The 144,179-nt window shown below is 35.7% G+C and overlaps 1 protein-coding gene across 2 annotated transcripts; it reads left to right on the top strand.

Moving 5' to 3' along the window:
- The first annotated feature begins 8,170 nt into the window (after positions 1–8,170).
- LOC149845812 (transcription factor PIF3-like) lies at positions 8,171–12,426 on the top strand. 2 transcript variants are annotated; one of them, XR_016430225.1, is made up of 8 exons: positions 8,171–9,208; positions 9,343–10,579; positions 10,649–10,750; positions 10,839–10,904; positions 11,026–11,091; positions 11,174–11,671; positions 11,766–11,938; positions 12,042–12,426. XR_016430225.1 is itself a non-coding variant. In XM_089996030.1 (8 exons), the coding sequence occupies exons 1-8, from the start codon at positions 9,114–9,116 to the stop codon at positions 12,050–12,052; spliced, it is 2,196 nt and encodes a 731-aa protein (XP_089852156.1). In that variant the 5' UTR covers positions 8,172–9,113; the 3' UTR covers positions 12,053–12,426. The 2 variants fall into 2 exon arrangements, 1 of the variants encoding a protein (XP_089852156.1); XM_089996030.1 differs by having other exon boundaries at positions 8,172–9,208; positions 11,818–11,938.
- Positions 12,427–144,179: the final 131,753 nt, after the last annotated feature.

Here is a 144,179-nt window from a genome sequence, read left to right as displayed (position 1 = left end):
GTAGATCCTAACAGGTACTACAACTATATAGATCCGTAGAACTTGACACCTAATTAAAAAAATAAATAAATATTTTTATAGTTATTTTTAAAATTAAAACTAAGCTAGCTAAAGGGATTTCTGAGATATTAACGATACAAAATCTCTTAAATGTAAAAATATGAAATAACAAAAATACCTGTATACCCTATTTTGGCCCGAATAGGTCATTTTTTACTTCGGTATGCACGGATATGCTTTCTCGAAGTGGGTCTTCAATGTTGAATAATCCTCCAACTCCTCACATGCATCCGATTGGTCCAAATGCGCTGCATCAGAGAACCTCGTTGGAGAGATGGCATTAATGATTATGATATGCATCCCTTAAGTTAGTGAAACAAATAGTGAATAAGTTTGGGTTACCCTTTCATAAAAGCTTTTTTAGTGAAGTTTGTGAGGCATGTCAACTTAGGAAGAGTCATAATCTTCATTTTTCTCTTACTTCTATTATTGTTTCTCGACCATTGGATATAGTTTATTTTGATATTTGGGGTCCTACACCCATTATTTTATATGATGGTTTTAGATATTATATTTATTTTGTTTATGCATATTCAAAATATTCTTGGATATATATGCTGAAAAATAAATTTGATGCATTAACTACCGTTCAAACATTTAAAGTGCATGTTAAGAATATGAAAGATAGGCAAATCAAATTCCTTCACACCAATTGGGGTTAGAGTTTGGTAAACGAACATAGCAGCTTGTGACTCAACTCGGTTCAGCTCGTCACAAACTCGTTCATGATCGGTTCGTATAGTTGGCGAGCCAAGCCACATGTATCTTGTTTAGCTTAAATGAGTTGAGCCCAAACACAAGGTGTCAGCTCAGCTTGGCTAGGTAGTGATTGTATTACTCATAATTTTTTGGCAATTATTAAAATTAATAAAGATGAATTTTATGTCTCAATTATGGATTTAATTATATTTGAAATTGTATTTGAATGTTTACATTAATTTGAATATGAATCTCAAATGAATTTGAATTTTAGTTGAATTTAATTTGAAGTTTAAATTAGATTTAGTTTCACCCAAATTAGAATTTGGATATAATTAATCATGGATTCAAATTTCAGATTTAATTAAGTGTTGATTTAGATTTGGCATTTAAATTTAGATCTAAATTTGATTTAGAAATAATTTGGATTTGGATAGGATATAGGATCTAAACTTAATTGAATTTGGTATTTGATTTGAAATTAAAAATAAAAATTATGATGGTTTTAATTTAGTAATTAATTAGTGAAATTAAACAAGTAGAAATGGGCACCCTTTTTTAGGTGGGCCCATCCTACTTGGCTGGAATTCTACCTTCTAAAGTTTTAGATTAGTGAGGAGTCTATATTAGATTAAAAGTAATTAGTTTTCTAATTAAATGGTAAGCTCACTAAGTAGGAGTTGCAGTTTCTTTTTTTAGCTAGATTTGGACTCTATGGTGGGATGCCTCCTAGGTGGAGCCCACCTTGGCTGATGGGAGTCCATATGGAATGGACTCCATAATGAGAGGAGTTTCCTAAGGGGGTGGAACCCACCCTTCCTTATTTTAATAGACTTAATAAAACAATAATAATAAAATAAGATAAATAATAAAGATAAAACTAGGAAGATATATAGAAGAGGTGGTTAGGGAGACTTACCCATTAGGGAGTCCTTACACCGCCACCCCCTCCCCCACACACACCACGGTTTTGAGAAGATAGACTCCACATGGGTTTGGGAATCAGAAAATGTCCATACTGTATGGATAATTTGACCCAATTCCTTAAAAATCCTATAATTTTTTATATTTTCTCGATGTCTAAAATCATAAATATCTGATATCGTTAGGACTTTTTTACTCTTCACAACTATGAATTTAAGCCTTATTGTGATAAAATTGACCGCCCATTGGCTATGTCTGACTCTCACTTAAATCCAGAATCACAGGTTTTTTATTTGAACCTCACGAATTCATAAAAATTTATTTATGAATTTTTAGTAAAACTGAAACAACCAAAATCTCATATATCATACTCTTTCGCATATACGTCAATATTTGCATAAATATATTTGTCAAACACCTCTCGCAAATATCCTACTTTTCGCATATACTTCCCAAAATCGCATAAATTTATGCACAAAACCACTCACCACTAAATTAGCAAATATATTACTTATTCACATATATAGCACAATTTTGCATAAAGTTATTTATGAATCTTCTTATATCGCAAATATTGTAGTTAAATATTGGTAAAATTATGACAAATATGCGATATTTATTATTTTTTATGAATTTCTTGAATCATATATAAACTCGCTGTGGTCCCCAACCTTTTACTTGAATTTGAATTGAATGTGAATTTGAATTTGAGATTTAATTGAACTTGAATTTGAATTTGAATTGAATGTGAATTTGAATTTGGATATGAATTAAATATGAATTTGAATTTGGAATTTAATTGGATTTGGATTAAATTTAAATTTGAACTTAAAATTTAGAATTTATTTAAAATAGGTTTAAGGAAACTTAATCCAATAATGCCCCTTAGGTGGGACCCTCCTAGATCTTCGGAGTCCATTATGCGATGGACTCAACCAAGTTAAGGAATCCAAGGGGGTGGGAGGTCCCCACCTTCCTTCAAATTTCAATCTATGTAAGAAAAGTCAAACAATTGAATAAGTTTTCATAAAATGTTGGATACCTAATTAGCTAGGACTTCCTAAATGAAATAAGAGTCTACTTGGAAAATTTGTGGAAGACTTTTAATTGAATTGCCACTTCTTCTCCCTCCCACACATTTTTTGGCAGAGACCCCACTTGAAAAGATATTTCAAACTAGCAATTGGGGAATAGTTAACTACAAAACCTACCATTCCCTATTACTTATGGTTAAGACCTTTATAAAAAGGACCCCCTCACATGCTCCCTATCTCTCTCTTTTGGTTATTTCTTTTTTTCTTTTCCACTCTCTCTCCCTTCCTCCTCCCTCATGCCCCTCCTAGGTAGAGACCTCTCTTAGGCATTTTGAAGTGGTCGTTCCTCCATTGGTGGTGCAACTTGTGGAAGAACCAAAGCAACAAGAAAGGAAGTGCAATAATTCATATGATTTTGAGGTAGGGGCATACTAACATTGTATGTGTGTATAAACTAGACTACATGTACATGCTATGAGATGGTTCTCATATGTATATTAAAACATACATATCAGTCTAGATATGATATTATGACATGTATAAAGATTTTCAGAAACTCGTAATCCTTTTTAGAAATCAGTTTTTAAGAAAAACATGTTCTTTTATATAAAAATATTGGATCTTGTTCAGTATGATTACATGTGTATATACATGAATATGATATGATTTTGATAAATCAAAATTATTGGATGCATGTTATTTATGTGTTTTCTTGAAAACTGCATGTTGTTCTATTTATTTATTCTGACCAGCCTTAAAGAAAAATTTGGTTCTCCAAAAAAGTGAACTCATAAATCCTGAAAATTTTTGAAGATGTTTTAGGCATATGAAAGAAGTTACAAAAAAAAATTAGACTCAATTGAGTTAGGGGTTGGGAGATATGACCTCTGCAAGTTAACATAGAATTTATATCTGGACAGAAAATCTATGTAGGTTGCACATTGTTGTAGAATTTATTGCTCTCAAATTATTCATGATTTATAGTTAAATTTTTTATGTGTGTTAGTCGGTATATTGAAGAACACATGATAAAAATCTTATAGGCTGATTATTTACAGTTTGGAAATTAAAAATCATGGAACTTCAGTTCAAAACTTGTAATTTTTGGAAAATAGTTTGTTAAATAACTGAAATAGCCTACATCACAAGATTTTTAATTATTTATAAAAAATGAGTTTAAGTCTGGATTTTTAAAAACTTGTGACAGACATATCAAAGTACCTATTATAAAAATTCTAGAATTTATTTCATTATGTGTGATGCATGGTTGATTTTTCATTAGAAAGATCGAACCAAACAGGATTGTTTTGTGAATAGAAAACAAGTTTCACTTACATAATTTTTATTTCTTGATCCAGAATGAGTTTACATATAGATATTTTCCTATAGACAGCTAACATGTGTTACAGTAAAAATTTCATAGCCGAATTCATTTCATATGATTCATGACAGAATTTCTGATCACTGAGAAATTATATTCAAACAGTTCTGAATTAAAAACTTGTGATTGCGTGTATGTTATGCTTTTAAAATGGAACTGGATGGACATGATTTGGATCTAGAGGTGAACCAGATGGACACACGACCTATTGGTGTATTGGATGTGAGCCTAATGAGGTTGTATGGTTGTGTCATATTTTGTAAACTTAATTTGTATGTTATACCGAATTTTTCTATTATAATACTATAATGGGTTGCATGATATGTAAATGTGCAATATAATGTTATGGTATGCAGTATGATATTATGAATTGCAATATGATATTATATGATGTTGTTATGTGCTATAAGACAAAATACATGCATACATTATATGTGAATGCTCACGAATGAGCTTGTGGTTCAAGAAACCAATGTTGTGCCATCAGTGCACAAATTTGATATGTTGCATATGATTATGTTATGATGAGCTTGCATAGTTCAAAGAAACCAAAGTGGTGCCTTGAGTGCACAAATATGTATATTGTGTGGCATGTGATGATGGTGTGCTATAAGGCATGAAAAGCATGCATGCATATGTGATCACTCATGAACGAGCAAGGGGTTAAAAAAAAACCATGGAGTGCTAAAAGTACACCAAGTTATAAAAAAAAACAATATGCACACACAATAATTTAGGGATCGCCTTCATATGTAAGATGTTCGACTGGTTTAAAGGTACTGGAGTATAATGAATGGGTTATTAACTTGTTTAAGCTAATGAAATTGTGTAACTACCATGAATGAGTAGTGTGATGCTTAAGCCATGAAAGACAATGTGAAAACTATTCTGGAGGGGTACTTGAGCTAGTGAGTCATTGAGTATTGAATGAAATAGTACATGTGATGAATGTAATGACATCCTTAATAAAACTCATTTAGACGGTCTTACCTTGGAGAGAGTAGGTAATACAAAACTTCATTGAACCATCATGTGTCATTTGAGAGTAAGGGCGTCTCACTTGGTCCTCAATCCTCAAAGTTAAGAGGTCAGATTACCAATGTGTCCTAGGTGGTAGGTTCATATCTTCTGCAGAAGTGTTAGGATGCATCTGATTTGTTGCCACCACTGGAGGATTTCTCTTTCGGTCATAGACCGTCTCAGTGGATTTAATTTATTAAGTCACAAAAAATTAAAATATATAGCATAATAAACACTCGAGTGGTCTCTTCTCATTCAAAAACTTAACATGTGTGTGCATGCAAGAGTGGTAAGAAAGAGAAATAAATGCCTTAAACTTGATCACCTCTATATTGTGTGAAAACTTGTATTGAAAATATGTCCTAATAATGTAAATGCTTAATCATGGGTATATGCATGTTTTGGTAATGATAATGCATGGATTAAATTGATATACTTGTCTAGTTAAAATGTATAAATTTCATGGTTATGGACATTCTTTTGAATGCATTACGATATGATTGCATGACACATGTTTTAAAGAATGTATATTGTCATGTATGCTTGTTCTATAAATACATGCACTATTATTATGTTCTTACAGAGACTTGATGAGTTTGACCCTTATATTACCAATATTAAGGTAATGAGTAGGAAGCTGGAGTGATGGCAGAATGTTGTGGGCGTTGCCAAGAACCAATTCTTAGATTTGAGATTTATTTTGGAAACAATTTATGAATTGTTAAGACTTGTTATTTAATTTTATTTTTAAATAATTTAATTAAATTTATGAATGATATTGTCTTGTTATTTTGGATATCAAATTCCTGAGTTAGAACCAAATTATAAGTTAAACCTAGACCCAAGTTCAATATGAGAATTGGATCCAGTCCCATGTTGAATTATCATACATGTAATCCACTCAAAATTCTAATAAAAATCATATAAATGTTTTATGTTGTATCTTTTGTATTTCATTTTGACAAAAGGATCTTATCTTTGGTATCTCTTTCACGAACTTAATTTTAGTAGGCTATTAAATGTTAGTGCTTGTATACAAGCTGACTCCCTAGAGTTTGGTCTGATTAGAGAAAGACCATAAATCAATCTTGGCATCATTCACTTCTTTTAAAAAAAAATCATGTATTTTCAAGTTAAAATTTTGGGGTGTTACATAAAATGACTGATATATCACGCGAACCTTAGGAGGTCTGTTGTGTGAAGGGTAAAATAGTTTTTTTAAAGCTAAACATTTGCGGTTTTGGATATCGGGCAGATTTTAAAAAATTATGAGGTTTTTCGAGAAACATATCATTTTTGCCATACAGTAAAGTCATTTTCTATATATTTTTTTTAAAGGCAAGATGGGGTTAGGCAGACCCTATCAGGTATCATCGGATTAAGTATAGAACATTAATACAAAATTTGTGTATCACCCTTATGAGAGAAGCAATCCGGGGGTGACTCTTTCAAGATTTTTGGATCCCCCTTTAGCTAGCTTCGCTAGTGGATCTACTTTTGTAGCCTCATCTTCTCTTAAAGAAGATGCTACTTGCATTATTGAGCATTTGGCCTTTTCAAGCCCTTCCAGTTTCGTTCCTGTACTAGCTCCACCATAATCCATCTTTTTACTTCAGTTGCCAGCCAAAGTCCTTATAGATTTCCTTGGTTTCTGTATTCCAAGCTCTGATGCATTTGTTAATTTCCACTCAAGTTGAGGTTATCAAGGACTTTTTCTTCAGCTCTAAGCTGCATGAACTAATAGAGAACAACTCACCATTCGGTCAAGATCCGGCCCCCCGGGCAACACGGCAGTGTGACTTGTCACATCACCACCACCAAAGTGTGTGGTTGAGGGTATCGGGGCCTCACCCTCCCAATTAGGGGTGGCAATAGGGTCGGGTTGGCGGGTCAGCATACCTCAACCTGAACCCGACCCGTTTAATAAACGGGTCTGTTGTGGCAAACATGAACCTGACCCATTTATTAAACCGACATGACCCGCCAACCCGTTTAATAAACGGGTTGGGTCGGGTAAACGAGTTAGCGGGTGGGTTGGCAGGTCAGGTTCAGGTAAACAGGTTGACCCGCCCGCCTAACCCGTTTATTAAACGGGTCAGCTGGGTTGGCGGGTTGGCATACCCCTAACACGAACCCGACCCGTTTAATAAACGGGTTAGGTGGGTCGACCCGTTTATTAAACGGGTTAGTTTAAGCCAAACCCGAACCCACCTAAGAGGCGTGTTGGGGGGTCGGGTTGGCGGGTCCTGTCAGGTTTTGCCACCCTTATTCCCAATGGTCCTTGAAAGGAAATTTACTCTGATCTCAAAGGCACACGTGCACCCTTGAGCATGTTGTATTTGGGCAAGGTGATGAAGAAAACAATCAAAGTCCATCTCTCTCTTCAATGACAACTTTATAGAGTGCAACCACCTTCAACCCATTAAAAGTTGTGGGAATTTTAGCCTGCAGCCATTTCTTTACCACAGAGTTTTGGCCTTATAGATTGTTGGGCATGCATTGATGGGATTGGCAAGACATGTCTTGCTGTTGAAAGCATACTTTATTTTTAATAGACCATAAAATTATCACACGAATCGCATCAGAAGGAACTTCCATTTTGTAGTCCCAATCATCCCCTCCACAAATCGCAAGAGCAAAGTCAATCTATATCTTAATCTTTTATAAGTTGAAAACTAACCCATGGTGCCTGTAAGAAACTCCTTTGTACAAGCACCACTAACATATTATCAACATAATATTATAATAGAATAACTGACATTAATCCCATGCTACATACAAGAAACACCTTGCACACGCCAACACCATATACTATAGAAATATGAGCAAGAATCTCTATACATATCTTAGGCTTAATATTTGTTTATGCAACAAGTCCTTATCTTTTATTCTACACCCAAACTGAGCCATTGGATAAGAAACATGATTGGAACTTCTTCTCAATCATTGTTATCTGGTGCAACTAAACTGGATGAACCAACGAGGGTTTAACCATGGTAGGGTTTAGCCTCAACTTGGTATATGTGTGCCCTTCTTCTCCCTGCTAACCGTTTGTCGTATTCCACGAGCTGGCTGGATCTTCATCGACGGCATTCCCTATTTGGGTTCTTCAGATACTTGTTTAACTTGTTTTCTCTATCTTCTATATAGGTATATATTTCACGTATATGAGTATAGTAATAGGCCCCCAATGGTGTCCAACAAAAAATAGTTCTTTTTTTTTTCTTCCCCTTCTTCTTTACATTAGCGAGTTATCCGGGATTCTGTTTCGGGGTTGAATAAGTATATTTTCAAGTATTTTGGGTGTTGAAATGGAAGCATGATATTTGGGTGTTCCATGAAAACCAGGAAGTGGGTTTTCTATTTTGAGCTCGTAGCAGTGAAACAAGAGAAGACGCCATATCTAGATTTTCATGGTGCAGGGTCTCTACTTTTTGTCATTTTTCTTCGTTTTTCTGGAAGTTGATTGGCGTCTAAGCTGGTTTCCTTTTGTTTTTGTCACGGAAAACGAAAAAGTGGGTAGAGTTGTTAATCATGGGGTTTAGATTTGTTTGCCGTTTTCTCAAGTGGGTAGGCTTGGACTGAGGCTATTGTTAATTCTATGATTTTTCTTCTTTCCCCCTAAAAGAAGAAAAAGGGTTTGTTTGAAACCATGATGATGAATTGTAAATAAAAATCACAGAGGATAAAAAGGGAAGAAAAAGAAAAAAGAGAGATTTGAATAGTGATTTAGGGAATTCTGATGACTTTAACAACAAATAAAAGGGTAAAAATCGAGTGAGGTGATGCATGCCAGTTTTTTCCCTTTCCCTTTTTCTTTTTTGTGGATTTAATTTTTGAATGATTTGGTTTTGTCCTATGAGTAGTGTGGGAAGTGGGTTTTGCAGCATCAGTAGAAAGAGGTCCAACAATAGTTAGTTTTCATAATATTATAGTTGCCGGTGAGTCCATTTGGGTAATGAGTGTGTAGCAGTGCCATTGTTGGTTGAACACTCATGTCTAATTCCGAACTCCATCAAATGGCAAAGGGGAAATGGGAACCGACTAAACCAAAGCTGACAGCAAACTGCTCTGCAGATCTAGCTTCTGTGTGAGTTTTTATCTCCTGAGATTGAATTTTGTTACCTGGTTTGATCAGATTTTTTCTATACGCTTTTTAGATCAGCATACTTCTTTTTGCGGTTTTGTTTGTGTGGTTTACTGGATTTCTGAATTTGATTTCAGGCCTGATAATCAATTTGTTGAGTTGCTGTGGGAAAATGGGCAGATTGTGATGCAGGCCCAGAACAATAGAAATAAAAAGAGCTGGGTCTCCACTGGTAGCGGAGAAGATGCGGTCCTTTCCGTCCAATCAAAAAACGGAAAGTTTGGAACTATAGAGGCTGTTGCTCAGGATTTCTCCTCCAGCACAGCCGCAACCGTTGGTTTAGTTCAAGATGATGAATTGGCCCCTTGGTTGAATTACCCACTTGATTATTCTCTAGAGAGGGAATATTGCTCAGATTTTTTCTCTGAAATATCTGGAATAAATAGGAATTCTTTGCCTGCACTGAGCAATGCTGCTAGCTCGGATAAAACTGCTAGCTTGGGTAATTCTCACATAGTGTCCGCACAAACCAGTGCAAATCTTGAGCAGGGGAATTCATACAAGGAGGCTGTGCTAGATTCAGAGCTTAATATTGCTGCCCGTGCTTCCTCGAAAGTTAGCGGTCAGTTGGTTCAACCTTCTCAATTTCAAGCCTCATCTCAGGGAGTTTGGCCCGGACCTGTAGATTTTGGTGGTAGTGATATTTCCCAGGCTCCTCGTGAAAATTCTATGCCGACGCCAGCTTCGGTGATTACATCGCAGAACATGAAGACAATTCCTGCACCTGTGAAGCCTTCGAGGCCAACTAACAATGGGAGTGTTATGAACTTTTCTCATTTCTCCAGGCCTGCTGCTCTGGTTAAAACCAATCTTCAGTCCGTGGGGATGGGTGCAGGCCTCCCGAGCACTGATCCATTTAGAATCTCTGCTAACAAAGCATCATCTGACACTGAAAGTAAACCTGTTGAATCTTCGGTTGTTTATTCAACTAGTGATTCAAAACAAATTGGTGTATGTAACAGAATGCCAAGTTTTCAAGTTCAGGTTGCTGGGCTACTCTCTAAGGCAGATATGAAATCAACCCCCACCAAGCTGCCTGTTCTGGAACCACCATGCACCAAACGTGATTATGCTGGATGTAAGGAGGATGCCTCAATCTGTAGAAACAGATCTCCAGATCAGACCCTTCGCCAAAGTCCCAGTTTTGCAGCTAGCACAGCACTGGGAAGATCAGAGAGCGGAAAGGCGTTTGAGCCTGTAGTTGCATCTTCCTCTGTCTGTTCAGGCAGCAGTGGAGGGAGAACCACAAAAGATGACAAACATGACTCCAAGAGAAAGTCTACAGAAGTTGAAGAGTCTGGATACCGCAGTGAGGTAAGCACATCTTTTTCTCAGGAAAATTCTTCTTACCGTTGTTTCTTCAAACAGCACTGATTGTTTCAGGATATTGAGGAGGAGTCTGTCGATGTGAGGAAGGCAACCACCTCCAAGAGCACGAGTGCCAAGCGCAGCCGTGCAGCAGAAGTGCACAACTTATCAGAGAGGGTTAGTTGCATGTGTACCTTTGGGATCTTTGAATTCAATCCCAAATCTCAAGAGTTTTTTTGGTTGGATCTTGATTCTTGCACAACAGAGGCGAAGAGATAGGATCAATGAGAAGATGCGTGAGCTGCAAGAGCTTATACCAAACTGTAATAAGGTTAGTCCCGTTATCACAAAAAATCTGTTAAATTTCATAGTTTGCTGGTTCTCTGATGTCATATGAAGTGCAAAACACGTGCTGCTTCACGTTATCGCTGATCCGTTGGTTCTTTTATCAGGCAGACAAAGCTTCAATGCTTGATGAGGCCATCGAATATCTTAAAACCCTTCAGTTGCAAATACAAGTAAGAAATCTAGCCATCTCATAGACTTGCAGTGTGTTGATTGATATGAATTTCCATAATAGATTCTTCTTAGTAAGTGCAGATTATGTCGATGGGCAGCGGAATGTGTATGCCTCCGATGATGATTCCTCCTGGGATGCTGCATATGCATGCGTCTCATATGGCTCACTTCCCTCCAGTGGGTGTAGGGATGGGCATGGGAATCGGGATGGGCATGGCTTTTGGTATGGGGATGCTTGACATGGGCTGTTCCTCTGCTTGCCCTATGATTCCGATGCCTCCAATACATGGTCCACAGCTTCCTTTCTCTTCTCTTTCTGTGCCTGCTACTTTGGGTGGCATGCCTGGGTCAAGTGTTCCGATGTATGGGCTTCCTGGTCAAGGGCTCCCCATGACCATGCCTCGGGGACCATTTGCACCATATTCTGGGTTTCCAGCAAAGATGGCCTCAGTATCTGAAGCTTCAGCTACCGTTACTGCAATGCCTGCTTCTGGATCAGCTCTTCTATCCACGCCAAAAGACCAGGTTCAGAATGCAAATTTAGCGCCGGTACATGGTAGCAGTTCCCAGCAAACACAGGTCATTTTATTCTTCTATATTCTCTTGAATATATGCAATTCTCTTTATTAGGAGAACCATTCTCAAACATGTCTGGTAGTCTTTTTTTTCTCAGGTTTGCACACCATGAAATTGCCAACGTGCAATAGATTTTCTTGCTAGTGCAGGGAACAAAAGGATGCTTTCCCCAGTCGACCTCGGTGCCAGCAACTCATCAACCTGGACATACTATTGGCAATACGGTCTCCAGTACTGCCAAAACAGATGGTGTTCCTACTAGTGGGGGAGGTGAGTTGCAGTTGATCCTGATGTACAATCAGGCTGTATCTCTTGCATGCCATTTTGAAGGGTCTCTTGATTATGCTCTTGTGAAACGTTTCTTCATTTGCAGACTGTGATTGATGTACACCCTTATGAGACCTCGGGAATGGAGACTGATACTGGTGGGCAGAATAATCTCTGCTTATATTCAATTCATTTATTTTATGCTTGGGTACGAAATGTTCTGCTAGTAATGGAAGAAGGTTCATTCAAGAACTGATGTGGGCTAGGAGCTAGACAATAACGACTGCCTTTGAACAACTAGTAGTACTAACAAAACAGCGTTTTAAGCCTTGGAGAGGTGCGGCACTGTGTGCCTTTGTACATTTTCTTGCGGGATCTGTAAGGTTTGGTGTTTTAGATTGTCAGGGTTTTGATCAGCTGTATGTAATAGAAAATTGTGTAGATTACACCTCTAAAGCTTATTGACAGTATGGACTCTTTTCACTTGCTTTTATGTGGAACTCCTGCAGTTGGTGGTGCTATGTTTCTTTAAGAAAGCTGAAGTGATTATGGTTATATGGCGAGGAAAAGATAGAATTAAAAACAAGGCAGAGATATAAAGAAAGAATACCAGATTCTAAAACCTCGAAACTTAAATAAAAGAATGGTGTTTGAATGATGCATATGTAGCAGATAGGACTGCAGTCTACATGACCGTAGGACTGTCAATAATTGGTGTTAATCTGCAGCTTAGAGGTGGTGCTGTGCTTCGCCATTTTTGTTTGAAATGGAACCCTGGCCCACTTCAGGTATCACTGCTTACTGCACTCCATAAATTGCTGAGTTCCTGGTACGGATGGCATCAACCAGTAGGATGTGGTGGTAACAGAAAACACAGTCCAATTAACGTTGTTCGGTCAAACCTACTTCCACAATCTTAGTCACTCCACACAGAAAATAGTGTGTGGGGTTCTTATTTATAGAGTACATAAGATGAGAGTCATATTCAACGTATTACCCAATAGGACTTGTGTTACACTTGGTAACCTATTACAAGTGAGACTCATGTTATAATTAGAAAACTTGCTGTCAACATCCATAGTTCTGCTGGACACCTCCAATGTGTGAACTTTGATATCTTTCCTATTAGACGCCTCATCAATCTTGGACTCTTGATCTCAATCCTATCTAATGTCTCATTTGGTTTAGATGGATCCGGATTTGGTGGATCCAAATCTGATCTTCTAACATCCTCCTGCAAGCGCAATGGGCTTTGCTGCACGATGAGCTTGGACCTGAGGTGAGCAAATCCAGTAAAAATGAGTGGTTTTGTGAGGAGATCAACAAGCTGTTCCTCGATAGGAATATAACAAACATGAAACTGGCCCTTTGCAACTTTGTCCCGAACAAATGCGCATCCAGTTCGATGTGTTTGTTGCAAGAGTGCAAGATAGGGTTGACCGACAGGTATGTGGCTCTAAGGTTGTCACACCATATAGTTGGAGGCATAGGTGACGAAAAGCCTAGTTCATGCATGAGATAGCCAATCCATGTAACCTCAACGATGACTTTGGCAACGGCATGATATTCAGCTTCCATGCTAGAGCGAGCAACAACTGAATGCTTGCGAGAGCTTTAGAAAATTAGATTACGTTCAATAAAAAATGCATAGATACTAGTGGACTTGTGATCATCAGAGCACCCCAATCAGCATCCGTATAAACCATGGGAGCAAGGGAAGAGGACTAGTAGGAGACCATAGTGAATAGTACCTTTTAAATACCAGAGGATCTATTTGACTACAATCCAGTGATACTGAGTAGGGCGATACATAAACTGACATACCTTATTCATAGCGAAAAGCCAAATCAGGATGAGTGGGAGTCAAATATTGAAGAGCACCAACTACACTATGATATAAGGTAGGATCTTTAAAGGCATCACCTGTGAGTTGACCGCTAAGGGTGTAGACACCGGTTTGGCACCCATCATGTTGGTGTGAAAGAAGGTTCAAAGTATATTTATTTTGAGTAAGCATTAAACCACTGGGGGTGAAGGATGCTTCAATGCTTAAGAATAAGATGCCCAAATCTTTTAGACCCAAAGCATTATTTAAGCAGTCAACCAAGGATTGAATCCATTGAGAGGAGTTTCCAGTAATAAGGATATCATCAGACAAAAGTAAGAACAAAGAGTGCAAGAGAGCCATTATTGAAAATAAAAAAGGATGAGTTTGCCTTGGATCCACGAAAACCCATAATGACAAGGCAAGAGCTAAGTGTGTGGAACCATGCACGCGGAGCATGTTTAAGGTCATACAAAGCCTTATGGAGACGATAAATATAATATGGTCACAAGGATCTTAAAATCTGAAAGATTGGATCATATAAACTTCTTCTTGAAGAGATCCATTTAAGAAGACATTATGGATATCAAGTTGACAAAATTTTCACTAAAAACTGACAACTATAGAGAGGACCAACAAAATGGTAGTGGGTTTGACGACAAAGATAAATGACTCAAAGTAATAAATACCTTCATGTTGATGAAACCCCTTCATGACAAGGCGAGCTTTGCAGCATTCAAGAGAGCCATCCGTCTTCTTTTTAATTTTATAGATCCATTTGCAGTCGATCACATTTTGAGAAGAATGCAGAGGGGCAAGAGAACAAGTGTGGCTGTCTAGGAGGTTATCATATTCATCGGCCATTGCATTGCGCCACATGTGGTCTTTGTTCACTTTAGCAAACGAGGTAGGTTCAGGGTCAGCATAGAGTTCGGTCAGAAAGGGCTTGTGGGAGCAGATATTTGGTAGAAAAATAACATTTAGGTTTAAGTGTGCCATCTTGAAAACTGGTGATCATGGGATGAGTGCGGGTAGAAGCTGGCGGGATAATAGGAGCTGGTGGATTGTCCAGAGTAGAAACAATGGGCGTAATAGTAGGTACCAACAGATGTGTAGGGAAGGCACATGTAATTCGGTGGGGAATTCATTAGTAGGGCCCAATGTAGGTAGTTCACTGAGTGACTCATTGGAAGGAAGGAAAACCGGTCTACTTAGAGTAATAGAGACTATATGGCACTCTATCAGCCTAGAAGAAATAACTTATTGAAGTGGTTGTTTGCATGGGAAGTATGATTCGTCAAATATGACATGTTGGAAAATAATAATTTTCTTATTTTTTGGATTAAGATAGTAATATTCCTTACACTGATTGCTATAACCTAAGAAAACACACATAACAGATTTGAAATCCAACTTATGATGTCTATACAGACACAAACACGAAAAACAACCACATTCGAAAATCTTAAGAAAAGTGTAATCAAGTAGCTTCTTCAGTAAAACTTCAAGAGGACTCTTTTTACCTGTATTTAGAAATGAGAGTTGATTGATCAAATAAACTGCAGTCTGCATAGCATATGGCCAATAATTTTGACAAACTCCTTATTGTACCATAAGAGTGAGGGTAGTGTCAACAATATGACAATGCTTTCTCTCTGAGCTCCCATCCTGTTCATGGGTGTGAGGACAAGAAATTCAGTGTTCGATGCCACATGGGTCAAGATATTGAGCTATGGCTCTATACTCTCCACCCCAATTAGGGTTGGTAAACAAGCTGAACGAACCAAACATCGTATGTTTGGGCTCGGCTCGTTTACTAGTGGATTGAGCTCGTGGATTAGCTCATGCTCGTCTTTAGCACATCCTTGAATGAGACGAGCTGAACACTAGCTAGCTTGTGCAAAAACGTTTTATGTTATTTATACATATTATATACACTTTTATAAATTATACTGAATATATATATTTTATAAATAACAATAGTCCATATTTTATGTATATATTTTTCATTCATCCTTCTTTTATATATATATATCTTATGTATTTTTCCTATTATATTATACAAAATATATATTATTTATAAAAATAAATATATTTTATCTATACAATCACTATAACGCCCCAAAATTTTAACACAAAAATACAAGGATTTTTTTTAAACATACACTTTAATACGAGATCTTATATATAGCATTGTCTTGACCGAATTAAGATCTAAAAAGTTAGTTTGCATAAGCACCGACATTTAATAGCTCCCTATAACCAAATTCGATAAAAGACATCAAATTGATAAAACCCTTTATAAAATAAATTTGAAATCATAGCAAAAATCATTAGTTTGAATCGGTTAAACATTCTGGGCAAGTTACTAGTATTCAAACACACCATCATCCATAAACTTAAAGCATCTATCAAATAAATGAAAGTTATTACAATCAAGTCTTAAATTTAATAATCATTTATTAAAAAATAATGTTCTCGAGATTCAAATTAATGGTTCACATGGAACCCCTACATCATCCTGCAATCGCTTCATCAACCTACTCATTACCTGAACATTAGTAAAGTAGGAGGTTAGACTACAACGAGTTTTAGTAGAAAACACATCATAACTAAGCATGCAAATACAAAACTAAGTGCACATATAATCAAATATCATTTTGAATAATTATATAACACAAATAAATCACAAGGCATCCAACCGAAGAAGCATAAATAATATTTTTTTGCTACATGCCATAGAATAAAAATAATATTATGATTATGCATTTGAACTATTAGGGCATATTTTCACAAAAGTTTTCATGCATAAATGCGATCAAGTTTAAGGCTTTATATTTCACTTTATTACTCTTCTATGGGTACAGGTTGTACAATTATTGTCTCAGAGGAAAGCACTTAGGTGTTTGTTATGCCACATATTTTAATTTCTTGAATGACTTATTGAGACCGATTCACATAGGGTGGTTCATGACTGAGAGAAAACCCACTAGTGGCTGAGATTCTAAGGATTCGCCCTAACTCTTTTGCATAAGACATAGACCTACCTATTAGGATATATTGGTAGTCCTGCCCCCCTAACTTTGAGGATTGGGGATCAAGTGAGACGTCGTTGCTCTAAAAAATCCCATAATGGTTAAAGAAAATTTGTACCACCTACCCTCTCTAAGGTAAGCTAGAGTCTGAATGGGTTATTAGATGTTATTAAAACAAGGTTCTATATATTTTTATCACAAGTGCCTACGTAGCACTACAAAGGCTCAGCAGCCCAAGTACCCGTCTAGGGTAACTTGCTACATTGCCCTCCAGACATGAGTATCATACTACCCATCTTGATAGTTACACAGTTTTATTTGCTTAGTCAAGTTCATAACCCATTCAGTATGCTCTAGTGCATTTAAACCAGCAGAGCATCTTGCTTGTGAAGGTGTATCCTCAAATTATTATTTTTGCATCTGTATTTATTAAAATAACTTGGTGCACTCACAACACCCATATTGGGTTCTCAATAACCTCTTGCTTGCTCAGGAGTGAAATACATGCATTTTTCATGCTTTACTATACAATGATATCACATGCCACACATACATCCATTCGTGCACTCATGGCACTATAATAGTTCCATGAACTACAATTCCATGTGCATGCATATCTCCCCATGTCTTATAGCACATTATACATAAAAAAATATGCAACATGTCATGTTCGTGCTCTCAAGCACTAATTTGGTTTCTTGAACCAGGAAGCTCATTCGGGATCATTCACAAGTGCAATATGCAACTCATATACCATAGCACATAACAACAGTAATAAACATCATGATGCAAACCCTAACATCATATCATAAACATATGTTGCATATCATTGTCATTCAAACATGTAAATATAGCATGTATTCAATTAAACTTGTAATTGAAAATTTTAGCATATACATAATCACATGTTCATATTCAACTATTAATACAATTACCCTCATTAGGACCACAATTTATACTTAAAAAAGTTAGGTGTCCAATTGGTTCAGTTCTAGACATCATTCATGTCCAGCTGGTTCACTTTTTGAACCATGATATATACATTCAAGCATGAGTTCCAACTCAGAACAACATGGATATAAATTATCAGTCGGTATAAATTTTGTCGTGGCTAGAATACAGTAAAATAAAATTTGAATTTTTTATAGTTGATGCTTAGATGTTTAAGCTAATTACAATCATAAACCTTGTCTGAATCGAATTTCAGATCAATGAAAAATAAATATTTTACCGAAACTGGTTTCTGTTCACTAAATAGACTTATCTGGTTTGGTCTTACCGAAGAAGCATCAACTAACAAATTTGCAGAATGGGAAAAATTTTGTAAATTTTATTGTAGTTAGATAAACATATCTGGAAAAATCTTCTATAGAAATAAGGTCTAAACAACATTCCATCTAAGAAATAAATTCACACACTACAGCCTATTCCTGTTCTTAGACAGACTGCAGTTTAAAATTTTTAGGTTTTTGGAATCAACTTTCATGATTTTTAATTTATAAACCAGAATGATTTTGTATTGAAAATTTTTACAGTGTCTTTATCAATATATAAACTAACATTGATACAATTTTGGTCATTAACATGAGCAGATTGAGAGAAATAAAATCAATAAGACCATGCAGTCATTACAAAATTTTTGTCAGGACAGAAATTCTATTCTTTGCAGAGGTCGTATTTCCCAATCTGGACCTCAAATGAAGCCAATTTTTTTTTAAACTTCCTTTACGTTTAGAACATCCTTCTAAAATTTGTAAATTTTTGGATTCACTGTTTGAGATATCCAATCAATTCTTTTAGACTGATCGAAATGAAAATTATAGAATAGCATGCATTCAAATCATAATATATCATTTATTTCATGCTTTTCATAAAATAATATGAACACCTCAAATTTTCCAAAAAATTCAAAAATTCCCTTTTTGCCCTTGGCCCCCATCTTCTGAATAAACCGGGTCAACTTCTGATAAATTTCCATTCATTTTTCAGATTCACTGGTTGAAGATTCAAAATCCAAATTCGTTTTCCACATCTAACCCAATTTCAGATCCAAATCAAATATCTGAATCCAATTATGAGTCAGGATCTTCTATTTTTCAAAAAATCAAAAAAATCAATTCAATGTATTTTCTCAGATATTTTATCTGGATCCAATCTCAATTCAAGATCCAAACTCGATATTTTCTCAAAATCTCGAATCTAGACTCATTTTGAAACCCAATTTCTAAAATTAACCATGTATTTTCCCCAAAACTTCATTTCAGAAAATCTTTAAATTTTAAAACAAATATTTTACAAAAACATTTCAAAAACCTCGTCTGGATCCCATCTTTTAAAAACCTTGGGTTTCCCCTCACATTTCCCTCATTTTTTTAGAATTTATCTCAAAAACATAAAAAGATTTCAGAAAAAAAGATAGCTTTTACACCATTTTGAAGAAAAACTTGTAAATGAGCCCGCTTTTTCGAAAATTTTCAAAACTTGGAGGACCCAAATTGAAAACTCCTCTAACGGCCTTCCGTTATAAAAGAGAGCCAAAGGAGAGCTCTTAAATCACTGCTTCTTCACCCTAGCATTCCCTTTCTGATCGCCTCTTCACCTCTCCACCCGAGTCTCTCTGAACGCTTCTTCTCTCCCCTTTTTCCCTTCCCTTTCTTCTTCTTCTCACCTTTTTTTTTCTTCCTTTGATCGACTGAAAGAGCTTCAGTCCCAGCAACAGCAGCCAGAGGTAAGTAACTCATCTTCTTCCCTTTTCTTCTATATTGTTTCCCCTTCTATTTCTGTGTCACATCTTCTTTGGTTCTTCACAATTTTTCCCCCATCTTATTGTTAAATCGAAGTCAATCTTGTATCGTTGATCTGCCTATCGCAGCTTCGATGATACACATTGCTACAACAACATTGCCTCTAATGCTTACTGCATTTGAGGCTACACCAAATTGCATGCATATTACTTTAATCTTCCTATTGATTTTCTGTTTAAATTCCCAATATACTGTTCAAATGCATTTATTTATCGTGTTCCCTCTCGTTCTTGCAAATCTTCTTTTCCTCGGTCTAGCATCATCACTTTACATTATTTTGTTTTATGTTCTCTGCATCATTGTGTTACATTTTGATTTTCATTCACATATTTGATCGTAACTACATTACATCTGGTTGATCCAATACATTCAATACATTTCATGTTACCTAGTATGTTTCCTTCATTGTTGTGTTTTTTTTATTTTCTATATCGTTGCATTCCCTGTTCATTTTGGACACAATCGATCATTGTAAGAACCTTTAGTATCATTTTGATCTATACCCCCCCCCCCCCACCCCCTCCACCCTTCCAGCATGATCCGCCTCTCACCTCTCCATTCGACCCATCCACTGCAAATCCATGAGCGCCATCCATCCATCGCACTCCACCATCCGTCTTCACCTCCCCATTGCCATTCATCTATCGCCACTCCCATATGATCCCCTCTACCCTTCTTCTTCCCCTCTTATTCTTCTCTTTCTCCCTTCTCCCCACTCTCAGCTGCCCTCCTCTTGATTTCTCAGAATCAGCCGAAGAAAAGGGATTATCTCTACAACATAAGGTCACGGTGAGTGCCAGCATCCCCTCTCTCTTTCATATTTTTTTTTTGGTTTTCCCTTTTCTTTCCATTAAAGCATCCCTGTAACATCGATTTGCTCATAGCAAAACCGACTTATAGATGTGCAATATTAACGGAATGAGTGATTCTAACATTTGTTTTTGGTTTTATAATTTATTTTATCAAATTTCTTCAGTTTATGTAAGTGCAAATCTCTATTTATGTTGTTTAGATCTAATACCCCTTTGCAGTTCATCGCATCATTCTTCTTTATTTTCACTTTTATGCTTTATATTCTTGTGTGTTATTCTCTATCTTTCTTAACCCATGTGATTTTTCCGTCTGTTCCAATCCAACTTCATCCTCATTCTGCATTTGGGAATAGTCTTTCTGGCGACATCTGATCTGATCGAGTATCAGATCGGGTTTTACTCTACAGAAATTTCCAATTGATCTCGTATTTTATCTACAATTATATTCACCTTGCTTGCTAGTTTCATGCTTTGAATTTTCTCAATGCAAACACACTTTGCACCTTGGTTATTATTCCACCGTCATTGTTCATACTTTTTGTATCTTCTTCTGAGTTACTTTATCTTCAACATCTTATCAAATAATATTTTGTTGTTTCTGAGGCTTGTTTCATCGTTAGCATATCCTCAACAACGTATAAGTGATTAGCTTCCTGTTTTGTTAATATAGCTTAGGAATTACTGATGTTATCATAAAGAGAAAAAAAAGAAGAGAAAATCATATAGGTGAATGAATTCCCTACCATGTGAAACACACGGTATTGGTAGGGGTAGACCTCTTATCTCTGAGATTCCAATTCTCACGTTGAACTGTATCGGCAATGTAAAGCTTCATGTGCTACTCAGATTCTGCTAATTTCCCTGAGTTTCATAGTTTTTAACATCATCATATTTAGCCTTTCATTTGGATAGCATGTTGACCAGTGGATTTTTTTTTAATGTCATCTCCATCAAGCTCTCGATGAGAAGATTCTAAGTAGAATCATCTTGAATGGTTCCAATCATTCTTTTCTTAATTTGATTGCCAAATCTTATTAGTAGTTCATAAGTTAACTGGGAATGTTAAGATACATTAGCTTGAATGGCTCGAAAAGGCGTATAGAATAGAAAATGTAGATCAAAGAATATATTGAATTGTGATGTAAGATGGTCTGGCACAGGCCTTTGAACAATGAATACTCTTTTCGTCGGTCTCATTGCTTCAAGGATAAGAGTAACTAAGAAATCTACTGTTTGAGGGGTGGTGATAACTTTTCTCAAAATCAATTGGTTATACCATATGCTATCAATTTGAACAATCCTTTTGCAGGGATTAAATTGTTATCACATCACTGCAATTAAGAGTAAGTCTTATTTATTGTTTGAGATTATAGGTTGTGTATTGTTTTCTTTGATCTTTATGAGCACTAGTCAAATCTCTGCTACATAAGTCAGTGTATTGACATATTAACTAGAATAACACTGATGATGATCACAGTTGCACATTGTTTCTGTGTCACTGACAGCAGAGCACCCGTTCCCAATTTCTGATCCAAGAAGCATGCTTTTGTTTGTGATTTGAATGTTCAAAGTACCCATAGTATCAAATTTGGTTTCAAATTCACCACAAGGGCCTGTTGTCCCTCACTTACTGGAACACCCATTACAATAATTTGAATCCATCTTTATGTTCATTTGAAATTGTCTATGCCGAGACTGGACAATTCCATGTTGTTACTTGATTATGTCTGCTGTGAATTCTATGTCAATTAGCTCGTCATCAGTAGATGCATCAAGTCAAAACTTGTTCATTATACAGTTTGTGTTGGATTTGGATGTAACAATCAATCGATGTGTAGGCTTAGTGGCTGGTCACAGCATGTGACAAGGGATTTAGTTACCTGTAGCTCAACTCCCAAGGTGTGCTTTGCTCGGTTTAGATATTGTGTCTGCATATGCAATTTTAGCATGGGTAGTATAAATTCACCACTGCATTTTTTTAACACTACCTGTTGTTGGGGCTTGTTATCTTCATCCCACCAACTTGCCTATGGTTACCAACAGCTGCCTGTGCATCTTCTTCATCAATGCTACAACTTCTCACTACTGATGCACCTTCACTAGATCCACCTCCTCCACACACCAATACACCACACTGCATCTCCATTACATTATGCTACCTTCATTCCACACCATTGTCACCCATTGCCTTACACCTACCCTACTGCATCCATTTTACCCCAACCATTACACTTACCATTCCCCTTTACACTTGCCACATATTCACCTTCAACACCAACACTACACAGTGATCACTAGCACCACTACATCTGCACCTATACTACCATCAACTTCCAGCTCTTCAACACTCACCATGTTGCAACCTATAGCATTATAGTTTCTTCTTTGTAGCACAGCCTTCGCTGCTGCCATCCTAACTCCCACCTGCTCGTGATCATTGCAAAAATTTTCCTCTTGTTACTTTCTCTTCCTTCTCTTTCCCTCTCTAGCCTCTATTTCCCTTTTTGAAGGAGAAAATAAAAGATAGAAAAGAAGAGAGAAGAGAAAAAGAAAGAAGAGAGAGAAACTCTTTTTCAAAGGTCTCACTTGACCTTGATTTTAAAAATGTCTTGAAATTACTCGCCTCCATTTTGAAATATTTGTGGGAAAATGGAGAGATGGGATTCACTCGTCAGTACAAGGTTCGACCGTTTCTGGCGCCTTTACCAGATGTAATTGTATCAAGGATCGAATTTATGCATTTTTGCTTTGCCTAAATATTGTCTAAGAATTTATTCTATGTCTAAAATGCACAAAGAATCATGCTTGTGCAATACAAATGCAAGGGTGTATGCTCTTTTGAGAAAACTAATTAAGAAAATTTCGGGTTTTTCCAAGTGATTCTGAGATAAGTTTAAAAAGATTTAAAGAAATGTTCCAAAAAGATTGAATTTGATTTGAAAATCTTGGAATCTGAGTGCAAACTTTGAAGTTTGTAATAAATCCGAGATTTTGAAAAGGTAACTTGAAATTCTGAAGTTGAACTCATTTTTGAGATCAGAGATTGGAAATGAGTTTAAATTTGATTTGAAGAAGGAAGATTCAATAGAAAATGAAAGATTTTGATATAGAATTCAAAAATAAAATAGAATTTGAAATTGAAATTGTTTTGAAATCTGAAATTGAATTTGAATTTCAAAGAGAGAATTGAAATCTCTAAAGAAAGTGAATTTTGAAAGTAGAGTTGGAATTTGAATTTAGAATTGAAAATCAGGATGGAATTTTGTAAATAAAATTGGATTTGAGAAATCTAGATGGAATGAAATTCGGATTTGAAATCAGGAGTTCAAGATTGGATTTAAAATCTAGATTGAGTTTTGAATTGGATTTGAGAAATCCCTATGGCATTTGAGACAAAATCGAATTTGAGAAATTCTGAGGGAATTTGAAGAAGGAAATTGAATTTGAAAATCCATATTGAATCTGAATTAGATTTGAGAAATCAAAATGAAACTTGGAATGGGATCTGGAAAACCCAGATAGAAATTTTGAATTAAACTTTATTTGAATTTCAAGATTTGGAAAATAAAGAATTTGAATGAAAAGAATGAGAATTTAAGATAGAATTTTGAAAGATTTGAATTTGAATTGAGAAATAGAGATTGAAAAAGGATTTGAAAAGATATTTTGAAAATTTATCTCAAAATCACTTGGATTTTGGAAATAATTTAAAAATATGATGTAACTCTATCCTAAATGATGAATGAATTAAAAGAAATTGAAATCAGATAGTAAAAAGCATATTTCATTCTTTAAGTGAATTGAAATAAGATTGAGGATATAATACATTTATGACTATGGTCATAAAATGTATTATATAATAATCATATTTAAATTCAAATGAAGAATAAAACACGTTTTGGTGCCTTTATATAGTTTAAAATAAAATTAACTCTCAATATATCTTGACTATGACCATTGATATATATTTTGAGTTAATTTTAAGTTAAACTCTGATAAAAGAAGAAAATATTTTAGAAAAATATGATGATTTTTTAAAAGAGACCCAGTGTGGATCTAATATTATTCCATAAAAGATGAAAATCCTAAGCATTGTCCACATTTTGACTATGGCCATCAATGTGGGTCATTTGCTTAGGATTAATTACCTCTTATTAGAATGGTGCACATGCCATTCGTGTTGCCATTCGTGAAATTTTGAAGAAGAAAAGGGAAAATGATATGAAACAAGCAATTTATGATATTTACATGCTCATACATCCTAATCTAATACGGGAAATATAAAAATTCTCATTGTGATCTAGCTATTACAATTCTGAGATTGAAAATTTGAAATTATAATTCTTAAACTAAAAGAGAAGAATGATATTTTCCACATATCTCCTGCAAGAACAGAATTAGCACAAGAACATGGAAGATAATAGAAGAGGTTATATCAAAAGCCTATATGCATATACATGAATGGGATATCCGGATGAGGAGGGTACATATACACATGCTTATGCTTCAACAAAAAATGATAACATTTATATGATAGTCTGTATTTTATATGAGAGAGATATGGGATATCATAAGGTATATGGATCAGTTATTATGAAATCCGGAGAAGGATTTGTAAGTAAAATGCCATCCAAGACCCAAAACATACTTGAAACCTGATATTCATGCAATGCCATGATATTTCAAAGGGGATGGGTGTGATCATGCAAAAATTTTCCTCTCATTCCTCTTTTCCTTCTCTTTGCCTTTCTAGCCTCTATTCCCTTTTAAAGGGGAATAAAAGATAGAAAAGAAGAGAGAATGAGAAAAGAAAGAAGAGAGAGGAACTCTTTTGCAAGGTCTCATTTGACCAAAATTTTGAAAAATGTTTTGAAATTACTCGCCTCCGTTTTGAAAATTTGCGGGAAAAATGGAGAGACGCGGTTCGCTCGTCGGTACGAGGTTCGACCGTTCCTGGCGCCTTTACTAGGGGTAATCATACCAAGGATCGAATTTATGCCTTTTGCTTTGCTAAAATATTATCTAAGGATTTATTCTAAGTCAAAATGCATAAAGCATCATGCTTGTGCGAATGCAAGAATGCATGTTCTTTTGAGAAAAATAGTTTGAAAATTTGAGTTTTTCCAAGTGATTCTGAAATAAATGTGATAATAGAGTGAAGAAATGATTTTTGAAAGTTGAATCTAACTTAGAACTTGAGATAGATCTGAAAAGATATTTGAAGTTCTAAGTCTTGAAATAATCAGAGTTGGAAAAATAAATTTTAAATTGAAAAGAATGAAGAGAAAGGAGGATTTGAAGCTGAGATAGAAAAAAAAATGAAGTTTCAAAGTCAAAATGGACTTTGAATTTTAAATCTTGAATCTGGATTTCGAAGTAGAGATGAAATTTGAAATGAAATTAAATTCTAGATTTAAAGTTTGAAATCAGGATGGAATTTTGGATTTAAGAAATCTAAATGAAATTTGAAGATAGAATGGGATTTAAGAAGTCTAGATGGGGTCTGAAAATGAAATTGGATTTGAATCCGAAGTCTGAATCCTAAATGGAATTGGATCCGAAGTCTGGATCCAAGATGGAGTTGAATCCGAAATCTGGAATCCTAAATGAAATTGGATTTGAAGTCTGGAATCCAAAATGGAGTTAGTAGATGGATCTGGATTTTGGAAATCCAGACGAGATTTGAAGATGGATTTGGATTTTGGAAATCCATATGGGATCCAAAGATGGGTCTGGGCTTTGGAAATATAGATAGAATTTGGATTTTGGGAACCCAGATAGAACTTGAAATTGGATTTGAAAATCCTAGATCAATGTTCAAAATTTGGGAAGAAGGATAGAGAATGAAACCTAATTTTCAAACTTGAATTTTGAAATCATGAGATGAATCCGGAATTTCAAAGTTAAATTGACATTTGAAATTTGATCTGAGATGTTAAATTGAATTTGGGACTGAATCCTGAAAATGAATTTGGAATTCCAAAGTTGAATTGAACTTTGAAATTTGATTTGAACTAGAAATTGAATTTTTAAAGAATGGATTTTGAAATCTCAAAGTCAAATTGGACTTTTGAAATTGAAGTTCGAATCTTTGAAATAAAATAGAAGGATGAATTTGAATAAGATTTAAAGATTTGATTGAAGAAATGAGGAAGATATTTGAAAAATATATCTCAAAATCACTTGGATTTTAAAAAGGAATGTTTGAAAATATGATATAATTCTAGCCTAAATGATGAAATGAATTAAAGAATTTGAAATAGAATTTGAAAAGTATATTTCATTCTTTAAGTGAATTGAAATAAGATTGAAGATATAATGCATTCCTGACTATGGTCATTGAATGCATTATATAATAATCTATATTTAAATTCAGGTGAAGAATGAAACATATTTTGGTTCTTTTATAGAGTTTAAAATGAAATTAAGTCTCAATATATCCTGACTATGTCCATTGATATATATTTTAAGTTAATTTTAAGTTAAACTCTGATAAAAGAGAAAAATATAAAAAAAAAAATATGATGATTTTTGAAAAGGATCTAGTGTAGATCCAATGTTATTCCATAAAAGATGAAAATCATAAGTTTTGTTCACATCCTGACTATGACCATTGATGCAAATCGTCAACTTAAGATTTAATCACCTCTTATTAGAATGATGCACATGCCATTCGTGTTTCCATTCGTGAATTTTTGAAATAAAAGAGAGAATTGACATGACACAAACATTTCTAGAAGATATGCATGCTCATACATTCTAATCTAATGCTGAAACATAAATTTCTCATTGATATCTAGCTATTACAAACTTGATTTGAACTGACATAAATAAAATCCTAATCTGAGAAGGGAATTAATATTTTTTGTATTTTCCCTAAAAAAACCGAATTAGCATAAGATGAAGATGCAATGAGTTATGGATGATAGGTAAAAAAAAAAAGAAGAAGAGTATGTATGATAATGTGATAAATGGCATGAAGGCATTAAATGCTTCTATATCTTGTCATCCAGTCTTAAAATCACTTTGATTTTCCTTAGAAATGTCAGAGCAATAGGCTGCTTACGGTCAACACCAACCTTTGCTGTCATTCAAAGATCTGAAGAAATTTGGAATATAGTTTGCATTTTCAAACCATAGCTTACGAATTCTCTAAAGAATCCTCTAATGGCAGCATCACATTTTAGGACCAAAGAAGCTTGTCTTCAAAAACTCCTCATCAAAGCACTGACTAATGTTAGCCAGTTCAGCAGATTATGTAAAACTTTCAGGTAATTTAGCCTCAAGGGTTGAGAAATTGGCTTAGAAAAAGACTCACTCAGCTAATCCTCACTTAGATCAACTAGTCCCAACTTATTTCTCATTTTTACAGCAACAAATAACTTTCTGATGGGATAGTCATTTGATAGATCAAGCATGACACAAATTTCTGCAAGTAATGGAAGTTCATTGGGAATGACATTTATTAACAGGCTGATGACTTGCAATGTGGTTGTTGAGGTAGCCATGTGTAACTGGTGACTGTGAAGGGCTGTGAAGTGGGGCTGAAAGTGGTGACAGGTAACTAAGTATCATGTAGGTGTGAAGTGGTGAAGTGATGAAGCTCAGCTCAACAGAACCTGGCCTCCTTTTACAAAGTGCGAAGTACATTAGTAATGAATCAATGTACGTGAATGCCTTCAAAATTGAAAAATGGGAATGAGAAAAAAAAAATGAATTATATGGCAATGACAAAGTGGAAATGGACCTTCAACATAGCACCATCCAGATAAAGAGCTGAAAGGTTGAAAAATTCATCCTTCATTGCACATATTTACTAAGATGCCGAAATACATGGATTGGGGCGAGATCTCACAAACATAGTGACATAATTATTGAAAATAACATACAAAACCTATAGATATGCTGGAATTTGAATGGATTTAGCCAACTTAGCGTAATGGGAAGAGGTAGAAGATGGATGTATGGTAGGATGGAGCAAGATGAACGTAATTACGCAAAACAGGAGATCACATCGTCAAGCTCAATTACAGTAAAATGCGAAGAGAGAAAAAAATATATATAACAAGAAATCGCAAGAATTTGTGCAAATGTAATAAGTGTGGGCTTGTGAAAAGTGGGTGTGGCAGCTAATGATAGTGGTGGCATAAACCATCAAGAAAATGGTTCTAGATATTCTGTATCTGCAAAAATAGATGAATTACTGTATAAAAAAATGCAAATGAAAAGAGGGGCATCGGTAGATGGAACAATATGCACGAGATGTGATATATATGAATTGTGAAATACAGGGAATATGGTTAGACAAGCAACTGCTAACTAATACAGATTGCACAAGTTAGTTACAGATGTAAGTACTATTGTTGCTTATGGAATTGCAGAACAAAAGGCATACGCTCATGCTATGGGCTGATTCTTGCTCATGCAACAAAATGAAAACATGACATGCGATCACATAAGCCATAAAGCACAGATGTGATTCCAATGTTTCTCTGTAATAGGACATATAAATACAACCTGATTTAGATATATAACATAATGTTGAGGATGCAACACATAGAGACTATGCCATATTGAAATTTATGTTGCACAGAAGAAAAAGGATGTAAATGCCAAATGGATCAAAACCAGACGTAGAGAAATCAATGGATGTTGCTGGACGTAAAATACATAGACGATTAAATACATATGAAGGTAGAGGTAATGGAAAACATAATGACAATGGATGACATTCAGCACTGATGCTGGACAAAAGGGTGTATGCTATGAAGGGAATCGAAACACACAAAAAAAAAAGGAATGCAGTAGCATCAAATTCATAGAAATGAACGAAATATTATACTATCTGAAATTGAAATCAAACATAAACGAAGCCTCAATGAAATCATATTAATCAAAAATTACCAAAAATAAATAAATTTAAACACCGATGGAATCAGTGAAACTTACAGATACACTTCAGAGATGCAAAGGGTGTTTTGATGATGAGATCCTTTGATCGATTCCAGGGGAAACTTGAACTCAAAAGAGAGGGAATCTCCCTTGAAGGATCCAGTCCCTCCGACTGATAGCTTATTTGACTCATCCCATGCAAGAACCCAAGACAAACTGATTTCCTCACAGATAGAAGCACAAAAGGACCTTGTGATCTAAGGTCTGAACTGATGACCATACCATCTTGTTGTGAAGATGACAAGGCATATTCACAAGTAGTAGGCAAAAGAAGACCAATGAAGGTCATCATAGGGGCTTGGATGATGCTCGTGGTTGAACCTCCTATCGACGAGCGAATCTCGTCTCTCCATCATTTTCTCACAAATTTTCAAAACGGAGGTGAGTAATTTCAATATCTTTTTCAAATAAAGGTCAAGTGAGACCTTGTAAAATAGTTTCTTCTTTTTTTTTTCTTTTTTTTTTTTCTTTCTTTCTCTTCTCTCTTCTTTATTTCTTGTTCCCCTTCAAAAAGGAAAAAAGGCGAGAAAAGAAAAAGAAGAGGAAAGAGAGAAAAAGGAAAAAGAAAAATTTTGCAACGATCACAGAAGTGGCGACTGTGATGGGACCTCATCTTCGTTCGGTCGGATCTATGCCTTTGCTTTGCTTTGATTTTGTCTAAGTCATTATTCTACAAATGTCAGCTTCATTTCATGCAAACCTTAGGAGCCTAGACTCTGTCTGAGCTGACATGATGCATATAAGATTTAAGTATGGTTTGGTAGGACCATATTGAGGAGAATTTATCCATGCTCACTTAGACTTAGGTCTGAAATACAACTTTCCTCAATCTAGGGATTGAATGTAAACAATGTATGCAAATGTATGCTTCTTTATAAATTTCAAAATTCTATCTCTTTAGGACTTTTCATTAGAATCATCTGATTTCTTGCATGTTGAGCATATTTTGAAAAACATCCCTACCTAAAATTATCATGGTCTTCACGTTGCTGAGTTGTCTCATTGAACCATAGTTCGGGAAAAAGCCTCACAAATGGACCACTTATTTGGGTTAACACCCCCTACCATGTACTTAAGGGCCATAGTCCGAAGTATATCGGTAGGTGCTCAAGGAAGTTGGGAAACCATTTACCTTAGAACTGGAGAAATATTCTTATGCCACATACTTCGAGCTTCGGCTTGAGTATATCGGCGTATCTTCACTGGAATCAGATGATCTAAACCCTAGAGTTAGGATTAAGGTCCTACAAGTCTTTTCAAATATTGCATTTAGAGTCAACTTCTAGGGAGTGTTGTTTTGTACATCATTGTTTGTATAGCTTTGCTTTTTTTGTGGATATTATCTTGTAAATCTTCATTTACTTTACATTTTTAAAACCCTGGATATTTATTTCAAAATTTTCTCTATTTCTCAAAATCCAGGTTGTATATTTCTCATTCTTTATTTCTTCATAATAATTTTCTTAAACCCTGGATATTTTCCAAGATTTCCCTATATTTCTCAAAATCTAGGTATATATTCTTTTTCTTTATTTTTTCAGAATAATTTTTAAACCCTAGATATTCTTTTAAAGATTTTCCTTATATTTCTCAAAATCTAGGTATATATTTCTCTTTTCCTATTTTTCTTCAGAATTACTTTCTAAAAACCTCAGATATTTTGTTTTGAAGTCTTCTTCTATTTTTTTTTTCAAAGTCCAGGCATATATTTCCCTTTTTTCCTTATTTTTTTTCATAATTATTTTTTTCCAAAACCCTGAAAATCCTTTTTAAATCTCTCCTTAGATTTTCAAAACTCCAGGTGTATTTTCTTTTCTTCTTTTAATCTCTTCAATTTATCTGATCCTGCCTGCAATTTTTCAAATATTCAAATCTTGTCATCTATTTTCAAATTTCTCTTTTTCATATATGTCTTCCGAATTCTATTCAAAATTTCCATATAAAATCTCTTTCATCAAGAGATCGCTTTTCAAATCCTTAGGTATCTCCTTCATCATCTCTCTTTCTCCCAAAAATTCTTTAGTCTAAACCATCTCTTTATTCTACAGAAAACATTGGCATTTCATCATGGTTCAGACAAGGACAGAAAAAGAAATTGTTCCGCAGTACAGTGACAGTGAGGTAGAAGAAGTGAATTTCCCCAGTTCATCCAGGGAGCAAGTCCAAGAGGTAGAAAGCGATGTTGATCCAGTCATATACAAGCTATTTCAGAAAATGGTGACAAAGATGGCATCTGAATAGGCTGGGGAAAATCCAAAGAAAGCATCTTCCAAAAACAGGATCAGGGGAAAGCCCGTCAAGATTGGCAAGAAGAAAGTTCAGTATGACAGTGTTTCAGAGTCAGCAGAAGAAGACTTAGAGGAAGAGCGACCTGCAATTTTCCAAAACCCCTTGTATCAGCCCACGAAAATCATTGAGGGGCATGAATCAATGAACAAAACCAAGTTTCAGATTCTGGCAGAAGACCCGGTCCAGCTACAATTGAAGGAGATGACTCGCGTAGTCAAAGATTTGCAGGCTCAGGACAAAGGCAAGAGAGTCTACACCCGCAAAGAGTTTTGCGATGACTTAGACGGAGATGACAACTTAGAAGACCTTCCTCCCAAGTTTATCAAGTTTGATGGAACTGGCAATCCCAAGGCCAATTTGGCCATGTTCTTCGCAGAATGCAATCAGTTTAAAAGGAACAACAAGGCTTTATTCTTATGCTTTCTGCACAGTTTGGAAGGAATAGCAGGGAAATGGTACGCAAAGCATGTCAATCTGATTGAATTGCGAGACTTTGACAAAGTTGTCAATTTATTCATCGAAAAGTTTCTTTTTAATCCTAAAGCTCTACCAACCCTCAACCATCTTTTCAATCTGAGACAGAATGATAATGAAAAGACTAGAGATTTCATTCATAGGTGGAGATCCACCTGCAACAGGATGAGGGACCCGATATCAGAGGGACATGCATTGTCGATGATCCTGAACAACTTCTCTCAACCTCGAAAGGGTCTGATCTCCACTTCTCCATCTCAATCCTTCATCAAATTGATAGAACGGGCTGAATGACTCAAAATGATGTTAGAAAACAGAGTCTATGAGAGCCTTACCATTGTGAGAAGCAGTCAAGATGTCAAAAGAAAAACTCATTTCACTCTTTCTGCCAATTCATTCAATAACAAAGGTAACCAGAATGATCATGGCAACAATTCGGAGGGATTCAGAGGTCAAAAAGGGAAGTTTTTCAACAATGATAAGTCTTCCCAATCCAATCCTCAGCAAAAGGAGAAAAATCAAGAGAAACCAAAGTGCAAGGACTGGAGCCCCGACCGAAATTTCACCCCTCTAGACTAGACACTTGAGAATGTTCTGGAATATTTGCTCACAAAAAATATGATTCGTTTGCCAAAAGTTGTCCATCCTCCAACAATCTTAGGCAATTTCAAAGAACAGTTATGCAAGTTTCACCGAGCGGTAGGACATGACACGAAGCATTGTTTCGTTCTCAAGAACATCGTCCAGGACTACATTGATAAAAATATTTTGGTGGAAGGCGAAGAAGAAGAACAACCAGCCATCCTGAACAAGCCTTTTCCGAACCACTCAAAAGAATGATAATGCCAAAGTTTTTCTGCTTTCTTCCTTTATGCCAGTCATTTTGTAGGGGCAAGTCAGTCCCAGTCTTTTGCGTCCTTTAGTCAAATGTTTGTAAATACTCAGTCTTTGTTATCAGCTTTGCTTATCAATGAAATGTCAATTTTCTTCATATCTTCGATGTTCAATACTTCTTTCTTTTGCCATACTAGGGCATCCTTTTATTATTTTATGAAAATTCATTTTTCAAAATCCCTGTATGCAGGAAGGATCAAAACAAAATCTTTTTTCAACAATTCCTCATCAATTTCCAATAATTCTCATCTAATCTTCCTTCTTCCCTCTCAGGTTAAGGGATAAACCTTAACCTCGGCCTTCGAGGTATTTTATTCTTCTCACTCAGGTTAAGGGATAAACCTGAATCATTTTCCATGATTTCCTCAAAATTCTTCTCAATCAAAATTTCTTCCCTTTCAGGCTAAGGGATAAAACTGAACCTCCTTCTAATGAGGTGTTTATTTGTTGCCCGTTCAAGATAAGGGGTTAATCCTGAAAAGCAAGCCACATACTGTTAACTATAATGGTCTATTAAATTCTTCATTGCAAGTCAAATAATCCAGTCCTCGCACTGACAAATCTTTTTAACTTGATTTGGCGAACAAATAAGATGCCTAATGAGTGGAGAAAGAGTACTTTGGTGCCTTTATATAAGAATAAGGGTGATATACAAGATTGCACAAACTATCGTGGTATAAAACTCATGAGTCATACTATGAAACTTTGGGAGAGGGTGATTGAGTCTAGGTTGAGGATGGTTGTCACGATATCGGAGAATCAATTTGGTTTTATGCCTGGAAGATCAACTATGGAAGCTATACATCTTCTTAGACAACTTATTGAAAGATATAGAGAGAGGAACAAAGATTTGCATATGGTTTTTATTGATTTAGAGAAGGCATACGATAGAGTACCTAGGGACGTTCTCTGGTGGACAATGATGAAGAAAGGTGTTTCTCTCAAGTACATTAGTATAATTAAAGATATGTATAAAGGAGTAGTAACCAATGTCCGCACTTGTGGAGGGGTGACAACCAATTTTCCGATAACGGTTGGGTTACATCAAGGATCTGCTTTAAGCCCTTTCCTATTTGCGATAGTGATGGATGAGCTTACAAGATCAATTCAAGAAAATGTACCGTGGTGTATGTTGTTTGCTGATGATATTGTTTTGATTGATGAGTCTAGAGCTGGGGTTAATGCTAAGTTAGAATTATGGAGACAGACATTGGAAGCTAGAGGTTTTAAGTTGAGTAAGAGTAAGACTGAATATATGGAATGTCGGTTTAGTAAGCAACAAAGTAGTGATGGGAGTGTAGTGAAGCTTGGTGAGCAAGAAATACCGGTGAATGATTATTTCAAATATTTGGGATCCATCATTCAAAAGTTTGGAGAAATTGATGGAGATGTAAATCATAGGATAAAGGTTGGGTGGATGAAATGGAAAAGTGCAACTGGAGTGCTGTGCGATCGTAGAATGCCATTGAGGTTGAAGGGAAAGTTTTATAGGACGACTATTAGACCCGCTTTACTATATGGTACGGAATGTTGGGCTGCCAAGAGACATCATATTCAAAAAATGAGCGTAGCTGAGATGCGGATGCTTAGATGGATGTGTGGAAATACAATAAAAGATAAGATTCGGAACGAGGAGATACGTAAGAAGGTAGGTGTTGCACCCATTGAAAATAAGATGCGAGAGAATCGTTTACGGTGGTTTGGACATATTCGGCGAAGGCCTAATGATGCTCCAGTTAGAAGGTTGGAGAAATGGGAAAATAAATTAGTTAAAAGAGGTCGGGGTAGGCCTAGGAAGACTTGGATGGAGATGATCGGAAAGGATATGAATGCTTTGAACCTCACCGAGGACATGGCATTGGATAGAAATGATTGGAGGAAAAGGATTCATGTGGAAGACCCAAAATGAATTTCTTTTTTGGTTCATATCGCTGACCCCAATTGTTTTGGGATGAAGGCGTAGTTGTTGTTGTTGTTGTTGTTGTTGTTGTTGATCTTCTGATTAAAGCTTTCTTCTAAAAACCCGAGTTCTGACTCAGATTTTTCTTTTTTTTTCAAAACCCAACTCTCAAGTTGGTTTGTTTAACTTCGAATACCCGAGTTCTGACTCGAATTTCTTTTTTTTCAAAACCCAACTCTCAAGTTGGTCTGTTTATCTTCGAATACCCGAGTTTTGACTCAGATTTCCTATTTTTAAAACCCAACTCTCAAGTTGGTCTGTTTTCTTTCGAATACCTGAGTTCTGACTCAGATTTCTTTTTTTCAAAACCCAACTCTCAAGTTGGTCTATTTATCTTCGAATACCCGAGTTTCGACTCGGATTTCCTATTTTTAAAATCCAACTCTCAAGTAGGTCTGTTTTCTTTTGAATACCTGAGTTTCGACTCGAATTTTCTTTTTTTCAAAACCCAACTCTCAAGTTGGTCTATTTTCTTTCGAATACCCAAGTTCCGACTCAGATTTCCTTCTTTCAAAACCCAACTCTCAAGTTGGTCAATTTTTTTTTAATACCCGAGTTCTGACTCAGATTTCCTTTTTTCCAAAACTGACTCTCAAGTTGGTCTATTTTCCTGTGAATACCCGAGTTCTGACTCGGATTCCCATCTTTTCCAAAACCCAACTTTCAAGTTGGTCTACTTTTCTTTGAATACCTGAGTTCCGACTCAAATTTCCTTCTTTTCGAAAACCCAACTTTCAAGTTGGTCTACCTTCCTTCGAATACCTGAGTTCCGACTCAGATTTCCTTCTGTTCAAATCCCAACTTCAAGATGTATCCCTTTTGTCAAAAATTGATCTTTTGCATTGGTTTCATTTGCTTCATAGTTCTTAGGTTGGATCCCTTATGGACTAGTCTCTTCTTAAAAATGCGATATGTAGGTTGAATTCCTACTGATCCACGATTCTTAGGTTGAACCTCTTTTGAGCCAATTCCATTTTCAAAAATTTGATCTGTAGGTTGAATTCCTACTGATTCGCAGTCCTTAGCTTGAACCCCTTTTGGACCAATGTTTCTCAAAAATGCGATTTGTAGGTGAATTTTTACTGATTCATAGTCCTTAGGTTGCGGTACTTAGGTTGAACCCCTTTTGAACCAATGTTTCTCAAAAATGCAATCTATAGGTTGAATTCCTACTAATCCGCAGTCCTTAGGTTGAACCCCTTTTGGACTAGTATTTTTCAAAAATGTGATCTGTAGGTTGAATTTCTACTGATCCACAGTCCTTAGGTTGAACTCTTGTTGGACTAGTGTTTTTTAAAAATGTGATCTGTAGGTCGAATCCCTCCTGATCCAAGGTTCTTAGGTTGAACCTCTTCTGAACCAACCTCATTTTCAAAAATGTGATCTGCAGGTTGAACCCCTATCGATCCACAGTCCTTAGGTTGAACCCCCTTTTGGACCAATGTTTCCAAAAAATGTGATTTGTAGGTTGAATTCCTACTAATCCGCAATCTTTAGGTTGAACCTCTTTTGGACCAATGTTTCTCAAAAATGCGATATGTAGGTTGAATTCCTACTGATCCGCAGTCCTTAGGTTGAACCTCTTTTTGGACCAGTGTTTTTCAAAAATGTGATATGTAGGTTGAATTCCTATTGATCCGCAGTCCTTCGGTTGAACCCCTTTTTGGATTAGTTGTGAACACCCCAAATTTTTCAAAAGTTTGTAAATATTTTCTTTTTGCCTCTGGCCCCCATTTTCTAATAAATTGAGTCAGTTCCAATCCAAATTCCATTTATTTCTTGGATTTTACTGGAATAAAATCCATTTCCTATGTCTGACTCGATTTAGGATCCGGATCCAGTTCAAAATCCAAATCTGAACCTCGTTATATATTTTTTTTTAATTAAAATTTATAAAAATACCAAAAATAATTTTTGAAAGGCTGAGATAGTCCATCCGGTATCCATTTGGATCCACTACTCTGTATTTCTTGATTCGAGGTTCAAAACTCGAATATTTCCTCAAAATCCAAATCTGAACCTCGTTATCTAATTTTTTTAAATTAGAATTTATAAAAATACCAAAAATAATTTCTGAAAAGCTCAGATAGTCCATCAGATATCCATTTGGATCCACTGCTCTATATTTCTCGATTCGAGGTTCTAAACTCAAATATTGCCTCAAAATCCAGATCTAAACCCATTTTCTGAAGAAATTTTCAAAGATCAAAACCCAAATTCTCTGAAAATCCTTCTTTTGTAAATACTTTTAAATTTCACAAAAACATTTCAAAATCCTTTTTTCTCATAGTTTTAGAGTTTTATTTCAAAAACACAAAAAAAATGTAGAAATTACAAAGAAAAAGAACAAAAAAAATAAAAATGAAAAACGAAAATACAAAAAAAAAATAGCTTGAAAGCCCCTTTTTGAAAATCGTCTTTTGTTAAAAACCAATTTTTTTGAAAAATCTTAAAAAAAGAGCCTTTGTTCTGAAAATTTTGAAAATTTAAAGGACATTCTTTGAAAAAGCCCTTAACGGCTTTCTGTTGCAAAGGGATCGCAGAGGCTGCTCTCTCCCACTCTTGATCTCTCTCCATCTCTCTCTCCCTTCTCGATCCTTCTTCATCTTCCTATATAAACGAGTATCGAGAGCCATCCAGGGGGGCATCGGTTTTTAGCGCCTTCTTCCCTTCCTCTCCTTCAGCAACAAGAGAGCCCGACAATAGAACGAAGAGAAGACCGCCACTCTCGTTTCAGTCCTGCAAGCTTCAGTGAATACCTCTTCCTCCTCTTTCATTTTCTCTGGTTTTTCTCTTAAATTTTAATTTCGGCCCCCATTAATAGCACCATGGTAGCATTGATTTTCCTATAGCAAACCAATCTGCCTTTCGTGCAACAGCAACGAAACCACCACGTTCCAACATTCTCCTTTTGATTCTGTAATTTGTTTAGTTTTTGTTTTGTTCATGCTATCAGGTTCAGGAATCCTGTGTGGATCATCTGAATTCTGATCTAATTTCCGTTCATGTTATTCATTATAATGTGTGTCTTTCGATTATATAATCCTATATGCTCCTCTGTAGATTTAAGTCAAATATGGCACCTCATTTAGTTAATCTGTTTTTCCCATTTTCATAAGTTTGCATTGGCCGCTCATTTTAATCATCTACACCATGTTTCATCAATCGGATTGACATCGTCATTATTTTATTTTTGCTGGATATCATCTGCGTTCCATGATATTTTCATTTCTGCAAGCTACTGTCGATGTGAATCATCACCTCCCTTAGCCATTAGCATAGTTCAATCTTTGTCTGGGTCTAAGTTACAGTGAAATCCATCTGACCTGCATTGGATTTCACTGAGAGCTCAACTTCTGTCGAAAATCTTCCTAAGGCAAATAGGGTGCTGCTGAATGGGAATTGATCAGTTGTTGTTCTTCCAACTCGCGATAAAGGGGAAGGGCTCAATATGCTGGGGGTATGAACGATCTCTGTTGACGCCCATTGTGGGGAGTCATGACAATCTATGATCTGGTACTGATCCTCAGCCATTTGAGGAGAGCACTTCTCCTGCAAGTCATGTTGATCATTATCGTGGGATTGATCTAGTTTGTAGCAGCAATCCAAGGATATCTCGATGAGACAATTGAAGTCATGTTAAGGCCGATTATATTGATAGTGCATCAGGTTGCCGTGAGGTTCCTGTCTCTGTGTTTTATCGATTTCCTGTACATTTATATATTTTAATAACACCATTAGCACCTTAGATGTGCATCACCTGTTGTGTCCCCGTAGCGTTAATTTTTCCCAGCATTTGCATAGTCTTCGTTCTGCCTGAGTTGCATTGTGTTACATTTTAGGTCTGGTCATCGGCATCCTTTTACAATGAGTGAAATCTTGGGTTCCAACAAACATCTCAACGTTTTCCTGTGATTCTTCTTATTTATAATGCTTTTCGTTAATTTTCTTTTACATTTTTGCATTTTTAGTTTCAATCATCATCTGTATAACATTTTCATCCTGTGTGATAGTCTATTTCGCTTAGGCACAACCCACTATACATACTTCAGTTGCGTACACATTGATCTATCACATATCAATCTCAGGTTTGGGTGATATTTTACCAGCTGTTATATACTTCTCTAAATCCATATGTTCTTAACCTATTTGAAAACTATGTAATATCTCTGCTTAAGTGGAAGATTCCTCCCCTCCCACATGGGACGACTTCCAATCAAAGGGGAATCCACGAATAAGAGGAGATAGTTCCATCATTTGAAAGAAAGTATGCATAACAGAATCCTCTGTGCAAAAGGGGGTCTTTGCTTTTTCCCTTTTAGCATGCTTTTGTTGGGGGGGGGGGGGGGAGTTCTGGTGTGGTGTCACTTGTCTTCTTCAGATATCATGGCCAATCATCTTTATTTGCTCATAGTGGGAATTGGATTTGCATTTGGATTTATGGTGGGAAGGATGATTTTGGCTCATTTGTGTGATGAACCAAAAGGCTTGAAAACTGGAATATGCATGGTATATGACACTCCTTTTTTTTTTTGGATTGGGTCATTAATAGTTACCATCTCATTGGAATAACAATCTGGTCTCACTAATCCTTTTGATAAAGTCCACCATGATCTGAGCTCTGCAAGGGTGTGACAAGTAGTAAAATATGGAAAGCTTCAGACTAAAAAGAAAAAAGAAAAATGACATTTTGTAGCTTATCATTTTGTTAATGAGCAAATCACCTTTAAAAAGTCTCAATCTCTAGAAGGTGATTTCTATTACAGACTTGTGATAACGAGTTTTTTTCAGCAAGATGTCACAGATATAAGAAATCATATGATCAAGTTCTACAAGCATACGAATGAAAGGGCTTTGAAGGGTGCAAAAGACAATGAAAAGGCAGAGACATCAAACCAAATTTGAGACATAAAATTCATCTTTATTTATTTAATAATTATAAAAAAAATTGTGGGTATTTATAAACACCCCAATTTTTCGTCGTTCATCTTCAAACACCCCCCCTTTCAGCAAATGCCAATCCCCTTAGGAGTCTAACCCTAAGTCTGTTCTAGTTTAGGTGTCATTTCATCCTTTTTGTTAGTAAAATTCTCATTTTACCCCTAGGTTACCTTAGATCTCATTCAATAAGAGTCAACCAAGCTCATTTTAAGTTCAGAACAGTTAGAATGTCTACCATTTCTAGCTTCTCTGAGTTCACGATGAGTAAATCATGTTCATTTCTGACCATTTCGGCTAAAATTGGTTCATTTCTTAAGAAATAAGCTCAATTCTAGCTCAAATTTTAGCCAATTGTTCTTGAGTCAGTCAAATTCAGTCAATCATGTTTTTCTGAGTCTAGCTTGAGCTCACCAGGAGTTCAAGTGGTCCAGTTTCAGTTCAAATCCATTTCCCATACTGTTAAAGTTCATTTCTACTCATTTCAGCTAAAATTGAGCTAAGTCCAGTCGGTGTAGCTAGTGTCTGAGCTCCAAATTTAGTTCATCTCAGTATTTTTTACCTTCATTTTAGCTCAAACCTAGTATATTTTTGTAATTCATTTCACTCCAGTGTTCATTTCTCACCATTTCTCTAAGAATTATATAATTTCTCATTCATTCAGTCTAGGAGTTTAGTTGAGTCAGCGTCTTTTCAGTTCCTCTAAGTTTAGAAACCCTAGGATTTAGTTTAAACCAGTCGAAACTAGTTAAAACCTCATTCTTTAGTGTCACTCCATGCCCTGCAGGGGCAAAATAATTTCTCAGAACATTTTGTGCAAAATTTCAATTTTATCATTTTCCAAACTGGTACAAGTGTCAATCTGGGCTCGAATCAATTCTTGTTCTGAAATTTTAGATATATCCGAGACCCAATTCATATTTGGATCGGATCCAATGTCAGATCTGATGTTCAATACCCAATTTTATCATTTTCCAAACTGGTACAAGTGTCAATCTGGGCTCAAATCAATTCTTGTTCTGAAATTTTAGATATATCCGAGACCCAATTCATATTTGGATCGGATCCAATGTCAGATCTGATGTTCAATACCCAATTTTTATTTGTAAACAAGAATTTCCAATTCCTTGTCTCTGCCAGAGGTCTGAGACTTCAAACCCCTCATCTAGGGTTTGCATTTTATAATCATTTTATATCATTTCATTGTATTTCATGTCATTGCATATCATTTTCGAGATCCAGCACTCTTGTTTTCAAAATATCAAATTCTAACTCTATTTTAAAACCTTTCTTTTAAAATTAATTTAAAAAAACTGGGTTTTAAATCGATATTTGCCATTTGGCCAACCCCTAGGGCTTTATATCCCTTTATTTCAAAGCATTTTCTTTAGAAAATTGATCTGGATTTGTTTCAAACTTGATTTTTCAAACCAATTTCCAATTTTTATAACTTTCTTCAAGCGAAGCCCACCTTGCAGGTAGCACCAAACCCTAATTTTTTCATCTTTATTCAATTTTAGTTTGTTTCCATGTTTTATCAATTTAAAAAATGCAAAAAAAATCATAAATGTAGGTGTCTTTTTAAAAGCTTTTTGAAAATCTTGTTTTTAACCCCTTTATTTTCATCATTTTTAAAAAACCCAAATGGGGCCCACTTAGGTGGAGCCACATTAGAGGAATTTTTAATCCATTCAGGTCTTTTAGTTAGTTTAGGACTTCAATTTTTAATCTTTGATTTTATCCTTTTTAACCCTTGTTTTTAAAATCATTTTTAAAACCAAATGGGGCCCACATGGGTGGCGTCACATTTGGGGAGTTTTTCAAACCATTTAGGAGTTTTAATTAGGTTTAATTAGGGTTGATTAATTAGAGTTCCTTTAAGTTGAAACTCCCTAGAAAAATTGCCCCTCTCCTTGGCTTATCTCTTAAGTAATTAAGAGAGTTTCGACAAAATAGAAACTTTCTAACCTAAAGCCTTTTGAAAATCTATAAAAGGGGGACTCTAGGGGTCGACCCACACATGTTCTCTCCCTCTCTCTCTCTAGCACTTCTTCTCCCTCAAGCTTCTCAAGTCCAACAACCTCTATTGCAGCAACCCCAAGGTGAGCTCCTTCTTCTTCTTCCTCTTTTGTTTATTATTTTTTATTTTTTTATTATTTCCACCATTGTTGTCCCCTTTTATGCATATTTTTCTTTCTTTTTCATTCAAGAAACCTTGCCCACGATAAAAGATGATGATCAGCTGAGTATTTAAGGTGTTTTACACATTTTTGATCCATGAATAATGTTTTTAATTCATTTATTTTGTTAAATGCCTGAAAAAGATCAAGATTCGACCTTTCTATAGGTTGAATCCCTCTTTTAATGGCTAAATCAAATTTGACCCATGCTCCAGTGATTTTTTTATTTTTTTTATGTTGTGTTTATATTATTTTCATCATCTACATGTTCAAGCATGATCAAGAGCCCTTGATCTCATATTTTTATGATTTTTACATGCATAAATCAGAATAAATCATGATTAGGGCTTTATTTTCGAGATATGCAATTTTGACTATCTGATAATGATGTTGTTTTATCTGTTTATATTTGTTATTTAAATCCAAGATTTTTATGGTAGAATCATACATCTGTCTATGGTTTTCAATAAAAAAATAGATTTTTTAAGGTCTGTAACCATCTTTTCAAAAATTAAATTCGAAACCTATTTCCTGCATCGTTTAAACACTATGTAAATCCAGGAGTATCTTGCCGAGGTCATATCTCCCTCATTGGAGATCGTTTTTTAAATCCTAAAAAAATGTCATGTTCGTAAAATGTTTAGTTTATCCTGTAAAAATTTCATAAATTTCTATGGTATATTTCTATTTTTCTTTAGCCCGAAATCAAACCCTGTGTTTCTTGAATCGCCAGGCCGGTTCAAGTCTTGGTCCGTTGGTTGAAGTGAGTTCTCCCTAACCAAAGATGATCTCTTTGATCCATAAAAAGAGTTGTTTCTGTATGTTCTATTTTCCATGGTGTGATTTTCATAAATTTTTAGCATTTTTTTCTAATTTCTTGAAGCCCGAGACCAGAGTCTATGTTTCTTGAACCTTCAGTCGCAGTTCATATGCAAGGTCAACTTATATGGGTCATATCTCCTTAACCGGAGATATTTTTTCCAATTCGTAAAAAGCCATGTCTTAATCTGCATGTCTACTATCTTCTGTGAAATTTTTATAATTTTTTATTCTATTTTGCTACCTTTCTTTAAACCTGAAACTAGATCTATCATTTTTGCATCATTATGCATAGGCTAGAATTACGTAGATATTGTTAGAGTTGTATCTCCCTAACCGAAGATCGTATTCCCAATCTATAAAAAGGGTTGTCTTCATTGATCTGCCTAGTTTTTCTTTGTCAAATTTCATAAATTTTTATTGTTATTTAATATCTGATTCTGGTCTAACACCATAACAGGTATAGAATCACAGTTAAAATTGCATATTTTTCATCTTTTTATTTAATATATATTCAAAATAATCCCAATTTTTTTTTTCATATTATTTTTAGAGTTATTATAAGTGTCCATGTCAATTTTTATGATTTTTGAAATTCATTTGATGTGTTATTTAGTTATTTCATAAAAAATAGGATGCCCACAGAGTTCCCATTCAACCAGAACACAGGTAAATTTCATTCTTTTTGCATATTTTATTATTTTCATGCATTATTTTTTTAGTTTGATCATCTTCATAATCATATCAGGGTACTCTCCACCTGATTTTGCATCATTTTGAATTTGTTTGATCCCCGAATTAAGGGTATTACAAAAATATTTTCTGAAAAACTTTTTTTTTACGCTATTTTACAAATAATATCAATTTTTAAGGGTATTTTGGTCCTTTTCCCTCAATTTTGAATTTTCAAGTTGATTATTTTCATTATTTATTTAGTTGTGCATCATCCATTATGTTATTTAATGAGTTTTATTTCAGGGAAGCATGAAAAAGGATTATATCTGGATAAATCCCTCAATTTCCAGATATTGTTGCATAAATCCTGAAAAGCTGACATATTTCTACTAACAAGTTTGCTAATTTTTCACGAAAACCTAAGATTATATTTTCCTTTATTTCCCTTTTTTTTCTTCAGTTTAATATTGATGTAAATTGTAATATTAGAATAAGAAAATTTATTTTCCTGCTTGGTTTAGGATGCATTTGCATATAGTTTATTTCATAATATTAACTACTATTGTTTGATCATTCATGCGCATATTTCAAATTCACATTGGTCAACACAAATGACACGTGCACCTGCTTCTAGGGAGTTGATAAACTCATTGGAGTTTGTATTTGTTGCCATAGTCAGAATACAAAAAAAACTAAGATTTATCATCTTCTTTTAAGTTACAAACAACCTACACTCTTAGGCTATCTTAAAAAATCATTGCATAGTCTCAAAAGTTTTCCCAAATATTTTTCCTGTTAGGATTTAATGAGCTATATTCAAAATATATTTGTAGCCATAGTCATGGATATATAGCGAATTTATTTCATATAAATTCTATAAGGCACAAAAATCTTTTACCAATAATTTTCTCAAATTCTTTAGAAAATATTTTCATAAATTGCATCCATGCATCATCTAGGTTTAGACTGCATCATGAAAATAGTTCACAGGTCCACACGTCTATCCTTTTTGATCTATTTCAAAAATCAATTTCAGAAAAAATGATTTTCTCAAAGTTACCCAGTTTTTTCTCAAAATCGATTTTCAAGGTTTTTCCCTTTTCCAAATATTTTTCTAAGTCCAAATTTATGATTTTCTAAGTTTCCTTTTCTTTAAAAGTGTTTTTCCAACTCTGATTCATGATTTTGTTACGCCACTGAAGCCTTACATGATACTTCAAGTACAAGGTTTTGATGATGAACAAGTAAATCAACTGCATTTCAGCTAAGGCAATGAAGAAATATGACAAGCAATTGAAGAATTCGATGAAGAATCTTTGAAGACTAGTGTGCAAATGTTAAATTCATTAAAAGTCTTAGATTTTTGTAAGATTCTAACTTAGAGTGCATATTTCGGTTGCATTTCACCTAAAAAGTCTTTAGAAAAACTTTTCTAAAAAAAACCCTCATGAAAATCTTTTTAGAAAACTCTTTTCTTAAATTTTCGTATTCATCTTCAGATTTCAAATTCAAACTTTAAAAACAAGTTTGTTCTTTATCCTCAAAAGTTCTATCTAAAGATTGAGTCTTGATTCTCAAATTCAAATATCAAAATTTGAGATTGATTCTGAATCTCAAAATTCAAATTTTTCCTAAGCTTTAAATTCGATCTGGGTTTTCAAAAACCCAGATCCATCTTCACAAGTCCCATTTGGACTTTCAAAATCCAAATCCAAAGTTAGAACCCAATCCCAACTTGGATCCAGATTTCCAAATGCGATCTCTACTTTTTGGGTCTCAAATTTCAGATCCAAATTCCATCTTGGATTCCAGATCTTGGATTCAATTCCATTTAGGATCAAGAATTCAACTTCATCATTGGATCTCAGATTTCGGATCCAATTCCCATTTAGGATCCTAAATCCAGAATTCAACTTCCTCTCGGATCTCAGACTTCAGATCCAATTCTCCTTTAGGATCCAGATTTCAGATAGAACTTCATTTCGGATCTTAGACTTTTGATCCAATTCCATTTAGGATCTCAGACTTCAGATCCAATTCCACTTAGAATTCCAGAACCCGGATCCAACCCTATCTCGGATCTCAGATCCAGTCCCATCTTGGATATTAGACTTCAGATCAAAATTTCATTCTAGATTTTCAAATCTAATTTCATTTCCAATTCTCAAAGCCAATTTCAAATTTATTTCTCAAGTCTAAATTCAAATTCAATTCTCGTTTAGACTTTGAATTCAAACATTGATTCTTGAAAATCGATTCTAATTCAAAGTCCATTATGACTTTGAAAATCATTCTTATTTCAAAATTTCAATTCTAAAAACCTCTTTTTACAGATTAATCTCTCTGAATCCTGATCATTCTGAAAACTTGGAAATTCAAGTCTCTTTTTCTAGATCTATTTCAAAGGCCTAAGTCGGATTAAAATCTAAAACCAAATTCAATCCTTCAAATCATTTCTTCATCAGTTTCATCTCAGAAATACTTGGAAATTTTCAAAATCATTTTTGTTCAAAAGAGCATACATCTTTGCATTCACACAAGCATGACTCTTTGTGCATTTAGACTTAGAATAAATTCTTAAATGATATTTTAGCAAAGCAAAAGGCATAAATTCGATCCTTGGTTCGATTACCCCTGGTAAAGGCGCCAGGAACGGTCGAACCTCATACCGACTAGCGAATCCCGTCTCTTCATTTTCCCGCAAATTTTCAAAACGGAGGCGAGTGATTTTAAAACATCTTTCAAAAAATTTGGTCAGATGCGACCTTGCAAAAGAGTTCCTCTCTTCTTTCCTTTTCTCATTCTCTCTTATTTTCTATCTTTTTTTTCCCCTTCAAAAAGGGAATAAAGGCTAGAAAGGCAAACATAAAGGAAAAGAGGAACGAGAAAAAAAAAATTTGTGATGATCACAAAATTTGGCGACCGTGATGAGACCCGTCTCCGTCCGGTCGAATTTTTGCCTTTTACTTTGCTTTGATATTATCTAAGTCTTTATTCTAACATATGTCAGCTTCATTTCCATGCAAACATTAGGAGCCTAGATTCTGTCTTAGCTGACATCATTGCATATAGAATCTAAGTATGGTTTGGTAGGACCATATTGAGTAGATTATTCCATGTTCACATTAGACTTAGGTCTAAAATACAACTCTCCTCAATTCTAGGGATTGGATGCGAACAATGTATGCAAGTGTATGCTTCTCTTTATTAAAATTCTATCTCTTTAGGACTTGCATTAGAGCTTTCTGGTTTTATCTGCATGTTGATCATGTTTTCGAAAACATCTCTACCTATATTATCCTGGTCTTCATGTTGCTGGGCTATCTCACTGAACCATAGTTCGGAAGAGAGCCTCACAATTGGACCACCTATTTGGGTTCGTGCCCTTCTGCCACGTACCTAAGGGCCATAGTCCGAGGTATATCAGTAGGCGCTCAAGGATGTTGGGAAGTCATTACCTTAGAACCAGATAAATATTTCTATGCCACGTACTTCGAGCTTCGACTTGAGTATATCAGCATACCTTGATCGGAACCAGATGATCTGAACCCTAGAGTTAGGATTAAGGTCCTACAAGCCATTTCAAAATATTGCATTTAGAGTCAGCCTTTTAGGGAGTGCTGTGTGTGCATCTTTGTTTGTGCGGCTTGGATTATGTGATGTTTCCTTGTATTCTCCTATATATATCAAACCTTCCCAAAACCCTAGATATATTATTCAAAATTTCCTTTTATTTTCAAAAACCCCAGGTGTATATTTTTTTCTTTACCTACATTCTTTTCTCTTTTGTATCAAATTTTGTTTAAAACCCTGGAAATCCCTTTTCTAAAATTCCCTTGATCTTTCAAATTTTCCAGGATTTACCCTCGCCTTTTCGTCAAATGTCTATCCGTAAGTTCTGCATTTTTTCTGATTATCCTCATTCTTCTTTGTCCCAGTATCATTTCCGATGGCGTCCAATTCTTTTGATGTTGTCTTTCCCAGAGATCATGTCTTCTATCAAATAAAGGATGGATCCCCGGATCATCGAGTTATCCAGTCTCATTCCTTCTTCCCTCGATGGTATTATTCTTGGTTCGCCACCTTCTCGCGTATGTTCCCAGACCACTTGGATGATTATGGATTGGAGATGGCATCGGTAGTGGGTAAGCGAACCATCAACGACAGTTTAATTCAAGCTATGGCAGAACGGTGGAATCCACGTACCTGCACATTTTGGTTTCCATGGGGAGAAATGACTCTGCTAATGGATGAGTTCAGTGACATCATGGGATTGCCAGAACCAGCTGGTCAGCCAGATGATCCGGTCGAGCAGCAGTTCCTGATCAATGTCAAGGGGATAGATGTTCGAGAAGCATTAGCCAGAGCTGCAGGGAGTAGATCTTGGCCTCTCACTGAGAACAACAGAAGTTAGTTCATCGATGTATTCAGACTCTATCGCAAGTATGGAGCCTACGAGGAAGTTGACACCTTGTTTCGAGCAGCAAAAGAAAGAATCCAGCACGCCATGATCCTATGCACAGTAGGATTGGCATTCTTCCAAGACGGTCAGAATTTCATCGATATCATTGTCGCCTGTGAACACCCCAAAATTTTCAAAAACTTATAAATATTCTCTTTTTGCCCCAAATTTCATTTTCTGAGCAATTGAGTCACTTTTAAATCTAAATTCCAGTTCATTTCTCAAGTTTTACTGAAATTAAATTCATTTTATATATCCGACTTGATTTTAGATCCGGATCCATTGTCAAAATCCAAATCTGAGCCTCGTTGTCCAACTTTTAAATTAAAATTACAGAAAATACCAAAAATAGTTTTTAAATAGCTCGGACAGTCTATCCGGTATCCGTTTGGGTCCATCGCGTTGTATTCCTTGATTCGAGTTTCAAAACTCGAACATTTTCTCAAAACCTGGATCCAAACCCATTCTTCTGAAGAAATTTCCCCAAAATAACCCTGACTTTTCAAAAAAACTCTTTTGTAAAAATTTTGAAATTTTGTAAAAGTAGTTTAAATTCCTTAGTTTTAGAATTTTTGTCTTCAAAAATACAAAAAAATATAGAAAATATCAAGGAAAAAACAAAAAAATAAGAAAACACAAATGGCCTTTTAAAAGCACCCTTTTTGAAAAATCAAGTTTGTAACAAACACTTTTTAGAAAAAACTTTTTTTAAAACCTTCTTTTTAGAAATTTTTTAAAATGGGGGACCCGATCTGAGAGGGGCCTATCGGCCACCTCTTATAAAATTGACCCTTAGGGGGTCGATAATCTCATCCACCATCATCCATTTCATCGCCATTTTCATCCACGCTTCTCTTCTTCTCCAATCCCTCCCTTTCCTCTGAAGTCATCCTCTCAAAGACCAACATAAGAAGTCTCCTTCCCCCCTTTCTTCAGAACCTCTGCAAATCAGGTAAGTTTTCTTCTCCCTTTTCTGATTTTCCCCTTTGTTTACCTGTTGTGGGGCTGCCATTGGTGCATCATTGATGGTGTCAGTTTGCTTATCGCAGTACTGACCCACCAAGTGCTACAGCTACAAGAATCAAGTGATTCCAACACTTTTTTTTTTTCGATTCCAGTCTATAGACGGTCTTATTTTATTTGAATTCCTCCAATTTCCTGTCTATTCTGGTTTGAGTCCATGCCTTAATCTCTGATTTACATTCGTTTCCTTTTTTTTTGTTGCTTGAGTTATTTTCAATTTCTGTTCGGTGTTCTATCTTGATTTGTTTAAATTTCTGTGTAATTCTTGTTTTGAATTACGCCCTGCTCCCTGTTTAGGAGTTGTTCCAATTCCCTATTTTCATTCCCTCGTTTCACCTTACAGTCGATCCCCTGTTTTGTTTGAATTACCTTTGATTTCTCTTTTATTACTTCCTGTTTTTCCATTTACTTTTGTTAATATAAGTATAGGAAGTTCAGATCTGATACTCCTTCGGTGATACATTAGTCGCTGCGCCCGATCCTCCCTGAATGTGGTAAAATTTTGTAAAAGGTTCATGAGGGTATCACCACTTTCACATAGAGGCAAGAATTTTGATGGTCACACAGTGAGAACGACAATCAGTATGCAGATTATTGCATGTTCTGCAGAAAAACCAGAAGTGCCTCGCCAAGAGATCCGCTGCTCTGGTTCATCCTAGATCGCACCATCAATTCCTTGTGAAATTAATTTGGATCCATCGGTGAAATCACCCGATGTTAAAATTTCTGTTATGGTGTTTGTGTATCAATCGATTTTCATATCAAAATCCATCCCTGCATCCGATCGGCTAACTAACCCGTTTGAATTTTGAAGGACTAATGTTAGAACTCCACTTGCCAATCAGTTTGAGGTTAATCTGAATGTCTGAAATCAGTTGATTAATGGATTTGCTATTTAAACTCTAGATCTGATATTTGAAGTTAGTTTATCTGTTCATTACCAATCTGATAATTTCTTTTCCATTATTCGTAAATGCCTATTCCTCACTATTAGAAGTTACGGTGGATTATCACGGCGTTTCATTTCTTTATTGTATAACTGTGTTCTTAGGCTTTTGATTCTAAGGCAACAGGTGTTCGGGCTCCTCGTCTTGCCAGGAATCCTACGAGCCAAGGTCGTTTGAGGGTTTTCCCTCTCTTAGAGCACAAGACAAAGAGAGGGAAAATTCAGGTAAAAAAAATGAAAGTTAAAATGCTCCATACATTTATAAAACAGAGTGGCATGTTGTAGCTTCATGGACCTGGGATGCCCAAGATGAAACTTGTGGTACATGCAAAATGGTGTTTGATGGTTGTTGTCCTGATTATAAATTTCCTGGTGATGATTGTCCTCTAATATGGGGTGCTTGCAACCATGCATTCCACCTCCATTGCATCTTAAAGTGGGTGAACTCGCAGGCATCCCAACCACATTGCCCTATGTGTCGCAGAGAGTGGCAATTCAAAGAGTAATTGCTTTACAGTCTGCCCAGTGTTGTAGATGTACTTCTCTGCCGGCTGGACTAAAGTTTTTTGTTTTCCTCACTATTTTGCTTGTCCGTTGGTCAGTCTTTCGGCTCTTCATCTTTCCTTGTTTAAACACTATTTGAGGAATCTGTATGTTTTTCTGATCACTCTTTCTGTATGCCTGAAATCGGGTTTGACATTATGAAAGGCAGTTTTTTTTCTTCAGAAAACACGATGTGATCAGTGTCACTTGTAATATCATTTGAAATGTTTTGTTTTACAGGTTAAAACAAGCTAATTCTTGTGTTGCAAAAAAAAAAAAAAATTGGCCTGGGACAGGACTGTACATCTAGTTGAATCATTCACTTAGTGACTTGAACACTTGATGACAAATTTATTGATTGAATAAGCACTGCCGACCATTTGCTAGCATCTGGGTCACCAAAACCTGCACTTCTATGCTTCATTGAGTAATTTTCATAATGCGTTTATAATCAAGATCTTTAAACAGGTGATTGGCGAACTGATATCTAAATTAATGGATGTGATGCTACCATCTTTCTTCAATCACATTTCTAGCTCTTCAACACCTGCCACACAGCACCACCCTGCTGTGACCACCTCCATCATTTCATCTCTTCATCCTCCATTACTTGTTCATCACATCTCCATTCTCATCAACTGCCATCTTCCACCTGTTGTGGCTCCCTACACAGCCCTGTAACACCTTCCCTTCAGCCTATACTTAGCAGCCCTACTTACATATACCCACAGCATCCACCTTATGCATGTAGCTGTAGCCTCCACTTTCTTCATACCTTTGTTGCATTATTACATTCATTCCACCCACTATATTCACTTGTTGCACCTCCTCCACTTAGCAAACATCATTGAAACATCTACTATCACTCGCTTCCCTTGCTGTCAACACTCTCACAATAGCTTATGCATTTCCAATTTTCTGTGGTTCACACCACCACTTTCATTACTTAGCCATATTCCACATTTATGCATTTAGTAGCTTTGAAAAATTTGTGGAAGGAAAGAGGATATAGAGAAGGGTATAAGTACATAGTTCTGGTTGGAAACCATAGTTTTCTCATTGTTGAGCCCACAATGGTGTGATAGAACAAAGAACCAGATGATTGCAAGAGGGCTGAACAATACTTTGCTGCAACAATGTACTGGAAACCAAAGAGAAAACAAAAATATCTATTCCTTTGCTCTGAAGCCCTTCCAGAAACCTTTCAGTTTATTCCTTCAGTAATTATTTGTATTCTTGTCTGTGAGACGTTTGGAATCTTTTGTGTTCTATCCTTCTTGAATACAACAGGAATATTATCCATGTCTGCAAGGGTTCAAATTAGTGGAAATCAAATGAAGAGGAACATTGGTGATTAGGGGCTTTTTTTTTAGAATTTGCTTGTTTGTGATTGGTTTGAGGTTAATGGTCTCTTAGTTGATCTATAGTTCCATCTTGATTATATTATATCTGGCAACATCAAATATAAAGGAAAGTTGATGGCAGGGGCCTTGCCAGAATTTGCTCACCCACTCTTGTGATTGGTTTGAGAGTGATGGTTTTAGTTGTTGTATAGTTCCACTTTTAGTGTCTTTTCCTTTTTTCATGTGTATTACTTCAACCTGAGCTGATGTTCATGTCACATGGTCTGGGTAATTTGTTTTTGCTTTCAAATATAGTCTCTTCTAGTTGCTATTTTATTATTTAATGTGTTGCCTATTGATTTCTCATTGTGATCTTGATTTTATGTTTGCCTCTTTATGAATGCAGGTAATTGATTTATTTGTTTTACTTTCCTAACAGCTTTGAATGATTAGTTTCTTAGTTTTTTTTTTGTGCCCATCCCATATTATCATTAACCTCTGCTCCACTTCACTATCCATCACAAACAGTAACACTTTGTTATTGCCACATATCCCTTTATCTGCACTTCATAGCATCATATATTTCTTACCATTTCACCTGTTGTATATGTTACATCCACAAATGCAACACTCCAGCTCATTGTCACATCTGCACATCAGTTGCATTCCTATATCACATAACCCCTGTAGCCACCCCAATGCGCTTCACTTGTGCACTTTGTTTCATTTCTATACATATCCTATCCAGCACCATCCATGTTGCACTCCAACAGCTGCCTTCACTACAAGTTCTGCTATACAAACTCCACTCTTTATGCCACTACTGTGTCACATAGCAGTAAAAACCCCTGGTATCCACCTTGATGGATTCTCCTCACCCTTGCAGTCATACAAGACACGACTGTGAGTTCTTCATATCTACTACAGTGCAAAACACGGTTATGTATTTCTTGCACTTGCAGTGATTCACAACCTTGCTGTGACCTTCTTGCATCCATAGCCTATGACAACCACTGGTTATATCATGTATATTTCCACTAGTTATACCTATTGCACTTCTACACCATAGCCACACTGTGCATCAATCCTTCACTCCCCAAACATGTTATAGCCTACCTGCACTTTCCTTTTCTTCAGCATTTACCTCTATTTGCCATCATGTTCACATTAACCTTAGATGCATAAATACATAGGCCTTAGCACATGTATCATGTCATACACAATTTCCATCTAGCAAGTAGGATGGACATTTTCATTCCTCGTTAAAATATAAACACATGTTTTCTCTCTCTCTCTCTCTCTCTCTCTCTCTCTCTCTATATATATATATATATATATATATATATATATATGTGTGTGTGTGTGTGTGTGTGTGTGTACATATATATGTATATATGTATATACCTATATATATGTATATATATATGTATATATGTACATTGCCTACATAGATATATATCAGTTCTTAATACAACATCCGTCTATTATATTTTCAATGTCCTGTGCTAACTCTGTTTTGCAGGAATATATAAGAAGCTTGAATTTCTCTCCTGGAGTAGAAATTTCTGATATTTGCAATTCCAAGTTGTAATAAATTAGGCATAAATGAGAAATTTACATTTTCAGTTCTAGATTAGAAGGAATGTGCATTGTAAATGTCATAAATGGTTTGTTTTTCATGCTTTTTGCCTTTATTTTCTAAAATCTCACAAATGGTGAAACACAAATGGCACGTGCACCATTTCATAAAAGGTGATTAATCCTAAGTTGATGATTTACATCAATGGCCATAGTCAGGATGTAAACAAAACTTAGGATCTTCATCTTTTATAGAATAACACTGGATTTTCCAAACTTTTTTCTAAAAAGCAAAAATGATGCTTTTTTCTGAATTTTCCAAACTTTGTAGAAGAATTACAAATAAAAATCTACATCTATTATTAAAATTCGTAGTGATCATGGTGGTGAATTTGAAAATGAATCTTTTCTAAAGTATTGTGATTTACATGGTATATCTCACAACTTTGCTTTTCCTAGAGCGGCTCCACAAAATGGAGTTGTTGAAAGAAAGAATAGAACTTTGCAAGAATGTGCTAGAACCATTCTTCAAGATAAAAATTTACCAAAATACTTTTGGGCTGAAGCAATAAATACAACATGTTATGTTTTAAACCGTGTTCTTATTTGACCAATTTTACATAAAACATGTTTTGAATTGTATTATGATCATATACCAAAGATCTCATATTTCAAAATTTTTGGTAGTAAACATTTCTTGTTAAATACCAAAGATAATCTTGATAAGTTTGATTCAAAATCAGATGAATCAATATTTCTTGGATATTCCTCTAGAAGTAAAGCTTATCGTATTTTTAATAAAAGAACATCTTGCATTGAAGAATCTTTACATGTTGCATTTGATGAGAATTGTGAGTAGGTTATACCTCTAAGCGAAGGAGAAGAAGTTATACTTCAAGAAGAACCTTTGATAGAGAGTACTTCTCAAGAAAATGTTCCTCTTCAACCGGTTTGGAAAGAAGTTCCCAATCATCCACATGAACAAGTTATTGGAGATATAAAGAGTGGTGTCCAAACTAGAAGGCAATTGCAATATATTGCAAACATTGCTTTCATATCTAAAATAGAACCAAAGAATATCAATGAGGCTTGTGATGATGAATTTTGGCTTTTGGCCATGTCTGAAGAACTTAACCAATTTACTAGGAATGATGTATGAGATCTAGTTGATAGACCAAAGGATCATCCAGTAATTGGAACAAGATGGGTCTTCCGAAATAAGCTAGATGAAAATGGTGAAGTCATTCGAAACAAAGCAAGACTAGTAGCACAAGGCTATAATCAAGAAGAAGACATAGATTTTGATGAAACCTATGCACCAGTGGCTCGATTGGAGTCAATTCGAATGATGCTTGCTTTTGCTAGTTACATAAACTTTAAGTTATATCAAATTGATGTTAAGAGTGCATTCTTAAATGGACACATCAATGAAGAAGTTTATGTAGAGCAACCTCCAGGCTTTGAAAATGAGAAATATCCAGAAAAAATCTACAAATTAAAAAGAGCTTTGTATGGACTTAAACAAGCACCAAGAGCGTGGTATGAAAGATTACGAAATTTTCTAGAACAATCTATTTTTTTCATTGGTTGGGTAGACTCCACTTTATTTATTAAAAATCTTAATTCAGATATTCTTATTGTGCAAATTTATGTTGATGACATAATATTTGGTTCTACTAATGATTCTCTTTGTAAAGAGTTTGCTAAAGCTATGCAGGAAGAGTTTGAAATGAGCTTGATGGGCGAATTAAACTACTTCCTTGGACTTCAAATAAAGCAAACTAAAGAAGGAATCTTCATCAACCAGGCTAAGTATACAAAAGAACTTCTCAAGAGGTTTGGGATGGACTCATCGAAATCAAGAAGAAATCCTATGAGTACAACTACTTCTCTTGATAAAGATGAAAATGGTAAAAATGTAGATACTAAGCTCTACAGAGGTATGATCGGATCTCTATTATACTTAACTGCTAGTCGACCTGATATAATGTTTAGTATTTGTATGTGTGCAAGATTTCAAGCTAATCCAAAGGAATCTCATTTAACTGCAGTAAAACAAATTCTTCATTATTTGAAAGATACTTCAGATTTTGGTTTGTTTTACCCAAAATCATCTTCCTTTGATTTAGTTTCATATAGTGATGCAAATTTTGCAGGAAGTAAATCTGATCACAAGAGTACTAGTGGAACTTGTCATTTCTTTGGAAATTCCTTAGTTTCTTGGTTTAGTAAAAAGCAAAATTCAGTGTCACTGTCAACAACTGAAGCAAAATATATAGCGGCTAGTTTAGCATGTTCACAAGTACTATGGATGAAACAAACCTTAAAAGATTTTGGTTTGAATTACTCCACAATAACTATTTATTGTGATAACACTAGTGCTATAACTCTTTCAAAAAATCCTGTTCAGCACTCAAGGACTAAGCATATTGAAGTTAGACATTATTTTTTAAGAGATCATGTATTAAAAGGAGATATTTCGTTCAATTTTATTTCCGCTAATGAACAACATGCCGATATCTTCACTAAACCACTTAAAAATGAAGATTTTATGAGAATTAGGAGAGAACTGGGCATTTGCTCATTTTTGGATTTATAAAATATTGATTTTTTGAATAAAATCTCAAAATCGCACCATATTAGTCGACCAATAAATTTCTAGTCGACTGATGCTTTAAAGATTTTTTAGAATGAGTCGCACCTTATTAGTTGACCGATAAAATTTTAGTCGACTAATTTTTTTTTTTTAACTGAAGGGACCCGATACCCCTTGGATTTTTTTTTCACCCAATTTTTCTTTAAAAAGGGCATTGTTTCATTTTTTTTGCACCTTTTCATTTTTCTTAAGAACAAAACCCTTTGAAAAATGAAACCCTCTCTCTCTCTCTCCTTTCTCTCTTCCGAAAAACCCTCGGAGTGACGTTCGAACCTCTCCTTGCCGGATTCTTCTTGCCGTGACAGAGAGTCGCCGGAATCCTCTTGTCGTGACCAGTGCATCTTCAGTTCTCGCCGGAATCCCCTTGTGGCAGCCTCCTCGCATCTGCCGTCATCCACCGCGGACTCCTCCTCGTCTATTCACTGTTTCTGTTGCATTGGTTCTCCTTCACAACGCCGGACAACTTTTTCCTCCCTCCGGACGTCATTTGGAAGCCGACATCATTCTCTGCAACTAATTTTTTTTAGGTGAATCTGTTTCAAACATGCCTCGTTCGAAGACTGCATCTGCAAAAGGTTCTCCTCCTCCTACACCTTCAGCAAGACATGGATTTTCTCTCGGATTACTTTGAAATCCTCTTTTATATGATACTTTTGGATCGATTTCTGCACTTCCTATTTTACCAGGCCGAAATGTCCTCTTTCACCTGTTTTCTCGTTACAAAATTAGAGAATTATTTCCAGGTATTTCACATCTTTTTTATGCCTGTGCAGACACCCTTCATTATCCTTTTCTGATTCACTTGTTTTACACGAATTTACAAATTGATCATGAAACTGGAGTTCTTTCCTCTCTTATTCGTGATGTTGAAATTGAGTTTGATTCTAAACTACTTGGACAAATCTTAGAAATTACACCTTCAGACACTCTTTTCAATACTGTTGAACTTAATGATGAAAGAATTTTTGAACAAATTCTTCTTCCTGGTGCTCCTCATTGTCCTCCTTTCAAAAATACCAATCTTCAAACTCGTGCACGCATTGCTGGACGAATTCTTGCCCACAGTGTTCTACCTAAAACTGGTTCTTTTGATTACTATTTCACAGATCTTTCTACGGCTCTTTATGGCTTATTTGGAAATATTTCTGTAAATTGGGCCAACGTGTATTTTACTAATTTGTGGAAACAAAAACCATTTCTTCCTTATAGATGTCTTCTTACTCGTATTTTCAGACATTTCAAAGTTCCCTTAACCAATGAAAAATATATTGAGCAAAAGGAGTTCTTTGATCAAACCATTTTTAAATGAATGAAAATTAAATATCTGCCTCCTTTAAACTTTGATCAAACTGAACCATCTGATCCTATTGAACCATCAATTTCTGAACCCTCACCATCTTCTGCGACACCTTCATCTCAAGCAAAACGAAAGAAATTTTCTACAAGTCAAGACAATGATGAAGTTTTGCAGAGAGTGGAAGCTTTGGACCTGCATCAACACACTTTTGTGAAGATGTGACTCAACAACTTTCTTCGATTCAGAAAGATATTACTGCAATCAAGGACTTGCTTAACTCACTTTTCTGATCTTTGTTTTTTAAACTTTGATACTTTATGGGTTGTAATATTTTGAACTTGAAATTGCATTTTGCTTATACTATTTCTACCCTTACTCTTTTTTATTATGACAAAGGGGGAGAAAAAGATAGAATTAGACGCATGCAGCATGCATGAAAATTGCAGGAGAAAAAGATAGACCTTGCATTATGACATGGAATGGAATGAAGTAATGATGGAAATGCAATCCAATCAATATGCGTTATATGTGCTTTGAATGTACTAACTTTTAATGTTTTGCAGCATATTGATAGGGGGAGTAAAATCTCCATCTATGTATCTAAATGCTTCATCTTTGATTAAGTTTGTCATCATAAAAAAGGGGGAGATTGTTACGCCACTGAAGCCGTACATGATACTTCAAGTACAAGGTTTTGATGATGAACAAGTAAATCAACTGCATTTCAGTTAAGGCAATGAAGAAATATGACAAGCAATTGAAGAATTCGATGAAGAATCTTTGAAGACTAGTGTGCAAATGTTAAATTTATTAAAAGTCTTAGATTCTTGTAAGAGCCTTACTTAGAGTGCATATTTCAGTAGCATTTCACCTAAAAAGTCTTTAGAAAAACTTTTCTAAAAAAACCCCTCATGAAAATCTTTTTAGAAAACTCTTTTCTTAAATTTTCATGTTTATTAGTCGACCAATAGACTCACCATTCGACTAACCCTTTCGCGCCATATTCTCTAAAATGTCATTTTTGTCAAATTAGTCGGCCGAAGGTTTTATCAGTCGACCGGACAAAATGTCTATTTTCTGGAAAATTTAGCAGCAGTCGACTAATGACTTTATCAGTCGATTGGACAGAACATGTGTTTTCTGGAAATTTAGCAGCAGTCGACTAATGTTTTTATCAGTAGACCAGACAGAATGTATGTTTTTCAGAAAATTTTAGCAGCAGTCGACTGAAAGGTTTTTCAGTGTACTGATGATATTATCAGTCGACTAACTTTTTTCTAGTCGACTAAGTTTCAAAAGTTTAGATTTTCAAACGGCTCAATAAACAGATCAATCGACCGACGATAACTGTCAGTCTACTAATAACTAATTATCAGTCGACTAACTATTGTTCCAGTCGACTAATTTTGCCATTTTTTCTGAAACTTTAAAAAGGCGTGTCTTTTCATTTTTCAAACATTTTGATCATTCAAAATGAACTGTTTTGACACCCTTTCATACCCTCAACATATGGAATCTTTTAACTATAAATATGAGTGCATTTTACACTCAAAAGCACTTCAATTCAATCAATTTGAATCAATTACTCTTTGCTTTTCACTCATATTCATTTTTTCACTCACGTGATATTTTTCACTTCAGTTTTTCACTCAAATTCCTTTGAGAGACAGTGAATTCGTGAGTAGAGTATTTCAACAACCTCAAAAGCCAATTGCATCTTATTTGCATTCATAAGAAGGGCTCATAGATTGTAATGTAAGTTGTTATTTGTTTCAATTTTCTGTAAAAGGAAGGACTTCTTGGTTTAAAGGAGTTGTTTGCTTTCAGTAGGTGTGTTACTGGAAGTGGGACCGGATTTGGTATGTATGATCTTGTAGTTACACAAGGTTGATAGTGAAAATCTCAAGCGGGTTTTGCTTGGGGACTGGATGTAGGTCAGGAAAGACCGAACCAGGATAAATTATTGTGTTTTTTGTGTGTTTGCTTTGCGAATTGCAAAATTCATCAAAATTCCGCAGACAAATTTTAAAAGCACTATTCACCCCCCCTCTAGGGCTCGTTGCCTCGATCCTACTGCACTTTCAGATTTTTCAATCATCTCCTTTTCTGAATATTTTTCAAATATTTCAAGCATACATCATGTTTTCAGTCAAAAATTTCCAAAGTTCATAGCACATGCTTGATTTTTCATGCATTTAGAAAATAGAATAACGATTTAGACAGTTGAGCAAAGCAAAGCACATGATTGATCCTTGGTTCAATTACCCTTGGTTATGGTGCCAAGAATGGTTGGACCTCGTACCAACATGTGAGTCCTATTCTATGAAATTTTCCTGCATTTTAAAAATAGAGGTGAGTTATTTTCAAAACTTTTTTAAAGGTCAGTTTGACTTGCAAAAGTAAAATTTTACAATGACAACAGGTTTGACGACCGTGATGGAACATGTCTTTGCCTAATCAATCTTGTGCTTTGCTCTATTCAGCTTGTCAAAATCATGTTCTATAATGTCAGCTCTATTTCATGTGAACCTAGAAGCCTAGAATCAAATCAAGCTGACATGGAAGCATGTAGACTTAGGCATGATTTGGTAGGACCGATTAAGGAGGCTTTATCAATTTTCACATAGACTTAGGTCTCATACAATCCTCCTTAATCTAGGATCTGATTGAAAAAATTGTTTGCTTCTCATAATTTTTTAAAATTTTACTTCTTTAAGTTATTAGAGTCTTCTATTTTCTTGTATGCTGATCATTTTTCCAAAACAATCACACCTATTTTTACTTGGCCACCACGTTGCTGGGCTTTCTTCTAGAACCATAGTTTGGGACAAAGCCTCACAACTGGGCCACATATTTGGGTTGACCCCCCCCCCCCACGTACCGAGGGTCATAGTCCAAAGTATATCGGCAGGCGCTCAAGGATGTTAGAAAACATGAACCTAAAACCAAAGAAAATATTTTTATGCCACGTACATCAGGCTTAGACTCAAGTATATCGACATAGCATGATTGGACACAGATGATCTGAACCTTAGAGTTAAGATTAGGGTTCTACAACTATTTCAAAATTTTGTACATTTAGAGACAACTTTTTAGGGAATGTTGTATGTGCATACTTGTTTGTGCAGGATGTGATTCAATGTATCTTAGTTATTTCCTTTTATTTTCTTATATTTTTTTTTCAATAATTTTTTTGAAAAACCTAGATGATTTTTCAAAATAAATCTCTTCAAACTCCAGGCAATTTCCATCCTTCCATTCCTCTGGATCTCGAATTCCCAGCCTTGTTCTGATCCTGTCTGCAACTTTTTCAAAAAAATAAAAATTATGTATATTCCTTAAGTCTTGTCCTGATTTCCTCTTTATTTTCCAGTCTATCCTAATGGCATCTAGTCAGCTTGATTTTGTCTTTCCTGATGGTCATATCTCTTACGAGGTGTGGCAAGGTCTCCCTAAACATCGGACTTTGAATATTGGACCTTTTCTTTCCTGGTGGTATTATTCCTAACTCAAAAACTTCTCTCGTATGTTCTTGGATCATCTGCGCGACTACGGGTTAGAGCTGGCAGCGACAGTAGGAAAGCAGTTTGTCAATGGTGATTTGATTCAAGCACTGGCAGAGCGATGAAATATGTGCACATGTACCTTCTAGTTCTTGTGGGGAGAGATGACTCTACTACTTGATGAATTTTCAGAGATTGTGGGTCTACCTAAGCCAGCTGGTCAGCCAGAAGATCCACTAGAGCAGCAGTTTATAATCAACGTCAAAGGACTTGACCCTTGAGATGCTTTACTCTAGATGACTGGACGCAGATCTTGGCCACTAATAAAAGCATATGAGAGTCAGTGAGTCGACTTGTTTGAGCTATACCGACAGTATGGGACATTTGAAGAAGTCAACTCCTTATCCCGAGCAGCGCGAGAAAGGATACAACATGCAATGGTCTTATGCACACTAGGACTAGCCTTCTTCTAGGATGGACAAAACTACATCGACATCAGAACAATGCAGCTTTTGTGAAGGTGGGAAAGTCGGCAGACCAACCATCTCTCGATCGCCATGGCTGCACTTGCCTTCTTGAACCGTGGAGTGACCAGTTTCATGCTCAGAGATTCAATCTTAGTAGAAGGGTGCATCTATGCATTGCAGTCTTGGTTCTTCCGGCACATGCCAACTCGAGCAAGTTTATTCAGATATAACGACAAGGAGCCACTACCTATTCCTTAATATAGATTCTTGATCGAGAACCTCCATGAAGAAGAATTTGTGTGGGACTACTTCGACCATCGAGAGTCACCCCCCTTGATACACTTATGTGCATGGCAAGCGATTCAAGTAACTTAGACCATTCTTCTCCATCTATTACTAGCCAGAGCGATGTGTCAGACAGATCTCATAGAGGTAAAAGCATATTGATACTCGACTATTATTAGGCATTGTACTAGAATTCGATCTAAAGTCTGCTCAGTGGTCTAGAACATACCACTCTGCTAAATATAGATAAGCTTATTTTATTGTCCTTACTATTTTTCCTGGTCCTCGAGTATCCTCTGATTATCTTGAACGGTGGTAGATTGTTTGTCCACCCCCTCTTTGTCCAGTTTATTATCAATAAAATCATTTCCTTTCAACAATTCTTATTTTATCATGGCTTGACGACCTCGCCTAGATAACAAGGCATATCTTAGTTGCTCACTTCTTTCATTAAGAATGACAACATAATTGTAGCAATTCCAGCGATGACCAAATCCTTAGTAATGAGATATCCTTCAAATTGTCGAACTGATTCTCACCAAATATTTTTCCTCTATTCATTTTCATCCAAAATCATCATCCTCAGATTCTAACCATCTGCCTTATTCTACAGAGAGAACTCACGATTCCACATGGTTCAGACAAGGTCCGGCAAGAAAACTGCACTTGTCCAGCATACCAGTTACTCTTCTACATTCGAGCAAGAAATGGCCTCTCCGCGATCTACCAAGGACTAGAGTCAGTAAGCTAATGATGACATTCACCTGCATATATACTCATTATTTCAGAAAATGATGAGTAAGATGATGGTTGAGCAGGCAGAGGTCAGTTCAGGCAAAATCCCTACCAAGAAGAAGGTCAAAGGTTGCACCTTGAAAAAGCACTTGAAGATCTCAAAGAAACGGGTTCAGTACGAGGATACCTCTGATCAAGCCGAATCAGTGAATGACACCGATAAAGAGCGGGAAGCTTTCATCCAGGCTCAACAGGCATTTTAAAAGTCGACTCAGGTACACGAGTCAGCCAATAAGCTAAAAGGTCAGTCTATGGAAGACCCAGTTCAGGCGTAGCTTAAGGAAATGACCAAGATGGTCTATATTGCTATTACACGAAATTGAAAGAAAATACAAGAAAGAAGAGAAGAAAGGGAGGGCAATTTTTGAGAAATTAAAGAAAAATAGAAAGTAAAGAGGAAAAAAATAAAAAAGAAAGGGAGAGCGATGGCCTACCTTGGGCTTCTTCTTCCTTACTCCAGCCACCAACTCCAAGCTTGAGCCACCAAATGCTAAGGAGGAGAGTTTTCTTCTTTGGAAAACTCGTCACTCAAAGGGAAAAAGAAGGAAAGAGAGAGGAGGAGGGAAGAGAAAGAAATAACTTTTTTTTTATTCTCTCAATTTCTCAAACTCTCAACTTGATGAGAAGAGAGACCCCCAAGGGGTCTATTTATAGGTTGAGAATGGGGATGGCTTTTGCAAAACTTTAGATATGGGACTAAAAATCTCAAGAAGGAGATGGCCAAGCCCATATGGGCATTTCTATTTTGTTAAATGGACAAGAATGCCCTTTTGTGAAAAAGGTTGACATGTGGCACCCTCTTGCAAGAGGGTGCCCATGTGAGCCATTTTTAATTTTCTAAATGGGTAGAATGGGCCTTTTTTTGAAAAAATTGACACATGGCCTCACCTTGTGGGTGAGGCGCATGTGGGTTTTTAAAGACGAGAGTTTTTAAAGGTTTGCTAAAATGATTTTTATTTTGTTTTTTTTTTAAATCCCAAGTGGCGCCCCTCTTTGAAAATAATATTTTTTATTTTTTATTTTGAAAATTAAGAAAAAAGGAATGAAATATGGAAGTAAAAAGGGAAACTTTTGGAAATAATTGAACTTTAAAATTTAATTTTTGATTTATAAATCTAAATTGAGCGAAATTAGATCCAGATTGAAATTTAGAGAATTTTTGCAAAACATGAATTTTGGTTTCTGAAATTTCAAAGATTATTTTGAAATTGGGGATAAAAATCAAATTTTGATTTTGAATTTGAAATCCGCCAAATTGATTTTGAATAAAAATTGAATCTTGATAATGGATCTGGATCCATTTTGATATTTCAAAATCCAAACTGAATTTTGAACTGGATCTAGGGTATTTTTCAAAAGATTTTTGCAAAATGATGGATTTTGAATTCAAAATTCCAAAGATTGATTTTGAAATTAGGATAAAAATTGAGTTTTTAAAAAGGATCTGGATCCAAAGTTTTGAGAAAGATTGGATTTGGATCTTGATTTAAGGAAATTTGGTTCGAAATGAGAATCGAACCCTGAATATGGATTTTGAAGAATTGAAAATGAAAAAACCACAAATTCTTAATGAAAATTGGGATTTTGATTTTGGATCTTGGATCCAGTTTAGAGAATGGAATTGAATCTTGGATCTGAATCTGAAATCAAGAAGTGAAATTACATCTTAGATGTTAAATGAATCTGAGTTCAGAAATTTGATTGAATTGAACTTCTGAATGAATTAGATGGTGGATTCAGACTAAAAGGGATCCAAAGTTGCTTAATTGGATCCTGAATATCTGATGAGATATTCCAGGTTCAAAGAATGAAATCAGACTCTAGATATAGATTCCTGAATGAATCAGATAAAAAATCCAGGTTCGGAAAGAAATTGGATATGAAATCCAACATTGAATCCAATATCTGAATAGAAGTGGATCGAATTTCAGATATTGATGAAATATTAGATGAAGGAATTGATCCGAGTCTAAATTTGGGGTCTGTCCCAATTCAAAAATTGTTGGAAACAGTGTCCTGAAGTTTTTTGTAATTTTTTTGTTTTCACCCTATAGGGGGTAGAAACACGGTACGAAACTGGTTTGAACTAATTTGAGCTTCACTGGCTCAAAATGAACTGAATCGGAAGCCAATTATACTGAGATAAACTAAATTTGGAACTATAACATTAGCTCAACCAGCTAGAGTCAGCTCGATTTGGATTAAATCGAGCTGAAATGAGCTCAAAATGAGCTGAAACAAGGTCTGAGTGTAAAAAAGGTGACTTTGAACTGGAACTGAGCAGTTCAAACTCCTGGTGAACTTAGATTAGACTCACTGGGATGGGATCTAATGGATTTGACTAACTTGGGGATAGTTTGGTTAAAATTTGAGCTAAAATGAGTTCATTTTGCCTAAAATAATCTAATTTAGCTGAAATGATTAGGATTCGCTCATCGTGAGCCTAGAGGAGTTGGATATGACAAACATTCTAACTTTTCTGAACTTGAGATGGGCTTGGTTAAACCTAACTGATGAAAGGTCTAAGGGTGACCTAGGGGAAAAATGGTAATTTTATTGGTTAAAAGGGGATAAACTGGGATAAACCAAAAGGTGAGACTCGATATCGCCCTGTAGGGGACTGGCATCTGTGAAATGAAGATGTCTGGAATGAACTTGAAAAATTTGGGGTGTTTACAGATGCCCCTCTTTGCTGCTAAGCCGGTTGAAAGCTGAGCTTAGCGACAAAGAAAAACACACCAAATTTCAAAATAAAAATGCCCCAGTTAGGAAGATCTGACTGGGTAGGGAAGACTTGGTTTTGAATGGCCCTCATAAAATGTGGTTCAGGCTTAATACCTTATCCTGAATGGCTTTTGAGAAGGACAAAAATATTTGAGGAAAAAGGAATGAGGAAATTATGATCGGACTTTTGGATAAAGGTCCCAAGATTATGCGAGTGAGGTCTCACGGCTGAGATAAGCTTTTTGAAAAGGTCCAGGTTTAGCCCTTGACTTGGATGGGATGAAAGATACCTTTGTGGAATGTGGTTCAGGTTTTAACCCTTACCTGAACGGGAACGAAAGAAATATCTCATTAAAATGAGGCTCAGGTTTAACTCTTACATGAACGGGAACGAAAGAAATACCTCGTCAGAATGAGGTTCAAATTTAACCCTTACCTGAACGGGAATAAAGAAATACCTCGTCATAATGAGGTTCAGGTTTTACCCTTACCTGAACGGGAAGAAAGAAATACCTCATCAGAATGAGGTTCAGGTTTTAACCCTTACTGAACGAGAATGAAAGAAAATACCTCATCAGAATGAGGCTCAGATTTAACCCTTACCTGAACGGAAATGAAAGAAAATACATCGTCAGAATGAGGCTCAGGTATAACCCTTACCTAAATGGGAACGAAAGAAAATATGGATTCCTTGTCGGAATGGGGAAACCATGATGGGACTTCCAGATTTTGCATAAAGAATCTGGAAGGGATTGCAAAAGGTAAGAAAAATGGAATAGCAGTTGGCAACTTGGAAGATGAATAAGGCAATTTTTTTAAAAAAGTATATGGCAAAAATTTATCAGTGTGAATAGATGAATAGGGCAACTCTCTCAAAGAGGAACAAGGGTGATTCTTTTAACAATGCAAAAAACGAATAAGGTGATCCTTTCAAAGAGGATCCAAGCGATTCTTTTGACAATACGAAAGATGAGTAAGGCAATTCTTTCAAAAAGGAGTAGGGTGATTCTCTTGACAACGTGAAAGATGAGTAAGGCAATCCTTTCGAAAAAGAGCAGGCGATTCTTTCGATAATGCGAAAGATGAATGAGGTGATCCTTTCAAAGAGGAGCAGGCGATTCTTTCGACAATGCGAAAGACAAATAAGGTGATCCTTTCGAAGATGAGTAGGTGATTCTTTTGACAATGCGAAAGATGAATAAGGTGATCCTTTCAAAGAGGAGCAGGCGATTCTTTTGACAATGCAAAAGACAAATAAGGCAATCCTTTCGAAGAGGAGCAGAGCAATTCTTTCGACAATGCAAAAGACAAATAAGGCGATCCTTTCGAAGAGTAGTAGACAATTTTTTTGACAATGTGAAAGACGAATAAGGTGATCTCTTTAAAGAGGGGTAGGGCAATTCTCTCGATAATGTGAAAGATGAATAAGGTGATCCTTTCGAAAAAGGAGCAGGGCGATTCTTTCGACAATGTGAAAGATGAATAAGGTGATCCCTTCAAAGAGGGGCAAGGCAATTCTCTCGTTAATGCAAAAGACGAATAAGGCGATCCTTTCGAAAAAGGAGCAGGGCGATTCTCTTGACAACGCGAAAGACAAATAAGGTGATCATTTCAAAAAAGAATAGGGTGATTCTTTCGACAACGCAAAAGACAAATAAGGTGATCCTTTCGAAAAAGAACAAACGATCCTTTCAAAAAGAAGAAGGCAATTCTTTCAACAACGCGAAAGATGAATAAGGTGATCCTTTCGTAGAGGAGCAGGTAATTCTTTCGTCAATGCGAAAGACAAATAAGGCAATCCTTTCAAAGAGGAGTAGGGCAATTTTTTCGACAATGTGAAAGGCAAATAAGGCGATTCTATGAGAGAAGGAAAGGCAACTCTTTCGACTCTGTGAAAAAATGAAAGAGGCAACACCAGGATGTATCAAAAGAAAATCAGGTTCTTATTTTATGTCAGGATAGCTAAGAAATTTTGCCAGTAAGATAAAACTGACAGATCCAAATGTTGGAAATGTGCATGTATATGCAAAAGATATTTCCTCTTTTACCTAGAGTATTTCCTCTAACGAGGTTAACTCCATAATTTTGAGAGTCAAATTCAAGTTTTGTTACTGTTGGGTTTCTTCAAGGAATCCATTCATTTCCTTGATATGAAAAGAGAAGAATTATTCTCAATTTCATAAAAGCAAATGATGAAAAAACATTGATGAAAGAATTTTACATAAGAAAAAATGATTTCTGGCAATTTTGATAGTTTGATATATGGGGTTTCCCATGATGATCTTTTTGCACTCTTTTTGAGACATTGAGTTTTTTGGGGTTTGGCAAGAAGTTCATCACATCATCTTTTATCTCAGAGATGTTTTGATTTTCTCTAGAAGGGTACATCACATGCTCCTTCAACTTGGAGGTGATCGGATTTTTTTTTGGAAGGACACGTCACACGCTCCTTCAACTTGGAGGTGGTCCGAGTCTTCTTTGTCTCAGAAATTATATTGTTGATATTGTCTCTTTGATTGAGATCTCTTGATGATAATCAAATATCTTTTAGGGTTTGTCAGGAGGTTCATCGCATCAGCCTTCAACTTGGCAATGATCTGAACTTCTCTCTGGAAGGATCTGTGATATGCTCTTTCAACTTGGAGATGATCTGGGTCTTCTTTGTCCCTAGGGGTCTAATTTGCCTATCGATCTTCAACTTGACGATAGTAGAAAGATTCCTTTTGTGGATAATTAATTATGCTTGAATTATTGAGAACATTGAGTGGATTCCTTATCGCTTAGGATATTTCCACTACCTTATTGCCTGAAGAATTGTCTTTAAATATGCGCCATAGCTATGATCAATATCAATTTACTTCCAGCTTTTCAAAATCTTTGAATGTTCCTTTGCAGTCATATCAAGGATTTTTCCTTCATCCTTTTGGTTGACTAACAGAAAAATAATTGAAATTTGCTCTTTTTCTCAAAAAGTTTCACCTTTTTTCAAGGAATACTAGAGGTAATTTGAGGTGATTCTTTTGTGCGATAAAATTTTGAAATCAACAAATAGTTTTGGTAGCAAATTGGAAAAATATCTTGAAAATTCTTGGTGAAAGAATTATTTGCCATTAAATTGATGCAATCCTTAGCGAGAATTTTGAAGGAAGGTCCAGCATAAAGCTGGAATTGGAAGGAGAGCCCAGCCCAAAGCTGAAATTGGAAGGAAATTCCAGCACAAAGCTGGATTTGGAAGGGAAGTCCAGCACAAAGCTGGATCTGGAAGAAAAGTTCAGCACGAAACTGGCATTGGAAGGAAATTCCAGCTTAAAGATAGATTTAGAAGGAGAGTCCAACACAAAGCTAGATCTGGATGGAAAGTCCAACACAGTTGGAATTGGAAGGAAATTTCAGTACAAAGTCGTGATCGAAAGGAAAGTCCAACACAAAGCTGGAATAGGAAGAAAAATCCAGCACAAAGCCAGATTTGGAAGGAAGGTCCAACACAAAGCTGGAATTGGAAACAAAGTCCAGCATAAAGCTGGATTTGGAAGGAAATTCCAGCAAAAAGCTGGAATTGGAAGAAAATTCCAACAAAAAGTTGGAATTGGAAAGAAATTCTAGCACAAAGTTGGATTTTGAAGGAGATTTCAACCCGGGTGTGAATCTAGAAATGACCAGCAAAAACAGTTTTGAAGGGAGACTCAACCCGAGGGTTGATTTTGAGAAGACCGAAAAAAATAACTTTGGAAGGATACTCAACTCGAAGGTTGATTTTTGAAGAAGGTTGATTTTTGAAGAAGGTTGATTTGAATCTAGTTTTGGCAAACAAAAGATCAAAACGAGGGTTAATTTTGAAAAGACTGGTTTGAAACCAACTTTTGTAAAAAGACCAGTTCGAAACTAGTTTTTGTAAAAGGGGATCAACTTGAGGGTTGATTTTGAAAAGACTGGTTTGAAACCAGTTTTGTAAAAGGAGATCAATATGAGGGTTGATTTTGAAAAGACCGATTTGAAACTAGTTTTTGAAAAAGGAGATCAACATGAGGGTTGATTTTGAAAAGACCAGTTCGAAACCAATTTTTTGAAAAAGGAGATCAACACGAGGGTTGATTTTGAAAAGACCGGTTTGAAACCATTTTTTGAAAAAAGGATTCAACCCCAAGGTTGATTTTTGAGAAAGATCGTTGCTTCAAAAAGCCCTCGGTGATCATGATGGAGATTTTGAAATCTTCTTGATTTTGGATAGATCCCCAAAGATAGTCCTATTGCATTTATGAAGATGCTCCCAGGATTGTCCCTTATCTAGATTGGGAATGAAATAGGAAATTGATAAAAATTGATACAAATTGCCTATGAAAGAGTTTGATCCTACCTGCATACAGGGCGTTTTAAAGTAAAGATAAATTTTCAAAAGTTGCCCCAGTGTAACAGAGAAAAAGGATATTTAAAAAATGTTTTCTTAAGATAACAAGGCAACGAGCTTCTTGATTGATTCGGGAGGCATTCTGAAAGAGGTCACCCCTCGCAAAAATATATTTTGCAAAAAAAAAAGAAGCAAAAAAGATGACACCAAGCTATAAGGGAAATTTAATGATTTTATTGACGCATTGAAGAAAGAGTGACAAAGGAAAGAAACAAGACTATATTGTCCCTTTAAAAATAACAAAAAGCAAGATGAAAAATGAGAAAGCACTGGCATTGTCAGTTTGAATGATCAGGAAAAGGCTTGGTCAGGATGACTAGTTGGTCCTCTTCTTCATCTTCAACAAGGAGATTCTTGTCAATGCAGTCTTGAACGATATTTTTTAAGACAAAACAGTGGTCAGTGTTATGTCCTACTGTCCGATGGAATTTGTAGAACTGATTCATAAATCTTCCCATGATCGTGGGAGGGTTTGTGGCTCTTGTGAGCTTTACTAATCCCTTGGTCAGCATGTATTCAAGGACTTTTTCGAGCGGTTGCTCTAAGGGTGTAAACTTGCGGTCGCTACCCCAATCGTCACGCTTTATCTTTTCTTTTTGTTGAAAGTTGGATGAAACTGGTTTGTTGTTCTGCTTGGAAGACTTCTCTCCCTGAGTTGCATGGTTGTTCTTGGTACCTTTGCTATCATTGCTGCCAGAGTTGGTGGAGAAGGTGAAATTTGTTTTCTTCTTTGAGTCTTGATTGTTCTTGATGAGGGTGATGCCTTTATAGACTTCGTTGTCCATCCCCATCTCGAGCCACTCAGCTCATTCAGTAAGTTCAATGAACGACTTGAAAGGTAAAGTGGAAATAAGGATTTTGAGAGGCTGAGTGAAGTTGTTTAGGATAATCTAGAGTGTATACTCCTCTGAGATGGGGGTTCTCATTTTGTTACAGGTGTCTCTCCATCTGCGAATGAAGTCTCTAACTTTCTCTTTGTCATTTTGTTTCAGATTGCATAAGTGATTGAGGGTTGACAGTGCCTCAGTGTTGAACAGGAACCTCTCAATGAATAAATTGACAACTTTGTCAAACTCTTGTAGTTCAATCAGGTTGATGTGTTCAGCATACCATTTTGCTGTAGCACCTTTCAGATTGCTCGAAAAACATATGAACAAAGCTCAGTTGTCCCACTTAAACCGATTGCATTCTGCGAAGAACATGGCCAAATGAGCCTTGGGATTTCTGGTCCCATCAAACTTGATGAACTTTTGGGGAAGGTCCTTCAGGTTGTCATTCCCTTCTAGGCTATCATAGAAATCTTTGTTGGTGTATACTTTCTTGCCTCTGTCCTAAGCCTGCAAATCTTTGACCATGCGGGTCATCTCTTTCAATTGCAATTGGATTGGATCTTCCATCGGGATCTGAAACTTAGATTTGTTCACTGACTCAGGCTCCTCAACAATTTTCTTAGACTGATATAGAGGGTTTTGAAAAAATGTAGGTTTCCCTTCCTTTGAGTCTTCCACCGCTGAATCTTCCCCTTCTAAATTGTTGTCAAGCTGAACCCTTTTCTTGGTAACTTTGACAGGTTTTCTCATGAGATTTTCCTTGGATTTCTTCTTAGATGGCCTCTTTCCTGAACCTGCCTTGGCTTGCTTTGATTGCCTCTTGGTCATCATCTTTTGAAATAAATCATACATGGCGGGATCAATGTCATCTGTGCTTGTTTGATCATGTCCTCTGGCGGATCTTAGAGAATTTATCTCTTCTTTGTTGTTGTTGATGTTGTATCGAGGTGACACTGTTATCTTCCTGGATCTGGTCTGAATCACGTGACAATGCTGAATACTCTCTACAGGATAAAGGAGGATGGTTTAGACTGACAGGGATATTTGAAAGAAGGTTTTAAAAAAGGTGATGAAGCAGGTTGATAATTTGGAAAAGATATCCCATTATCAGGGATTGGGTCATCACAGAAGTCATGACAAATGCGTTATTACTCTCATAAAGGAAGTAAACAACTAAAAAATATGCCTTGTTACCCAGGCGGGGTCGCCAACCATGACGAAAGAATGAGTAAGGAAATAAAAAACTTGGCCTGACAGTTTTCCCACTACAATGGTCAGGAGATTTATCAGAAAATATGAGAAGAGATTTGAAAATAGGATAAAAAATAAATAAAAAATTCAAGAGAAAAGGAAAGAGCAAAAGATACATGATTTTTGAGAAAAATAGCAGGCAGGATCAAAATAATGTTGGAAATTTGAGATCCAGAAGAAAGGAAAAAAAGAAAGAAAATCACTTGGAATTTTGGAAAATAGAGGAAAATTTAGTAAAGGATTTCCAGGTTTTTTTAGAAATTTGATCTAAAGAAACAAGGAAAGAGGAAATATACACCTGGGTTTTGAAAAATAGAGAGAAAATTTTGAAAGAAATACCCAGGGTTTGAGAAAAATTATTCTGGAAAATGTAAGGAGAAATAAGCAAGCATTATAAAATCATAACAAAGTTGTACAAACAAAGATGCAAGAACAACACTTCCTAAAAGCTGACTCTAAATGCACAAGTTTGAAATGATTGTAGGATCCTGATCATAACTCTAAGGTGTAAATCATCTGAATCCAATCAAGATATGCCAATATCTCAAGCCGAAGCTCAAAGTACGTGGCATAGAAATTATCTCCGGTTCTAAGGTAATGGTTTTTCAACATCCTTGAGCGCCTACCGATATACTTTGGACTATGGCCCTTAGTACGTGGCAGGAGGGTATTAGCCCAAATAAGTGGCCTAGTTGTGAGGCTTTTTTCCAAACTATGGTTTAGTGAGAAAGCCCAGGAACGTAAAGATCGGGACAATATAGGTAGGGATGTTTTCAAAAATGTGATCAATATGCAAGAAACCAAATGTCTCTAATGCAAAGTCTTAAAGAGATAGAATTTTGAAAATCATAAAGGAGCACAGACTTGCATATATTTTTTGCATTCAATCCCTAGATTGAGGAGGGTTGTATTTCAGACCTAAGTCTAAGTGAGCACTAATAAATCTCCTCAATTTGGTCCTACTAAACTGCACTTAAGCCTATATGCATCATGTCAGCTGGGTCAGAGTCTAGGCTCCTAAGTTTTGCATGAAAATGAAGTTGACATTTGTGAATAATGACTTAGACAAAATTTAAACAAGGCAAAGGCATAAATTCGATCGAACAAAGATGAGTCCCATCTCGGTTGCCAAACCTGTGATCGTTGCAATTTGTTTTCCTTTTGTTCCTTTTTAGGAGAAGCAAGAGAAAAAACTCTCGCAAGGTCTCACTTGGCCTTTTGAAAAAGAATTTGAAATTACTCGCCTCTATTTTAAAATTTACGGGAAAATGAGGAGATGGGATTTGCTCGTCGGTACAAGGTTCAACCATTCCTGGCGCCTTTACCAGGGGTAATTGAACCAAGGATCGAATTTATGCCTTTTACTTTGTCTAAATTTATCTAAGAAATTATTCTAAGTCCTAAATGCACATTGAAGCAAGCTTGTGCTATGATTTTGAGTTTGAGAATGTGTATGCTTTTGAAAATATTTCAGAAATCTGAATTTTTCAAGTGATTTTGAAATTGAATTCAAAGCTAAGTTTTGAGATTTGAGATCTGAATAGAGTTTAAACTAGAAAATCAAAATTTCAAGTTTGATTTCTAAATTGAGAATTGAATTTAGAAATCAAACTTAGAATTGCATTTGGAATTTTAGAATTTTAAAGTTTTAAAAAAAAGGGAAACTCGAAATTCAATTTGGAATAAAATTAAAAATTGAAATGAAATTCCAAGTTGAGAATTAGAGTTTTTGAATGAAAATTTCGAAATTGGATTTGAAAATGAAAATAGAATTTAAAACTTGGAATAAAGATTAGAATTCAATATGTGAAATTGAAATGAAATTCAAAGTAAAAGTTTGAAAATGGAAAATAAAATCAACATTTGAAATTTGGAAATTAAAATTAAAACATGGGATTGAAAAATGGAATTCAAGGTTTAATTTTAGAGATTCGAAAATGGAAGATTAGAATTGGAAATAAGAATTAAAAATTGGAAATTGAAAATAGACATTTGAAAAAAGAAATGAAAATTATTTCAAAAATCACTTGGAAATTCAAAAATGACTTGAATAATAATTTTAAAAATAATGATGCAATTCTATCTTAAATAATGAATATATCTAAAAAGAATTTATTTGAAATTAGAATTAAAATCAAAGATGTTAATTAGTTAGAATACAGTGTGTTAATTAGTTTGGATAAGTTAGATTAGTTGTTTGTAGTGAGTGTTATTATTTATAAGATTTAGTTTGTTCAAACACCACAAATTGACTAGACTTATTCTAGTCAATTGAGGGGTTTTCCAAGTTTTGAGTTTGTTGTTAAAATTCTATTTTTCAGCATATTTTGCATGTTAGTTAGTTAGTATTTAGCATAATATATAGTGTAGTTCAGTTAGAACAGGGTTAGTTTAGGTTTTATAGCTTCATCGCAACGATTCTTGACTCCTACGCCAAAACTGGCTAGAATCGCATATCTAGCCGGGTTTGTTGATTTCGGAGAAGAGAATTTGTAGCTAAAATTATTGTTTTCTGTAGGTCAATAGTATACTTAGGTTTATAATTAGTGTATATATGTTCTAGTTCTGTAATTAGCATTTTAGGGTTTAGTTTCTTCGTTGTTTTGCCCTTCGCAATATTTGATTTTCTCGTTGGGCTTGTTTCGTATTTCTAACTGAATTTGTGACACTTATATCCAGAGCTACCAGAGTGATATTCGGGATCCAAAAGTTCTGCTGAATTCCTGATTCTGTCAGGAATACAACAGAACAAAAATCACTCTAATCAGACTCCGTTTGAGTCATCTACTATTCATTTTTTGACTGTCTATCAGAAATTAGGGTTTCGCATAGCGTGGGGGTGTAGTTGTCATTTTTAATTTTATGTAGTTTTTCTAATTTCATTTTTTTAGTGTTTTAACAGAATTCTAGTATTAGTATAGAGTTAATTTAGCATTAGGTTAGTTTAGTTCAGTGAATTAACTCTGGTTATTTCTTGTTTTACGTATAAATTAGGTTAATAGTTAATTTCAGAATTAACATAGATTTAGTTGTTTTAAGCATTTAAGTAGTTTTTACTAATTTTGTTTTCGTGTTGTGCAGGTGATATTAAGTTGCAGATTAAGAGCAATTCATCCAAGTGGTAGTTCGTTTCATCATTGAAATAATGAAAATGCCCTTGAGTTTGCGGGCTTAAGTCGCTGTGTAGTTTCTTTTTCGTATTTCTTCAATTCGATTTTCATTATATAATTTCTTGTAATTGAACAAGTTCAGTATCAATAAATTCCAAATTTTAGTTTTAATTGAGTATACTCTGTTCCCTGTGGATTGATCCGAACTCACCACTTATGTGGAAGATCAGTATTATTACTTGGTCGATGATTTTTCCAAAGATACTTCGATAAAAATAATGTTTTAAAAATACCATTGTAAAAGTTCGACCAGGATCCATTGAAAGCATCTGCCATCATTCTTTTTCTACTTTATTTCTTTCATTTTTGCATTTTTTAGGGACGATGTCCCATTTCATTTCATCTCCTTTCTTGTTATAATTTCATTCAAGTCTTCAATAAAGTTATTCAATTTTCTCGTCTATCTGGATGTCATCCTTCTCTTCTCTTCTCTCTCTACAATTTGTCTTTGAAATTTGTTGTCATTATTTTCTCTATTTTGCACAATTTGTTTTATAATAGGCAAGCTTCTCTAAATACAATTATTTTCCCAAAATTTTAGAATGTCTTTCCGATCAATAAGAAAACTCGCCGTCAATCCTTCAATCATGTTGAAGCCCGCAAGGATCTATCGTGTTAAGGCAAGAACAGAGAATAGTAAGAAAACAAAGCAGTTAGAAGAACTCACAAAATTTGATTCATCTCTTCAAGAATTGCCAGAATTCTCAGCGATTCAGAAGCAAGATGAGCCATCATCCCTAGTTTAGGATCCAACTAAAGACATCAATATTGGTTCAGAGGATAGTTCAAAGATTTTCAAGTTCAATACTAGTCTGAGCACAGATGAGAAGGAAAGGCTCATCGATTTTCTCAAGCAATATCAAGAAGTGTTCGCATGGACTTACGAGGATATGTCGGGTTTAGACCTTAAATTGGTTGAACATCGCCTTATTTTGAAGCCGAAGGTCAAACCAGTTAAGCAAAAGTTGAGAAAAATGAATCCTCAAATTGAGCAACAGGTCAAGGAAGGACTTGAGGATTTACTCAAAGCTGGATTCATTCGAGCAATAGATTATCCAGATTGGTTAGCAAATATTGTAGCAGTTCCCGAGAAAAATAGTAAAGTTTGAATTTGCATCGACTTTCGTGATCTCAACAAAGCTACTCCAAAGGATGACTATTCGCTCCCCAATATCGATCTACTGATCGACAATACAATAGGTCATGCCATATTCTCTTTTATGGATGGATATTCTGGATATAATCAGATCAAGCTGGTCGCTCGTGACCAGTCCAAGACGTTCTTCACTACGCCATGGGGCACTTTCTGTTACACAATCATGCCATTTGGGCTTAAGAATGCCGGGGCAACTTATCGGCGTGCAATGACAGTTATTTTCCATGACCAGATGCATAAGATTATGGATGTATATATCAATGATATCCTAGTCAAATCTAAGGAAGAAGAAGACCACATTGAAGCTCTTGGTCAAGTCTTCAAGCGACTCATTTTATTCAACTTGAGACTCAATCATCAGAAATGTGTTTTCGGAGTAGAGTCCGACAAGCTACTTGGTTTCATGGTCAGCAAAAGGGGGATAAAAGTAGATCCCACTAAGGCAAAGGCTATCATTGATATGCCACCTCCGACATATCTTAAAGAGTTGCATAGTCTTCAAGGATGTATGTAGTCAATCCGACGATTCATATCTAATTTGGCCATGAGATGTGAACCTTTTAATCATCTACTCAGAAAAGGAGTAAAACTTGAATGGGGACCAGAGTATCAGCAAACGTTCGAACGTATCAAGAAGTATCTTCTCAATCCTCCCATTCTGAAGCCACCAGAATTGAGGAAGCCTCTTTCGTTATATGTCTCGGTCAATCAAACTGCTTGTGGCAGATTCTTGGCCTAATATGAAGAAGGCAGTCGAATAGAGCATGTCATTTCCTATGTGAGCAAGACCTTCATTGACTACGAGAAGTACTCTCAAATAGAGAAGACATGCCTAGCACTGGTGTTGTCATCGCAAAATTTTTCCCCTCCCTTGCGAGAGAGAAACGAATTTCGCGAGTCAAACTTGACCAAAGTTTTGAAAATGGTTTTGAAATATACTCGCTTCCGTTTTAAAAATTTGCGGTAAAATTCCGTGGAATGGGATCCGCCTGTCGGTACGAGGTTCAACCGTTCCTGGTGCCTTTACCAGGGGTAATTGAACCAAGGATCAATTACGTGCTTTAACTTGACTCAAATATCTAAATTATGCTCTATTTTTCCTAGAATGCACAAAGAATCAGGCTTGTGCTATGAAATTTAGAAAATAATGCAAGTTTTGAAAGAATGATGTTTGATTTGGAAAATTGGAATGCATTTGGAAAATGATTAGAAAAGCGCTTGAAATTGGAGTTTCTGGGAAAATCATTGAATTTCATTGGAAATCAGAAATTTGCATTGGAAAGTGATTTCTCAGAAAAACTTGAAAATCTGAGAAAATTGGTTTTGAGATTGGAAACTTGGAATTGATTTTATGAGAAAATGGATTTGAGAATTCTGAGAAAATCAAGAAATTCATTGGAAAATGACTTTTGAAATGGAAAATGGATTCTCAGAAAATTGAGAACTCTGAGAAAATCGATTTCTGAAAACTTGGGATTTTTGAAATTTGAGAATGTTAACATTGGAAAATCTTGATTTGAACTTGGGAAATGCCTTGAAATCTCATTTGAAAATTTAGAATTCTGAGAAAATCCAATCCTGAGAAACTTGGAAATTTTTGGGAAAACTGATTTATCTGAAATTGAAATTGGAAAATGAATTTGAAAATAATGCAATTTGAATGATATGAATGAATGAATATGAATTTAAAAGAGAATTTCAATTGAGGAATTGGGAAATCCTTTTGAAGTTTTGAAAAATGCAGTGCATTTTTTAAGTTAGCCTAAGAGTGTAGGCTGAATGTGGCTAATATGAAGATCATAAATCTTGGTTTTCTTCGTATTCTGACTATGGCCATAAATACGAATCTCACCGAGTTTATAAACTCCATAAGAGCTTGTGCACGTGTCATTCGTGTAAACCATAGTGAATTTCAAATAATGTGCATGAATGCAGCATATATCAGATATTGGATTTTTCAGAAATCAAACTATATGCAATGCAATCCTATTCTATACAGAAATGTAAATTCTTATTCCAAATTATTACATTTGATATTACATTGAATTGAAATAAAATAAGATAAAACTAATTCTTCTTCTTGAATATTCCTGCAAAACTAGAAAATAATGTTAGCACAAAAATGTAGGTTTTACTGAATTTATCCGAAAATATTGGAAATTATCGGATATTATTCAAATATAAACCAAAATTCATACCCTCTTTGATATAAACATGATAAATAATGAATAAATTTCAAAAATAAACTTGAAAATTCGAAATTGGGGTCAAAATGACCAAAATACCCCTGATGACCTTGAAATCAGGGTTTTCTGAAAGAATTTTTGTAAATTTTGGAAATCAAATGAAATAAATCAAATACAATATGATGAAATATGATGATAGTCATGAAAATTTATGGAATTAGAAATTGAAATTTCGAAATTATGGTCAAAATGACCAAAATACCCCCGATAACAAGACTATGGCCTTGAAACCAGGGTTTTCTGAAATAAATTTTGCAAAAATGGAAAATGTGAAATGCAAATGACATTGAAATTACCTTTAATATGATTCTACATGCTCATGTACATGATAAAAACCCTAAAATGGCGAAAATATCATAAAATATCAAATTTAACTTGATTTTCGCTTCTGAATTTAAAGATAAACTAACACATAGAGAAAATGAACTTGGAATTAAGTCAAATTTGGCATGGACACCTAAAATAACCCTAAAAACAGAATGAAGCTCGAAAATCCATTTTTTTTTGTATTTATAAATATGAAAATTTAAATAAAAACCCTAAATTTTGTTATTTTTGCCTAAAATGCTTATTCTAAAGGGGATTTTGGATATCAAACTTTCATAAAAATTTCCCAAATTTTATGGGGTGATAGAGGACAGTAATCAAGGATTTTTTCCTTTTACACTTTCTGGTTTTGACCTATGGTCGGAGCTGTGCTACTCCGGCAAGTCGGATCAGAATCCGACGACTCTAGGAAATGAAGGAAACAGACAGGTTTCGGTAGAAAACATGAGAAAAATAGCAGACAGATGGTAAAAGGGCTGAATTTGTGAGAAAATGTCCCTGACAAACATGGAAAATTTTTGTATTTTGACACCATTGGGATTCGGGTTATGGTTTGGAAAAGGCCATACTGTTATCAGAGACCTAAATCTCTGAGATTTCTGGATATTGAAATCTGTCAGACAAAAATTAAAAATCTATAAAAAATACTGAAACAGATCCAAAAACTCCCAAATTTTGGGAGATGACAGTAAATTATGTTAGGAACAACTTTCATGTTGAAAGATTTTGCATAAAGGTTACAGATTGGATGGAAAATCAAGATTTATAGCACTAATGAAAATTTGGGAGTTTTTGGATCTATACCCTGACGAAGGAAAATCAAGATTTTCCCAAGAGTCTGGGAAATCCGATTTTTGACAGAAGTCAAAACTAATTGGAAAAACCTAAAAATTTCCAGATCACTAGTAGATTCAATTATGAATCCACTGTGATTTTTGGAGGATAATCCGGATCTCCCACAAGGGTGGTGCCAGAGGTTCTTGTCTGCTAAAGCGCAAACTGGAAATTCTGAGAGACAAAAAAACCCGATTTAGGATTTGATCGGTTTAGATTGGTTCCAAAACCTGAACAAACTCAAATTTTTGGCAGTAAAACAAAGATATGTAGACCCAATTACTCTAAAATTTACAAAATTTATTGGTGCAATAACTCACATGACATAACGTATAGACTTTGCACAAAACTGAAATTCTATGGATTCTACATCAACTACTAATAAATCTATATAAAATGAATAAAATGCATAATGAAAATGCAATTTTTAAATATAAAATTATATAAAACATGAAAACCAAAACCATCACAAAGGGGATACACAAACTCTTATGTTTGATGTTGCTGTGAAAAGGAAAAATCCAGTCCATTCATTGGACGGATTCCCTACTCCATGTAGCCTTAAGCATAACAATAAAGGAAATAAAAGAGTAAAAAAGAAAAAAAATGAAGATCTTACCTTGGGTTGGCTGAAGGGAAGCTATAGCAATGGTGTTGCTGCTAGCTTGAAGAAGATGGAGGTTTTGCTGTCATGAATGGAGGTGTTGTGGCTTGGAGGATGTTGCTGTGTTGCCAAGAAGGGTGGCTGCACCGGTGGGTAAGATGATGGACCTTGGCGGAGCTGGAGCCGTTGATGGAGTTGGAGATGATGGACCAGCTGGTGTCTTTTGTGGTGGCTGCAGCTGCTACAGAGGGAGAAGTTGGAGGTGGCTGCCAAAAGTTGGTGACTGTTGTGGCTGCAGCAGCAAAGGGGAGGGAGAGAGTGTTACGACAATGAAGCCATACATGATACTTCTAGTACAAGGTTTTGATGATGAGCAAGTGGAATCAACTGCATTTCAGCTAAGGCTATGAAGAAATTGAAGAATTCGCTGAAGAATCTTTGAAGACTAGTGTGCAAAAGTTTAATTCATTAAAAGTCTTAGATTCTTGTAAGAGCCTTACTTAGAGTGCATATTTAGGTTGCATTTCACCTTAAAAGTCTTTAGAAAAACTTCTGTAAAAGAAACACTCAGGAAAATCTTTTTAGAAAACTCTTTTCTTAAATTTTCATGTTTATTAGTCGACCAATAGACTTACCAGTCGACTAATCCTTTCATGTCATATTTTCTAAAAAGTCATTCTTGTCAAATTAGTCGACCGAAGGTTTTATCAGTCGACTGGACAGAATGTCTGTTTTCTGAAAAATTAGCAGCAGTCGACTAATGCTTTTTATCAGTCGACTGAACATAACATGTGTTTTCTGAAAAAATTTAGCAGCAGTCGACTAATGCTTTTTATCAGTCGACCGAACAGAATGTTTGTTTTTCAGAAGATTTTAAGCAGAAGTCGACTAAAAGGTTTTTCAGTCTACTGATGATATTATCAGTCGACTAACTTTTCTCAAGTCGACTAAGTTTCAAAAGTTCAGATTTTCAAACGGCTCGATTAACAGATCAGTCGACCGACGATAACTGTCAGTCTACTAATAACTAACTATTAGTCAACTAACTGATGTTTTAGTCGACTAATTTTGCCGTTTTTCTGAAACTTCAAAAAGGCGTGTCTTTTAATTTTTCAAACGTTTTGATCGTTCGAAATGGACAGTTTTGACACCCTTTCATACTCTCAACGTATGGAATCTTTTAACTATAAATATGAGTGCATTTTACACTCAAAACATATACAAAAACAAGAATTCAATCGATTTGAATTATTTATTTATTGCTTTTGACTCCTATTCTTTCAAGTATTTGTTTTCTCACTCACGTGATATTTTTCACTTCAGTTTTTCACTCAAATCACTTTGAGAGATAGTGAATTCGTGAGTAGAGTATTTCAACAACCTCAAAAGCCAATTGCATCTCATTTGCATTCAAAAGGAAGGCTCATAGGTTGTTTTGTAAGTTGTTACATATTTTCTGTAAAAAGAAGGACTCCTTGGTGTAAAGGAGTTGTTTGCTTTCAGTAGGATTGTTACTGAAAGTGGGACCGGTTATGGTCTGTGTGATCTTGTAGTTTACAAGGTTGATAGTGGAAATCTCAAGCGGGTTTTGCTTGGGGACTGGATGTAGGTCGGGATAGACCGAACCAGGATAAAATATTGTGTTCTTTGTGTGTTTACTTTGAGATTTGCAAAATCATTCTATATTCCGCAGACAATTTTTAAAAGCACTATTCACCCCCCCTCTAGTGCTCGTTGCCTCGATCCTAGTGCACTTTCATTTGGTATAAGAGTACAGGTTTGCTATTACTTTGATTTGACCATCATCTAGCATGGCAACTACAACATCTCAGCATAAAGAAGGAAGCTCCTTTGTTCGTCCTCCTCTCTTCGACGGAACAAACTATGGATACTGGAAAGTAAGAATGACAATATTTTTGCAATCCATGGATCTCGATATCTGAAGAGTTGTTTCAGAAAAGTACCAAACTCCATCAACTGATTTCAGCCGATGGACAGATGATGAAAAGAAGACTGCTTCACTGAATGCCAAAGCCATGAATGCATTATATTGTGGCGTTGACAAGGTAGAATTTAATCGCATCTCTCAATGCTCTACAGAAAATGAAATATGGCATACTCTTCTAGAAACTCACGAAGGTACGTCAAATGTAATAACCTCAATTTTTGATATTTTATTCGTTTAAGAATATGGGCATTTTTACTAATTTTGGGCCTCGGATCCGTTACCATAATTGGATCCATAAGAGAATCCGTAACTAACCCACCATTGGGAATGTTAAAATTTACTTATAATACTAATTATTAATTAAATCAATAATTAATAGTATTTATAAGAAAAAATAAATAAATAAATAAACTTTAGTATATAGGGTCGGACCCACAGTTGGATCCACGGATCCAACTGAGGATCCGACACTCGTAGGCGAGACCGGGTCCATTATTAAAATGGACCCAGCGTCGCGGGTCACGGGCTCGGACCCGGACACGATATCGCTTATTAAGGGGGGGGGGGCGTGAAACAGAAGCCCGATATCTTTAGCAGGCGTTAGGGTTCTGAGAGAACCCTAACCCCGATCGCGTACAAGGAAAGGGGGGGGGTCGGCTGGTGTAACCGAACCCCGCGCCTCTCGGAAGAGGGGGGGTTCGGCAATAAAATGGGAGGTGGAAGAGGGGGTCTCACCCTCTTCCCTCGTCTCCCTTGTTTCTCCCTTCCCTCATCTTGCCCCTCATCTCTCTCTCCCTCTATTCCTCTTTCTGTCGAGTTCGGTGTGCCGGAAGAAGAAGAGGTCGTCGGCGAGCTGCGGCAACTAGCAGCCATCACCGACCTCCAGCGAGCTCCTCGTCACGGCAGCAGCAAGGAGCAGCCCCAGCCGACTGTGCGTACGTGCCTCCGATCGCCGGAAAACCAGCGAAAAAGGTAAGGGTTTTCCTCTTGATTTCGAGTGAGAAAAAGGGTGCAAATTTGTTTTCCATGGAATAGTTTAGGGAAATCATTAGAGAGAGGCAGATTTAGGGGTTTGAGGCGCCGGAAACCCCAAATCGACAGATTGGTGAGTTTGAATGTTGTAATAGCCATGTGTATGCTTGTTTTTTTACGTTGACAGGGAAGGCCAATCTTTAAGTTGTATTTATCCATCCAAAAAGGTCTCTCTGGACTGCACTTCTTGCATTTTCCTACCATGTTCATTTTAGTTCTGACGATCACATCACTTGGAAGAGTCATTTTTATTCTAACGTTGTGTGTTAATGAATCTGCCACCTGTTTGTCTTATAAAAAATTTTCAGTATCAGTATAGTCATATTTGACTTTCGTGGATGGTGTCCTATTTCATAAATTTGAGTTGTCCACTGCTGTAGATATTTGGAAGTTTTTACTCTTTCATTGGCAGCTGATGGTTGAAAATTTAAAATGCATACTTTCAGTGGTTACAAAGGTGTAAGGGCAATAGTCAATCCATGCTTGTCTTTTATTTGATCAGCTGACAGTGGTTCGTGAGACATTGAATGACAGAGAGGGCTCTTTATGAATAATTTAGAAAGATCAGAACATTTGTTCTTTTAATATGCATGAAATCTCCTTTCCCCCATTTATTGAATTTCAACTATTGTTACAAATTGGGGCAACATTGGAGATAAAACAACTCGTTCAAGAAAACTACACTCATGATATCTGACATGTTCACAAAGATTCTTTGTGAAAGCCATTTGAATTGGGTGTTGTTGGCTTCATGGTTCAGTTTTGTTTGTTGTGGAGAATACCTATTGTACAGGCTCCACCTCGAGAGTTTCTTCTCGTCTACTGAGATGGTTAATTGAACAGGAAAATAGATAGATAATCTGAGTGGTGGGTTTTAGTTATTAACATGTAAAGTCGTGGTATAAATTTTTAACTCCTGCCAATGAATATAAAACATATGTTCTGAAGCTTTGATACCCAGACCTTTGCAGGAGCTGATTTAACAACCCTGCTAGAAATCACATATGTTCTGAATTCTTTTACATCCTCAGATTTTTACATGCTCATGGTGTGGGAATAGTACCTACCTAGTGTGGCTTATTAGAACAGGTATAAATATATAGTTGATTAATGAAATCCTAATCACTATGGCTTTGTTGTGTTCATTGTTCCAAGGTTGTTATGATGTGTATCATTTATAAATCGCAGGGCAATACCAAACTTTTTCTATTATGTCAAACTTTGAGTTGAAACATGATTGTCAAACAACTCGAGGGTCTTATCTGCATTATGTTTAGAAAGCCTATTATAGTCGAGATAGGTTGTTGTTTAGCATAGGCAATATATATTGGAACTGTGAATATATATATATATATATATATATATATATATATATATATATATATATATATATATATATATATATATCAAGTGTATACTTTAACACTTAGTGTTATTATTCTAGAGCTAGATCTTTAAATTTGCAAGTTAAATTTCCAGATTTAGTTATATGCATGTAGGGTAATTTTAATACATGTTATGAATGAGATTGTTCATATGCATTGATTTGATCTGATATGCCTAAGTATTATGCTATCGAAAAATTTGTTTAAGTGCATATACATACATGAGATCGATGTGTGTGTAACATGTACAATACTGCTTGAATGTCCACATTTACTTATGAATCATAAATGAATGCATGTGTATGAAATGATTTCATAAAAGCACATGCACACGAATAGTGAACTCATGCACATGCATAAATATATGTTATTGTTTCATGCACATCTTTAAAATTTGTCATACATATGCATCGAAAAGCATGCGAAAAATAATGCATGGAGGCATGCGATTGATGATTTTTGCTTATGGATGCATTGATGGTCATTTAGATCATCAGGGGCTGGGTGAGCCTCGAGAACTAGTTGTTCTCCGTTTTAATTATTTTGATGCATTGCAACAAATCAAATGTGAGATTTGTTGTTTTACCACACTGTTCTATGTTGTCACGGGCGGTGGTCCCGTGAAAAGCTTAGCATGCTGATGTGCAAGCTTATGTTATTAGTTCTGCATGTAAAATTGCAAATGTAAAAGAAATGAATTAATAACCAGATAAAAGAAAATAAAGAACAGTGTAATTCACTTTCTTCTTGATGTCCATGCTTTAGCGTGGGAATCTTGGATATTGCTGTTTAGGGGAAACCGTGAGGATACAAAAACTCCGTGTGCGTTTTGTTGCCCCCGAACCCGATATTGAGGTTCTTCTCCTGGCCACGGTTTTAGAGAGAATCTGCCACTTTACCTGGGAGTGGTGTGTTAGTCACAGCTGTGAGTTTGTTTTGGTATACCAAGAAAGTGGCGCCAGTGGATGCTGTTTTCCATGGTGTCCCCGACTTTGGATGTTGTTTTCCAAGGTTCCGATGGATGGTGTTGTTTCCTGATATCGGTCGAGGGCTAAGTTTGGAACCCTGTAATAAAATACAAATTGTGTGTGAAGCTACCCCGGGAACCCTACTTAACCTCAGGGATTGTACCCGTTTGGTGTATCCGCGGGCAATGATAAATTAAAAAGAGGAACTTAAGGATTGTGTGCATTTAATAGGACATGCATATGGAAAGAGGAAAACTTAAATGGAAGATAATAAATGGTTCATGCATTGCACATAAATCATGCATATTCTTGCTATGCACTAGTCATGCATGTTTACCTGTTCACTTGGTTGTTTATGTTGATCATTGTATGATGTTGAGCTCTTTTGCATTTAATTGCCTTACTGATTAAGTTGTGATCAATGTTACATATTTCGTTTTCCCTCCTGTTAAATGTTTAATTATGCATGAATGGTTAATTGACTTAGGAATTGAGTATAATCGTATTCCTCAAAATATTACATGGATCTTATTTATGCTCTTTTTCTTATTTGATTCATTAGGGAAACCTGTACGCAGAATTCTTCGGATTTCTGACCCTCTTATTTTATTGGTTTTTCTCAGGCACAGGTGAGCAGTGAAGTCGACTCGCTTCTGAGGGATACGAGGGTCACATTTGTTTCAGACAGCTTCACTTACAGACAGAGTGGCTCCATTTGTGTTTTCTTTTAGTTCTTCTGATTTCCTGTAATTTGATATTTCACTTTTGACATTGACGTATTACTCTTATTGATTTATTAATAAAAGAGTTCAGTGGATTGGTTGTGATTGATAAATGTAAGTTGTTTTGTGGTGTGTGGTTATCCAACTAAAATTGGAACTGTAGGGACCCCAGGTCTCTGGGAAGTTTTCCGCGACTCTTAGAAAAAAAAAATTCCGCATTTTTAAAGGGTAAGGATTGGGGTCGTTACATCAAAGGTAAAGGAATCTAAAATTGCTTCTTTAGTTCATAAATTTGAATTGTTCAAAATAAAGCAAAATGAATCTATATCGGACATGGTAACTAGAATGACCGATATAACTAACACTTTGAAATCCCTTGGAAAAGAATATTCACAAGTGGATTTAATCAGAAAGATTCTAAGGTGTTTAACTCCTGAATGGGAGAGAAAAACCACTGCTATTGAAGAAGCAAATGATCTCAATACTCTCACTCTTGAAGACTTAGTTGGTAACCTAATGGCATATGAGGTCCAACTTCAAGACAGACAAGAAGAAGAGCCTAAGAAGAAATCTCTTGCTTTTAAGGCTACTTCTGACTTAGAAAATTCAGAAGAAGATGAAGATATTGCCCTCATCACAAGGCAATTCAGAAGATTCATCAAAAAGGGAAGATTTCAAAGAAAGGTAAAGAAAGCAGATTCTTCCATTCCCAATGAAGTCAAGTGCTTTAACTGCAAAAAGGCAGGACATATCAAGAAAGATTGTCCTCTTCTCAAATTCAAGCCCAAGGATCAATTCAAGAAGAAAAAGGCATTTCAAGCATGTTGGGATGATAGTGACTCCTCTTCCGATGAAGAATCAAATGAAGAAGTCGCCAACATGTGTTTTGTAGCACAAAAAGATTTGATAAGTCAATTTGACTATGATGAGTTATTTGAAGCATTTAATGATTTATATGCTAGATTTAAGAATCTTAGTTCTAAAAATAAAGAGTTAAAAACTGAAAATTTAACTCTTGACTCTCAAAATAAAATGTTACTTCAAGAAATAGAAGATCTCAAGAAGAAAAATTCTTGCCAAGCACTTGAGATAAAAGAAATCGAAGTTAGAACCAATCTCTTACAAAAAGAAATATCTAGTCTTAAAGAAAAGTCAAATGATCTTCTTTCTATAGTGACCAAATTCACAAATGGTCAAGAGAATCTAGAAAAACTTCTTGGTTCTCAAAGATGCTCGGTTAATAAAATCGGATTGGGATATAGCTTCTTTGATACTCAAAATAGACCTAACTATGTGGTGAATAATCAAAGACATTATTCTCAACCTTTTGTTCATAAAACTAAACTTTCTAATTCTAATAGAAATGCATCTAGATATGATTATTCTAGACATGTTTATTCTAAATCCTTTTATAGAAAGAATATTTATTATCAAAGGAAACCAAAATCCAAATGGATATGGGTTCCTAAGACTAACTCTCATGGACCCGAAAATAGAAAGGGGTCAAATGCTCCGTTTTCTGATTTTGTTGTAGGTACACAACATAAGGAGCAAATGGATATTGGACAGCGGCTGTTCCAAACATATGACTGGAAGGCCGGAGTTATTTTCCACCCTCCAAAATAAGGATGGAGGAACTGTCACCTTTGGTGACAATAACAAGGGAAAAGTGATAGGTATTGGTAATATTGGTAATCCAAAATTTCCTTTGATAGAAAATATTCTTTTAGTAGATGGTTTAATGCATAATTTAATATCTATCAGTCAATTATGTGATAAAGGTTTTCATGTTTCTTTTGAAAATGATTTATGCTTAATTTCTGATTTTCAATCTAAAAAGATCATTTTTAAAGGTAAAAGAAGAAACAATGTGTATGAACTTTATCTAGATGAATTACCCTCTTTTAATGAAAAATGTCTTATTGTTTCAAATGAAATTCAATGGTTATGGCACAAGAGACTTGGACATGTTAACTTTAAAATTATTTCAAAGTTATCCAAGAATGATCTTGTAAGAGGCCTACCTAGAATACCATATAAAAAAGATCACTTATGTGATGCTTGTCAAAGGGGTAAACAAATCAAGAGTTCGTTTAAAGCAAAAGATATAGTTTCAACAAAACGTCCTCTTGAACTTTTACATTTAGATCTATTTGGACCATCTAGAATTCAAAGTTTGAATGGTAGCAAGTATGCTTTTGTTATAGTAGATGATTATTCTCGGTTTACATGGATGATTTTTCTAAAAAGCAAAAATGATGCTTTTTCAGAATTTTCTAAACTTTGTAGAAGAATTACAAATGAAAAATCTACATCTATTATTAAAATTCGTAGTGATCATGGTGGTGAATTTGAAAATGAATCTTTTCTAAAGTTTTGTGATTTACATGGTATATCTCACAACTTTTCTTTTCCTAGAGTGGCTCCACAAAATGGAGTTGTTGAAAGAAAGAATAGAACTTTGCAAGAATGTGCTAGAACCATGCTTCAAGATAAAAATTTACCAAAATACTTTTGGGCTGAAGCAATTAATACAGCATGTTATGTCTTAAATCGTGTTCTTATTCGACCAATTTTACATAAAACAGGTTTTGAATTGTATTATGATCATATACCAAAGATCTCATATTTCAAAATTTTTTGTAGTAAATGTTTCTTGTTAAATACCAAAGATAATCTTGATAAGTTTGATTCAAAATCAGATGAATCAATATTTCTTGGATATTCTTCTAGAAGTAAAGCATATCGTATTTTCAATAAAAGAACATCTTGTATTGAAAAATCTTTACATGTTGCATTTGATGAGAATTGTGAGCAGGTTATACCTCTAAGCGAAGGAGAAGTAATACTTCAAGAAGAACCCTTGATAGAGAGTACTTCTCAAGAAAATATTCTTCTTCAACCGGTTTGGAAATAAGTTCCTAATCATCCACATGAACAAGTTATTGGTGAAATAAAGAGTGGTGTCCAAACTAGAAGGCAGTTAGAAAAATATATTGCAATTGTTGCTTTCATATCTAAATTAGAACCAAAGAATATCAATGAGGCTTGTGTTGATGAATTTTGGCTTTTGGCCATGTCTGAAGAACTTAACCAATTTACTATGAATGATGTTTGGGATCTAGTTGATAGACCAAAGGATCATCCGATAATTGGAACAAGATGGGTCTTCCGAAATAAGCTGGATGAAAATGGTGAAGTCATTCGTAACAAAGCAAGGCTAGTGGCACAAGGCTATAATTAAGAAGAAGACATAGATTTTGATGAAACCTATGCACCAGTGGCTCGATTAGAGTCAATTTGAATGATGCTTGCTTTTGCTAGTTACATGAACTTCAAGTTATATCAAATTGATGTTAAGAGTGCATTCTTAAATGGACACATCAATGAAGAAGTTTATGTAGAGCAACCTCCAGGCTTTGAAAATGAGAAATATCCAGAAAAAGTCTACAAATTGAAAAGAGTTTTGTATGAACTCAAACAACCACCAAGAGCGTGGTATGAAAGACTACGAAATTTTCTCGAACAATCTGGTTTTTCCATTGGTCGGGTAGACTCCACTTTATTTATTAAACATTTTAATTCAGATATTCTTATTGTGTAAATTTATGTTATTGACATAATATTTGGTTCTACTAATGATTCTCTTTGTAAAGAATTTGCTAAAGCTATGCAGGAAGAGTTTGAAATGAGCTTGATGGGCGAATTAAACTACTTCCTTGGACTTCAAATAAAGCAAACTGAAGAAGGAATCTTCATCAATCAGGCTAAGTATACAAAAGAACTTCTCAAGAGATTTGGGATGGACTCATCGAAATCAAGAAGGAATCCTATGAGTACAACTACTTCTCTTGATAAAGATGAAAATGGTAAAAGTGTAGATACTAAGCTCTACAGAGGTATGATCGGATCTCTATTATACTTAACTGCTAGTCGACCTGATATTATGTTTAGTGTTTGTATGTGTGCAAAATTTCAAGCTAATCCAAAAGAATCTCATTTAACTGCAGTAAAACAAATTCTTCGTTATTTGAAAGATACTTCAGATTTCGGTTTGTTTTACCTAAAATCATCTTCCTTTGATTTAGTTTCATATAGTGATGCAGATTTTGCAGGAAGTAAATCTGATCGCAAGAGTACTAGTGAAACTTGTCATTTCTTAGGAAATTCCTTAGTCTCTTGGTTTAGTAAAAAGCAAAATTCAGTATCACTCTCAACAACTGAAGCAGAATATATAGCGGCTAGTTTAGCATGTTCACAAGTACTATGGATGAAACAAACCTTAAAAGATTTTGGTTTGAATTAATCAACAATAACTATTTATTGTGATAACACTAGTGCTATAAATCTTTGAAAAATCCTATTCAGCACTCAAGAACTAAGCATATTGAAGTTAGACATCATTTTTTAAGAGATCATGTGTTAAAAGGAGATATTTCGTTAAATTTTATTTCCACTAAAGAACAACATGCCGATATCTTCACTAAACCTCTTAAAAATGAAGATTTTATGAGAATTTGGAGAGAACTAGGTATTTGCTCATTTTTGGATTTATAAAAATGCTGATTTTTGAACAAAATCTCAAAATCGCACTATATTAGTCGACCGATAAAATTCTAGTCGACTGGTGTTTTAAATTTTGGAATGTATCGCACCATATTAGTCGACCGCTATATTTCTAGTCGACTGATGATATTTTTTTGAATAAGTCGCACTTTTTTAGTCGACCGATAAAGTTTTAGTCGACTAAATTTTTTTTAAAATTTTTAAATGAAGGGACCCGACACCCCTTGGATTTTTTAAAACCCGTTTTTTTTTTAAAAAAAGGCATCGTTTCACTTCGTTTTCATACCTTTTCGTTTTTCTTAAAAAAAAAACGAAACCCTTAAAATGAAAACGCTCTTTCTCTCTTGCCTCTCTCTCTTTCGAAAAACCCTCGGAGTGCCGTTTGATTCCATCGTAGCCGAAATTTTCTTGCCGTAACAAGGAGACGCCGGAATCTTCTGGCCGTGATCTTGAAACGCCGAAATCCTCTTGCAGTGACTGGCGCATCTTCAAAACACGCCGGAACTCTCTTGCCGTGACAGTGTATTGCCGGAATCCTCTTGTGGCCGACCTCTCCTCGCCGTCAGCCACCGCATCGTCCTTCATTTTTGAACGCCGAAAAGCTTTTTCCCCTTGCCGGACGTCATTTGGAAGCCGACATTTTTTTTTTGGTAAATTTGTTTTTAACCATGCCTCGTACGAAGTCTGCATCTGCAAAAGGTTTAGGTTCTCCTCCTCCTACACCTACTTTAAGACATGGTTTTTCACTCAGATTACTCTGAAATCCCCTCTTATATGATTCTTTTGGATCAATTTCTGCACTACCTATTTTACCAGGCCGAAATATTCTATTTCACCTATTTTCTCGTTACAACATAAGAGAATTATTTCCTGGAATTTCACATCTTTTTGATGCTTGTGCAGATACCCTTCACTATCCTTTTCTTATTCACTTGTTTTACACGAATTTACAAATGGATCATGAAACTGGAGTTTTGTCCTCTCTTGTTTGTGATGTTGAAATCGAGTTTGATTCAAAATTACTTGGAGAAATTCTTGAAATTCCACCTTCAGACACTCTTTTCAACACTATTGAATTGAATGATGAAAGAGTTTTTGAACAAATTCTTCTTCCAGAAGTACCTCACTGCCCTCCTTTCAAAAATACTAATCTTCAAACTCGTGCACGCATTGCTGGACGAATCCTTGCCCATAATGTTCTACCCAAAACTGGTTCTTTTGATTATTATTCCACAGATCTATCTACGGCTCTTTATGTTTTATTTGGAAATATTTGTGTCAACTGGGCCAATGTGTATTTTACAAACTTGTGGAAACAAAAACCATTTCTTCCTTATGGTTGTCTTTTAACCCGTATTTTTAGACATTTCAAAGTTCCTTTAACAAATGAAAAATACATTGAGCAAAAAGAGTTCTTTGATCAAACAATTTTTAAGAGAATGAAAATTAAATATCTGTCTCCTTTAAATGTTGATCAAACTGAACCATCTGATCCTAATGAACCATCAATTTCTGAACCTTCACCTTCTGCGACACCTTCCTCTCATGCAAAAAGAAAGAAATTTTCGACAAATCAAGACCATCATGAAGTTATGCAGAGATTGGAAGCTTTGGAGCTGCATCAACACACTTTTCGTGAAGATGTGACTCAACAGCTATCTTTGATTCAGAAAGAGATTACTTCAATCAAGGATTTGCTTAACTCACTTTTCTAATCTTTGTTGTCTGAACTTTCATACTTTATGGGTTGTAATATTTTAAACTTGTATCTCTATTTTGCTTATGCTATTTCTGCCCTTACTCTTTTTGATTCTGACAAAGGGGGAGAAAAAGATGATAGCAATTACATTGCAGGAGATCTTGCATGAGAAATGCAAAATTAAGAGAAAAAGAAAGCTTTGAATGAATGTATTTCTAAATGCATGAAGAAATGATGAATGGAAATGCAAACCAATCAATATGTGATATATATGCTTTAAATGTGCTAACTTTTAATGTTTTGCAGCATATTGATAGGGGGAGTAAAATCTCCATCTATGCATCTAAATGCTTCATCTTTGATTAAGTTTGTCATCATCAAAAATGGGGAGATTGTTACGACAATGAAGCCATACATGATACTTCTAGTACAAGGTTTTGATGATGAGCAAGTGGAATCAACTGCATTTCAGCTAAGGCTATGAAGAAATTGAAGAATTCGATGAAGAATCTTTGAAGACTAGTGTGCAAAAGTTTAATTCATTAAAAGTCTTAGATTCTTGTAAGAGCCTTACTTAGAGTGCATATTTAGGTTGCATTTCACCTTAAAAGTCTTTAGAAAAACTTTTCTAAAAGAAACACTCACGAAAATCTTTTTAGAAAACTCTTTTCTTAAATTTTCATGTTTATTAGTCGACCAATAGACTTACCAGTCGACTAATCCTTTCGCGCCATATTTTCTAAAAAGTCATTCTTGTCAAATTAGTCGACCGAAGGTTTTATCAGTCGACTGGACAGAATGTCTGTTTTCTGGAAAATTAGCAGCAGTCGACTAATGCTTTTTATCAGTCGACCGAATAGAATGTTTGTTTTTCAGAAGATTTTAAGCAGCAGTCGACTAAAAGGTTTTTCAGTCTACTGATGATATTATCAGTCGACTAACTTTTCTCAAGTCGACTAAGTTTCAAAAGTTCAGATTTTCAAACGGCTCGATTAACAGATCAGTCGACCGACGATAACTGTCAGTCTACTAATAACTAACTATTAGTCGACTAACTGATGTTTCAGTCGACTAATTTTGCCGTTTTCCTGAAACTTCAAAAAGGTGTCTTTTCATTTTTCAAACGTTTTGATCGTTCGAAATGGACAGTTTTGACACCCTTTCATACTCTCAACGTATGGAATCTTTTAACTATAAATATGAGTGCATTTCACACTCAAAACATATACAAAAACAAGAATTCAATCGATTTGAATCATTTACTTATTGCTTTTCACTCCTATTCTTTCAAGTATTTGTTTTCTCACTCATGTGATATTTTTCACTTCAGTTTTTCATTCAAATCACTTTGAGAGATAGTGAATTCGTGAGTAGAGTATTTCAACAACCTCAAAAGCCAATTGCATCTCATTTGCATTCAAAAGGAAGGCTCATATGTTGTTTTATAAGTTGTTACTTATTTTCTATAAAAAGAAGGACTCCTTGGTGTAAAGGAGTTGTTTGCTTTCAGTAGGATTGTTACTGAAAGTGGGACCGATTATGGTCTGTGTGATCTTGTAGTTTACAAGGTTGATAGTGGAAATATCAAGCGGGTTTTGCTTGGGGACTAGATGTAGGTCGGGATAGACCGAACCAGGATAAAATCTTATGTTCTTTGTGTGTTTGCTTTGAGATTTGCAAAATCATTCTATATTCCGCAGACAATTTTTAAAAGCACTATTCACCCCCCTCTAGTGCTCGTTGCCTCGATCCAAGTGCACTTTCAAAGAGTTCAAGGGAGAGAGAGATGGGAAGAGGTGAGAGAGAAAAAGGTAGCAGCCGTGAGATGCTTTTCTTCTTCCTTTTTTTTTTTTGGTTTTCAACTTAGGTCTTAATTAATTTCTACCTAGGGTTTAATGACTCAATCAAGAAGACCTTTACGTGAATGGGTTGGAGGTTGGGGAAAAAGAAAGAAAGAAGGAAGGGAAGAAGGAAAAGGGAAAGAAGAGGAAGAAGAAAAGGAAGAAAAAGAAAGAAAAGTGAAAAAGAAAGGAAAGAAAGAAAAGGAGGGAAAAAAGAAAAGGGAAAGAAAAATGAGGAAAAAAATGAAAAGTGGGGCTGGAGGCTTGGGCCACCACCTTGTGGGTCCCACCTCTGTAAAACGCAAAATAAATAAAAAAAACAAAAATGAGCAAATAAAAAGAAAATTGAAAGGAATAAAAGAATATATAGTTTTTTAATAAAACAGAAATGTAAATGAGTGGGCCATCTCAGAGCGGGTCCAAATTCCACTTTTGAAATTCATTTTGATGATTAGAGGGGTAAAATAGTCTTTTCAGAAAAATTCTAGATGAAACGAGCTATTTTTGGCAGTTTTTGAAACGAGCTCGGATTTTGAAGTTCAATACCTCGTTGCGAAGCAAATCCAAGGTAGAATTTGAAAATTTAATTTTGAAAGAAATCCAGATTGTTTTTCTCGAGAAAATATTTCCAAACGAAACAAGCTATTTTTGGCAGTTTTTGAAATGAGCTTGGATTTTGAAGTTCAATACCCCGTTGCGAAGCAAATCCAATATAGAATTTAAAAATTTGAGTTTGAAATAAATCCAGATTGTTTTTCTTGAGAAAATATTTCCAAATTTAGACTCATGGGGGTAAAAATGTCAATTTTGGAAACCCAGGGTTTGAAATTGATTTCTGAAAGCTTTTAAAACTCTATCTGGATTGAAATTTATAAAACTGGAGTTCTGGACTTCGAAAATGAAATGAAATGTGATGAAATGTTATGAAATGCTGAGAAATGATTTGAAATGATGAGAAATGACATGAAATGCTATGCGAAATGCTAACCTTGAATAAAGAATTTTGGATGTCAGACCCCGATTGACACTTGTATCAGTTTAAAAAGCATTAAAATTGATAAAATTTGCAAAATAGCTTAAGAAATGGTTTTCGGGGCTCTACTGGGTTAGAGTGACACTGAAAATTGGGGTTCGAGCTGAATTAAACTGAAATGAGCTGGGTTTTAGAGTTTCAAAACTCAAGTGAACTAACCAGACATTGACTCAACTGACCTTTCCGGCTAAATTTTCAAGAAAAGCTGCAATTTTTAGAGAAATAGTACGGAATGGTCATTGAAGCGAAGTGAATTACGAATCTGAGCTGGGTTTGAGCTTAAACAAAGGTTACTAATACTGACATGAACTAAAATCAAAGCTCGAATACTAGCTCAATTGACTGAACTCAACTCAATTTCAGCTGAAAGAGCTAAAATGGACTAAAATGGGCTCCTAGACACTTGGAAATGGTTTTAAACTGAAACTGGAGCACTTGAACTCCTGGTGAGCTCAAGTTAGACTCAGGGAAACATGACTGACTGTGAATGACTGACTCAGAGACAATTGGTTTGGATTTGAGTGAGAAATGAGCTCATTTCTGAAGAAATGATCCGATTTTGGCAGGAATGGTCAGAAATGAAAATGGTCTATTCATTGTGAGCTCAGATGAGCTTGAGATGACTGATATTCTAACTGTCCTGAACTGACCAATGAGCTTAGTTGACTGTGACTGACTGGGGTCCAGGATGACCTAAGGGTAAAATGGTAATTTTCCTAATAAAAGTTGGTGAAATGGTGATTTTCTGAAACAGACTCCAGGTTTGACTCCTACACTAACCTGACAGGGTTGGAACTGCACGAGGAGGGTTGTTTGAGAATGGATGAGGAAAATTTGGGGTGTTTACAGATGCCCCTCTTTGCTACTAAGCCGACTTGAAGACGAGCTTAGTGGCAAAGAAAAACACACCAAATTTTGGCCATAAAAATGCCCCAGTTTGAAGGATCTGACTGGGTATGAAGAAATTAGCCCTAATGAAAATGGTAGATATGAAGTGAAGAATAAAGAAGAAAATTTTACTTCAAAAGGAAGTGAGATTCAGGTTTTGCCTTTAACCTGGATGGGACGGAAAATACCTCATGTAGAAACGAAGCTCAGGTTTGACCCTTAACCTGACCGGGGAATGAAATACCTCATCAAAGGAGGCTCAGGTTTGTACCCTTATCCTGATTGGGAGGAAAATGAAATACCTCATCAAAGGAGGCTCATGTTTGTACCCTTATCCTGATTGGGAGGAAAATGAAATACCTCATCAAAGGAGGCTCAGGTTTGTACCCTTATCCTGATTGGGCAGAAAATGAAATACCTCATCAAAGGAGGCTCAGGTTTGTACCCTTGTCCTGATTGGGCGATGAAATACCTCATCAAAGGAGGCTCAGGTTTAACCCTTAACCTTATCGGGAAATGAAATACCTCATCAAAATGAGGCTCAGGTTTGTACCCTTATCGTGATTGGACGAAAAATGAAATACCTCATCAAAGGAGGCTCAGGTTTGTACCCTTATCCTGATTGGGCGGAAAATAAAATACCTCATCAAAGGAGGCTCAAGTTTGTACCCTTATCCTGATTGGGCGGAAAATGAATGGAATCCTCGAAGGAAGAAACCATGATGGAACCTTCGGATCTCCACACAATGAGTCCGATAGGGGTTTTGCAAAAGAATGAAATTGGGGTCCCTAAAGCTTGAAAAGGGGTTTGATTTTGGGTGCCTCATTGCTGAGACTAAATAACTTTTGAAATTGATGACCTTTTGCGAGAAAATTATTGGTGGCTTAACCTCAAGCCGAAATTGGACTGTCTATGGTGGGACAGTGGGGACACAGGGAAGTGTGCGAATCTGAGAGCCCATGCGCTCAGATTATACCAACAGAAGGGAAGGAATCTTGAAAACTCCCGTTATCAAGTCCTTAAAAGGGATAACAACTGATGTCAGGATGCGCCAAAGATGAACCTCAAGCTCTCGCTTCATGCCAGAATGACTAGAAAATATTGTCAAAATGTTGAAAAATTGTTGTCGATTCAAAATAATTGGCAATGATGCACATTGGTGCAAAAATATTTCATCTTTTCAACCTGAAGTATTACCTCCGACTGAGCTTAACTCCGTAGAATCAAGATTCAAATTCAAATTGCTTGCGATTGGCTTTCTTTCAAGGAAGTTATCAATTTCCTTGATATGAACAAAAAAGAGAGTATTCTTGATATTGTGAAAGCAATTGGTGAAGGAATATTGATAATAGAATTTCATAAATTTTAAAGAAGATTCTTGACAGATTCGGCAGTCTGATATCCTGGGATTCTTTTCTCATGACAATCTTTCTGCCTACTCTTTTTTTTTTGGCAGAATTAGAGCTCTCTTGGGTTTTTGGGGATTACATCATCCTTCATTTTGGAGATGTCCTGACTTTTCTCTCTCTTTTTTTTTGGAAGGGTACGTCATAAACTCCTTCATCTCAGAGATGCTCTGATCCTTCTTTTCTCTGAGGGATTATATTGACGGTTATTGGCTCTTTGGTTGGAAATCTCTTGATGATAGCAGAAATTAAATATCCTTTAGGGTTTGTCGGGAGGCTCATCGCAGTCGCCTTCATCTTGACGGTGCTCTGAACTTTCCCTGGAAGGATCCATCACAAACTCCTTCATCTTGGAGATGATCCAAATATTCTTTGGCCCCTGGGGTCTACTCGCCTAATTCGCCTTCATCTTGACGGCAGTTGAGAGATCCCTTTTGCGGATATTTAATTGCAGCTTTAGGTGATTGAGGAGATATAGGGATTTAATGGATTTTTCTGTATCACCCAGGATATTTCGACTGCTTTATTTTCCAAGAATGATATTTAAAAATGTGCCATTGACTGCGATCAATATTGATCACTTATGGCTTTGCAACAACATTGAATTTCCTTTGCTGGCCATATCGAGGGTTTATTCTTCATCCTTTTGGTTGGCCAATAGAAAGACTCTGAATTTTGAATCTTTTTTTGCGAAAGCTTTGTCCTTTTGGAAGTAATACTGAAGGTATTCTGAGGTAATGTTTTTGTGCAATAAAGATTTTGAAATCAATAAATATTTAATGACAAATTGGCAAAACTTTCTTGAAATCCTTGGTGAGAGTGAGCATTTGAAGCACAATGCAACGCATCCATGACATAAATTTTCTTCTCCTTTCCCCAAAGGAGAAGATTCAGAAATTGGAAATAGGAATTACTCCTCTCTTCCCTGAAGAGGAGGTGTTTGCAAAATGAACTTTCAAAGAGAAATTAAGCTTTCGTCAAAACTTCCTAACATTAGGCTTCTCTTATGGAAAGGGGGCCGGTAATGGTGAGGTCGGTGAATTGGTCATGAAGGAACGAGTCCATCACACTCTCCCTAAAAAGAGGGTCCTTCATGATGAAATGGCCTAGTATGAAATTGTGATCACAAGGAAAGCGAACTTCCGTCGAAGCTCTCCCTGAACTAAGGGTTCCTTGTATGAAATTGGAATTTTGTTTTGCAAACGGTTCACAAAGACACGAGTCCCTTCAAACTCTCCCTGAAAAGGGGCTAAGTGAACAAAGGATAGCATGCGAAAAGATTGAGCTCCCTCGAACTCTCCTTGTAAAAAGGGTCTCTCGCAAGAGGAAATGATTGAAATTGGTATTTGGTGACCAAAAGGGTCGAAATTGAAAATTGAAATTTTGAATTTTGAATTTAGAAATTGGAAATTGGAAATTGGAAATTGGAAATTGGAAATTGGAAATTGGAAATTGGAAATTGGAAATTTGGAATTTGGAAATTGATATTTGGAAATTGATATTTGGAAATTGGAAATTGATTGACCCGAAGGTCGAAATTGGAATTGATTGACCCAAAGGTCGAATTTGAAAATTTGACAATTGGTTGACTTGGAGATCGAAATTGGAAATTTGGAAATTGATTGACCCGAAGGTCGAAATTAGAAATTTGGAAATTGGTTGACCCGGAGGTCTGAAATTGGTAATTGGGTGGCCTAAGGGCTGAAAGTGGAATTGAAAATTGGAAATTGGAAATTGGAAATTTTGAAATTGATTGACCCAAAGGCCAAAATTGGAAATTAGTTTATTGGGAACAACATGGGTTCAATAGGAATTCAGCCTAAGAATGACACTGGTTCAATTGAGAATGACATTGGTTCACTGGGAATGACATGAGTTCAATAGGGATTCAGCCTAAGAACTATCAATTTCATAGGAATTTAACCTAGGGATCACATCGGTTCAGCAGGGGTTCGACCTACGAACTATCAATTCCATAGGGATTTAACCTAAGGACCATAGTTTAAGAAGTAAGGATTCAACTTGTGAGCTTTGAATGAATCAGGTGCTAAACTGGGTTTTAAGGGAAAGATTCGAATCAGAATTCAAATCTTCAAGGAAAAACTAAATGAATTAGGTTTTGAAAGAAAATTCGAGTCAAAACTCTAAGTTTCTAGACCAATTCTAGACATTTGAATTGGATTTGAAAGAAAATTCGAGTCGGAACTCTAATTTTCTAGACCAATTCAGAAGGAAAAGAAAATTCAGGTCGGAACTCGAATCTTCGAAGGAAAACTGGATCCATTGGAAGGAAAGAAAATTCGAGTCGGAACTCGAATCTTGAAGGAAAACTAGACCGGTTAGAAGGAAAGGAAATTCGAGTCGGAACTCGAATCCCGAGGAAAAACTAGACTAATTAGAAGGAAAGAAAATTCGAGTCGGAACTTAAATCCCGAAGGAAAACTAGACCGGTTAGAAGGAAAGAAAATTCGAGTCGGAACTCGAATCCCGAAGGAAATGACTAATTCGAAGGAAAGAAAATTCGAGTCGGAACTCGAATCCCGAAGGAAAACTAGACCGGTTAGAAGGAAAGAAAATTCGAGTCGGAACTCAAATCCCAAAAGAAAACTAGACCGGTTAGAAGGAAACAAAATTCGAGTCGGAACTCGAATCCCGAAGGAAAACTAGACCGGTTAGAAGGAAAAGAAATTCAAGTCGAAACTCGAATCCCGAAGAAAAACTAGACTAGCATGGATTAGATTTGAAAACATTAACCAGTAAACCAGATTTAGAAAGTTTGACCAATAAAAATTGGATTTTGAAAGTCCGACCAATAACAATTGGATTTTGAAAGATGTACCAGTGTGAATACCGAATTTTGGAAATGAACCAGTATAAGTACTGGATTTTGAAAATGGATCAGTACGAATACTGTTTTTAGAAGAATTACCAGCACGAACACTGGATTTTGAAGATTTACCAGCACAAACACTAGATTTAGAAAATTTTACCAGCACGAACACTGGTTTTTAAAAATTTTACCAGCACGAACACTGAATTTTTGAAAATTTACTAGCACGAACACTGGATTTTGAAAATATACCCAACTGATTCTAATGAGAGATTTTCAGTCTTCATCCTCACGATGACTTTGACAACTGTCGGGGTCTCAGGATTTATCCTTTATCCTGAATGGGAAGTTCAGGTTTATCCCTTAACCTGAAGGGGAAATGAATTTGATGCAAATGAATGTAAATGAATGCGAATAAATGCATGCAAATGCAAATGAATGCGAATATATGCAAAATGATATAAATGAATGCACATGCATGCAAAATGAGAGATTTGTTTGATCCTGCCTGCATACAGGATGTTTTGAAGACAATTTTCAAAATAATGCCCCAGTACAACAGGGAAAGAAGAATTTGACCATTATTAAAGAAAATATACTAAGGAATTACAAAGGATGGAATAGAGGATTTAAGTATAGAAAATTTTCAGATGTTGAGCATTGATGGGGTCTAATAATTCCACACCATCGGCATTGATGAGCAGATATGAATTGCGGGGTAATGCTTCCTCGACAACATAGGGCCCTTCCCAATTCGGCGACCATTTGCCACCTGGGCGGTGCTTGAGATAAGTCATGGATCTGAGCACTAGATCATTGACTCAGAGTTTCCTTTCAATGACAAAATTTTTATATTGTTTGGCTACCCTCTGCTGATATGATTGAGTGTGCTCTGCTGCTCTGAGCCTCCTTTTATCAAGCAAATCTAGCTGTACCAGTCGTTGCTGCTGATACTGATCAAGCGGTAACTCTAGCAGTGATGCGAACTTCAAGGCAGGTTTCTGAACATGTAGAGACAATACTAATTCAGTTTCGTAGACAAGTTCTGACAGAGTAGCATTAGTGGGAGTTCGAATGGTGGTTTTGTATGCCTACAATGCATCATGGATCTTCTCATGCCAATCATGGCCTGTTTCCAAAGTTCGCGCTAGGATTCTAATCAGAATTTTATTGGCGGCCTCTGCCTGACCATTCCCTTGAGGATAATAGGGGTCGGAGAAATGATACTGAATTCTGAACTTTGAGCCAAATGTCTTCATTCTCTCATTCTTGAAATGACTATCATTGTTTGACACGATATCGTGCGGTACGCCAAAACGACAAAGGATATTCTTGTGGATGAATGAGACCACGTGTCGACCTTCTACTATGCGTAGAGTGATTGCTTTTACCCATTTAGTGAAATATTTTGTTGCAACAAGAAAATATTTGTAGTTGTTTGAAGCAGGAGTGATGGGGCCCACAACATCAAAGATCCACATAGAAAACGGCCATGGAGAGATAACAGATTGCAAATATGTTGCTGACGCATGAACGAAAGGTGCATGTATCTGGAATAGAGCACACTTCTTCACAAAATGGTAGCAATCTTGTAGCATAGTCTTCCAATAATATCCCGCCCAGATGATTTGCTTGATAAGAGTTTGGTAGCCGACGTGACCACCGCAAATGCCTTCGTGTACCTCCTGCACGACTTCTTTGACTTCATCTTCTTCTAGGCATCTGGAATATTCAGAACTGAATCCACGATGATAGAGAACATCGGCGAGAATAAAATATCGGGCAGACCCGCGCCGAATCACTTGTTGCTCTTGCCAGTGATATTCTGAGAGAAGGAGACTGGTGTCTTCTCCTTGATGGGAGACTTTCTGAGACTGTCTTCAGCTTGCTCAGACATCATCCTAATCATCATTTTCTTGAACATCTGATATGTAGCAGGATCAATGTCATCTCTATCATTCAGACTTTGTCTTCTGGCAGATCTTGGAGAATCCATTTCTTCTTGCCTGCTTCTAAAATCACTGATGCCCTGATACAGTGGTGTTTTCTTGCTTGATTTGATCTGAACCACTTGGGAATACTGATGCTCTCTACAGAATGGATGATTAAATTTCGATGATGAAGATTCAGGATAGAAATGAATATAGAAAAAATATTTGATGAGAATTTGGTAGATAATTGGAAGAACATCTTATTACTAGGGATTGGGTCGCCGCTGGAGTCACGACAATTGTGTTGCCATTCTTTGCGAGGAGAACGAACAACTGCAAATATGCCTTGTCACCTAGGCGAGGTCATCAAACCATGATAGAATGAAATATGAAGGATTTTTTTTATTGAAGGAAAAATATGATTGCATCAATAGTGGACTTGGGAAAGAGGGGGCGGACAGACAATTTGCCACCACTTCTTATAACTGGCAGAGACACGAGGACCGGGAAAAAGTGGAAGAGTAACAAAAGAGTCCCAGCCATATCTGGCAGAATGGTATGTTCTGGATCACTGTGTTGATGTAAGGTCGAACTCTGGCACGACTCCTGATAGCAGCTGCATCTCTATGTGCTTCTTTTTCTGAGAAAACTGTCGAACACACCGCTCCGGATGATAGTAAGCACAGAAGAATGGACCAAGCAACTTGAATCTCTTGCCATATGCATAGGTGTATCTGGGAGGTGATAATTCTCGATCAAAATAGTCCCACACCACTTCTTCTTCTTGCGGATAATCGACCATGAATCGGTACCGCGCAACTGGAAGAAGTTCATTGCCATTGTATCTGAACGAACTAGCTCTGGCCGGTATATGCTGAAAGAACCAAGACTGAAGAGCATAAGTACATCCCTCGACTAAGATGGACTCTCCAAGTGTGAAACGGGTCAGTCCTCTGTATAGAAAAGCAAGCGCGACCATGGCTATCGAAAGACGGCTGGTCTGTCAACTTCCCCATCTCCTCAAAAGCTGAACTATTCTGACATCCACATAGTTTTGTCCGTCTGGAAAGAAAGCAAGTCCCACAGTGCACAAAACCATCGCATGTTGAATTCTCTCTCGAGCTGTTCTGGACAGTGAGCTGACTTCTGCGAATTCTTCATACTGTCGGTAGATCTCGATCAGGCTCACGTACTCATTCCCATTTTCTTTAATCAGTGGCCAAGACTTGCGCCCTGTCATGCAAGCTACGGCATCTTTGGGGTCCAGACCCTTGACATTGATTAGAAATTGCTGCTCTAATAGATCTTCAGGCTGACCGGCTGGCTCGGGCAGTCCCATAATCTCTGAAAATTCATCCATCAGTAGTGTCATCTTGCCCCACGGGAACCAGAACGTGCAAGTGCGCGGATTCCACTGCTCTTCCAATGCATGGATCAGATTGTCGTTGACTGTCAATTTTTCCACTGCAGATGTCAGTTCTAACCCACAGTCGCTGAAATGGTCTGGAAACATACAGAAGAAGTTTTTGAACCAAATATAGTACCACCGGGGGAAGAAGGGTCCAGTGTTGAGAACTCGAAGCTCGAGAAGACTTTCTCGCACCTCGTAGGAGATGTGACCCTCAGGAAAGACAGAGTCGAATAGACTGAATGCCATTAGACTGAAAGATAGGAAGATTGGAATTAGACTTTGAAAAAAAATACAAGAATTTTAAAAATTGCAGGCAGGATAAAGTGAAATGCTGAAAATTCAAAGTCCAGAGGAACGAAAGAATGAAAAATCACCTAGAGTTTTGAAGAAAAAGTGAATAATTTGGAAAAATCGTCCAGGGTTTACAAAGAAATGCTTTATAAATGGAAAAATGAAGTATTTTGGCAAATTATCCAGTATTTTGGAAAAACTAGGAAAAATATGGGAAAATAAGATGGAAATGAATATCATACATTCAATCACAAACAATTATGCACATACAACATTCCCTAAGAAGCTGACTCTAAATGCATCAATTTTGAAAGAGCTTTAGGACTCTAATCCTGACTCTAGGCTCAGATCAGCTGTGTCCAATCATGTTATGCCAATATACTCGAACCGAGACTCGATGTACGTGGCATAAAAATTCATCTTCGGTTCTAAGCTTGTGTTTTCCCAACATCCTTGAGCGTCTGCCGATATACGTTGGACTATGGCCCTTGGTACGTGGTAGGGGGGCGTTAGCCCAAATAAGTGTCCCAGTTGTGAGGCTTTGTCCCGAACTATGGTTTTGGAAGAGAGCCCAGCAACGTGAAGACCGGGTAGACATAGGTGGGGTGGTTTTTGAAATATGATCACATGCAAGCAAACAGAGGGCTCTAAATCCTAAAGAGATAGAATTTTGAATTTTTTTGAAGAAGCAAACATTGTTTTCATACAAGCCCTAGATTGAGGAGTGTTGTATTTCAGACCTAAGTCTAAGTGAGCATGAATAATTCTCCTCAATATGGTCCTACAAAACCATGCCTAGTCTACATGCAATCCATGTCAGTTGGGTTCAAGTCTAGGCTCCTGTAAACACCCCAAATTTTCACCCTTATCCAGTGCTTACATTTCATGTGTCATTGCTTATCATTGCATGAATTCAGCATATCATTGCATTGCATAGCATAGCATTGCATGTCATTACATCTCATCTTCGAGATCCAACACTCCTGTTTTCAAAATATTCAATCCAGATTTGAGTTTTAAAACTTTTCTTTCAAAAATCAATTTTAAAACCTGGGTTTTTAATCAACATTGTGTCATTTGCTAACCCCTAGGACCTTATATTTTGAAGTATTTTCTTAGAAAACAATCTGGATTCATTTCAAACTCAATTTCAATTGATTTCAATTCTCAGATGAGACCCATTTAGGTGGTGTCGCTTCTGGATTCCTTCATTTATCAAAAATCTCAAAAATTTTAGAGTCCTAATTGGATCAGGACTCTTTTTCCAGAGTCTTAGTCGGATCAAAACTCTACTTTTCACTACCTTTTTACCTGTTTTTGAAGAAAACCTTTCAAAATCTTCTGTTTTGGCCAAAATTTTAGAGTCCTAGTTGGATGAGGACTCTTCTTCAAGAGTCCAGTCGGATCAGGACTCTTCTTCAGAGTTTCAATTAGATTAGGACTCTAATCTTTTACAGCTATTTTATTCATTTTCAATCAAATCGTTCAAAATCTTTCAAAATGAGTCAGAAACTCAGAGTTCCAGTCAAAACAGGACTCTGTTCAGAGAGTCCTAGTTGGATCAGGACTCTGATCCTGATTTCAATTTTGAGAGAATCTTTTAGAAATCTTTCAATCTACCAAAACTATTACACTTTTATCAAAGAATTTTAAAATTCTGAGGTTTTATCTCAGAGTCCTGATCAAATCAGGACTCTACCCCAGAGTCCTGATCGAAGTAGGATTCTATCCAAAATTGATTTTCTCACTTCATTTTCACTAGTTTTCAAAAGCTTTGCTTAAATTCCATCACTTACTTATCAGAAAATCCAAAAATATGAGAGTCCTAGTTCAATCAGGACTCTGTTCTCAGAGTTTCAGTTGAATCAGAACTTTGTTCTATTTCAATACTTGTTATTGTTTTCACTGCTTTCACAAGTTCTTTCATCCGTTTTTTTTAGAAAAATACCAAAAAAAAAATCTAGAGTTTTAGTCCGATCAGGACTCTGTCCCGGAGTCCTAGTCCAGTCAGGAGTCTGTTTTGAAGTTTGTTTTTATTCCATTTTCATTTCTTTCTATTTGTTTTCAAAATTTAGGTCATTTTACAGAGTCCAGTTAGTTTAGGACTCTATTTTAGAGTTCGGTCGAGTTAGGAGTCTAACCCTGACTGTGTTTTCTGACTTATTTCATCATTTCTTGATAAAATCTTTTGAAAATTCTTTCATTTGGCTTCTAAAATTTAAAATCTCAGAGTCCTAAGAGTTCAGGACTCTAATTCGGAGTTTCAGTTCGCTTGAGACCCTATTTTCAAAGATCTTGAATTTCAAATACTGATTTTAACCCCTTTTCAAAGCCATTTTCAGTGTTTATTTCAAAATTCTTCAAAACTTTGATGTGGGGTCTACTCAGTTGATGCCATATCCAGAGGAGTTCTGACCCAGTTAGAACCCTATGTCATTTCAAAACTTTTAATTTCAAGCTTACTTTTGAAAATCTTTTGAAAATCTTTTAAAAACTTTCGCAATTTCAAGTTTTAAAATCATTTTTTTTTGAAAAACTCAAGTAGGGCCCACTTGGGGTGGCGCCATATTCGTGTAAGTGAGGGCTAGACTAGGGTTAGTCAGTGTCTTGGTTAGTGTCAGAAGTTTAGAAGAGTCAAAACTCATTTTGAAGTTTAGTTTTTAAAACTAGTGTTTTTAAAGGTTTTTAAAAAACCAAATGTGGAAGATGCCAAGTGGCATCACATTTGGACTTTCTAGGGTTTAATTAGGGGTTAATTAGGGATTAATTAGAGTCCCACCTAGGCTATAATTCTCCAAAAAATCGTTGCCCCCTTTATTGGATTTATTAGAAAGAGTTCTAAAAAAATAAAACTCCTTAATTAACCCTAATTAAGGAGGTTTTGAAAACCTATAAATAGGGGACTTCAAGAGGTCAAAAGGAGCTTTTTTCTCTCAAATTTTCGTGGCTTATCTCTCCTCTCCAGCACCTCTACCTTCCTCCATTGCAGCTGCAGCCCCAAGGTGAGTTTATTTAATATTATTTTATTATTATTTTATTAGTTTTTATGATTTTTCAATAGATTTCACCATGGAAACTCTTGTGTTCATGGATTTAACCATGGATTTCATCCAAGAACCCCAAAATCGACCCAAGAAGATGATTTAACTCAGTTTGAGGGTGATTTCAAGGATTCTAATCCATTAGAATCGATGAGAGGTACGTTTTTCATGTTCTTAACCGACGAAACGTGAGATTTACCCGTTAAATGGGTTAAATCCATGATTTCAAAGGTGAAAGCAAATTTCAGCCATGGATTCCCTGTATTTTATTTATTTCTTTGCTTATTCATGTTTATTACATGTTTTCCAGCATAGAAATCAATTTTATTTTACTGTTTTGGTATTTTCTTTATTGTTTTCATTGATTAATGCATGCTTTATTGGGTTTTATCAAATTTTTGTGTGTTTTTAGTTTAAAACAGAAAAGAGCATGCTGTTTTGGATTGAAATATGTGTTGTTAATTTCTGATTTTTTTATATGTGATTGATCTACTGTAAAAAAATCAGAGATTTTGGACTTCGGGAACCCTGTCAAAAAAATCAGACATCAAGTCAGGTTTTTAAAACTTTAAAATCATTGTTAAAATCAGGAAGGTAACTTGCTGTGATGATATTTTTCTCATCCTATATCCGATTTTAGATCTGTAAAATTCCATGGATTCACATTGATTAGATCTGTCTACTGTGAAATTTTCAGAATTTTTAATTACTGTTTAATATTTTTCCTCTGTCAGAGACTCTGATTTTCAATTTAAAACTCGTTAGGGTTTACCAAAACCGTAATCAGACTTGTGTTATTCATGAATCACAAACCACAGATCCGATTCATAATCTGTAAAAAGTGAGTATTGTTATTTTTCTGTCTACTGTTTACTGCTAAAATATCAGATATTTTAGATCAGTATTTCTATTTATCCCGAAATTATCAATTGAAAGTATCTGTTTTAACCCCTATTAGATTTGTTAAATTTTAGTTCAGATTGCCGGAAGGGTTTCTCCCTAACCGGAGATGCTTTTTCCGATCTGTAAATTGGAAAATATCTATTTTTATTCCTAGTTTGTCTCTGTAAAATTTCATAGATTTTCATGAAAGATTGACCCCTGATTCGGGTCTAACTCTGAAACTGGTTGGTGAACTAGGTCAAAATAGCATATTTTTAAGGTTTGATGCAATTTTCAGGTTAATTTAATGTCAAAAAAATATTTTTATAATTCTAATTCAAAATTAGGGTTATAACAAGTGTAGGTACCAAATTTGATGAATTTTGGAATCTGATTGATGGCTGAATTAAGCAAATTGCAAAACCGGGTTCCTGAAAGATCCAAAAACACTGCCAAAATCACAGTTTTTGTGATATTCTTGGCTTTTCGTGCATAAGCATATATTTTTAGGGTTTAATCATATTCATAATCATATTAGGATACTTTTGGTCAAATTTGATGTTAATTTGATTTCATTTAGTCCTTAAAACCCAAGTTTTTACCAAAATCTATTTCAAAAAAACCCTGATTTCAAGGCCATAGTCTTGCTATCATGGGCAATTTGGTCATTTGACCTCAATTTCGAAATCCCTAACCTTAGTTTTCATGTGTTTAAGTATGTCATATCATATTTTAGCCTAGTTTATTTGCATTTGAATTTCAAAACTTGCATTTTACCAAATATCTTTCTGAAAACCCTAATTTCAAGGCCATAGTCTTGTTATTAGGAGTATTTTGGTCATTTTGACCCCAATTTCGAAATTTCATATCTTATATTCCTTATTTATTCAATTTTATTTCATACTTTATCATTTTGATTTAATGGAATCATGGCAAAAAGGCTTATATCTAGCAAAATCCAGTAATTTCCTGATATTGCTGAATAAATCTAGAAAAGCCAACATATCATCACTAACAAAGTTTTCTAGTTTTGCAGGAACATTGAAGACTTTATTTTTCATGTATTTAAATTTCAATAGTGATGTAAACTAAATCAAACTTTGGAATAAGAATTTACATTTCCTGCTTAGCTTAGGCAGCATTGCATATAGTTTACTTTTTTAAATAATGTTAATGTGTGATGGATGATGATTCATGCATATTCAAACTCACTATGGTCTACACGAATGACACATACACTAGCTTTTATGAAGTTTATAAACTTGGTGGAATTCGTATTTATGGCCATAGTCAGAATATGAAGGATATCTAGATTTATGATCTTCACATTAGCCACATTCAGCCTACACTCTTAGGCTAACTTCAAAATGCACTGCATTTCTCAAAAATACAAAAAGTATTTCTCAATTCCTCAAATCCATATTCATTCATTTCATGCATTTGCCAATGCCAATTCCAATTCCAATTCAAATTCCAAGTCAAAGGAATCAAGTTCTTCAAAATTTCCTAAGTCTTATTCAAAAATCGTTTTTCTCAAAATATGGATTTGCCAATGATATTTCAAGTATTTTTCAAGTTCCAAATTCGATTTTCTAAGTTAGATTTTCAATTTCAAAGTTTGGATTCAAAGAAATCGAGTTTTTCAAAGTTATTTCACATTTCTCAAAATCGATTTTCACAAAATCCTTATATTTCTTCAGAAATCGATTTTCACTTTCTCAAATACAGCATCTCAAAAATAATTCACAATTTTCAAAGAGTTTATTTTCCAAGAATCTTCCAAATATTTTCCAATCTTTGAAGCAAGCATCATGTTTTCAAATGTGCATTTTTAGAAATTCATAGCACATGTCTGATTCTTTGTGCATTTAGGAATTAGAATATGGTTTAGACAAGTTGAACAAAGCAAAACATTTGATTGATCCTTGGTTCAATTACCTCTGGTAAAGGCGCCAGGAACGGTTGAATCTCGTACCGACAGGCGAGTCCCATTCTTCGGAATAATCCCGCATTTTAAAAACGGAGGCGAGTTATTTTCAAAATCTTTTTCAAAGGTCAGTTTGATTTGCAAAAGTAAAATTTTGCGATGATAACAGCTCCTAGGTTCACATGATATCAGAAATTAAAGTTGACATTCCATAGAACATAATTTTGATAATTGAGCTAAGTTAAAGCATATCATTGATCAGGCGAAGACAGGTCCCATCACGGTCGCCAAACCTGTTGTCATCGCAAAATTTTTCCCCTCCCTTGCGAGAGAGAAACGAATTTCGCGAGTCAAACTTGACCAAAGTTTTGAAAATGGTTTTGAAAATTACTCGCCTCCGTTTTAAAAATTTGCGAGAAAATTCTGTGGAATGGGATCCGCCTGTCGGTACGAGGTTCAACCGTTCCTGGCGCCTTTACCAAGGGTAATTGAACCAATGATCAATTACGTGCTTTAACTTGACTCAAATATCTAAAATATGCTCTATTTTTCCTAGAATACACAAAGAATCAGGCTTGTGCTATGAAATTTAGAAAATAATGCAAGTTTTGAAAGAATGATGTTTGATTTGGAAAATTGGAATGCATTTGGAAAATGATTAGAAAAGCGCTTGAAATTGGAGTTTCTGGGAAAATCATTGAATTTCATTGGAAATCAGAAATTTGCATTGGAAAGTGATTTCACAGAAAAACTTGAAAATCTGAGAAAATTGGTTTTGAGATTGGAAACTTGGAATTGATTTTATGAGAAAATGGATTTGAGAATTCTGAGAAAATCAAGAAATTCATTGGAAAATGACTTTTGAAATGGAAAATGGATTCTTAGAAAAATGAGAACTCTGAGAAAATCGATTTCTGAAAACTTGGGATTTTTGAAATTTGAGAATGTTAACATTGGAAAATCTTGATTTGAACTTGTGAAATGCCTTGAAATCTCATTTGAAAATTTAGAATTCTGAGAAAATCCAATCCTGAGAAACTTGGAAATTTTTGGGAAAACTGATTTATCTGAAATTGAAATTGGAAAATGAATTTGAAAATAATGCAATTTGAATGATATGAATGAATGAATATGAATTTAAAAGAGAATTTCAATTGAGGAATTGGGAAATCCTTTTCAAGTTTTGAAATGCAGTGCATTTTTGAAGTTAGCCTAAGAGTGTAGGCTGAATGTGGCTAATATGAAGATCATAAATCTTGATTTTCTTTGTATTCTGACTATGGCCATAAATACGAATCTCACCGAGTTTATAAACTCCATAAGAGCTTGTGCACGTGTCATTCGTGTAAACCATAGTGAATTTGAAATAATGTGCATGAATGCAGCATATATCAGATATTGGATTTTTCAGAAATCAAACTATATGCAATGCAATCTTATTCTATACAGAAATGTAAATTCTTATTCCAAATTATTACATTTGATATTACATTGAATTAAAATAAAATAAGATAAAACTAATTCTTCTTCTTGAATATTCCTGCAAAACTAGAAAACAATGTTAGCACAAAAATGTAGGTTTTACTGAATTTATCCGAAAATATTAGAAATTATCAGATATTATTCAAATATAAACCCAAATTCATACCCCCTTTGATATAAACATGATAAATAATGAATAAATTTCAAAAATAAACTTGAAAATTGGAAATTGGGGTCAAAATGACCAAAATACCCTTGATGACCTTGAAATCAGGGTTTTCTGAAAGAATTTTTGTAAATTTTGGAATTTTGGAAATCAAATGAAATAAATCAAATACAATATGATGAAATATGATGATAGTCATGAAAAGTTATGGAATTAGAAATTGAAATTTCGAAATTATGGTCAAAATGACCAAAATACCCCCGATAACAAGACTATGGCCTTGAAACCAGGGTTTTCTGAAATAAATTTTGCAAAAATGGAAAATGTGAAATGCAAATGACATTGAAATTAACTTTAATATGATTATACATGCTCATGTACATGATAAAAATCCTAAAATGGCGAAAATATCATAAAATATCAAATTTAACTTGATTTTCGCTTCTGAATTTAAAGATAAACTAACACATAGAGAAAATGAACTTGAAATTAAGTCAAATTTGGCATGGACACCTAAAATAACCCTAAAAACAGAATTAAGCTCGAAAATCTATTTTTTTGTATTTATAAATATGAAAATTTAAATAAAAACCCTAAATTTTGTTATTTTTGCCTAAAATGCTGATTCTAAAGAGGATTTTGGATAGCAAACTTCTATAAAAATTTCCCAAATTTTATGGGGTGACAGAGGACAGTAAGGCAAGGAATTTTTTTTTTTACACTTTCTGGTTTTGACCTATGGTCAGAGCTGTGCCACTCCGGCAAGTCGGATCGGAATCCGACGACTCTAGGAAATGAAGGAAACAGACATGTTTCGGTAGAAAACATGAGAAAAATGGCAGACAGATGGTAAAAGGGCTGAATTTGTGGGAAAATGTCCTTGACAAACATGAAAAATTTTTATATTTTGACACCATTGGGATTCGGGTTATGGTTTGGAAAATGCCATACTGTTATCAGAGACCTAAATCTCTGAGATTTCTGGATATTGAAATCTGTCAGACAGAAATTAAAAATCTATAAAAAATACTGAAACAGATCCAAAATATCCCAAATTTTGGGAGATGACAGTAAATTATGTTAAAAACAACTTTCATGTTGAACGGTTTTGCATAAAGGTTACTGATTGGATGGACTCGGTGTATTAGGGTCTGTCTATACCCTGACGAAGGAAAATCAAGATTTTCCCAAGAGTCTGGGAAATCCGATTTTTGACAGAGGTCAAAACTAATTGGAAAAACCTAAAAATTTCCAGATCACTAGTAGATTTAATTATGAATCCACTGTGATTTTTGGAGGATGATCCAGATCTCCCACAAGGGTGGTGCCGGAGGTTCTTGTCTGCTAAAGCGCAAACTGGAAATTCTGAGAGACAAAAAAACCCGATTTAGGATTTGATAGGTTTAGATGGGTTCCAAAACCCGAACAAACTCAAATTTTCGGCAGTAAAACAAAAATATGTAGACCCAATTACTCTAAAATTTACAAAATTTATTGGTGCAATAACTCACATGACATAACGTATAGACTTTGCACAAAACTGAAATTCTATGGATTCTACATCAACTACTAATAAATCTATATAAAATGAATAAAATGCATAATGAAAATGCAATTTTTAAATATGAAATTATATAAAACATAAAAATCAAAACCATCACGAAGGGGGTACACAAACTCTTATGTTTGATGTTGCTGTGAAAAGGAAAAATTCAGTCCATTCATTGGACGGATTCCCTACTCCATGTAGCCTTAAGCATAACAATAAAGGAAGTAAAAGAGTAAAAAAGAAAAAAAAAATGAAGATCTTACCTTGGGTTTGCTGAAAGGAAGCTATAGAAATGGTGTTGCTGCTAGCTTGAAGAAGATGGAGGTTTTTCTGTCATGAATGGAGGTGTTGTGGCTTGGAGGATGTTGCTGCGTTGCCAAGAAGGGTGGCTGCACCGGTGGGGAAGATGATGGACCTTGGCGGAGCTGGAGCCGTTGATGGAGTTGGAGATGATGGACCAGCTGGTGTCTTGTGTGGTGGCTGCAGATGCTACAGAGGGAGGAGTTGGAGGTGGCTTCCAAAAGTTGGTGACTATTGTGGCTGCAGCAGCAAAGGGGAGGGAGAGAGTTCAAGGGAGAGAGAGATGGGAAGAGGTGAGAGAGAAAAAGGTAGCAGCCGTGAGATGCTTTTCTTCTTCTTTTTTTTTGGTTTTCAACTTAGGTCTTAATTAATTTCTACCTAGGGTTTAATGACTCAGTCAAGAAGACATTTACGTGAATGGGTTGGAGGTTGGGGAAAAAGAAAGAAAGAAGGAAGGGAAGAAGGAAAAGGGAAAGAAGAGGAAGAAGAAAAGGAAGAAAAAGAAAGAAAAGGGAAAAAGAAAGGAAAGAAAGAAAAGGAGGGAAAAAAGAAAAGAGAAAGAAAAATGAGGAAAAAAATGAAAAGTGGGGCTGGAGGCTTGGGAGACCACCTTGTGGGTCCCACCTCTGTAAAACACAAAATAAATAAAAAAAACAAAAATGAGCAAATAAAAAGAAAATTGAAAGGAATAAAAGAATATATATTTTTTTAATAAAACAGAAATGTAAATGAGTGAGCCATCTCAGAGCGGGTCCAAATTCCACTTTTGAAATTCATTTTGATGATTAGAGGGGTAAAATAGTCTTTTCAGAAAAATTCTAGATGAAACGAGCTATTTTTGGTAGTTTTTGAAACGAGCTCGGATTTTGAAGTTCAATACCTCGTTGCGAAGCAAATCCAGTGTAGAATTTGAAAATTTAATTTTGAAAGAAATCCAGATTGTTTTTCTCGAGAAAATATTTCTAAACGAAACAAGCTATTTTTGGCAGTTTTTGAAATGAGCTCGGATTTTGAAGTTCAATACCCCGTTGCGAAGCAAATCCAATGTAGAATTTAAAAATTTGAGTTTGAAATAAATCCAGATTGTTTTTCCTAAGAAAATATTTCCAAATTTAGATTCTTGGGGGTAAAAATGTCAATTTTGGAAACTCAGGGTTTGAAATTGATTTCTGAAAGCTTTTAAAACTCTATTTGGATTGAAATTTATAAAACTGGAGTTCTGGACTTCGAAAATGAAATGAAATGTGATGAAATGTTATGAAATGCTGAGAAATGATATGAAATGATGAGAAATGACATGAAATGCTATGCAAAATGCTAACCTTGAATAAAGAATTTTGGATGTCAGACCCCGATTGACACTTGTATCAGTTTAAAAAGCATTAAAATTGATAAAATTTGCAAAATAGCTCAAGAAATGGTTTTCAGGGCTCTACTGGGTTAGAGTGACACTGAAAATTGGGGTTCGAGCTGAATTAAACTGAAATGAGCTGGATTGACCTGAGTTTTAGAGTTTCAGAACTCAAGTGAACTAACCAGACATTGACTCAACTGACATTTCCGGCTAAATTTTCAAGAAAAGCTGTAATTTTTAGAGAAATAGTACGGAATGGTCATTGAAGCGAAGTGAATTACGAATCTGAGCTGGGTTTGAGCTGAAACAAAGGTTACTAATACTGACATGAACTAAAATCGAAGCTCGAATACTATCTTAATTGACTGAACTCAACTCAATTTCAGCTAAAAGAGCTAAAATGGACTAAAATGGGCTCCTAGACACTTGAAAATGGTTTTGAACTGAAACTGGAGCACTTGAACTCCTGGTGAGCTCAGGTTAGACTTAGGAAACATGACTGACTAAGAGACAATTGGTTTGGATTTGAGTGAGAAATGAGCTCATTTCTGAAGAAATGATCCCATTTTGGCAGGAATGGTCAGAAATGAAAATGGTTTGTTCATTGTGAGCTCAGATGACCTTGAGATGACTGATATTCTAACTATCCTGAACTAACCAATGAGCTTAGTTGACTGCGACTGACTGGGGTCCAGGATGACCTAGGGGTAAAATGGTAATTTTCCTAATAATAGTTGGTAAAATGGTGATTTTCTGAAACTGACTCGGGGTTTGACTTCTACACTAACCTGACAGGGTTGGAACTGCACGAGGAGGGTTGTTTGAGAATGGATGAGGAAAATTTGGGGTGTTTACAACTGGTCTGAATGTGTCAGAAATTGAGACATTACTTGTTAGCATCGGAAGTCAAGATTCTATCAAAGCTTAATCCTCTCAAGTATATTCTTGAACAACCATTCCTCAGTGGGTGGATCGCCAAGTGGTAAGTTCTGTTAATGCAATATGACTTAGAGTATGTTTCTCAAAAGTCAATTAAAGGTCAGGCTATCACCGACCAACTAGCCGATTTTCCTTTGTCAGAAGATGTGAAGGCCGATGGTGATTTCCCTAACGAGCGCATCCATAACATTCAGCAGTCTCCAGTGTAGAGTGTATTCTTCGATGGTTCCAAGAATATGGCTGGCATAGGGATCAGGATCTTATTGATCACGCTTGAGAAGGAGATGATTCTTTTATTCCTCAAACTTGATTTCTAATGCACTCATAATATGGCTGAGTATGAAGCTTTAATACAAGGTCTAAGAATTCTGCAAGACTTCAATGTTAAGAGAGTGCATGCTTTTGGTGACTCATTGCTCGTCGTTAGCCAAGTCAAAGTCGAATGGAAAGTAAAAGATCAGAAGCTACATCCTTATTAGAAGATTGTTCTAGCTCTCATAGATAGCTTCGATGAATTCTAGCTTTTCTATATTAAGAGAGAATTCAATCAGATAGCTGACGGCTTAGCCAACCTAGGCTCCATTATGTCTTTCAGAGATGGTGAATCCTGTCGCTCTTTTGAAATTGGCAGACTCGATCAACCTGCCTTCATTTTAGTTATGCAAATCAACCAGACGGAGCAAAAGAAGAAGCCTTGGTGCCAAGATATCAAAAATTTCATCGAAACTAGTGAGTTTCCATCAGAATTGTCAGAGATGGAGCAAAAAGTGATTTAATGCATGTCTGCCCGATATTTTATTCTTATCAATGTCCTTTATTGTTGTGGGTTCAGTGTTGAATATTCTAGATGCTTGGACAAGGAATAAGCCAAGGAAGTCGTACAAGAAGCGCATGATGACATTTGTGGTGGCCACGTCAGTTATCAAACTCTTGTTAATCAGATCATTCAGGCAGGATATTATTGAAAAACCATGCAACAAGACTGCTATTGTTTCGTGAAGAAGTGTGTTCAATGTCAGATGCATGTACCTTCTATTCATGTGCTAGCCACATATTTACAATCAGTTGTATCTTCATAGCCATTTTCGATGTGGACCTTTGACGTCATAGGCCCAATTACTCCATCCGCTTCCAATGGGCACAAATATTTCCTGTCCGCAACAGAGTACTTTACCAAGTGGGTTGAGGTTGTTACTTTGCATACAGTAGAAGGCCAACATGTGGTCACGTTCATCCACAAAAATATTCTTTGTTGTTTTGGTATACCGCATGATATCGTCTCAAATAATGGCACTCATTTCAAGAACGAGATAATGAAGATCTTTTGTTCGAAATTCAGAATTCATCATCATTTCTCAGCTCCTTACTATCCCTAAGAGAACGGTCAGGCAGAAGCTACAAATAAAATTTTGATTCGCATCTTGGAAAGAATCGTTGAGATGGGTCGTGATTGGCACGAGAAATCCATGATGCACTTTGGGCATATCAAACCACCATTCGGACCCCAACCAATGCAACTCCTTTGGAGCTTGCTTATGAAACCAAGGCAGTACTACCTTAATGTACAGAAGCCCGCTCTTAAATTCGCATCTCTTCTAGAGCTACCACTCGATCAGTATCAGCAACAGAGGTTGGTACAACTTGATCTACTCGATGAGAGAAAACTCAAGGCGGCGGAGCACGCTCAGTCTTATCGTCATAGAATAGCTAGGCAGTATGCCAAGTCAGTAATCAAAAGGAGATTTCTAATTAACGATCTGGTCCTTAGATCAACGGCTCATCTCAAGCACTGTCCTCGTGGCAAATGGTTACTAAATTGGGAAGGTCCCTACATAGTCAAACTGGCATTACCACACAATTCATATCGTCTGATTAATGCAGACGGGGTAGAATTACCCGATCCTATCAATGCCCGACATTGAAGAAATTCTGCACTTAGAAAACTTTTATTCTATCTTTTGTATTCTTTGATGAATTTCCTTCAATAATGATTAAATTATTCTTTCATCTGAATATCTTCCTCCCAGAATACACTAGGGCATCTTTTGTTATGAAACATGTCTTTTATTTGGAATACCCTATATGCAGGCAGGATCAAACAAAATCTTTCATCATTCATTTACATTTATCTGCATTCATTTGCATATCATATATTTGCATTCATCTACATTTTGCATTTATTTACACCCATGTGCATTTGCATCGATTTAATTACCCATTCAGGATAAGGGACAAATCCTGAGACCCTCGGCAAATTGTCTAAGTTATCGTGAGGGTCAAGATTGAAGATCTCTCATCACAATCAATGGGTACTTTTTCAAAACCCAGTGCTCATGCTGGTACTTTGTTTTCAAAACCCAGTGCTTGTGTTGGTACTTTGTTTTTAAAACTCAATGTTTGTGCTGGTACTTTTCCAAAATCCAGTGTTTGTGCTGGTACTTTTTCAAAATTCAGTGCTCGTGCTGGTACTTTTTTTCAAAACCCAGTGTTCATGCTGGTACTTTATTTTAAAACTCAGTGTTCATGCTGGTACCTTTTTTAAATCCCAGTGTTCGTGATGGTACTTTTTCAAAACCCAGTGTTCATATTGGTACTCTTTCAAAATCCAATGTTTGTGCTGGTACTCTTTCAAAATCCAGTGTTCGTGTTGGTACTCTTTCAAAACCCAGTGTTTGTGCTGGTGCTTCTTCAAAATCTGGTTTTTCATACTGGTTTTTATTCCAAAATTTAATCCAAACACTAGTCTCGCATTAGGGTTTAGGCTCAATTCCAATCTTCAGATCTATGAGCCAAACAATCTTTATTAGACCTTCGGGTCACTCAAGTCTATCCAACTGACCTTCGAGTCACCAATTTCATTAGTCAGACCTTTGAGTTAATCAATTTTTAATCAATCAATTTTTATCAGTCAATTTCTATCAATCAAATTTTTATCAATCAATTTTTTATCATCAATTTTTATCAATCAGACCTGCGGGTCGCCCATTTTATCAATTTTGTCAATCAGACCTCTGGTCATCAATTTTTATCAAGCAAACCTTCGGGTTATCAATTCTATCAAAGTCAATCATTTTTCTGACCTTCGGGTCACATCCGCCAATCATGGTCTTTCAAGAGTCGACTTCTGTCGAACTCGTCTGTCAATTGGATCAAAATCAATTATCAATCATTTCTCTTGCAAGAAACCCCTTTTTTTAGGGAGAGTTCGAGGGAACTTGCTTTCTTTGCATGCAATTTTGTTGGTTTGCTGGATCCCTTTTAGGGAGAGTTTGAAGGGACTCATGTTTTACGAACAGTTTGCAAAGTATTTTTTATCACACAAGGGACCCTTTTTCCAGGGAGAGTTTCGACGGAAGTTCATCCTCCTTTTAACCCCCCAAAATATTTCTTGTTAGGCCATCTCATCATTGAGGACCCCTTTTTCTAGGGAGAGTGTGATGGACTCACTCCTCTATGATATTTTTCTCAACCTTTGTTATCGGCCACCTTTTCATAAGAGAAGCCTAGAGATAGGGAGTTTTGACGAAAACTTTATTTCTCTTCAAAAGTTCGCTTTGAAAACACCTCCTCTTTAGAGAAGAGAGCAATATTTTTTATTACTCGTTCATGTAAGGGTCAAGTCTGAGTCTCTCCTTTGGGGAAAGGAGAGGAGAATCTAGCCACAGATATGTCAATTGGACCTCAATCGATTTCTTTTACAAAGGATTTCAAGAATATTTTTCCAATTTGCTATCAAAAATAGTTGTTGATCTCAAAACCTTTATTGCACAAAGAATTACCTCAAATTACCTTCAGTATTCCCTCCAAAAGGACAAAGCTTTTGCGAAGAAAGAAGAAATTTCAAACTCTTTTCTGTTGGTCAACCAAAAGGATAAAGAAAAATCCTTGATATGACCAGCAAAGGAAAAATTCAATGATATTGAGAAGCCATAAGTGAATCGGTATTGATCATAGCTATGGCAAATTTTTAAAGACTATTCTTCTGTTAATAAGGCAGTGAAAATATCATGGGTGATATAGAAGAATTCACTCAATCTCAATTTCAATATCTCTCTAATCAATCAAGCTACAATCAAATATCTGCAAAAGGGATCTCTCAATAATTGTCAAGTTGAAGATTGATAGATGAGTTAGACCCCTAGGGCCAAAGAAGGCTCAAATCATCTCTGAGTCGAAGGAGCATGTGACGTGTCCTTCCAGGGAAAGTTTAAATCATCATCAAGTTGAAGGCTGATGCGATGAACCTCCTGCCAATCCCTAAAAGATATTTGACCACTGATATCATAAAGAGATTTTCAATGAGACAATTCTATTAATATATTCTTGGGACTAAAGAAGATGTGAATCATCTTCAAGTTGAAGGTGCATGTGACGTGTCCTTCTAGGGAAAATCAGAACATCGTCAAGATGAAGGTTGATGTGATGAAATTCTTGCCAAACACCAAGAAAGTTCAATCCCTAAGTCTCAAAAGAGTGCAAAAAGATTATCATGGGTAAACCACAGATTTCAAACTACCAAAACTGCCAAGAATTATCTTTATTCATGTGAAATTCTTTTATCAATATACTTTCATTAATTACTTTTATGATACTGAGAACAAATTCCTTTCTTTTCTTATCAAGGAAATGGATAGTTTCTTTGAAGAAACTCAACAACAATAAATTTGATTTTGATTTTGGATTCTACAGAGCGAGCCCGGTTGAAGGTCATACTCTAGGTAGAAGAGGGAATATCTTTCAAACAAATGTGCTTACATTCTAATTATTTTGAATCAACTGCAATTTTTATCTTTTTGGCAATATTTTCTAGCTATCCTGATATAAAGCAAGAGTTTGATGTCCATTTTGGCACATCCTGGCATCACCTTATGCCTCCGAAAGGATAGCCTTATTCGTCTTTCGTGTTGTTGAAAGATTTGCCTCACCTTTTTCTCTAAAAGGATAGCCTTAGTCATCTTTCACATTGTCGAAAGATTTGCCCCACTTTTTTGCTAAAAGGATAGCCTTAGTCGTCTTTAACGTTGTCAAAAGATTCACCCCACTTTTTCTCTGAAAGGATAGCCTTATTCATCTTTCGCGTTGTCGAAAGATTTGCCTCACTTTTTCTTCGAAAGGATAGCCTTATTTGTCTTTCGTGTTGTCGAAAGATTTGCCTCACTTCTGTTCGAAAGGATAACCTTATTCATCTTTTGTGTTGTTAAAAGATTTGCCTCACTTCTCTCCTCTGGATCGCCTTATTCGTCTTTCGCATTGTTGAAAGAATTGCCTCACATCACCTTATTTGTCTTTCGCGTTGTCGAAAGAATTGCCTCACATTACCTTATTCGTCTTTCGCGTTATCGAAAAAATTGCCTTGTTCCTCTTTAAAAGAGTCACTTCATTCGTCTTTCATGATTATCAAAAAACCACCCTTGCCTCTCTTTGAGAAGAGTTGTCCTATTTGCCTTTTGCACTAACAAAAAATTGCCTTGTATTTCTTCGAAAGAATTACCTTATTCATCTTCTGAGTTGCCTCCTGCAAACCCCATTTTTCTTCCTTTTGCAAACCCCTCTCGAATTTATTGTGCAAAATCCGAAGGTTCCATCATGGTTTCTTCTTTCGAGGATTCCATTTTTCGTCTCCTTCAGGTTAAGGGCTAAGCCTGAGCCTCATTCCGATGAGGTGAATTTTCTTCTCTATTCAATTTTCCCCGTTCAGGTCAAGGGTCAAGCTTGAACCTCGTTCTTCCACGAGGTATTTTTCGTCTGATCTAGGTTAAGGGTTAAGCCTGAGCCTCATTCCAATGAGGTGAATTTTCTTCTTTATTCTCCATCTCATATCTACCTCTATCATTTGAGCTAATTCTTTCATATCTAGTCAAATTCTTCTAACTGAGGCATTTTTATAGTCCAAATTTGGTGTGTTTGTCTTTGCCACTAAGCTCAGCTTTCAACCGACTTAGTAGCAAAGAGGGGCATCTATAAACACCCCAAATTTTTCTTGTTCACTTCTAGACACCCTTGCCATAGATGCCAAACCTCTAGGTCAGTGTAGGAGTCTAACCGTAGGTCTATCCCCTTTTAGGTGTCATTCCACCCCCATTCTGTCAGTAAAATTCCCATTTTACCCATAGGTCACCTTAGATCCTTGTCAGTCAGAGTCGACCAAGCTCATTTTTAAGATCAGAACAGTTAGAATGTCAGTCATTTCTAGTTCATCTGAGCTCACGATGAGTAGATCATGTTCATTTCTTAACCATTTTGGCAGTCGCTTCTGGATTCCTTCATTTGTCGAAATTCTCAAAATTTTAGATTCCTAGTCGAATTAGGACTCTGTCTTTTCATCTTTTTGAACCTTTTCAAAATTTCATTTTGATTTTAAATCAGAGGTAGTCTTATTCCTTATCCATTTCCTGCATTTTTGGCCAAAATCACAAAGTCCCAGTCGAACTAGGACTCTATCCCAGAGTTCCAGTCGGATTAGGACTCTATCCAGATTTCATCTTTTATTTTTGTTTTTCACTTGTTTTCGAAAATCTTCTTATCTAACTTCCAAAAGCGCCAAAATCTTAGAGTTTTAATCGAACTAGGACTCTATCACAAAGTTTTAGTCGGATTAGGACCCTGTCCTCCATCTCTATTTTTACTTGTTTTCAACAAAATTTGTCAAAAACTTTCATTTTTGGGTCGAAATTCTAGAGTTTCAGTTGGACTGGGACTCTACTTCAGAGTTTTAGTCGGATCAGGACTCTATCTCAAAGTCTCAGTTGGATCAGGACTCTAACCCTTACTTCACTTTTTAGAGAATCTTTTAAAAACTTCTTTATTTATCCTTCAAACATTCAAATTTCAAATTCCAGGATTTCGTAAAAGAATTTCAAAATTTTAGGACTCTATCCCAGAGTTTCAATCAGTCCAGAACTCTACTCTGATTTCCTCTTTTTACTTTTATCTCGCTTGTTTTTCGAAAATAGATTCAGTTCTAAGAGTTTCAAAATTTCAGGACTCTATCCTAGAGTCCCGGTTGATTATAACTCTGACCCTGGTCTCATATTTTTTTTATTTTTATCAATTTCTAAAAAGATCTTTCAAAACCTCTTTGTTTCCTTTCAAAAAAACCCAAATTTCAAGAGTTTCAAAATTTTAGGACTCTAGTCCATAGTTTCAATCAGTCTAGGACTCTGCTTTCAAAACTTTTGATCCTCATTCGGTGATTCCAACTCTGTTTCAAAACCCTTTTCAGTCGAGCCCACTTAGTTGGCACCACATCTGGAAGAGTTTAAATCCATTTAGGACTCTGATTGATTTAGAATCTCAGTTTTATTTTCAAACTTTCTTTCAAAAACTTTCCTTCTTAAAACCCTCTATTTCAAAAACTTGATTTTCAAATCAGTTTTCAACTTTCTTCAAGAAGGGCCCACCCTGCAGGGTGCAAAACCTTAATTTTCAATTTCATTTTGTTTTACATCTTTCATATTTCAAAAATACAAAAAAATTATTAGTTAGTTTAGGTGTCCTTTTTTGAAGTTTTGAAAAATTGTTTTTAACCCCTTTTATTTTCAGGCTTTTTAAAATAGCTCTCTGAAAAACCAAGTGGGGACCACTCTGAGTGGTGCCACATTTGAGAGTGTTAGGGTTAGTCCATGTCCTATTTAGGTTAGGAGTTAGAAGAATCAAAATTGATTTTAAAAATCCATCTCTATTTTAGTGTTTTAGCCTTGCTTTATTTAAAGTTTTAAAAACCAAATGTGGGCCCGCCAAGGTGGGGCCATATTTGAGGCCATTTTTAGTTGAATTAGGTCAATTAGGTTAATTAACTAGAGTTAGATTAGGTTAGGAGTCCTCATAAAAATTGTCCCCCTTAGTGGTTTTAGATAGAGTTTGAAAAAGTCAAAGTTAGCATTAATTAGGCCCTAATTAATGGGTTTTCAAGGGCTATAAAAGGGGCTCTTTTGAGGGGGTCAATTTGGATCTTTTCTTCTCTCTTTTCTCTCTCAATTTTCATGGCTTCTCTCTCCTCCCAGCATCCTCTTCTTCCTCCATTGAATCTGTAGCAACCCAAGGTGAGTTTTCTTTACTTATTTTTATTATTTTATTAAATTTATTACAAGTTTTCCACGGATTTCACCATTGTCGCCCCTTGCTTATGAGATTCAAGCTTCTCTTCCGTTCAAGAATCATAAAAATGATTCAAGAAAGCGATCTAAGGCTGTGTATGGATGTTTTTCATGATTTCAATCCGTTGAAATTGTTAGAAATATTGTTTTCTATATTTAAGCCAAATAAAAGATGAGATTCGCTCGTTCAATGGGTCGAATCCCTCTTTTCAAAGGCTAAATCAAATCCAACTGTGTATTCCATGAATTTTTTTTATTTTCTTATCATACTAAAGTTTATTTTACTTATTCAAGCATTAAATCCAATTTTGTTGTGTTATTTACATATTTTTTCATTATTTTTCACATTTGGATTAGGGTTTTTAATGCTTTATCGATAATCCATGTGTTTCAATCCCGGGCATGTGAAAATCATATTAGTTCATGCTTAAGTTTTAGTCAAAAAAATATGATTTTTTTAGAGTTGGTTTACGGGTTTGTCAGTGATAATCTGTAAAAAAAGAGGATTATTTTGGGTTCTGAAACTCTGTCAAAAAAATAGAAAACCGAACCTTATTGTTTAAACCGTGAAATCACTATTAGGATTCAGGAACAACTTGCAGAGGACATATCTCCTTCTTCAAAGATTCAATTGATGATTTGTAAGTTGAAGTGGTTTCGTATTGATGTCTAGTATTTACTGTATTGTTTTAATATTTTTATGCATCGGTCTACTATTTTTCCTCTGTCATAAAGTTGAATCGATTTTTCAGAGTTTGTTATACCTTGTTCAAACCCTAGATCGACTTGTGTTAATCGTATCTCCCTAACTAGATATTTGATCGATGATACGTAAAATAGAAAATATTCTCCTGTATATCTTATATTCACTTCTAAAATTTGATAATTTTTTAATATGATTTGCTATATTTTTGTATACCCGAAACCAGATGTACTTATTTCAACTCATTATATATTCATCGGAATTAAGCATATATTACCGGAATGATATCTCCCTAACCAAAGATGATTTTCTAATATGTAAAAATGGAAATCTTTGTTTTTCTATCTAGTATCTCTTTGTAAATTTTTATAAATTTCTATGGTGATTTGATCCCTAATTCTGGTCTGACACTGTGATAGGTATGTGCCTATGAGCAAATTTGTATATTTTAGAGTTTTATTTAATTTTCATATTAAAATAATATCAAAAACATATTTTTTTTATTCTATTTTAATTTTAGGGTTATCAAAACTATCCATGTTGATTTTTTTAATTTTTGAGTTCATTTGATATATTATTTGATTAAATTGCAAAAACAGGATGCCCGTAGAGTCCCGATTTAAGTAAAACACTAGAAAAATTCACTAGTTTTGTGATATTTTGATTTTTTTATAAAACATCTTATGTTTTTAATGTTTGATTATGTTTATAATCATGTTAGGTTACTTCATACCCGATTTCGATTTGATTTGAATCAATTTGAGCCCTAAATTCAAAGTTTAACCAAAATCTTTTCTGAAAACCCTGATTTCAAGGCCATAGTCTTGTTTTCAAGGGTATTTTTGTTATTTTCCTATAAATTCTGAATTTAAAAGTTATTTATTTTTATTATTTCTTTAATTTTATATCATCTTTTATTATGTTTATCTCAGGGAAACATAAAAAAAGGCTTATATTTGGATAAATCTAATAATTTTCAGATATTATTGGATAAATCAAGAAAAAATGACATATTTTCACTAACAAGCTTTCTAGTTTTGCAGGGATATTCAAGATTGTATTTCTTTTTATTTTTATTTTTTTAAATTCAATTAGTGATGTAAATTAATTATAAATTTGGAATAAGAATTTACTTTTCCTGCTTAGAATAGGACATCATTGCATATAGTTTAATTTTTTTAATAAATGTTAATTGGGTGATGGATGATGATTCGTGCATATTTCAATTCTACCATGGTCTACATGAATAGCATGTGCACTAGCTTCTAGGGAGTTGATAAACTCGATTGAGTTCATATTTATGGCCATAGTCAGAATATGAACAAAATCCAGATTTATCATCTTCTTTTAAGCCACAATCGACCTAAACTCTTATGTTATCTTTAAAAAATATTGCATATTTCAAAGTTTTCTAAACATTTTTTCTCCTTTTAGAATCAAATGGATTAGATTCAATCCATATCTGTAATCATAGTCAGGGATATGAGGCAAATTTACTTCATTGAAGTTCTATAAGGCATATAAACTTCCTTTTTCAAATAATTTTCTCAAAAGTTCTTCAGAAAATATTTTGCAAATTGCATTCATTCATTCATCTAGATTTAGATGGCATCATGAAAGGATTTCACAGGGCCACAGGCCCATCCCTTTTGACCAATTTCATAAATTCAATCCAGAAAAATTTATTTTCTTAAAGCCATTCTGGTTTTTCCTCAAAATCGATTTTCTCAAAATTTACTCAAGATTTCTTCAAAAAATAATTTTGTTTTTCTTCAAAAATGCTTTCCAAATGTGATTCACGATTTTTATAGTGTCTCTTTTTCAAGTATTTTCCAATATTTGAAGCATACATCATGTTTTTATCAAAATTGCATTTTCTGAAAGTCATAGCACATGTCTGATTCTCTGTGTATTTAGGAATAAAACATCAATTTAGACAAGTTGAGTAAAGCAAAGCACATGAATGATCCTTGGTTTGATTACCCCTGGTTATGGCACCAGGAATGGTTGAACCTCGTACTGATAGGCGAGTCTCATTCTTCAGAATTATCCTACTTTTTAAAATGGAGGTGAGTTATTTTCAAAATCTTTTTCAAAAGTCAGTTTGACTTGCAAAAGTAGAATTTTGCAATGATAACACATTGTTCTTGAAAAAAAAATAGTGGTCGGTGTTGTGCCCTACTGCCCAATGAAATTTTCATAACTGTTCTTTGAATCTGCCCATAATTGTTGGGGGATCAGCGACTTTAGGAAAATGGACCATATCTCTCGCGAGCATGTATTCCAGAACACTATTGAGTGTTGGATCTAGAGGGGTGAACTTTCGATCAGTACTTCAGTTCTTGCACTTTGGTTTTTCCTGATCTTTCTCTTTATGTTGGGGACTAGATTGGAGAGGCTTATCATTGTTGAAGAACTTTCCTTTTTGGCCTTTGAATCCCTCTGAATTGTTATCACGATTATTCTTGTTGCCTTTGTTATTGTTAGAGGGATTGGCAGAAAGAGTGAAGTGAGTCTCCTTCTTGGCATCTTGACTGCTTCTTGTAATGGTAATGCCCTTATAGACCCCGTTCTCCATCCTCATCTTGAGTCATTCAACTCGTTCAGTGACCTCAATGAAAGACTTGGAGGGTGAAGTGGAAATAAGACTTCTCAGAGGCTATGAGAAGTTGTTCAGGATAATCTGGAGTGCGTGATCCTCTAAAATGGGGGTTCTCATTTTTTTGCAGGTGCTTCTCCACCAGCAAATGAAGTCTCTGGCTTTCTCATTGTCTTTTTGCTTCAAATTATAAAGATGATTGAGCGTTGATAGTGCTTTAGAATTGAAAAGGAATCGTTCGATGAACAGGTTGACCACCTTATCGAACTCTCGCAGCTCGATTGGATTGATATGCTTATAGTACAATTTGGTTGTTGTGCCTTTTAGGCTGCACAAAAAGCATCTAAACAAAGCCTGATTATCTCTCTTGAATCGATTGCACTCTGTAAAGAACATGGCTAGGTGAGCCTCAGGATCACCAGTCTTATCGAATTTGATAAATTTATGGGGGAGATCTTCTAGACTATCATCCCCTTTAAGGCCATCGTAGAAGTCTTCACTAGTGTAGACTTTCTTGCCCTTATCGCGGGCCTATAGGTCCTTGACCATCCTGGTCATTTCCTTCAGCTGAAGCTGGACTCGATCATTGACTGCTGATTTTTTATTGGTCTGTTGGGTAGACTCAAGTTGTGCCTCTTGCTCTTCATCCAAGGATTCTTTCACAGAATTTGCCCCTTCAGACTCGTTGTTATGTTGAACCTTCTTTTGGGCAATTTTGATGTGCTTCTTTACTGATTTTCCCTTGGCTTTCTTTTTGGATGACACATTTGTTGAGCTAGCCTTAGCTTGCTCTGATTACATCTTGGTCATCATCTTCTGGAACAGATTACATGGCGGGATCGTTGTCATTGCCACCCTGCTGACCCTATCCCCTGGCTGAACCTAGGAAACTTATCTTTTCTCTGCTACTAGTGATATCGCTTACGCGCTGATATTGTGCATTTTTCTTGCTTGATCTGGTCTGAACCATTCAACAATGTTGATACTCTCTGTAGGACAAAGGGGATGATCAGAATGATGGGAAATTTTTTAAGGACAACAATTTTGACAGAAAAGGATAGAAGGAAAACAATGGATGAGATTCGGGAATCAGGTTGACAAATTTTGAAGAATATCCCATTACCAAGGATTGGGTCTTCGCTGAAATCATGACAATTGCATTATTACTTTGATGAAGGAAGTACGCAACTGAGGTAAACCTAAAAGGAAAGGTGGGCGAATAATTTCCCACTGAAGAAAAATAAGATGAAAAGCTTTAAAAAGAGATAGCAGGATTGAAATCCATGAGAAAACGCATGATTTTTGAAAGTTGCAGGCAGGATCAAAATAAGGCTAAAAGCTCGTGATCCAGAGGAACGAAAGGATTGAAAATCACCTGGAATTTTTGAGGGAAAATAGAGGATTTGTAAAAATCATCCAGGGTTTGAGAAAATAAAAAGAAATATACATGAAAATATATGGAAGATAGGGTGTTTTGAAAATCATTTAGTATTTTCAGAAAAATTATAGAAGAATAAAATAAATAAAGGGCAAATAACTAAGATACATTCAATCACATCCTGCACAAACAAGTATGTGCATACAATATTTCCTAAAATAATGACTCTAAATGCACAAGTTTTGAAATAGTTGTAGGACCCTGATCCTAACCCTAACTCTAAGACTCATATCATCTGTGTCCAATCATGCTATGCCGATATACTCAAGTTGAGGCTCGATGTACATGGCACAAAAAAATTTCTCTTTTTCTAGGCTCATGTTCTCCAACATCCTTGAGCGCCTGCCGATATACTTTGGACTATGGCCCTCGGTATGCAGTAGGGGGGGATCAACCCAAATAGGTGGCTCAGTTGTGAGGCTTTATCCCAAACTATGGTTCTGGAAGAAAGCCCAGTAACGTGGTGGCCAGGTAAAAGTAGGTGGGGTTATTTTTGAAATATGACCAACATGCAAGAAAACAAAAGGCTCTAATGACCTAAAGAAGTAGATTTTTGAAAAATTTATGAGAAACAAACATTGTTTTCAATCAGATCCTAGATTGAGGAGGATTGTATTTAACCTAAGTCTATGTGAGTATGAATAATGTCACCGCAATCAGTCCTACCAAACCATGCCTAAGTCTACATGCAATCCATATCAGCTGGGTTTGATTTTAGGCTCCTAGGTTCACATGAAATAGAGCTAACATCGTAGAACACGATTTTGATAAATTGAATAGAGCAAACTGTTACGACAATAAAGTCATATATGACATTTCTCGAACTAGATTTTGATGATGAACAAGTGAATCAACTACACTTCAGCTATGGCAATGAAGAAAGATGACAAGAATTGAAGAATTTGATGAAGAATCTTTGAAGATTAGTGTGCAAATGTAAAATTCATTAAATGTCTTAAATTCTTGTAAGAACCTTACTTAGAGTGCTTATTTCGATTGCATTTCACCTGAAAAATCTTTAGAAAAACTTTTCTAAAAGAACTCTTCATGAAAATCATTTTAGAAAACTCTTTACTTAATTTTTCATGTTTATTAGTCGATCAATAGACTCACCAGTAGACCAACTTTTTCGAAGCAAAAATGTCAAATTTTTGATATAGTCGACTGAAGGTTTTATCAATCGACCGGATAGAATGTCTGTTTTCTGGAAACTTTAGCAACAGTCGACTGAAGGTTTTATCAGTCGACTGGATAGAATGTGTGTTTTAAGAAAAATTTAGCAGCAGTCGACTGAAAGATTTTTCAGTCTACTGATGATATAATTAGTCGACTAACTTTTTCTTTAGTCAACTAAGTTTCAAACTTTAGATTTTCAAATGGCTTTGTTAAATACATTAGTCGACCGGCGATAACTGTCACTCTGCTAATATTTGATTTTAGTCGACTAACTGCTATTCCAGTTGACTAATTTTGTTGTTTTTTTGCAACTTTTAAAAGGCGTATCTTTCCATTTTTCAAACGTTTTGATCATTCAAAAGTGACTGTTTTGACACCCTTTCATACCCTCAACGTATGGAATTTTTCAACTATAAATATGAGTGCATTCCACACTCGAAATCATCGAATCCAATCGAATTACATTGAATTACAAAGATCAAATTCTTTGCTTTTCACTCCTACTCATTCAAGTATTTGTTTTCTCACTCACTTGATATTTTCACTCCAGTTTTTCACTCAAATTCTTTTGAGAGACAGTGAATTCGTGGGTTGAGTATTTCAACAACCTCAAAATCCAATTGCATTTCATTTGCATTCATAAGAAGGGCTCGTAGGTTGATTGTCTGGAAGACCGAACCAGGATAAATTCTTGTGTTCTTTGTGTGATTGCTTTGCGAATCTCAAAATCCTTCAATATTCCAAAGACGATATTTAAAATCACTATTCACCCCCCTCTAGTGCTCATTGCCTCGATCCTACAACACTTTTATTTGGTATCAGAGCAAGGTTTGCTATATTTTGATCTTACCATTATCTAGCATGGCAACAATATCATCTCAGCACAAAGAAAGATACTCCTCTGTTCGTCCTCCTCTCTTCGACAGAACAAACTATGGATATTGGAAAGTAAGAATGACAATATTCCTACAATCTATGGATCTCAAAATTTGGAGAGTTGTTTTAAAAAAGTACCAAACACCATCAATTGATTTCAACCTATGGATCGATGAAGAAAAGAACATTGTTTCACTCAATGCCAAAGCTATGAATGCGCTGTATTGTGCCATTGACAAGGTAGAGTTCAATCACATCTCTCAATGTTCCACAGCAAATGAAATTTGGCATACTCTTCTCGTGACTCATGAAGGTACGTCAAAGGTAAATGAATCTAAGATTACTTCTTTAGTTCATAAATTTGAATTGTTTAAAATGAAGCCAAATGAGTCTATATCGAACATGGTAACAAGAATAACCGATATTACTAATACTCTCTAATCTTTTGGGAAAGAATATTCACAAGTGGATTTAGTTAAAAAAGTTCTAAGGTGTTTAACTCCTGAATGGGATAGAAAGACCATAGCAATAGAGGAAGCCAATGATTTAAATAACCTTTCTCTTGAAGACTTAGTTGGTAATTTGATGGCATATGAAGTTCAACTTCAAGAAAGACAAGAAAAAGAACCCAAGAAGAAATCTCTTGCTTTTAAGGCCACTTCTGACTCTGAAGATTTAGAAGAAGATGAAGATATTGCCCTCATCACCTGGCAATTCAAAAGATTCATCAAAAAAGGAAGATTTCAAAGGAAGGTAAAGAAAACTGATTCTTCTAATCCTAATAAAGTCAAGTGCTTTAACTGCAAAAAGGCAGGACACATCAAGAAAGATTGTCCTCTTCTCAAAATCAAACCCAAGGACCAACTCAAGAAGAAAAAGGTATTTCAAGCAATTTGGGATGATAGTGACTCCTCTTCCGATAAAGAATCAAATGAAGAAGTCGCCAACATGTGCTTTGTAGCACAAGAAGACTCGGTGAGTCAATTTGAGTATGATGATTTATTAGAAGCATTTAATGATTTATATGCTAACTTTAAGAGTCTAAGTTCTAAAAACAAAGAGTTAAAAACTGGAAACTTAACTCTTGACTCTCAAAATAAAGTGTTACTTCAAGAGATAGAAGATCTCAAGAAGGAAAACTCTTGTCAAGCATCTGAGATAAAAGAAATTGGAATTAGAACCAATATCTTACAAGAAGAAATATCAAGTCTGAAAGAAAAATCAAATGATCTTCTTTCTATAGTGACCAAGTTCACTAATGGACAAGAAAATCTATAAAGACTTATTGGTTCTCAAAGATGCTCGGTTAACAAAACTGGTTTGGGATATAGCTTCTTTGATACTCAAAATAGACCAAACTATGTGGTAAAGAGTCAAAGACAAAATTCTCAATCATTGATTCAAATAACTCAATTTTCTAGTCATAATAGAAATGCATTTAATCATGGTACTTATAAAACTTATAAGCCTAGACATGATTACTCTAGAAATGCTAAATCTTTTTATAGAAAGAATATTTATTCTCAAAGGAAACCAAAATCCAAATGGATATGGGTTCCTAAGACTAATTCTCATAGACCCAAAAATAGAAAGGGGTCAAATGCTTTGTCTTCCAATTTTGTTGTAGGTATACAAAATAAGTAGCAAATGGATCTTAGACAGCGGTTGTTTCAAACATATGACTGGAAGGCCAGAGTTATTTTTCACCCTCCAAAGTAAGGATGAAGGAACCATCACCTTTGGTGACAATAACAAAGGAAAAGTAATCGGTATTGGTAACATTGGTAATCCAAAATTTTCCTTGATAGAAAATGTTCTTTTAGTAGATGGTTTAATGCATAATTTATTATCCATTAGTCAATTATGTGATAAAAGTTTTCACGTTTCTTTTGAATATGATTTATGCTTAATTTCTGATTTTCATTCTAAAAAGATCATTTTTAAAGGTAAAAGAATGAATAATGTATATGAACTTTATCTAGATGAGTTACCCACTTTTAATGAAAAATGTCTTATTGCTTCAAATGAAATTCAATGGTTATGACATAAGAGATTTGGACATGTTAACTTTAAATTAATTTCTAAGTTATCCAAGAATGATCTTGTTAGAGGTCTACCTAGAATACCATATAAGAAGGATCACTTATGTGATGCTTGCCAAATGGGTAAACAAATCAAGAGTTCTTTTAAAGCAAAAGATATAATTTCAACAAAGCGTTCTCTTGAACTTTTACATTTAGATCTATTTGGACCATCTAGAATTTAAAGTTTGAATGGTAGCAAGTATGCTTTTGTTATAGTAGATGATTATTCTCGATTTACTTGGGTGATTTTTCTAAAAAGCAAAAATGATGCTTTTTCTGAATTTTCTAAACTTTGTAGAAGAATTACAAATGAAAAATCTACATCTATTATTACAATTCATAGTGATCATGGTGGTGAATTTGAAAATGAATCTTTTTTAAAGTTTTGTGATTTATATGGTATATCTCACAACTTTGTTTTTCCTAGAGCGGCTCCACAAAATAGAGTTGTTGAAAAAAAGAATAGAACTTTGCAAGAATGTTTTAGAACCATGCTTCAAGATAAAAATTTACCAAAATACTTTTGGGCTGAAACAATAAATACAACATGTTATATTTTAAACCGTGTTCTTATTCGACCAATCTTACATAAAACATGTTTTGAATTGTATTATGATCGTATACCAAAGATCTCATATTTCAAAATTTTTGGTAGTAAATGCTTCTTGTTAAATACCGAAGATAATCTTGATAAGTTTGATTCAAAATCAGACGAAGAAATATTTCTTGGATATTCTTTTAGAATTAAAGCCTATCGTGTTTTTAATAAAAGAACATCTTGCATTGAAAAATCTTTACATGTTACATTTGATGAGAATTGTGAGCAGATTATACCTCTAAGCGAAGGAGAAGAAGTCATACTTCAAGGAGAACCTTTGATAGATAACACTTCTCAAGAAAATATTTTTCTTCCACCAGTTTGGAAAGAAGTTCTTAATCATCCACATGAGCAAATTATTGGAAAAATAAAGAGTGATGTCCAAACTAGAAGGCAATTGGAAAAATATATTGCAAATATTGCTTTCATATCTAAAATAAAATCAAAGAATATCAATGAGGCTTGTGATGATGAATTTTGGCTTTTGGCCATGTCTGAAGAACTAGGCATTTGCTCATTATTAGACTTGTAAATTTTTTTTGAATTTTTTTTTTACTTGAAAACTTTTAAGACTAACATTTTTCTTGAACTTTGTTTAATGTTATTGCTTTGATAAAACATTACTTTTCATGAACTTTGTTAATTTCTGGGTTGTAATATTTTGAACTTGAATTTGCATTTTGCTTATGCTATGACTGCACTTACTCCTTTTGATTATGACAAAGGGGGAGAAAAAGACCAACATGAAGTAAATTGCAAAAACATGAAAATTGCATGTGAAAGCATTGAAAACAGGAATGCATGAAGTAATAATGAAAATGCAAAACAATCAATATATATATATATATATATATATATATATATATATATATATATATATATATATATATATATATATATATATATATATATATATATATATATATATATATATATATATATATATGTGTGTGTGTGTGTGTGTGTGTGTGTGTGTGTGTGTGTGTGTGTGTTGATTGTGCTAACTTCTTATGTTTTGCGGCATATTGATAGAGAGAGTAAAATCTTCATTTATGCATCTAAATGCTCCATCTTTTACTAGTTTGTCATCATAAAAAAGGGGGAGATTGTTACGACAATGAAGTCGTATATGACATTTCTTGAACTAGATTTTGATGATAAACAAATGAATCAACTGCACTTCAGCTAAGGCAATGAAGAAAGATGACAAGAATTGAAGAATTTGATGAAGAATCTTTGAAGACTAGTATGCAAATGTAAAATTCATTAAATGTCGTAGATTCTTGTAAGAGCCTTACTTAAAGTGCATATTTTGATTGCATTTTACCTAAAAAGTCTTTAGAAAAACTTTTCTAAAAAAACCCTTCATGAAAGTCATTTTAGAAAACTCTTTACTTAATTTTTCATGTTTATTAGTCGACCAACTTTTTTGCGCCAATTTTCCAAAGCAAAAACATCAAATTTCTGAATTAGTCGATGTGATCATCGCAAACTTTTTCCTCTCTTGGTGTTTTCTCTCTTCCTTCACTTTTCCTTTCAAGCCTCTATTTCCTCCATCTTGAAAGGAGAAAATAAAAGACAGAAAAGAAGAGAGAAGAAAAAAGAAAAGAAGAGAGAGGAACTCTTTTGTGAAGGTCTCACTTGACCTTAATTTTAAAAATATTTTAGGAAATTACTCGCCTCCGTTTTTAAAATTTTGCGGGAAAATGGAGAGACAAGATCCACTCGTCGGTACGAGGTTCGACCGTTCCTGGCGCCTTTACCAGAGGTAATCGAACCAAGGATCAAATTTATGCCTTTTTGCTTTGCTAAAATATCATCTAAGAATTTATCCTAGTCTAAAATACACAAAGAGTCATGCTTGTGTAATGCAAGGATGTATGCTCTTTTGAAAATGATTTGGAAATTTTCAAGTGTTTCTGAGATGAATTTGATAATGGAGTGAAGAAAATGGTTTTGAAAGTTAAATCTGATTTAGAACTAGAGATGGATCTGAAAAGATATTTGAAGTTCTAAGTCTTGAAATGATCAGAGTTGAGAAAAATAAATCTTGATTTAAAAAGGAGATTTTGAAGCTGAGATAGAAAAAAAAATGAGGTTTTTCGAAGTCACAAGGGGACTTTGATTTTGAACCTGGATTTAGGAGAGGAGATGAAATCTGAAATGGAATTGAATTCCAGTTTCGAAGTTTGAAATCAAGAAGGAATTTGGATTTGAAATTTGGCATCCAAAATGGAATCTGGATCCGAAGTCTAAGATCCAAGATGGAGTTGAATTCGAAGTTTGGAATCCTAAATGGAATTGGATCTGAGGTCTGGGATCCAAAAAAAAAATGGAGTTCGATCCAAAATCTGGAATCCAAGATGAGATTGGTTTTTGAAGATCTGAATCCAATATGGAATTGGGTAATAAATTTAGAACCCAAGGTGGAATTTGGATCTTTTGAAGATCCAAAATGGGGCTTTTGAAGATGGATCTAGGTTTTGGAAAACCCAGATTGAATTTAAAACTTAGAAAAAAATCAAATTTTGAGATTCAGAATCAATCTCAAAACTTCTATTTTGAATTGAGAATCAAGACTTAATCTTTAGGTATAACTTTGAAGATGAAGAATAAGTTTGATTTTGAAGTTTAAATTTAGAAGATGAATCAGGAATTTCAAAGTTTAAATTGAACTTTAAAATTTAATCTGAGATGTTTAATTTTGAATTTGAAATTGAATTCCGAAAATGAATTTAGAATTCCAAAGTTGAATTGAAACTTTGAAATTTGATTTGAAATGGAACTTTGAATATAAAAAAAATGAATTTTGAAATTTCAAAGTCAAATTGGACTTTGAAATTGAATTTTGAATCTTGAAATGAGATGGAATTGATGAATTGAAATAGAATTTGAAGAAAGACATTCAAGATCACTTAGATTTTGAAAAAGAAATTTGAAAATATGATGCAATTCTTATCCTAAATGATGAATGAATTTAAAGAGTTTGAAATTGGATTTGAAAAGCATATTTCATTCTTTAAGTGAATTAAAATAAGATTGAAGATAAAATACATCCCTGACTATGGTCATGGAATGTACTATATAATAATCATATTTGAGTTCAGGTGAAGAATAAAACATATTTTGGTGCTTTTATAGAGTTTAAAATGAAATTAACTCTTAATATATCTTGACTATGGCCATTGATATATATTTTGAGTTAATTTTAATTTAAACCCTGATAAAATAAGAAAATATAAACAAATATGATGATTTTTGAAAAGGGATCCAGTGTGGATCCAATGTTGTTCCATAAAAGATGAAAATCCTAAGTTTTGTTTACACTCTGACTATGGCCATTGATGCAAATCATCAACTTAGGATTTAATCACCTTTTATTAGAATGGTGCACGTGCCATTCGTGATCCCATTCGTGAATTTTTGGAATAAAAGAAAAAAATGATATGAAACAAGCATTCCTAACAAAAAAAAAGTATGCATGCTCATACATTCTAATATAAGCTAGGAATAAAAAAAAAATCTCATTGATATCTAGCTATTTCATCATTGAAATTTGAAGTTAAAATTGCAAAACTCCCTAACTTAGGATGGAAAGCACCATTGTTACACGTTTCCTGCAAAAACCAGAGTTTAGCATAGAACAAGTTTGCAAAATACGGAGAATTAAGTAAAATCTAAATATTATGCTCATACTAAATGGAAAATGCACATATAAATGTATTTACCTAAATGGAGATGATATATAAATAATATGGTATATACTGGGATGATGTATTGAGTGAATGCTAAAACATATATACAATATCCTAGAATAATAGTGAAAATAAGTTAGAATACATATATATCATCTAAAGGAGAATGTAATACTTGTATCGGATGATGAAATGGAAATGCCTATGTCAAAATCTGTATTGAACCTATTCATGCATTTATGTATCTAGTACATATATGGGCACATGGTTTATGACAATGGTGATATCAAGTGGAGGTAGATACTATGAAAAGGGATTGTGATATTGAAAATGCAACTGGTATGTAGTGGAAGTTACCTGAATGAAGTCACAACTGGTGACAGACATGTGTATACAACAAGTAAAAAAAAAGGTGTTTGTTGGAAATGAAGTGGTGAGTGGGATTTTGCAGAAAAGGGGTGACAACAAAGTGTTGTTGGAGTGAGTGTTGGTACTGTATAATGGCTGAAGTGATGGACAACGTACTTAAGCAGCAAGATGATGTATACATGTGAGATTAATTCCTCAGAGTAAGTTAAATGCTCATATTGTCTTCCGCCATGCAGTCACAACAAGCAGAGTGATCAGCAAAAGTTGATGTGCTACAAACACATCACTAATTCGTGATAGACATCTTCTCTGTATTTTCTCCAAGGCAATTGTAAGACCCGCAATTTTTCAGAAAATATCTGAATAAAATTCATGAGGCATTTACCGGTAAAAATGGCATTTTTCTCAGAATGCGAAACAAATCAATTCCTGCGAGCCAGTTACACTTAGGATATTCGTCGAATCGCGAATATATGCTCAAACACTCTGGAAGCCATAACTTCCTATCTGAACAAAATCAAAGGATTCCTGCGAGCCAACTTTCTTAGTGGCATCAATACGAAGATAATGGCGTACTCAGAATTTTTCGGAAAAAAATCGCCGAAAACCCGAAATTCTTGCGGGACCCACAGAAATATGGGTGGGACCCACAGAAATATTTCTCAAAAAATATTCTAGAAGATTCTAGAATATTCCAGCACCTTCCAGAGCCTTCCAGCTCCTTTCAGCACCTTCCATGGAAGGGATTTCTGAAAAGCCAAGGGGTAAAGAGGAGATTCTGAAACTTGGGGCCCAAGTTTCAGAATCTATAAATAAAGGAGCCCCCCTCTCTTTAAAAATCGCCAACCCCTCTCTCTCTCCTCCTTTTCCAAACCTCCCCTACCTAGCCTAGCCCACCTGAGCCCACCTGACCTGGTCTGAGCCTGCCTGACTTAGCCTGAGCCTGCTTGACCTGGTCTGAGCCTGCCTGACCTGGTCCTAACCCACCTGACCTAGGTCTGAACCTACTTGACCTAAGTCTGAACCCAGTTGACTTGACTTGAACCTGGTTTGGTTCAAAGTCAAAGTCCAAGTCCTTTTTCGTCCGAAGTTCGAAGTTGATCCTTTTTCGAAGTCGAGCCTCGTTCGAAGCGTTTGAAGCAATCGGAGTCGTTTCTTCCTCAAATTGAAGTAAGTTCGCTTCATTAAACCATCTCTCTCAAGTATTTGATTGTTTGTATATAGAATATACTTTCTGAAGTAGTATCTTGCTTTAGTTCTTGGTTGAGCCCTCTAGGACACTTCGGTGTTCACGCGCTCGCCTCGTAACTATCGTCGGATATATATGTTCGAATACGCAGTATATGCGTTCTTCAAAATAGTATCTCACCCTAGTTCTTGGTTGAGCCCTCTAGGACACTTCGGTGTTCACTCGCTCGCCTCGTAACTATCGTTGGATACAGATCTAGGTGTATATCTGCTGATACTGCCGACGCGTCTTATATCGCACAGGCCATGTAATTTACCTTTGCCGTCGCGTCGTATGATGCCAAGGCTCCCTGCTTTCTGTACTTCCGATTACTGCACTTCCGATTATGCATTTACTTACGCCGTCGCGTCGAACGATGCCAAGGCTCCTGCTTTCTGCAATGTCTTTACTTACGCCGTCGCGTCGAACGATGCCAAGGCTTCTGCTTTGTTATATATGTAGAATATTTCGTTCAGTTACACACCCTGAACAATAGTATATGCATTTCTTTACGCCGCCGCTGTATAAAGCACAGGCTTCTGCTTATATTACATATATGGCGCGTAAGTGAGCGTTCAAACGGAGATCAACTCCAAAATCGCCCATGCGATTCCCTTACCGCTCCTCGTACAAGATTCTGCTTGACGAATGAAGCCCCTATTGGAAAGGCTTCGCCTTTTGGCAAAATGCTCTTTACGTAAAGACTAAATCAATTACGTATGGCCTAGCTATGGCCCAAGGTTCCTGCAACCTTGATGGATGCAAAGTACGCACAACGGTGCGCATCCATTTCCCGAGTTAAGCGTAGCGATTTCCCACCAAAGAGGGGAGATGCCGCTGAAACGGATAAAAGAAACGCACGCTTTCTCCGTAAAAGAGAGGAAGTGCTGCTGAAATTCCTGAAGGAGCTAAGAATGGCTCAGAAAGAACGTAGCAGAAGTGCTACCCAGTTATAGAATGCCTTCTACGATGTAGAAAGGTTCGTCGCACCACTGCCGGTAGAGCAGAGAAGGTGTTGACAGAATGGTTGGCAGAAGAGCTGCCGAAACCAGTTAAGTGGCACAATGATGCCCTTTGTTGGAACGATGTCAGAATGACTCGTCTCCCTGACACCTGCAAGGGCATCATACTTGTAAGAGCCGTTGCGCCAAAGTAGTGGTAGCGCCTTGACGAGGTCCTGAGCTCGTTGCGTAAAAATACGCCGAGTAGCCGATCCGTAGAGATCGAGTCATGTGCATGCTCATTGAGAATTATCAGACAACCAGACTCGTAAGGGCCGCTGAGCCGGAGTGTGTTGTTTCCACCGAAAGAGGTGAAGTGCTCGTCAAAGCCGAAGTGCCGAGAGCAGAGTTAAGCATGCATATGAATAAAACTTTTGTTCCACGGTGAAAACCGTGTGGTTGATTGGGGTCGGGTACATACTTCTCAAAGGCTGCCCTATAGGCATGCAATGTTCGTCAAGTAATTGTAAGACCGGCAGGCCCCTTTCAGAATTTCTCACCGAGGAAGACGGTGATGGCGCAGCCTTGAGTGACATATATTTCACCCGAACCTGATAGAGTTCATTGATGGCCTTCGTCACTCAGAGGTATGGAGGTCGTGGTTATCCTTAAATATCTAAGGATTGAACCCAACTACTGCAGTAGCAGAATGCATTCGGATACCTAGTAAGGATCTCTTCCGGTATGCTGTACCGTCCTACTAGGGGGATGGGGTCAACAGGCCTCTGGGGTATCTAAAATACATAGAATAATCAACCCCCAGATCGTCGCGTTGTCGCCCAGATATGAGTCCCCTAAGCCCAGGGGGAGGTGCAATTATCGAAACAAAGCATTAGCTTATGTACAGCGCTACTTTGAATGTATGAGTGGATGACGTTGTTGAGTCAGTCCTGCATAACCTTTGTGAAGGTGTCATGGTCGGTATACTACTGGACCGATTGGGAAAGAACCCCATTGATATCCGTACGACTAAGTGAAGCTCGGAGAGCTGTCCTTAGATTCGTAGGATACGGATGTGCCAAGCATAAAGGCTTGAGCTAGACATCTATTCGTGACTCTGAGGAAGTCAAGGCTAAGTCGTAGAGACTTGAGAGGTTATTCTAACTCACAGCCCTGAAGAGGCTTATGCGAAGTCATGACGACTTGCGTGGATGTTCAACTCATAGCCCTGATGAGGCTTGTGCGATATACGCTAAGTCATGGAGGCTTGAGCGTCGTATTACGAACTGCGACCCTGAGTGGTCTATGCATTTACTTGAGTTGAACAGATAGGTGTTTGCCTACTTACCAGACCATCAGTGGTTCTGACCCCGTTTAATGGGGATTTCAGGTGTTGAACCTGCGTGGCGATATGCGGAGCAAGGCGGCATCAAGTTCCAGGGTTTCTCTAGACAGAGTTGTACTGCTTCCTTTTTATTGAACCTACACTGCTTTCCTAAGCAGTAGTGTTGTAATAAACATATGTTTTCGATAAAATGGAACACTTTGGTGGTCAATGAGTTGCTTGGCCACATACCTGCAACGTGCTCGGAGTTTTCTAAAACTGACGACTCATTATCGTCTTATTCCGCTGCTAAAAGCTTTTCTAAGTTCCGCTGCAATGAAAAAAAAAAAAAAAAAAAAAAAGAAATTCATGAAAATTTTAACTTAGCTTTGTTTTGGAAATCCGGGGCGTTACAGAATTGGTATCAGAGCATGAGTCTGAGAAACCTGGTTCAAGATCCGTCATGGTACCGATATCGCACTGTAAGTATATGTTTTTATACTTTTGTTCTGATCTGGGTGCATCTTTGTATAGATGGCAACTCATGACTCGCGTGGATATTGCTATCGCTGCAAGGTCATGCACGATGAGTGGATATGCCCGTATGAAGTCCAAGACTGCCAATACTGTGGCGAAGATGGGCATTCCGCCAACGAATGCCAAAGGAAATATACCGCCGATATGGGTCGGCGGGCTTCAAAGGGTCTCAGGGATGAGACTTCGCGTGTCAGTGGACCGCATCACTCTAGTGTTGGGAGCAACCATACCCCAACATCTTTTGATGAATTACCAAGGCTGAGGGATTTTGATTTGAACTTCCCTGCAGAAGTCTATCACTCGCCAAGCTACCATCCGGCATCACATATGCCGAGCTTAAATGGCAGGAACAAAAGAGGAGATTCTTTCTGTTCGCCAATCCTTATTCCAGACTCCCAGAGTCTTGATCTTGCTAACTGGGAAAGTGGACTGGAGTCTCTCATATATCCCCAGTATTCGCTTGCTAGTGCGGAAGTGCCGCCCAAGCCAAAGCTAGTAGTGCCTGCACCAAGGCCATGTGGCAATAGATGGACCTTTTGGAGTTCGTCTTCATCAAAGAAATCCAAGTCTTAAAGAGACTGGTGATGTTTTGGAGTCAGTAGACTCATGTATATAGTTTCTCATTGCCTAAAGTCTGCCAGTGCGGCATGACGTTTTGTTTAAGGCAATGCTTGTGTAAATGTGATGTATATTAAGTAAATAAAGCTTTTACTTCCTCATATACATCGAGAAACTAAAAACAAGTGCTTGTGTGTGCATAGATAAATGGCTCCTACGACGAGGAGAACCATACCAAGCGAGGAGTCTCATACGCAAGGATTCCTGTTAGAGACACTCAACAACCTGGTTACCGCCATCCGTGAAACGAGGCCAGAACCAGTCGCACCACGAAACGAGCACCTGGGAGGAGTAACTTATGAGAAGTTCCTCAAGCTTGACCCGCCAGTTTTCATTGGCAGAGCCGATCCTGAGCTCGCGGAGAGTTGGATCGAAGAGACAGAACGTGCCTTCTTAGTACTGGGAGTACCAGAGGAAAAGAAAACCAATTTTGGCACGTATCGGCTGAAAGACAACGCACGGAAGTGGTGGGATACCACTAAGATTATCCAGTTCTCGGAAGTTGAAGTCATTCCTTGGACTGACTTCCGGAGAGCTTTCATGGATAATTACTTTCCATTACACTCCAGGAACAAGAAGAAGATGGAGTTTCTGGAATTGGAGCAGGGTGGCATGAATCTGATTGACTATACCACCAAATTTCAAAACCTTGAACGATATTGCTCCACGTTATTCGATACTAACCAAGAAAGGGCCGATAAATATATAAATGGATTGCAAGAAGGGTTGCAATCTCGTGTAATAACAAGTATGCCCTCGACTTTTCAAGCTGCTGTAGCAGCATCTTCAAAGATTAGCGAGGATTGGGCGCGATCTAAGGTGATTATAGCAAAGAGGCCCATAGTTGATGGTCGGAACAATAAGAGGACGTTACCAGGTGGCCAGGACTCACGACCACCTTTTTATAAGAGGAATTTTCAAGACAACAATTTTACTCCACCGGCCGAGCGGCCATTACAGATGGTAGAAGCCAATCAGCTCTACCAACAGTCTAATTTTCGATGCCCAAGGTGTAGCTCAGATCATCCCGGAGGGGTTTGTCCTCACGATACGGGAGGTTGCCTGTATTGCGGCAAACCAGGGCATCGTGTAAGCGAATGCCGCAAGAAGGCCTCAGATCTTCAACGAAGAAATATGGGATCTGGAGGACCCTCTCAACAAATACAACAACAACGACTGCCACTATATAGAATAGAGCAGAAACCTGTGGCAGGTCGTGTCTATGCGGTGACAGCCGAACAACTCACGAATGATGACCATATCAAGGAATCTGGATACCTTGATAGATAGAGTTGTAATGGGTAAAAAGCGATTGAAAGACAAGATCCAATGAATGCTTGAGACAAGTGGCTTATGACCTTGTGTACGGTCATCTGGATCGATATGTATCCTTGCTCTCTAAAGAAATTTTGGATTTGTCAAAATAAAATCTTAAGTGCTTATGCCCAAAGGTTGATGGCTATAGACCCCATGATTGAGAAATTAAGTTTGCGTAATTAGAACGATAAAAGTCACTTAATAAAATAAACCATCGAGGAATTGTTCCCAAGAAGAGAGTCCTATGAGGTTTTACATATTCAAGATCAGATCGTCTAGCCAGAGTGAGCCTGTGAGGGTATACAGCTCCGCGCGAGTGTATATGTTCCAAAACCAGTAGCTTGGCTAGTATGATTCTGTGAGAGTGTACTGATCCAATATCAGGTAAGTCTGACGAAGGCGAACCTGTGAGGAGGTACGTTTCCAATACCAGGTAGTCTGACAGGGGACTTATTCCAATATGGTTAATCTCTAGAAGAATGATCTGTGTGTATGAAATAGTTACACAAGATGGCTATGTTAAATAGCCGGTTGGAAGAACATTGATTCAACAAACTATCGTGGTTGTAGCATAATTTGAACTCAGATATGAGAAACATACCTCATTGATCAGGAATCATGATATGAGGTAATGATTGGAATAAATACGATGTTGAACTAAGTGAACAACATTATGAATCTAACATATGGGAGAAATATCCCGAGTTACGCACTTAGTACTCTTAGCTGAATTTCGCGGACGAAATTCCTTTAAGGGGGTAATGATGTAAGACCCGCAATTTTTCAGAAAATATCTGAATAAAATTCATGAGGCATTTACCGGTAAAAATGGCATTTTTCTCAGAATGCGAAACAAATCAATTCCTGCGAGCCAGTTACACTTAGGATATTCGTCGAATCGCGAATATATGCTCAAACACTCTGGAAGCCATAACTTCCTATCTGAACAAA

This window comes from Nuphar pumila, chromosome 2, assembly GCF_984573655.1.
Source record: "Nuphar pumila chromosome 2, dmNupPumi1.hap1.1, whole genome shotgun sequence".
NCBI classification, from domain to species: domain Eukaryota; kingdom Viridiplantae; phylum Streptophyta; class Magnoliopsida; order Nymphaeales; family Nymphaeaceae; genus Nuphar; species Nuphar pumila.
The sequence above is the reverse complement of the archived record's forward strand: the minus strand, read 5'-3'. Positions and strand labels throughout refer to the sequence as shown.

What these genes read in the sequence shown, in the direction of transcription:
- LOC149845812 (XM_089996030.1), top strand. Translation starts at nt 9,114, where the DNA reads ATGTCTAATTCCGAACTCCATCAAATGGCAAAGGGGAAATGGGAACCG. An exon ending in TTATACCAAACTGTAATAAG is followed by an intron (nt 10,905 to 11,025) that starts GTTAGTCCCGTT and finishes TTCTTTTATCAG; the next exon opens with GCAGACAAAGCTTCAATGCT. An exon ending in CCCTTCAGTTGCAAATACAA is followed by an intron (nt 11,092 to 11,173) that starts GTAAGAAATCTA and finishes TAGTAAGTGCAG; the next exon opens with ATTATGTCGATGGGCAGCGG.